This window comes from Leptosomus discolor, chromosome 3 (genome assembly GCF_034619465.1).
Source record: "Leptosomus discolor isolate bLepDis1 chromosome 3, bLepDis1.hap2, whole genome shotgun sequence".
Lineage (NCBI taxonomy): Eukaryota > Metazoa > Chordata > Aves > Leptosomiformes > Leptosomidae > Leptosomus > Leptosomus discolor.
In genome coordinates, this window is record NC_141393.1 from 81,454,340 (window position 1) to 81,597,824 (window position 143,485).

Sequence of the window (143,485 nt, forward strand, 5' to 3'; positions counted from 1 at the left end):
CGCTCTGAACTCACTCCACGCAGGATGCAAACATGTATGAGACAAGGCATACCATAGATTGGCAGCAGTGAAGAAGAAGAAAGCGTGTTATTTATTAGTTAATTATTAGCAAATTACTAATAGATATATGCTGCTAAACCAACATCTAACCTATACCACTTAAACATCAAAATGACAGCATAATTAAATATTAGAATATTAATTCCACGTTACATTCCTCACGCTCCTACACAGCTACCCATGGTATCTGAACCAAACACCTTCATAACCGCAGCACAGGCTTGGAACTTATCTTTAAAAAGAGCAACTGGCAGAACAACGCTGTTTGCAAGACAACAGCTGGACAGCTGTTAGGAGGGTGCCTACAGAAAGGCTAAATACAGCCCACAGAACACAGCCAGCGGCGTGAAACATTTAGACAGGCATCGCAGAGGCCAGTATAAACCACACCTTATCCCCTTAGTCACATAAAATATCCATTTCTAATCCTAGCTGAGTAAAGCTTCATGGCTTTAGCAGTAGGTATTGTAAGCTGAAGTAGTAATACTAGTGCCACAGTCTTTTGCTACCTGTGGCATGTCAGGCAGAGGAGCAGCTAAAGGAACACAAAATTTCCCCCTCCACAGCCCCCTCCAGAAATCCATACAAAAATACTTGTTCAGCAGTGACGTACTGCTCTATAAAGTTCATTTTACAGTGCTGAAAGACCGATGAATGTTTCTTTCGCATTGTTGGTCCCTCTCTAAACGTGCTTTCAGCAACTTCAAAGAGCAGCTGTCCTGGTATCTCGCAAGACACAAAAGGCAATTTTCTTTTTCTCCCCATGAGAACCCTATTTTCCTGAACAAGTGAAAAAAAATAAGAGTCAGACCAGCAACTCCCTTCTTGCAAGAGCGCAAGGGAACAGGCATGTTAATACTGCAAATTTCTAAGTTCCATGAATCCTACCGAAGTTGAAACTCAGTTACATTATGCTAATGAAAAATTCAGTAGAATGCAAAAATATATGCTAATGTAAAACGCTGTGATAAACATTTTGTTATCTAGCTACAACAGAATGTTTTAAGCACTGGGGAACACCCTTCAGAAAACTTGTGCCCTATCCTAACTGTTGGTTCTCTACTACAGTTATTCTCCGTGCTGCTCCCATTTCATGTTCCTCGCCCTGCTCAGCACCACGGGTACTGAAGAAAAGCACAACTCACGATAACTCTTCATTCCCCGCACAGTCAGCCGAGTTACAGAGTAAAGAAAATGCACACAAGATACTTAGACAATACATAATAAATTCTAGATGTGATATAGCGTAGGATTTCAATACTTAAGCCTTGTGGGCTTCCCCCCCGCTCCCCTCAGAAGTTTAAGATCTCAAATGAGACAGATCAATAAGCCCTGACCTGTTGCCCTCTCTGATACTAAAATCATAAGGAAAAATTCTGAGACACCAGGAAATAATCGCTGCCTTACCGTATCCCTGCAGCAAACGGACAAGGAAAGCCAGGCGCCCGCAGAACATGGAGCTTAAATGCTTGAAACTGCAAGTGACCGCACAGCTCCCAGCTCCTTCCAGCACTGCCTCAAAGGTATGGTTTTCAATGGCCGCGCTGGGTGCCAGTTCTAACACAGTTTACCCGACCAGCATAATTAATGACAATCTTCATATAAAATTAAGCTTTAGGGAAGTCCGCTTCAATGACTCCCACAAAACCGGTTAATTGCAGCATTCACCGCAAGACCAATTCTTAGCTGAAGCCAGGAAGGTGCCTCGATTTCACCACGGGCACAAAGCCGGCCTCATGTCACTAAAACAACTAGAAGCCACCAGGCGAGAAATCCCACCTTGCTCCAAGACCACTGTCCCGCTGGCCATGAGAAACGCCTCGGCACGGCAGAGGAAAGGAAGAGCACCACGAAGAAAAAAGGGTTCCCCTTATTCCACACGCAACACTGTCAGGCCTCAACACCGGGTTTAAACCCCCTCTTCCCTTCGGAGAGGAGCCGGGGCTTGGCACCCTCCTGCTCCAGGGCAAGGTGCTGCCGCCGCACCTGGGGCCGAGGGGTGGCAGCAGCAGCAGCAGCCGCCGCCGCCGCCGCCGAGCCCGGGGGAAGAGGAAGGAAGCCCCAGGCGACCTGTAGCGCCCCGGGTCACTTGAGGACACGTGTAAATATCGGTTACGCAAAGCACAAAACGGTTTTGCTTCCCCGCCCCACCCGCACGGCAGCGGGCCGCCCGCCAGGCCCCGGGGCAGGCACAGTCTCGCCCGCCCGGCGGGCAGGTGAGGGAAGGGGGGGGTGGCCCCCGCGCAGGCCCCCGCAGGTGGAGGAGAGACACCCGGGAAGGCGGGAAAAGCGGGGAGCGGCCTCCCCAGCGGTGCTGAGGGCCGGACCTGCTCCCCGTGTTCGTTCCCCCTTCCTTCCGCCCGCCCGGGGGGGGGGACGACGACGACACACCGGGGCACCTGTCAGCCCACCCCCCCCCCACACTCTTCCTCCTCGCCGCTTACCTGTCCGCGCCGCCTCCCCTCTCTCCCGCCCGGCCCGGCCTGGCCTGGCCTGACCGGCCCTCCCGTCCGCCCACGCTCGCCGCCGCCGCCGCAGCGGTCTAACGCGGTGCCCGCCCGTTCGCGAAGAGAACCGGCGGCGCAACGCGAGGCACCGGCTCTAACCGGCACTTCTCGGATCCCGGCTCCGCCCTCGCCGCCGTTGTCACGTTACCGGTCGCCACAGCCAATGGGGCGCGGTCGGGGGGAACCGCTGACAGGCCGCGGGGAGGGGACCGGGGCGGGGGGGGGGCGCTTTTGTCCGCCGCAGCCCCGGGGGCTGCGGCGGACAAAAGCGCCCCCCCCCCCCCCCCCGCCCCGGTCCCCTCACCTGCGGCCGCTACCGGGGGCGGGGAGCCCCGTCAGGCCGCCGGTGCCGGGGCAGCAACCGTGGCGAGCCAAGAGGCAGCAGCTTCCCTCCGCCCCCGGTGCCAGCATGTAAAGAACTGGAGGTGCGGGAAAGCGGGAGGAGGTGGAAGAAGGGAGAAAGTCGTGATCGCCGGCGATTAAAAAAAAAATAAATAAAAGAAGGTTGAAGGTTGTGATTTCATCGGATGGCGGGCGCGAGGTTGCGAGGGACGGGCGAAAGTATGGCAAGAGCCTTCTGCGGCTTTGCAGTTCCAGTGGAAACGTGGTAAACAGCATAAAAAAGTTCGCAAATAGACACAATGTTTAAAAAAAGAAATCGTATATACACCTGGCTTTCCTGCTTCCTCTTTCTCCGGTGGACGGTGCAGCTCCCTCCTCCAAAAATCTGATTTTGCTGGGCAAACGGGTGAAAGCCTGAAGGAAAATTTCGATTCCTACCAGGATTTCTGCAAATAACTGGGACAAATGGGCTGTGTCTGCCTCCTCTTAGTCACGCAATCTACCCAAGTAATTTTCCTGTCGTATTTTCATCATTAGCAACTCCGCTGCAAGAATCTATTCAAAATTCTGTTTACAATATAATCATACTCCTTGCTCGGCTGTACTGTTTATTGTTTGTCTAGTCATCGGTTTCATGGAAAAAGGGACTATTTTCAAAATATTGCTTTTCCTCCATAAAACACACCATCCTTTTCTTCACAGGTGTACAAAACCCCCTACATTTAAACAGCACAGATGCTAAATTTTGCAAAAATAACAACTTGCAAATCGTATGCAGCACACGTTTAGCTATCACGATTCGTTTCGACTTAAAAGAGCCCTTAAAATAGAACTTAGTTTTGTGCAACACAAAACTGTGTGCCCGGTTGGAAACACGAGCGTTGCAGTTGAGCCAAAAGTGAAACGAATTACAAATAAAAGCCAAGTTCCCTTTTTAATCCAAACGCATAGAAATACTAACGCGAACATGCCTGGTGTACAAAAAAACCCCCGCATGTTTGTCTCACTGGTTTGCAGCCATACTGGTAGCCTGGCAGAGAACATATTTGGTTTGCATTTGGTTTGGGTGGATAGTTGCTGCTCAGGGTGATGTCCTTCGCTACCAGCCTAACCTCGGAGTTGGCAGCCTCGCTGTTGGCATCACAAAGAGGACAGTAGAGTGGCCTCGTCTGCAATTCCTGCTCCCAGCGCCGCTGGTAAGGTTTGGGAGCAGCAGAGAGCAGGCCAGCGACCTTCCCTTTCGCCTCCTGACCTGCCACCTCCTTAGCTGACTGCGCCTCCGTTTCCATCACCCACATAAATCTTCTGCTCTGTTGGGGTTTCCCCCAGGAATGATTTCATCCGTTTTACCTTACTGGAACTATTTCCCCTTTCTGTGAGCAAAATAAATAAAAGCACCTCTTATTCTAGAATCTTTCTTCCTATTAACTCAAAAAATGAAAAGCCTGTTTCCAGGATCTGCCACGTTTTCCTTTTATCAGCAACAGGCTAGGAAGACAAATTAACGAAATTATGAAACCATGAACTATTATTTGTGCTAAATTGTAAAACCACGAGCTACTCGTGCTAAAAATAAAAGTATGGAATTAAGTCAGAACACTGAAGGTAATGGTCATACAGTTCATAATTGCTGGAGAAAAAGATCACAGCCCAACTTTCTAGGTTTGATTCTTACTTATTTTGCTACTGAGTAGCTCCTGGGAGAAGCACAAGGGGAGCACTCAACACATCGGTCACACCCCCCAAATCTCACAGCCGTGATATCTGAGCAAAGGGAATATTTTGTTAACTGCCTACTCAAAACCAACACTGTTTTTAGCTGTGCAGCTCCCAACTGTGTACCTAGCAGATGGGTTTATCTTTGGGGTTATCTTAGTGCAATTATTTTAGGATTAATTTCTTCCCGTTTTTTAAAAGCAACATTATCTCGAAAACGCTCTTCAAGCTCTGACACCCTTTCTGATTGTTTGTCACAGCCATTTATAAGGCACTGAAAAACAACAGCTTGACAATCCAGGGGAAGTTGAGTTTCATTTCACACATCATGACATCCCCTGATCATTTTTAACTTGATATTTAGACGTTACGAAACCAGCTTTGAATCTCAAAAGAAGTAAGAGTTTCAAATGTGACGCTCAGTGTGACTAACGGGTGTCCTGAGCATCTGCTTCAATCCCTTCACTTGCACAATTTTGGGAAATCTCACGAAGGGAAAGCTATACAGCAGAGTCCTGCATGCTTAAGAGGGTAATATTGATAGTCAAAATTTCACTTGGAATTATTTCCCATTGAATATTCTTTTTAATATCAGAGGGACGACATTATACTTGTCTTTTAACCCTCCAGCAGCGCTTGGAGTCGCAGGAGCAACAGCACCTTGATGGGCAGAGGCGCTGGCAGCGGTTATCGGAAGCCGAGCCGGTTCTTGGAATAAAGCCCCCTGTGACAACTTGCCGTGTGATCACAAGGTGCAGTTCTGACCCGCTCTTTCTCAAGATCCCACCTCTCGATATGAAAGGCTACAGCTTTACTGTCACCTGTACCACGCATGGACCAGCTGATCACGACCCTTTAACCTCTAACATGCCACGCTACCGTTTAGTCTCCCAAAGAGAATAAAAACCATGTGAGCTTCATAGTTCTACGTGTAATTTAATGTTGGTCCCTGGCACATCCTGATTATTGTCACACTTGCTCTTTCTGGCATTTGCTAAAGCTTCTTCTCTCCTTCTGAGAATTTATAAATCAGGTGTTACACACGCTCCAGATCATTGATGCCCTGGTGCAATAATGTGGCTTGCAGCTAACAAAAAAAAGGCTCTCGCTGCAGGTGTGGGTATTTTAGAACAACACTTCCCTCTGCCGGCTCCATGGGCAGCCACAGCTCCGCCTGCGCTGAGGGACCTGCCCAAAGCCTCTGCCTCTACCTCAGATGCTCCTTCCAGGCAGCTTTGGACAGCAAGAAACGAGCAAAGGTCTTCTTACGTTGTCAAATGAATATGATAATCTTAGAAATTTAATCCAGCATCAACCGGACAGGAGTATCAATTTGGTTTCTGCTCAAGACAGGAGTAGCTCAAAGCTGTAGATACCGCTAAAAAAACTGGGAGTCTTCAAGTCTGCCATTTCACATTCACTCCATAACGCTGACACATTCGCTCTTGAGCTGCGCTGCAGTGGTTCAGCGTGGGAGATGCACCCTTGGCTGGGTGTACCTCAGTGAAAAGGCATCAGGGTCGCAGGGCATCGCAAGAACGACACCATACCCGGGCCATCCTGCAGAACGGGACATCTGAGAAAACAGCATGTGCTTTTCCCTCCTCTATCTACCTGTTCTCTGCGTCTACCTGCGAGGAAGTGAGCGCAGACAAAGCGGCAGCAGCACGTTAATATCAGGGGTTTGGCCCGTTACAGTGCAGGCAGCCTAAACCCCCCAGAAATGCGCAGTATGTAGGGTTGCCAGCGTGAGCCTCACGTCGCCGCAATGGATATAGTGATCTATTGTTTGCAAAGACTTTCTCCGCACAGCCCACGCTGATTTTAATGGACAACTCTGACGTGTCAACTGGACCCTCAAGCCAGATACAATCAAGTCAATGTTTAAAAACACCTTTTACCCAGACCAACGGGCATTTCTTTGCAGAGTGTGTATATTGGGCCCCACAGATGACTTTTTTTAAGAGAGAGAAACATTGGCCGCACTTTTTGTGACTCTAATGGAAACCAAGCACAGCGCTACAGTGAATTTTAATTGATGCTACGCTGCCTATCGGGCCATCTGTTCCAAACTGCTGGCAATAACCAGAGTATGACATTTTACAGGGGGGTTTAAGGGAAACAACCATCCTCAGATACAGCTGTCTTGCCTTCGAGTCGTACAGTTGCTGGAATAGTGTCCACAGCTGAGAGAGGGGGAGTGTTAGGAGGAAAGGGAGGGAGAATTGCAGAGATAAATGAGTAAGATTGTGCTTAATTCTTGTTCGCTACAAGGACAGGAACTGGTCCCAGTGAGTCCTAACTCGCTTGTACAAACACGACTGAAAAACATAATTAAGCATTTTGCTGAACAAAGATTCTGTTCACATGCTCTGCTGAATGAAGGCTTTTGGTGTTCTTCAAAACACAGGAAGATGATGAATAAGCTAAAGATGGGGGAAGGGGAGTAGAAAATACAGATATAATCCTAAAACAATATTCCCAGTCAGAGACACTTACTCTGAAAAGGGAGACAGAGATATTCCACAGCAGAACTGTCAAAAGCTTGGATCAAAGTGGTACTGAGTGTTAACAGGTAGAACAGGTAACAGTGCTGAAAGCCACGCTGAGGTTACCCAGGACAAACCTCCATCAGAAGACAGGAACCGAGTGATTACGCAGTAGGTGGTTCCTGATTTGTGTTCAGAACAAAGCCTGTGCTAAGCACACTGAAGGTCTAGTTAGAAAAGATCATATGAGAACTATTTCTCATGGAAAAAAAAAAAATGTTTTCAAAGAGTTTGGAGAGGAAATAAAAGGTTTGAATAAAGAAACCAGAATGTCAGGATCAAGGAGACATCCTCGGTAACGGCAATAGGGAAAGTCAATTAAAAAAATACACAGTGTAAGGTGGCATAAGCCACGTTTTTCTAAGCAGGACGCTTTCCAGTCATCACCTGGTTTTTTAAATGCCAAAAAATTTAGGACTGCTCCCTGCTTCCTTTAGGTGGGATGGCTTTCTTACCCCCTGGTGATCCTTGCACCTTATTGACTAATTGTGAAGTCCTTGTCGGAGACTTTCCAAGAAAACTTCTAAGGTGGACTCCAAGCAGACAGAGCGACTAATGATGAATGTTTGTCTCCCAAGAGCTTTCAACACAATATAAATGTTTGTTGGCTCTAGTGGCCCTACAGGCATTAACGGCTCACACATGACACTTAATACTGCATTACAAATAATTAATGCGTGGCTGCTAGCACGCCACTACCGAAAAAAATAATAAATTAGTGCTTTGGGATTCTATTTACAAATGCTTTGTCTCCACTGTACAGTTCTAGTATTGCAACTACAAGTCATAAAAATGCAATTAAGAATCCAGCACTTGAAACTCTACATCACATAACTGTCAGCAGAAAACACAGGAATTACACTTCAGTGTGTTCTTACGCAGACCCTGGTTCCTCCCAAGCATTCTAGGTCTTCCTTTCATCTATGCTACCTTATTTTTACACTCCCTCACCTTGCGCAGAGGCGAAAGAATTTTATACCTAGTCAATATTTCATTAATGCCAGCTTCTGTTTGCTCAGCATTCTTGCAAAGTCTTGTGTTTCTAGTCCATTCAGCACTTGTCTGGAGACAACTTCATCCTTGCTGTGGAGGATAACACGCTAGAAATCAGAAGTCCTCCGGTAGAAAATTACTTACTGGGCTGTTGTTCGTAATCACTGTTGCTTTACTTGTTAGGCTGCAGACATGCAGCCCTGATTTCAACCGAGACCACTCAAGAGGGTCACTCCCTTCAAATAACCCCCGGTTGCTGATTATAGTCCCCAGCTAATGTCTCACCAGAAGTTGCTGCTCCCTCAGAACTGCAGCCTGGTTCATGTGTGATGTTGCTCCTCAGATTTGGCGCTACCAAAATTAACCCCATCAGTTTAAACACTTTTGGTTACAGGGCCTCTTTAATCTTCTGCATCACTTTGAAAGGCCCCTTTTGGGATCAACCAGTATAAGCTCTTTCGCATTTAACTTGCCCTGACAGTAAAGCAGGATCTGCTCTGCACCTTGCAGACCCAGATCCTCAGGGAAGCTGTCAGATCAAAAGACCAAAGGCAATTTATTTGTCTTTCAGCACACTTCCACTCTGGACCTTTATTTCTCATTCTCCTCAGCCTTCTTTCCTAACACGTACTTTGAGGTTGGCCAGTGATTATCTGAAAAATTTATGCCCAATATCCCTCCAGAAGGGAAAAACATCAGTTCTGTACTATTTGTAACCCCTGCCAGCAAAAATGTTACAGAATCCCTTTCTGGTAGCTTGAGGAATCCATAATAAAACCTGCCGCTGCTACATTTCAAGCAGAAATTTGCCTTCTGTTTTCAGGAGAACATGGGAAAAATAAGACAAAATGGTCTATTATACCAAAGTATCTCTACACAAATTTAAACATGAAGAAGGTACCTCTGGAATCTGTCCAAAAATAATTCCATTGTCATACCCATTTTCGTTATTAATGGCTTGATTCCACAGCACACACAAAAAAAAAGCCAATTTTGCCCACAAACTTTCACAACATAAAAATATGTAATTTTATAAAGATACAGAGACACAATTTAAATTCAGCCTTGGCAGTATGAACGATATCCAAACAAATGAATATTAATTTGTTTATGGATACTGCTAAGAAACGCTAGAGCTATCCGCCACCTGCTCCACTCTGCAGTTGCATTCAATTTTCCCCGAGACACACAAAATGTATGAGGTCATTTAAAATTGGAGCGCCCTCAGCACCTGCTAAGATTCGATCTTTAGAGGCAATAAAGCCAGTATAATCTGAACACAGGATCAAACTAATTGCCTGTGATGCCTTTTTGAAAATAGTGCCAAGCATATACAGTAGCTACGATCTGATAAGTAAATCGTTACTCAGTGCAGCCTACCAGGCAAAGAAAAGTCATTATTTTTGAGTGAGAATCAAAGTAAATAATAAATGTGTGCGGCACAGCCTGATATGAGGAGTTCCTTGGCACATATTTGGGATGTTTAATCATAAAAATATGTAGTTAGACGCGAGTCATACAGCTCACCCCAAATGACTTGCGCATTTGTTTAATACTGCATACTGTGAGTAATATAGGAAATTCTCACCGAAGTATTTCCAGCTTCCTAGGCTCCCCAGTGTTAGTCACGCAGTGCCGGAGCAGCCAGACAGCCACATCCTCTTCCCAAATCCAGGTGCTGGCTGGACTCAGCCTTTAGGAATAAAGTTAGGCCTGCGAGACACTTGGGTTGTATTTCTTCATCTGCGTTACCACACAGCACATTTCAGATGGCACGCTGACTTCTCACAACATCCTTTCGAGAAATATTCGCAATAGATAAGGTTCCTCCTGTTTTTCTTGAGCAGGGCAGACTGTGAAGCGGCAGCACGGCACTGGGCTGGGGGTAGGGGTGGTACTTCCCACCCGAGAGACCCCAAATTATCCACGGCTGAGAGGCGTGTGGGCGTCCTGCCTAACCTATCGCCCAGGCACCAGTACAGGACTGGACGCTGAACCGCCGCAGCCATCAGCAACGTCTTCCTGCGCTCTTGCTGGAAAAGCGGGACTGTGAGCACAGCACAGTTGTGCAGTTCTGAGGAAGAAAAGGAATAGAAGATATTAAGAAGAGGAATTGTGAGCGAAGAGGTTTTCTCATCTGCTGTCCCCTTGCTTTTGTGAATCAGAAAAACAAGCTTTCGGCCATTTCTTGTTAGTAAACAAGACTGTGTCAAAGGCTTGTGTGTCCCATCAGCAATTTCACATTTTTAACTCTTGACAAAAAATCCCCGGGGCCCTAAATTTATATAAAAAGGAAATTACAGCACATTATGTGCCTTTTTGAACTGCCACCTGTAAGGTTTTATTTTTATGACTTGCATAACACCACTTTGGAAAGTACTGGCTACCTCCCAAGGGAAAGCTGATCTAAATTTTGTGGTTTTCATCTCTACTTTAATTTGATCAACCTACAGGTTCATTAGAGTCTTATCTACCGCAGCTAGGGTAGAAAACGCCAACGGACAAAGCAGAGCTGAAGTCAGCTGATTTTCTATGGACTGTTAATAGTGTGATTTGTGCATCCAAGTTCTGCCAAGCAATTTTCTCCTTTTCAATTGAACTGCCTCTCACTAATCTGTTTTGAAGTGTAGAAATTCCTGACTACCATTCCTACTTCACAAATAAGATGGAGCTGGGTTATGTGAAAAGAAATTAGACTAAAAATGCACTAATTCTTATTTCTAATGAGTGAGAATGTGTTATGCAGTTAGGTCGGCCGTGCAAGACTCTTATCAAAAATTCAGGACGCATTACTCTGCACTTGCAAAATGAGTGAGATGCTTCTAAATTGAGAGCCAGTATGAGAGACTTCGGGTGCCTAAAAAAAGCCAGGAAATGCGGGTGCTGGGAATATTACTGATTTTAAATATGAAAATAAATATTACTTCTAAGTATGAAAGATAAATTTGAAAAAGCAAATACCTCACCACACCCAAAGTCATTACTTTAGCTGAGTCTTGGGATTCAGGACTGATTTAATTTGATGAAAACTGTTGAACGCTGGATTCAAAAGACTTGACTTAATGTATTTAATCATTAGGGTCAGATGTCAGTGTTCCTGTTTTCCCTGCTGTGCCAGAACTTGGAAAATCCTTTTAAGTGAGCAATCTTGGAAACAGAAGGTTTGGCCCCTCACACTGCTGAAAGCGTGGCAAGGCTGAACTCTCAATTGGTTTCTCCAATGCTGTTGACACAGGCCTCCTTCAAGACCTACTGATTGATACACAAAGTGAGACTTTCCTGCTTAAAGCAAAAAATGCCATTAAGTTAAAGAAATTAAATTGTGAGTTTGGGAGGAGAACTTGAAAAAAAAGCGCTACTGGGCATAGGTAGCAATTAGAATTCACACAGCGGTCCATCACGACAGCAGACTTCGATTGTTGCTCGAGTTGGACCTCTTAGATGCTTTTTATATTACTTCAGCTGAAATTTAGATAAAAACTGTTGCACCAGATGCTCTGGAATTGTAACTAAAAGAGCAGACGATACTGCCTTTGCTGTGTTAGTTAAACTGCAGAGGATCCTATTAACTCATGCGCTCATAAGATTGTTTAACCAACACGAGTCACATAAGCGGATGTCTTGCAGCAGACGAAATGTCAGAGCCAGTTGGGGCGGACAAGACTTTAAAACCGCCTTTATTCTTCACTATCTCAGCTGATCTGGTAAACACTGAGCATCACTTAACAGGGCAAGGACGCAAACAGTGCTCGTTTCATCAGCTGAGGATGAATCAGCAGTATCTTCACAACATCCCTTCGGCTATCTGTATCACAGACTAAAGTCGTGGTGTCGTGCAGAAGCCTGGAAAATATAACATTTCCCCACGATGTCTGCTCTGTACACGATATTCTGTGAAAAATATGGGCGTCAATGTGATGAGCGGCCAACGGAAGGCTAAAGTGTCTTTACCCCCCACCACCACCCCCCACCACCCCCCCCTTTTTGAATCGCCTTGTGACACGGCAAGGTTTGGGATGTGCTGCCCTCCGGTGGATGCTTGGGGAGGTCCTCTCTGCCAGCGGGACCGCGAGACTTCTCAGAAAGCATGGCAGAAAAAGAAAGGAATAAGGTGTTAAGTTCTTCGTGCGTCTTATTTAGGATCGAAAATAATAGCTGGGACTCCTTTCTTAATTTTGCTATTTTGTTCTGGCTTTGTCAGAGTATTTCTACATCCAAGCAGAGGTGTTCTAGTTCGTTCTATGAAACTGGTTCTCTTCACTCAGCTCCAACCTTCATTTTATATGAATATATATATATAATGATTATATATCTAGCACAATACATACAGTAATGATCTCCAAGTAGTATATGTATCTATCGCCTTTGATAATATCTGCATTCTGCCTGCTAATCCATCTTTGTGACTATTATTGATACACTAGACCTCTTTCTACCAACAACATTCGAAAAAAAAAGAATCCTTGCTATAGAAAGCATTTTCTTATTGGCTTGTACAGTTCTTTTTAAGATCTTCATCTGTATTACTGGACATTTTAGAACAAGAAATGTATTTGACACATAATGTCATGCCAGGCCCCTGTAAAACTCTGATTTGTGAGGTTCTTTCAGAGCTGAGATACTGATATATTAAGATCACAGTGTTACTCAGCATACAAGATCAATTGGAGTTGTACAGCCTTTCTCTTAAAGCTCTGTACAGTGATGTTGATCTTAAGGCAACCAGGATTTGTAAAGATTCATAAGAGCAGCAAAAATAGGTTGGAGAGACATTTCAAATCTATTTTTCTAACTGAAAAATCAAATTTAGTGATGATGAGGTGCTGATTAAATGGACCTTCTTCATTTACGAATGGAGTCTCTGTGTGGCCGGGTTGTGAAGGGGAACCTTCGAAATGCAAACCCTGTGACTTTTGTGGAATGCCTTAAGAAATCTGGAAACCCCCATCCTTTTTCCTGAGAAGCAGTTAACTTAGGCATGAGATGACCGTTAACGATTTTGACACTTCATTCCTTCCAGAAAGACGCCTCAAAGAAGGTAACTAGTTAGCCTGGTTTACCCCAACTAAGCGTCAATCTTGATGTGCCTCAGGAGATGCTACATCGATGTGTCTGCCTAGCTCCGTATCAAGAACTATTTGAGCACGAAGTGATCAGAAAAAATCAGAATTCAAGCCCTGACCAAAAAAAAAAAAAAAAAAAAATCCACCAGAACTTGGAAACGGGGGAGACATTTCTAAACCGCCCGGCCCAGCCGCTGTGCCTCACTTGGCGAGCAGACCGCTCCCCTCAGTAGCAGCATGGCGCACCGGTGAGGCCCTGGCGCAGCGCCACCGTCGTCGCCTGCCTGGGCCCTCCGGAGGGTCGCCTCCCCCTCAGGCGACGAGGGAACAGCCCCCCTCTGCCCCCCGAGGCCGCCATGTCCCTCAGGGCTTTCCCGCCCCTTCCCCTGAGGCGCCGCGAGGGAGCGCCAGCGGGGGGGGGGGCGAAATGGCGCCTCCCGCCGCTTCACTCAGGGCAGGGCGGGCGCCTCGCTCCGCCCTGGCGGCTCCGCGCCGCCCTTCGCGGGAGGGGGGGGAGCGGGGCGGCCGGTGGAGGCGGCGCCGGGGCGGTGAGTTGTGGCGGAGGGCCTCTCGCTCTGCGAGGGGAAGCGGCCTCGGGGCGGGCTGGGCTTCGCCGGCCCGCAGCCTGAGCTGAGGCGGGGGCGGGTGGCCGCGTTTGTTGGCCCTCACGGGCGGCCGGGAGCCGGTGGACGCGGGGCGGCAACGTGTAGGGGTGTCCCGTGGCCGGCCTGAGCGGGGGGGGGGGGTGGCCAGAGCCCGGCCATTTCTGGCCTTTCAGACTTTGTGCTGCGAGGGCGGAGTGCTTCGGGTTGAGATGGGCGTGGGTGGAGGGCGGCGGTGGCGGCTTCAGTGCAATACACCGTGGCTGAACGGCAGAGCTGCTCTACGAGGGGGGAAAAGTCAGAAAAAAAAAAAACCAACACAACCTCATCCCTCTCCTCATTCCATGTTGTAAAATTTATTTCTCCGCACTGAGTTTCCTCTGCTCCGTGTAGATTATGGAAAAACAAATGACAAAATGTTGACTACTATGACAAATGCTCCACATGCAGCAGTTTTCAATGCTCGTTACAAGAACACCCAGCTTCCCTGAGTCCAGCGCTTTTAGCAACAGTGCTCTTGGCTTGATGTGCCATTTAGTACTTTTAGATGATAGAAAAAAGTTCTGGAGAGGCCTCGGTAAGATAACCCTTTATTTCTCTAAAGCTTTCCTCCTCTAGACACATACAAAGAGACGGTCTTTCAAAGGCTTCACAAAGTGTGGCTGAGATACAACATTGTCCAGGTTTCCGTATCCAACAAATATTAAACACAACACAGATATAACAGGGGCTATATTTACATTATTGTGGTGGCTGATGGGCTTGAAGGGTTTCTGGTAATGTTTGTCGCTGAGACTGCACAGTAAAATGAGACTGCTTGTTACATGGAAAAAATGCAGCAGCTTAAGTGGTCTGACCGTGAGTCTTCTGAGCTCAAAGGCATTGTTTTTCTAGAGGTGGTATAACCGAAGCTCAACAGCGAAGGGACAGCAGCATTTGGCCTTTAGTTTTGAAGGAAAAAAAAGAAAATCAATTCATTACAGACATGTAACTTTTCATAAAATGCCCCAGTGGTACAGCAGTATCCAAGGTCAGGGAACTGTATGACCAGGAGGCTGGACAGCTGTGATGGGAGCAGAAGAGCCTGCAACTGGGAGGTTGTATCTGTGCTGGAGTGGTTATAAAGCGCAGCACGAGCTAAATGATTGTTAATACACAGATGTATTGATAGAGTTCCCATGACAAAGTCTAACTGTATCTTTCAGTCTAGTTTAAGTCACCAAATCTGAGTTTAAACCAGATCAGCCACCAGAATGTGTCTTCCTCCCAGCCCCACTGAAAAACCTTCACTGTGTTGACCTTCCTGATAGCCTTCCTTGTTTCTCACTCCCCTAAAAAAAAAAAATAGGAGGCTGCAGGTGTAGTCATTTGTTATCCTTTTTTTCCCCTAACACGTTCCTTTTCCTGTTTTCTCTATGGGTATGGAAGCCTGAATTCCAGGAGGACTAAGGAGGAGTTAAAGCATGCATGCTTCGGAGCACTGGAAATTAGCAGCGTTTGAAAAGTATTCCTGTTAACCTCTGAGTTGATTTTAACAGACATGACTCTTGGCCAAAAAGCCAGTGACTGGCTCCAAGATTGAAAAAAAAAAGAGACATTAGTAAGACTGAGAAAGAAAAGAATTCGTACCTTTTCATTCCCTCACAAAGACCAGTGCATTTTCTGTGTTTCAAGAACCTTTCGTTGAAGAACCGTAAACATTTTCAAGAATGTTTAATTTTTGAGAGAGTTGAAACAGGGTTTGCAGTACCTCTGTAGGTGCCTAGCAGCGTGTAACTGCCCTGAGCTGGAAGACACTTTCTATCTTGATGAGAAAAAGTTACCTTAGGACATTGTAAAACATCTCATTGGTGCCATATACACACTTGGTCGTTGCCAAAACACATACAGAGGTAATAATTAAGTGTGCACTCATCCTAAAAGTAACAGTAAATAGTTCTCATGAGCCGGTGATAGTGTTAACATGTTGTATACAGTTATAGTGGGAATGTGTGTGTTTGGGGAAAAAAAAAAAAAGTAGGTCTTGCTTTTTATTTTTTTGAGATCAGTGTAGGAGGGTATCTGGTGAGATTAAGAAGACCTTTGCCTTTACTTCCTAGAGTAGTTTAAATAGAATATTCAGTGTTGCAGAAGAGCGAAGAGGTCTCTTTAGAAAGAAAAAAAGTCATGGAAGTATTTTGTAGGAGTCTTTCCCGTATAGTGGCCGGTAGTTTGTCTCTGAGTGCTCCTGAGTCTGAACAAAGGCCGTTCAGCACTCGCTGGAAAAGTCTCGCAAAGACTGAAACGCAGTGGGAGAAATGGTACGTGCCAGTGCCCTGACATCCCTTCCTGAGGCTGTTCGGCGTTGTTTCCAGTATGTTCCTCATAAAATTCTCACAATTTCTACATTCTGTGGTGTTAAAAGTGGATGTATATTTTGTTTTTACTTCAGGTATTTCAGTTCCTTGCGGAGATTGACCGCAGCGATACAGGTCTAGGGCTCCTGGCGCCGTGCTGTGGTTTTGTGTGATTGCCTTGTGTCAGGTCCTGGCTGCCGAAAACGGCGCTGTCTGTCAGCGCAGCGTGGCACTGACGCCACTGACGCTTACAACTGTTGATAATTTTCCTTGCAAAAGTTGCAAGTTAGTTTTGCACGGAAGGTTTGCAAGTTTTTTATTTCATGTTGCTGCTCCTCAGTACGAAACGGAACGGGCGAAGATAGGTGTGTTTGTCCCTCCCTGCGAACTACTGCAGCTGTCCGCAGCGTGCTGCAGGAGCAATGCTGTCTCTGGTCTGACCCTGGGAGAAGGTCACATTTTAAGATAGAATCAGTACGTTTCGTAAGTAGTTTTTGTAAGCACACACAAGGAGAGAAATAGAGGCCTTCGCCATCTTTTTGATTTCACAGAGGTATGATCAAAGATTATGTCAAATATGTAAGTGCTGTTATTAAAAGTGACTAAAAATGTATTTGCAGGTCTGTAATTGTGCGTTCTGTGTCAGAAAGACCCAGATTTCAGAATGTGAGACTGAGTTTGTAGCACTGGATTAAGAAAAAGGCAAAATCAACAGGCGTTTAAAACTTAACTCGTTCAGTGAGGCATCCTTAAAAGGGATTGGTTGGTTGACCTTTTCTGTTAGTTCACACTGAAAGTGTAAAGAACACTTTTCTTGTTGGACTAAATCTGTTCTTAATGAAAAAAATGTGTTTTACTTTGATATTGAATTACCTTCTCTACTACTGTCTGCAAGGCTTGCATGGTATTGTTTTAACAGGCAATAATGGCATTCCTTTGTTTCTAACATAAATAGTGTCGTTTTTTGTTTGTGGGTTGTTTTTTTTTTCCTTCCCCTTTTCAGGTAGCAAAGTCTGGGGAGAAGCAGGGGTTGTCTATTCTTTCATGAGTAAACTATGGAAAACAAATGTAATAATTAAACTGCTGTGGCCACTGTGCTTCTGACATAGGTCTGTGGGTTACCTGTTTTTCTTTTACGCATTCCAGTCATTTTGACAATGGCATCCAGTATACATGTTTAAAAATACATTCTGGAAGTAGTTGCCTGAAGTACCAGCTCTTACTTGGTTTTTATAGTTAGTGATCTATCAGGGCACCTTTTCTCTAGCCAGTGAGTGATCCGTTACTCCACACAACAACGTCCTTTCCAGCTGTTTTCTGCTGTGGCCCAACTTGGTGCAGTTCTGTAAAGTGCGTGGGCCTGCCTCTGCAGTGTGACTGGTGTTCTTAATTGTCTGGGTGTCAGAACACCTGAGTGGAAACACTTGAAAATGGAGAGCTGTGTGACTTCTGAAAAAAATGGGTTATTTTTTTATTCTAAGTTGGCAATTGTAGTAGCAATTTTTATCACACAAACACATTTTCACGACAATTCTAACAGAGACTTTGAACCTTGAATTGCCTTTAGTCTTAATTGTCATTCAAGGAAAAGATCAGTGCTGTCAAATAGAGGAAACCTTCCTTCATTCAGAAACATTTTGCGGCCCTGTCAGTTAAAAGTTTCATCCTTGCAAGTGTGATAAGGTAATAATTTACTAAAAGTTATTTCAATGAAACAAAACCACTGAAGAGAAGGGGGTCTTATCTTTTAAAATTGCTTACTGATGTGTAGAAACTCATTCCTGGAATCTGTTAAGTTTTTTTCAGGTCACTTATTTACTATGCAGGCATGCTTTTTGCTTCACGAAGCTTCTGTTGCCTTGGCATTAGGACATACCAACTACGAACAGATTTGCTTTCCAGATCCATGAGACTTTCAGCCTCTGCAGTAAGTATTCCTTCAGCTTGATGGGTGGAACCATTCATGCAATATTTGAGACCCACTAATTTTGCAACGTTGCCAATATAGATGCATTAGCTGTGTTTTCTTTATTTCTTGCTACATTGATCCAAACATTTAATACCAAGAACAAAATAAGATATTTGAATCAGTCAAAGTAGCATAACAGAATTTGGTGATTATTGCTTTGTGTTTCAGTCTTTAAGGCCATGTCTAGCACATAGCAGGCCAGAAGCGTTGCCTGGTTGTTAGGGCACTAGAGCTCAAGACACAGGAGACAGGTTTAATCCCAGCTTTGTCACAGACTTTGGGTAAGACAATTAATTTCTTTGTATCTCAGTTTTCCTTTAATGAAGGGAGAGTGGTGGTGCTTCTTGATGTTGCAATAACAAGGGGTATATGAGTACCTCAAACTTACTTTTACACAGAATTGCCTTAATATCCCAGCTTAACCGCTTAGAAGATCGTGTAACTTCATTTTAAGTCTTCCAGTTTTGTTGAGAGAAACGGAGTTTTGCAACGTGGTAGGTGGTTGGAGGTCAGGCTGTGCTGCATACAGAACCCTGGGATGTGCATTGTGTTCCCGGGTCAGAGCAGGAGTTCGGCTAGTCAGCAACTTGGGTCAGCCGAGGGACATGCCAGATCCTTCAAAACAGACGTTCAAACCGTTACACTGGGCAGTTGTAGCACATTTTGACCATATGAGACGTTTCTTTTGGCATGCAAGCCACTTTGAAGGTCAGCTTTTGCCTGAGTCAGTTTTCCGTATGTAAGTATTTATATTCTATTTAATGAATAAGTATTTGTATTCTGTTTAATGGAGTTGGATATTCTCACTACATGTGCTGAAATCTAATCCTGTTGGTTTTTTCCAGTTTTCTTAAGATCTTGATTTCAGTTGTAGCTTTTGACGTTGAATTCCACAATTTAATCATGCACCATGTGAAAAGTGTTTGCTTCTATCATTATTAAACATACTGCTATTCAATTTAATCACAAGTTTCTTTGTATTAAAAAGAAAGATAAATACAAGCAGCACCTGACTTTCTAGCAGGTGCTTTCCCTGATGGAAAGTGTGAGGGGAAGCAGGAGGTCAGAGTTAGAGCTCAATGAGGACATACCTCTCCTGCTTAACACTGACCTTAAACTCAAGGAAATCCTAGCCTTGCACCTAGAGGTGGCCTGGAGATTATCAAGTGGTGACATAACTGGGCTAAAAGAAAAAAGAGCCTTAAGAATTCTCGTGACCTTCTGGAAGAAAGAATGCTACTTAAACTATCATTTTAAAATGTCAATTAATTGGGTGGCTTTCTCAAAGTAGTAAGGTGGACCTGAACCCCACTGTAAGCTGAATCTGTGAAAACCTGAAGCCTAATGCAGGTCCAGCTGTTCTGTTTAAAGACTGGTTTCAAGGCACAAGGAAAAAGAAACAATGGAGACTGGAGTCATTAAATGTTTAAACTGAAAATAGCGTCAGAGCTGTAAGGTAAAGGCTTGTTTTACTTGCCCATACATTTTTAGCTAGGGAAGGTACTTAGTGCAGTTAAGATTTACACTGTAGTAAATGATAAAAGTCCTGCAGCTGATCAGCCTGTAGGTTTTAGCAAATTGAAACAATTTCAAGAAGCACTGGTCAATGGAACAGATTTACCCATGGCAGCATCCAGAGTTCTCGTTATTAACTGGAAAGATTCGAAGTGAGACTTCTTATTTCTTGCAGTACAAGTAGTCTAGCCTATGAAAAAAGATGTGTGTGGGGGGCTCAGTCTATGTAGTGTGCTATTTGCATTTATATAGTCCTGTCAAACATTAACCGTACTGACCAAGACATACGCTGTAAAATTGGATTAATCTTCTAAACCATGTGTGTTTTTAAACAGATGCAGTACAGATTACCTAGTCAGAACTCCCTCTTAACTCCCTCTTGTTCTGTGGCCAGAGGTGCAGCTTCACCTCTCTGGTGATCTTAACGGTTTTCTTCCTGAGGACAAATAAAAGGTGTTCTGTGCTTGATTCCTCTAGTGGCTGTGTCTCATAGGTGGGGTCAGAATCACATCTGTAGAGGAGACATATGAGCAGGGAAGTATCTGTTTAATTTTATAGCTTCCCATTCTTCAAATCCGTAGGTATATGGTAGCTTCAGCACTGTAAGCAGGTTGAGTGCAAACATGTGCCTGTATAATATTTCCGGTGTGAGTCATTCTCATCGATTCAAAGTTGAAACTTGGAGTGTAATGGTAATGCAGGCGTTTTCTTCTCAGGGTATGGTAGCTGGAGTATAGGTTTTGAATCTTCCAGACAATAATAATAGTGGTAAAAGTCACTAAAATCAGTAGTCTGACTCGAAGGAACACGAGTGTCTGGAGCACTGAGGGACTATGTAATTCCTATGTAATTTTTTTCCCCATACCAAGCTGGTTTACAAAGATAGAATTGGGCTTGCACTTTTTTTGTTTGCCCATGGAAATAAATCTGGTTTTTCCCCCACCTTTCTTTTCTCTTTTTAGCTTGAAGGTACCACAACTATCAATAAGGTTTTTTTCTGCCTTTATAGAGAGTACTCATTGAAAGTCTGTTCTAAAGCAGTTTTCCAAGACCTTAACTGAAGGTCTGAATACACAGCAAAAACATATTCTAATGTGGTTTTGCTGTGCTGTAAGTACATACTTTAAACTTTTAAAAGTCTGAATGAAAATAGGAAATGTCTTTGCTATTTTCCTCTTTACCCATCAATTTAACAAATAAAATTACATCGAAAATGCACGCTTTCCAAACTGGATTGAGCAGGAATTGAGCTAGAAATAACACAGTCTTTAAATTGTTAGTGTATCATAGAAAAGAAAAGGAATGTATTTACCGTATTTTTTTCTTTTTAGGTCATCTTTTAAAGCTATTGAGTTAAATTACGCCCCAGCTCCATCCGTGCTGAAAGTTCGGTGGCGTTAGATAATGATGAATGAGAATTTAGGCCATTTTTGTATATTTTCTTGTTAGTCTGAATTCAGGCTATTATAGAAGCTTTAATGAAAGAACATGTCTATAATTTTGTGTAACTACTGAATTCAGCTGGCAATGGTGTATTTGAGAAAGCATGAAGGAGGGTTTGTCCTGCAGAATCCAACAATATAATACTTTGTCTTTCTTAACAAAACCCTTTTGTCTGTGTATTTTGATCTTGCAGACAATGGCCTTCAGACACAAAAACACAAGACGAATTGAAGGCCTTGACAGCAATGTGTGGTAAGTAAAAGGAAAATATCTGCAAATTTCAGAAAATGTCTTTGGCCAATATACTTTCTTTCCAAATGGGTAATTATTGCCAATAAGAAGGTACATAGCACTTCCTATCTCTGCTGAAATACATGTGGCGCCTGCTTGGAAGCAGTGAACCAAATTCTGTTAAAGGTTTGAATTAAGAATTAATTCTTGAGCTTTAAACATTAGGCTTGGGCTTCTCTTTGCCTAGTAGTCCACGTAAGACGAGTGTAACTCTTGGGCAGAGTAGTATAGCTGACTTTTGAATTCAAATGTTAATTTTGTTGAGTAATGTATTTCATTTACACTTGATTTGCCTTTACCAAATAAGTCAGGTTTCTTCTTAAAGCCATTATACTTGTCTTTATAATTTAGCTCGTTATTTTTCTAGGTATATTTCTAGGAATTAAATTGGTCTTAAAGCAGTATTGCCATCACTGGTAAATATGGGACTTTGTTAGCTGGTGAAAACATTATTTTGGGCTTACAGTAGCTGTATGTATATGTGTGCATATACATACACAAGGTGTTCTGGTCATCAAAGTCAGGTTTAGTAGTTTGTATTCATTTTTGACTGAACTGTGATGCTATGTGGGGTTTTGTTTGTTCGTTTTTTTGTTTTAACTGACTCCTGTGGTTGCTCACCACTGTCCCAGCCCCCGCCTCTCCATGTGAGCACTCTACTGAAACCTGTTTCCACTGCTGTGAATTCGGCAAATTTTGGCAAATACCTTTTTTTTTTCTTTTTTTTTGCCTTTTAATGCTAATGAAGGAAAAGAAAATTTTATCTGGTATGTTAACTTTAAAATGTTTTTCCCTTTTAGGGTTGAATTTACAAAGGTGGCAGCAGATCCCTCGATTGTTAATCTTGGTCAAGGCCTTCCTGATATATCCCCTCCCAGCTATGTTACAGAAGAGCTGGCAAAGGCAGCAGCAGTTGACAGACTGAACCAATACACACGAGGCTTTGTAAGTTCTGTGGAGCTTGAGGACCCAAATTCCGTGGAGGACGTGCCACAGGGGAAAAAAATACCACTTTGCTTTAAATGGGCTTTATCTGTAGGTCGTACTGTTATGTCCCAAATTAAGTTGATCTAGTAGCCTTACCTGTTGCTAATGAACATCCTCTGTGTAGGCTTCTTCAAGGCAGAATCCATCAGCCAGAGTGAAATGGTAGAGCACATCTGAGATAGATTGTCTTTGAAGAGTCAATCCACAGTTTAAAGTGTGTAAATTAGACATTTACCTCTGGTTTTGGTCAGTGTAAACATGTATCGAAGAGGGTAATGGCAGAATGGGAAAGAAATACTTGATACCGCTTGAGCCAGCGCCTCTAGGATCAAGAAAAGATTCATCCATAACATTTAGTAGATTTCAGTGGAGATGAGGAAGTGATGAAAACGGTGAGGTTTTGCCCCTGGAAGTTGGTCACTACCCATTCTGTAAGTTGGCTTGCAGAGTTTATGTTTTCAGCGGGCCGTGAGTGTGTGGCCGATGTCATTGTCCAAGGCAGGATATTAAAGTGGACTACTACTGTTTGAGTATGACCACTTCCTTGTTTGGTTTGTCTTTTTTCTTTGTGGTAAAGATAGACCAGATTGCCCAACTGAGAGTTGTTGCTGCAAGACCCTAAAGAGTCTAATATTTTTCTAGAAGACTGTGTTATGCAACAGTGATAGAAAAACATTGTATAGACTGGTAGGCCAGCAGTTGTGTTGGTAGTCGTGGCATCGTTGTGTGTGTACGTTCCAACATAACTTTTTGCCTGTTCCCTGAGAATCTGCGTGTGTTAGAACCGACGGGGAGCAGCAGTGGCCAGCAGCTCCCTAAATGACAAGCTGTCACAGCGAGCAGGGCGGAGGCCTCACCAGCCAGGGCCCAGGCCCACAGTACCTGAGCAAGACAGGCCCCGAGATGGTGGCTGAGGTCAGCTCAGATCACGAGGCGAGCCTGTGGTGGTGAGGTGGGCCCAAGGCCAACCCAGGAACTCAGTCCACAGGTCAGCACTGGGCAGGTCTGGGGTGACACGGCACGTCTAAGGTCAAGTCACAAAATCTCTCTACTGGTAGTGGCCAGGTTCAGCGTGGCCTATGGCCAGGTACAGGCATGGCTGTGACTGAAATTGAAGCCCTACTGGAGAGCGCTTAAATGGAGCCCCTGGAGCAGGGGCACAGCTCTGGGCAGAGGCCCCGGGTGAGGCTCAAGGCTATTAAGGCTTATTGGGGCACCCAGGGGCGTGACTGGAACAGAAGGGAAAGAAAAAAAACCCCAGTGACTGAGTCTCATTCCATCCCCCTTTGGGTTGTTTTGTTTAATCACCTTTAGCTGTGTGCAAAGAGTCTCTGCAAGTACGTTGTGTATATATATATATATATAAAAATAAAAAGCACCTCTCTCTATATATAAACTTGAAAGTATAAAGCAATTATTTTACATTGGACACATGCAAAAGATGCCTGGAATTTGGTGAACTTCTGGGTTAAGCATTAGTATGTTCATCACCCACAATAAGGTACCTGAAAAGCCTTTGCTGACCAGGCAGGCAAGGTTTTGGAGGAGCCTTGGCACAGAGGGAATGGTTACAGAGAGAGCCTGCTACAGTCCGCCTCCTGACAAATATTCACAGAGCGATTCTCTAAAACAACGTGCCGATCAGGCATGAGTACAATGCATGCAATTATTCTGCATTATCTTCTGACACTTTGTTCTTTATTTCCAAATAGTTTGATAATTCCCATGATAGTTATGAACATTTGCAGATATGTTGTACTGCGGATAGTAATTAAAGAGGATTTTTTACCAATATTCCCATCTTCAGCCTTTGCACTTCCTCGACAAACTCCTGCCCTTCTAAGGGTTTCGAGCACCAGTATTTGTGGTAGCAGATGTGGGAGGGACGAGCGTGGATGATGCTCATCCATCTGATAATTGAGACAGTGTCTCAGCTCTCTGCAGCGCTCACACCTCTCATTGACTGTTGTCTGTGGCCTGTAGAGTGGCCTGCTGTGACTTGGGTGGTGCAGCATTCCTGTGTAGCTGACGCAGTCATGGCGAGAAATGGCTGTCTGAATCAACAATGACTTGTAAGCCTTAATTTATGGTGACGTTCTTGCTTACAGAAGGGTTCATGATTTTATGCCTTGTGCGTAGGGGTACAATCTTCAATATTTTAGAGAAGGATTTTTGTTGTATAGTTCCCTTTTCTCAAGGAGCTGTTTTCTACTTCTACCAAATATCCAAAAGGGAAAACGATTTTCACAGCAGGAAACCTGTAGTCTTCCTGAGTGAACAGAATTGTGCCTTCTGATTTCCATATTGTATATGATCTTTGCACGTTTGTTTGTTTTCTCGTTCTTTGGAAAGAACATTTTGAGACGAGTACATTAACTGCCTTGTCCCTGTAGGGGACACAAATGGTGATTGGTGCTCTCAGATTTGGGACGGGACTATATGAATCATCATTCTGATTACGAGTGCTGTTTATCAGCAGTATATAAACAATAAAAAGATTCCCCTTGCACCGAATAATTTTTAGTTGAAAGATAAGGAAGGAAACAGAAGGAGCTTCAAACAGAAATATGGGCGGATGGGGAAGAGGCTCAAAGGAGATGAGGAGGAATCGGTGTCCGAGTATTCCCTTCTCTCTTCCTGTCTCTTGTCCCAGCTCTCCTGTAGGCTACCTGGAGCTATCCTCAGATGTGATAATAAGATAGAAATTAAAAAGCATCAGATATAGAAAAAAAATTCCTAATAGATATGAATAAATTGAAACCGATTTTCTTCCCTAGTGTGCGAGACCTTTGAACTGTGCTACCAGTTAACAGCCACTATCCCTGAAGGCTCATCTTGTATTTTTCTATTTCAAAATGTATTATTTTGATAGATGTGGAAAACCCACCAAACATAGGCTTTGTACATTGCCAAGAACACAGCGATCAGTTGCATTTGTTTGCTTCGAACAGGGACATCCGTCGCTGGTGAAAGCCTTGTCTCAAGTGTACGAGAGAGTTTGTGGAAGAAAGATTGATCCTCTCACAGATATCCTGGTGACCGTGGGAGCTTATGGATCTCTCTTTAGTACGATACAGGCATTAGTTGAAGAGGGAGACGAAGTAAGTTTTTATTTGAAGTAGTCACTGAAATGAGAATTTGCCTGTTTGTCATTAGGTCACTTTTAAATCTAAGTTAGTGTCGGGGCATCTTTCTGATCTCCATTGATGTGTTACAGTTGCACGTCTGACTTAGAGTTTCAGAAGCTGTGATCAGGAGACTGTCTTTTGCATGTCTTCCGATCATTCACCAGCTCACAAACCCCTTTCTCACACTCACGGTACCTATGGCAGTTTCTTTATCACTATTACTGTTAGGTGACACACACTGATTTCTTATTTGTTCGCTTCCTGTACTAGCTGTGGTGATTCATCCCTTCGCTACTGGTGTCTGCCTTTTTGACAGTGGTATTAGAAGTCATTTTGGGAGTGTATTTGTATCTGTAGTGGACAAGAACTTTTTGTGTTGTCATGGATTTTGCTTTCAGTGTTTTGCTTGTATAATGTATTCTCATCTGTATCTTTTCTTCCTTTTCTTTTTGCCCTGATACTCTCTTCTCTTTTTCTAACAGTTCTCCGCTATTAGGGTTTTTTTTTGTTGTTGTTGTTTGTTTTCCTATTATGTAGCCTCTCTGCAGTTTTCCTTGAATTTGTCCTTGTTTTCTATCTGAAAATTTTCTTCTGATAAAATTTGAGGACTTCAGCTCTTCTGAGATTTCCAGATGGTTGGAAATCTTGGAATTTCATGGACAGAATTAGGGCGGCTGCGCTGTGGTTCAACAGTTTGCTGTGGCTGTCTCCCATCTTTGCATCTTTGCCTTGCACCTTCAAATCCATGTGCAGGATTGAGAGACATTCCTAATATCCTATCTTAATAGCGGTAATGTGTAACTATAGAACAACAGCCTGTGTGGGTTGTCAGAAATGAGTAGTGCTTATCTATCTCAGACTGCAGGCGTTGTTAGGTGATGCTCTAAAGGGAGGAATATTGGGCAATGTTAGATCAGGATGGAGTGCCAGAAATACTATCAAGTTGTGCCACCAAAGTAAATCTGGAAATATGATGGTATCGTGCACAGGAAATTCTGTTTCTGATACTGATGACTGTAATTTCAGGTGATAATAATAGAGCCGTTTTATGACTGTTACGAACCAATGGTGAAGATGGCGGGTGCAAAGCCTGTTTTTATCCCTCTGAGAAATGTGAGTAGCTTTTAAAAAATGATTTATCATATAAAGTTTCTCATCCATACTCAATGCAGTTTGATGAACACCTTCTAGGCAATGCTTTTTTGTATAGTTTTTCGTAATATCCAATTATATAAAAATGAGATAGATTGCTGTAGTGTAAGTCTGAGACAGCCCTAATCCAAAGTAGACAGAATAGTTTATTAGTGTTGGAGAAGGCGGGACAATGTTTCTCACTGACTTTAATTTCTGCTTTCTGGAAGCTGATCAAAACTCCTTTTTTGGATGTCATAAGAGAATGCTTTCAGTGCAAATATGGGCAGGAGGATCACATAGCAGTGCAATTTCTGTATCTGCTGGTTTTTAAAAGATTTGGTTTCTGATTCCCTCAGCAACTCCTACAATGACAGAAGATAATTTCTTTTCCAACATCTGCTTACTAAGTAAGGAGCAGTCATGCAGTAGACACTTGCTGTACGTATGAGATTTACTGTTTCCTTTATTGGTAAAAAGGAATAATGTTGGTATGGGTGAATTTTCCAGTTGGTACTGCTGGTGTTACGCTGGCAAGGATTGTTCTGGATGCAGTGTTGATGGTGTTAGCGTCGCCTTGGGTGGCTGCAGCCTTGCATGGGGAGGGCGGAGGGGCTCTTTAGGCAGGCCTGTTGCATGAACACCATGAAATCAGAGCGACACAGAGTGACAAAACCTCCAGGACTGCGATGGGAAGAGGTGGGACTGTTCCTCTGCGTGCCCTCCTTCTAGGGATGTTTTGAATGATGGGGTTCCTCCAAGTATTTTCTGTTTCACACCCTTGTTTTTGGTCTGGCCCTCTCTCAGTAATGTGCAGGTATCAGAAAGTTAGTGTGGCCGTGCTCTTTGTTCTCTGCAGCAACTGGCCCAAACTTCTGTTGTCCTTGTGTAATACCACAGCAACTCCAGAGCCTCACTGCTGCAGACTTTTAACTGTTTGGCCGTTTTCATATGGACAAGGAGGAGGAAAAGACCTGGAATCTCTCCAGCGGTGATCAGTCCTTCCAGTGTCTGGCCATAAGCTGTCCTGTCGTCTGACTGGCCTTTCTGCACGCGCGCTGTTATCATCTAACCAGATCCTGGAAAGCAGTGCCTGGGCAGGCTGTCAGACAGACAGTGGCCAGGAGAGGACAGCCCCTGTCTTAATAATTGACCTTGCTCTTAGCCTCCCTGCCTGCTCCTGGAAGTGCCTTCCCCCAGGAGAGCAGGACTGATTGGACGGGTTGTCAGGTGTGGGTGTGAACGTGTCCGAGGGTGATAAGTTGGGCATCTCTGCTCAGGCTGTAACATGTTGTATTCAAGTAATGCATAAATGTATTGGGCTTTTTTTTTTTTTTTTTTTTTTAGAAAAATGATGGAAACTCTGTATCTAGTGCTGACTGGGTCTTAGATCCTGCTGAGCTTGCAAATAAATTTAATTCCAAAACAAAAGCAATTATTCTGAATACCCCGCACAACCCTATAGGCAAGGTAAGAGTCCTGCTTTAACACTACTGTAATTTCAGAATGTGCCTTCCACACTGTGATTAACGCATCGTCGCTTGCTTTCATGTGTCCCAGGTGTTTACCAGAGAAGAGCTCCAAGTCATAGCTGATCTCTGTGTTAAGCATGATACCCTGTGCATCAGCGATGAGGTGTATGAATGGCTGGTGTATAAAGGAAATAAGCACATTAAAATAGGTACTGATTTTTTTGTGGCATCTTGGAAGTGGTTGTGGAATGATGTCGTAAATGTGCCTCTTGGAGAGAATGGTTTCTGGAAGGAGCTCAAACTTCAAGCTCGACTGTTTTACAATGTTTAGACTCTAAGGAGGAGAGCCCCTCCCTTTTCTGAAAAATATTTTAAAGAATAATTTCCAAATAGAATTTCCAAAAGCTCTTAAGTGACTTTGGAGCAGGTATCCATTGAAACCAGTGGGACTGACACCCATAAATCAGTTAATGATCATCTGAATAGCTCATCCTTATTCAGTTACTTTGTTGGCCCTGACAAGTATAACATGCTGTTCATTGGAGTGTGCTTTGCTGAAGAACTAACAGAAGGAACAGGAATTAAAACTTCCTTCTCAAAGCATTGTTGAGGTAATCAGTGAGGGACATGTGTAATGAGGAGCACAGTTATTTTTGCTCCACTACTTACAGAAAGGAAAAAAGTATAAATGTTAGTGTGGAGCCGGTGCATGAACGCTGTCCCTCCGAAGTGTTAAATAATGGACACTGAATTCAGTGAAGTAAGTCGCTGCATGGGCGGTGTGAAAGCCTGCAGGCAGTGTTGCTACAGGGGTAAAGCACCATGGTGGGAACAAACCAGAAACACCAAATATGACGTTACGTCCCCGTCCCTCTTGTTTTACTCCTTGATCCCAGTGTCACTGAAGTTAGTGGAATCGCTCCCGCTGTCTCGGAACAAGTGAATCTAGTGCAGGTTGCTGAACACCTTCCCCGATCCTGTGACGCTGCAGCTAAGCAGTTGTGTAAAAGTTTCTAGGGTGGTGGTCTTGGGTTGGGTCTGCTGGTGTACTGGAGCTGGCTGAAGTCCAAAACGTCCTTCTTGTACGCACAGATGTTTTGTTTCTGATGGTAGCACCTTGCAGGAACTATCCCTTGTGATGTACTTACTGTCATGATGAAGGCACGCTTCAGTCATGTGCAGCAGAGGCATCTAGTTGAGAGTAAACAATGAAATCAAGAGACATAAATGTAACTTAGACATGAAAAAGCTTAACTCTTTTCCTGGCTTTACCACTGGTTGAATGCTGAATAACTTTGCTTCTGTCCTTCAATTCCATATATGTAGAGTGGCAATAACGGAAACTTCCCATTAGTGGGGGGGGAGCATCACTGTAAAAACTAAATCTTATAAATAATAAAAAGGAAATGATATCTAAGTGACTTTGCAATACTTGCTAGCTCAGCTACGCGGTTGCAGATCATACAGCTGCGGTACAGTGATGGTGCTGGCCGTGCATAGGCTGTGTCTGTTTTGAAAGTGGCCTGATTTCATGGCTGTTGTGGTGCTTTGATAGCGATACCTTCTCAAAGACCTTCAGACATGGAAGAAGGGGAACATTTTGGGTACATTCATGGGAGGGTAATCCGAGTCAGTGCATCCTAACAAGTTACCACAGTAACTGATCACGTGTGGCTTATGTCCCAACTGCAAAGTAAAATGAGCTCAATTAAAGCTTTCTTCATGGGCTTAGCAGGTGACTCGTGCAAATAGCCGTCCTCAGAACCAAAATCTCTGTGGGTGGTGTAAGGTAATCCGTTTTCCTCTGCACTGGCAGCAGGTCTGAACACTCACGTTGTCAATTCCACTTTGTCTTAGCGGACAGGACAGGTGGTGGATTCTTAAGACGCAGTAACTCTGTTGTTCCTTAGTATCAGTGTCTTGGTTTGAAAAGACAGGTGTCTGTGGAGGAAGGCAGGAGCCTCCCTTGAAATGGAGAGTGCAACCCCCTTCCCTCCAAACTGTTATAATTTTGAAATTAACGGGCCTTCAGGCAAAGATATGGGGAATAGGAATAACAGTTCTTTACTAATATATATATATATATATATAACACAAGGCAGGGAAAAACAAACAACCCACTGGTTTACACTGACAGAGTCAGGAATACAACCTGCCACCCTGTTAGGGTGGCAGTAGCAGTCCGATAAGATGCTGGCTGCAGTCCTCCTGAAGTGATGGGTGTAGTGCTGTGGAAGCAGCAATCAGGTAAAAGAGTCTGGTCTTCCTCCGAAGGTCCAGTGGTCGGCAGGTAGCTCTTGTCCTCTGGAACTCCAGTGGGGGAAAAGCTCCTCTGGGAATCCAGTGGAAGAAAGGCTGCTAGGGTGTTCAAAATCTCCGTTTTTATTTGGCATGGACTGCTTGGCTCCTTCCACCCCCTCCCCGGGCGGAGCATCTCACACTGGGATGGGGAGTCGTGAGGCAGTTCCTTGATGGGCCATGAACAGGAGATAGCCCAGGAGCGAGTTATCGATGGGTCAGGCGATAAGGCATTGTTGTGCCCATTGACAGGAGATAGTCCAGAGGGGGGAGGCAGGGAGCACCGCCCCACCTGGTCTCAACAGCTCCTGAAGATGGTAATAGAATATATATTTTTTTCTTTTGGCACATTTTACACTGTAACCCAGGACAATCAGTAATGTCATTTTAATGCTTCAACCCAAAACATTTCAGTGGAACAGAAGGCATTTTCTAGTTCAGCATAAAATGTAAAAATACCGTGTAATCATAATGCAAGTTAAAGCCTGGACAGTGAGTCACCTAGGTTTAGGTACGTGTTCTCTAACAGACCCCATGATACCGTCTTTAACTTTAGTGTTAGAATGACTGTAAAACCTTCAGGGTAACACTGTAAACAATAACGTTATTTCAGTAAAAGAAACAAGACCTGCTCGTTTTAACTTAAGTTTCTTAGGGTTTTTTTTTAAGTCTATGAAAGATAATACAAGAAAAAATGAATGTGTTATTTCACTATTTAAAAACTTTTGTGTTTCCACATTAACTGCTTCATATCCCATCAAATGCAGTGACGCTTTTTTTGTGAGCGATGCAAAGTGGATGTTGCATCAATTTACAGGGTCTGGTGATGGTTCCTTAACACACAGTTTAAGAGGGGTTGCTGTTAAATCGATCTGCCACAGATCACAAAATTAGTACGGCCTTTGTGCTGTCGCTGAAGCACTTTTCTGTCGTGTAGAGCACTTCGTCATGTTTCTCATCATTTATCTGACTTCTCTAAAACTGTGAGTCTCCTCTAAGTAATGATTAGGGTTGCACTGGCAGATTTAGAGGTTGCACCTCATAGCTGAGGGTTCTGAACAAGCCTGTCAACAAGCTGAGTGCCATCCCAGGTAACAGCCTTATTACACGTGTTAGTTTGCACTCCGTTAGTTTTAAAATTGTCGTCAGTCTTGGTTGTGGTGTCACATAGTGACGTTGCCGTACGGCACGAAGGAATTTCCCTCCCTAGTTGTAACTTGCTGCTTGCAAAAGCACCGGAGCTGCTGCTTCCCCTGTGCCCTTTTGCTGCTGCTATTATTTGAAATGCTGTTCCATTCCGTCTCCAAGGTTGAATTCCTGTGACTGTGTGGCAGAACAGCCTTGCGAGAGGGCGTTAGCTTTGAAACTCAATTCTTTTTGCAGCCGGCGAGAGCTCGTTTGGTTGCCTTTAGGAAGTGATCTATACTCTTGACCTAGCTAGCTCGGAGATGCATCTGTTCAAATTAGCTTTTTCTTTTCAAGGTCACAGAGCAGTTGAGTGAGTATGGGTGGGCTAACAGGAATATGGGTTTCTTTCCTGCTGTTCCGTTCCTCTTCTTGGCAAGTGTGCTCAAAAAACCACAATACGTGTTTTCAAATAACTGCAGAGACTTACACCGTGTCTAATGCAGCTAACTGCTGCAAAAACTTCCCCGTGAAATTCAGTGGGTTTATTTGGATAATCTTTGTTTGTTGATCTCCCTAGAGAGAGGATTTAACCACTGACAGATTCATTGGGAGTGGTTTTAGAGGACAAATCAGGCGGAGCCGGACGTTGTTGACCACTGCGACTGCAGTGGTGGTATGACCTTGTCTAACTGGGTGTCTTGATTCATCTGTTTCTGTTAAAAATGAGTTAAGGTAGAGTCCAAACAGAGGTCCCCTGAAGCACTGTACAGAAAAAAAAATTGCAAGCTACAGGAAGAGACCCTTTGCTCTTCCATCTCCTTGGAAAGGAAACAAAGGATTTTGGTCTCCTACCAGCTGCAAATGCAGAGACAGAGACAGGCCTCCTCGCGTCCCTTCGTCCTTGCAGACGTCCTTAGCTAGCTGCTGTTGCCAGTCAGTCCCAGGCCTGTGCAAATAATGTAACCAACCAGAATTTAGGTACTCACTCTGCTGGTTTTCTGATTCTTACCGTGTTTGGTTGCGGATTAGAAGCCTTAGTAATTCCTGTCTTTTTCTGATGTCCGAGACAGCCAGCGACACCGACCTGGACAATTCTGTTGCAGTGGTTGTGGTGCCTGAGTTGGTGTTGTACGCGGTGCTATTATCAGGCATCAGAAGTAGTGCTGCCTTGGGGTGAATGGGTAGCCACTTCTTAGATCACATCTTTCTTATCAATAATTATGCATTTTAGCTGAGGGTAACGAACATGTAGTTTTCACAAGCTGTGCCTCTTATTTTTTGCCTCTTCTTTCTCCTTTCATTAATCCTTACCTTCTGTGCATGCCAAAACGCATGGCCCATGTAGCCTTTCTCATTTGTTACAATTGCTATAATTTTAGAATATCCTCATTGCTTGCTTAATACGCTGCAATGATATATCAACATACGGCTCTGAGCTAGGGGCAGTGCAGTTTTTCTAACTACGTGGAATATGTGAGTGCACCTGTACCCAGTTAATTTTGTTTTACATACAGCTACGTTGCCAGGTATGTGGGAAAGAACAGTAACTATAGGAAGTGCTGGAAAAACATACAGTGTAACTGGCTGGAAGGTAAGAAGAATCAATGTATAAGAGTTCAGTTATATAAATAACAGAATGCATTTATTACACTAAAAAAATCTCCGTTTTTATGACGTGACTTTTGAAAGCTTCTGGTAAATCTCCTTGTCTCCAAACATGAAGATAGTATTCAGTTGGAGCAATTACCCATCTTCAAAGCCCATGTTTTAATTATTTCCTTGTCTCTTGATTAATAAGCTCGTGTGAGAAAACCGTATTAAAAAAAATTAAAGGCAGTATGATTTGTTCAAAACCAGTCAAGAATCTTGGAGAAAACATGGATATTACCTTATTTTAACTTTTCAGTTTTGTGGTGGTATTTTCAGATTGTGATAATGGTGTGTTTTGGAGTAGCTTCTATTTCTGTCAAATATTTAATGATAATATTTTGCTTGACTTTAGAATACCTGTCAGAAAGTAAACAAAAACATTTAAACATTTGGCAACTCAGTTCTTTCTTCTTCATCGCCTGTGTTGAGACTGAACCATGACATGGATGATTCAGGAGTGAGCTTTTGTTTTATGTTCAAACCACCCTTGACACCTTTGCTTATGAGGTGGAAAGATTCTAAACCAATTAGGAATAACATTCCTAATAAACGCTCAGTTTGTTTTCTGACCCTTGTTACCTGGATAGTTAAAGTTTGCTCAGTGCCCTGTGAGAGAGAGGGATAAGTGAAACACTAACTGTTGTCTCAAATCTAGAACTTTTTAGTGGCATCACTTAGCAAACTTGGTGTAAACCAGCTCTTTTCTTAATTCTTTATCGAAACAAATTCCCTACCAATTCTTAGAATAGAAAAACTTAAGACATTGGCTAATTTTAATTCTTTGTTAATGTTTAGTAACACCCCCGCTGTAAGTATAACGTGTGCATGCTTTCTTCCCTTAGCTTGGCTGGTCTATTGGCCCCCCGAACCTGATTAAGCATTTGCAAGTTGTTCACCAAAATACACTGTATACTTGCCCAACTCCGTTACAGGTGGGTACAGATGGGGCAAAGGAGGTTATTTTCTGGTGTAGCAAAACTGTAGGTCTCGCTGGAATAACGTGATAATCGCCACGGTGAGTTTTTAGTTGTCAAAATACATATTCTGGGCTGCAAGAAGAGGAGACAAATTTGATCAGCTCAACAGACACTTAAAAACAAAACAAAAATCCCAGTCTCGCAGATTCTTTCTTCTTGCACGTATAAACTGCTGCTTCTTGCACAAAACATGACAATCTTAGTGGTTTCCTAGCAAATACAAATGAAAGTTGTTGCAATAAGGTCCTGTTTTACTGAGCATTATCTTTGTCTACTAGTTTCAAGTATTCTGTGATGCATTATTATCATCAATAATTTAAATTTAGCTTCAATTCAGATTATAACCCCTTGTGTCAAGGACTGTGACTTCGGTGTATGATTAGCACGTAGCAAGTGATTGGGTGCTTTGGGTGTTGCCACAGCACAAAGTAACAAACAAATCACACACTTGGATGTAGCTTGTGTAATTTGTATACGCTGATTTGCTTAACGAGGGCCAGAATTGAAGAAAAATCCACGTGGTTTCAGTAGGAAAGTGGGTGTCTGTGAGTTTACTGAGTGTCTGTGAGGGCTTTGAACATTAACTGTCTTTCCAGGAGGCTTTGGCACAAGCATTTTGGATAGACTATAAACGCATGGATGACCCAGACTGCTATTTTTACTCGCTGTCTCGAGAGCTGGAAAGCAAGCGTGATCGGATGGCTCAGCTACTTCAAGAAGCTGGACTAAAGCCGGTCATTCCAGACGGAGGATACTTTATGATTGTTGATGTTTCTGCATTAAGTTAGTATAAAGTTTATTAAAAAGGGTGTGGAAAGCCAATATTATAGTTAATCTGAAAATGCAGCTTTCATTTTAAACTATATTCTCATTTCATGTTTGCGTAACGTTGTCGGAAGTGCTAACTGGGACTGAAGTTTTCTGTTTGACCTTAGCCTGGGAGGCAGATTTTAGAACCTTCAGCAAAGCCTTTGTTTGTGATCCCAACTACTGTCCGTGTTTTGCAAAGCTTTGGCAAGGTCTTAGGGAGGATAAAGGAGGTGGATAAAAATTTTCTGTTTTCAAAAGGTCTGTGATTATGAAAAAGTTTGAGAGCCAAGGACCTGGCTTGTTATCCCGAGTTCATACCATTTGTACTTTACCCTTTCTGGGGTTTGTTTGTTTGTTTGTTTGTTTTTCTGATTCTGAAGTCGTACCCGGAAGGCTCTTTGAGGCATTCTGGTTTCTAAACACTGTAAAATGCTACCAACATTTACAAAACCTTTTGGAAATTCAGGTTATAGTGACTTCGGGGGAAGAATTCCCCCCAGGGGTACATTTTCTAGTTCTGCATTTTTCACGAGCTGGGCCTAATGGCACCCGTCATTCACACAGAAATGTTTAAATACAGCTGGACCTCGCAGTGCTACCATGTGTCAGGACGTTTTAGGTACCCCAGTTTCACAGATGAGAAAACGGCAGTTGCGGTTGGTTATTGCTGTCCGTGCAATAAATATGCTCTTCAGTACCCTCCACAACCCAGACCTGAGGACTTCTTGGGCTGCTGGGTGGCTTTCTTCCAAGCTACATGTCTGAATTTGCTTTGAATGGAAAGCAGGTGCTCAGGTCAGAAAGGAAAGGTTCAATCTGTTGGTCTGTTTTAATGGTTATTGTATAATTTTTAAATTATATTTTAAAATAAAAGCATACATCTTTAATCTTAGGTATTAACTATAATAAAGTGCTGTTAATGAATGCCTTCCCAATGGAGTCTAGGAAATCTTACCACATGTTTGTTTTAAATTTAATCTTTTTAGATGTGGATCTCTCTGATGTAGATGAGAAACAACCTTATGATTATAAATTTGTCAAGTGGATGATAAAATCTAAGGTAAGATGTCTTAGTCATACTCTAGTTTTAGAAATGCTTTTCTATTGAAAGCAGGAACAGTGCAACTGTGTTTATTAGATAATGTCATAGAGATATTCCATTTGAAATATTATTTAGCGTTCATGGTAACTGCTGCTAATGATGAGGCTAAAATACTGCTAAATATGCTGAAAATGTACCCTCTGGGTTTTTGTTCCGTCCCAGCACTTTTTTTTCAGCATGCTTAAACGCTAGTTGTACAAAAGTACCTTTGAAATGTTTTGCCAAAGAAAAGTAATTTGAAGTTTGTTAAGCCTGGCTAGTGCATACAAACCCTGTCTTTCCCTCACATGCTGGGAGGAGAGTTCTCGAAATGGAATAGTAAAATCAACATGCTTAAACCAGCTTTTTTATAAACATAAATAAAATAGGCAAATAATATTTCTGTTTCATGTTTCAGAAGCTGTCAGCTATTCCTCTGTCAGCGTTCTGTGGTCCCGAGACAAAAAGGCAGTTTGAAAAATATATACGGTTTTGCTTCATTAAGGTAAACTTGTGTCCTGGGAAGACTTAAGGCTCCTAAAAATCAATGCAGTGCAGAAATCTGCAAGAGACGGACGGTTGCGTTTTGCCCAGGTTCTCCCGAGCTGGGTGGTTTTAGGAAGAGAAAGTTAGCTTGGTGTAAAATTCAGCACAAAGTAGCTTCAACTGTCTTTTTGCTGAGGGACTTTGAATGTGGCTGGCATGGCTAAGAAGGGCAGCTGGCAGAAAAGAGCTGGCTGGGTAGGCCTCGTGTGTTGGTTTTTAAAAACATTGTTGACCAGTGGTGACATGGAAAAGGAATGACACGGGTACGCTATCAGTTAAGGTGAATTCTGTAATCCAGAGCAGAGAAGAATTGTCTAGCAGTGTGGCACACCCCGTGCCCGTTCAGTTTCCACCCACAAAACCAGTGGTCACCTTCAAGTTTAGCACACTTGCCTGAAAATACACAGGGTTGCACACGAGCCCCAAGTTACCGAAGCGAACAAAGACCCAGGGAGTTACCTTACCTGGTGGTTGTGAATTGGCTGACTTTCGCTGTTTGGGGAGCACCTGCTTTTCACATGTTCTTCCTCCTGTGGAATCCGTTCTTGAAAAGACTGGAAGGCTTTGGGGACGGGTGCAGGGGCTCTCTGGTAAGCCTGCAGCCCTCAGATGTTTCCTCGTCATTCTGTAGCAGAGTCAGCATAAGGGAACCTGTGCAGCTCCTGAACTGTTGTGGTGTAAAGGTCGGAGCCTTAGCTTGAACCGGTAATGCAGGGGAGCTTCTGCTTGGGTTGCTTCGCTCTTTTGATGAGGTGGAAGGACTGTATTGTAAACTGAGCCAGTAACAACCAGCATGAAACTTGCTGGTGGTAGATGTGGCTTGCCCAGGATGAACGGCGCTAATCGTGTCAAGTTAAAGACACACAACTGGCCAGGGATAGATTACCCACATTTAGAGGGATTATGTTTTAAGTAGTTCACAGCATAACTTGGTTGCATGGAGATTGAAAAATCCTGACTGCACACATGAGGTTAGGAAACTATGCTGGTGTGTCTCCAGTATAGAGCTGCCAAGTACATCACTGCATAAATGCCAGGCATTTGTAGAAGAAGTATGGCCTTCATTAAATCTGATAGGATGAATGCTGAGAAAATACGTTGTCTTTTAAATATACCTAATAAATATTTCCAAGGAATCAGCATTGAATCCTTCGTGTAGTCTGGATTTGTAGCTGTGACTGTTAACGAAAAGCTGACTGACAGAAATGTGCAGGATGCAAGTGAAACTGCCAAATAGTGATTTGGGATGACAGAACCGTGACTGCTACTCTCTTTTTCAAGCACTCCGAACTCGCAGTAATGGTGATATTCCTTGTTTTGCAGAAAGACAGTACGTTAGATGCGGCTGAAGTGATCCTGAAGAACTGGAATAAACAGCCAGCCTGATTTTTCTTCTTAACTCTTCCGTCTGGTATAATTATCTAATAGTGAGGGATGCTTATTGCAAATTTAAGAACAGATTACTTTGTACAGAATTAATACGACATTGTAAATAACTTTGTGCTGCCACCTGCTGAGGAGTTAAAACAGTGAGTTACTGAAATACGTGTAATGCAACTCAGAGGTTATTTTCAGCGTTTTCAAAATAATTTACTTTTTTTCCTAAAAAAAAAACCCTAAATAAATCTATGGGATTCACGTCTTCTACTGAAAGACAAAAATTCGTAGGACTCTGTGTAAAATAAACAGACGATACAGGTATTTTAAAACTTACAAGACAAAAGTGGGAGGTCTTTTTGGTATGAGGTAGTACAGGAACTAGGGGTGAGGCTTAAACATGGTGGTTTGTTAAACCCAATAGCCTGCAGTGGAGGAAGAGTAAGACATGCCTCATGTTCGATAATTGCAGTGACTTTTTAGGAACACACCCCCCTACCCTGTCCATGCACAAATTGCATCAGTTGAAATAAAGTGATGGAGTTAAATCAATGCAGTGTTTGTGCTCTAGGCAAGATTGATAAGTGCTGAGTTGCATAATTACTTTTTTATTTTCCCACGAGAGTGATGTGTGCTGTTCTCAAAGTATTCAGTCCTCAATAAAATGGTCAAAATGGCACCTGCAATAGGAATGTCTCCCTATTTATTTATTTATTACATGGACGAATCTACAAAGCAAAATAGAAGGCTTTGCTTTAGAGGCTGCTTCACAATCAGCTGTACAGTGGCATAATTAATCCCGTCATCCGTTTTCTTACCATGTTCCCAACGTTGGGTAGCCTCACACCACATTTATTTCAAACTCTTTAGATCTAGAGGGACCGTCGAGACGGGCCTGACGCTGTGCTGTGGAGCAAAAGTAACTTTGTTTCAGCTCAGCTGATCGAGGACTGTTTCAGAAGAGATCAATACGGAGGATTCCTGTCGAGTTGCCCTCTCTTTTAATTCTCTCTGCGATCTTTTCATCTGTGGGCGGGTTCCCCACTAGCAGCACCAACCCAGGTAGGCAGCTTTTAAGGTTTGTGTCCTCCGTGTTGTTTCTGTGTTCTTCCCACAGGCCTTGCGATGGGAGGCCTGAACGAACAGGAGCTAGTTCTGCAAATATTTTACTCATGCTGTGATCACACAGCTGGGATCTTCACTGAATTCCATCGGAATGTGACCATGGCCAGGGCCTAAAAAAAAAAAATAGTAGAGAAACTGGTCTGTGAGGGCAGCTGCTAGGCTTTTTCATTAGTTCTTGGTCTTGGGTTTTTGGGAGTCCTGTAGCTGGGGCTTTCGTGGTCTTTATAGCTGTCTTGCACTGCCGTTCCCCAAATCTCACCAGAAGGTGGCTGGCTGGTATTTTTAAGGTTGTGTGTAGTCTTTGTGTAGAAAAATCAATTTAGTAATTAAAATGACTTAACTGAAATTTCAGCATGAATTTCATGTGGGAATTCCTACATTGCATTCCAGGAGGAACTATTTTTTTTTTTTAAGATACTCAGTTTCTGTGAAATCTGCACTGTATTTGACAAGGAGTTTAAAATCGGCGTGTGTAAGTTGCACTGGGTAGCTGTGCTGCTGCAGGAACTGAGAGGGCAGGGCAGCAGTCTGGTGAGCTGCATGGTAATTTGGGAAAGGAAAATGTTCAAGTAGTCTGCTTTAACTGAAAAGTAAATTGTTATGAAATCAAGTAATTTTTTCCTAGCATAAATATGTGGTAAAAACATCGGCTTCCATGGAATGTTTGTATGATGATGTGAATCAAAATTTTCTAATTTCTTAAGCCTCTGAAATGATACAAAATAATAAAGTATTTGAATTTTGGTTTCTTGCAACGGATTCTTCTCAATGCAATTAAACCTTATGCAAGTAATATTATTTTCATCACTGTTGTATATAAAAAGTTTTAAAGATCGTTGCGTCGTGCTTCTCTTGAAGACAACGGCTACAGAGCACAATTCCCTTAAGTATTTTTTAAAACCCTCTTTCTGCAGTCTAAGATTTCCCTGGGATGGCCGGGCTGTTAGCATGGGAGCCCGTTGGGTTATGTGGCCTCCCAACAGTCGCGTGAGGGTTCTTCCGTTCACCTCTCTCTGCTCTGGTGAAAAAAACCCAGCACCTCACTGCTTCGAAGGACTTGGTGTAACGGGCTTGTGTCACTGTCCTTGGCAAATGAACACCCTGTGTGAAATCAGTCCAGAATGTGCATGAAGGAAAAACGATACGCAGGGCTGAAGAGGAAATGCAGACAACTATAGCAAAATAGTTTTTCCATTGTTAGTTTTGGCTGTTTCAGCTGCCTCCCGAGTATGCTGGTCACTGAGCTGTGGAGCCCCGAACGGGAGTTGGGACGCAGAGGCGGCCCGTGTTTACTGAGGGCGCAGAGCCTTGCTCGTGGGTGCGGGTTTTGGCTGGGATGGAGTTCATTTTCTTCACGGTGGCTGGTCTGGGGCCGTGGTTGGGATTTGGGCCGAGAACAGCGCTGATAACACAGGGATGGTTTGGTCGCCGCTGAGCAGGGCTTACGCAGCGTCAAGGCCCCGCAGGCTGCCCTGCCAGCGAGCGGGCTGGAGGCGTGTTAGGCTTGAGGAGTTTGAGCTTCTTTTTTCCCATTCTGCCCAGGTGCTGTCATGTGTAACCTCTTCGTTTCATCAAATATCTGAACAAGATGCAGCACAGAGCTGGATTCACACACCAAGCGTGATTCAGCTGCTGTGGCTATTTATTTATTTTTACTTCATTTGCTCCTTTGAGGCGTTTGACTGACATCTGCTCTTTGAACAGAATGACCGTTGGCTAAATCAACAAACCGTTACAAAGGGCCTTTAGACGTGCAAGTAAGAACCAGGGGCTTGTTTGCATTAATGCATCGTTCATTGTGTTTGTGAAGGCATCTGAATATCCTACTGGTTAGTGTTGGAGTGATGCTGGTAATACCAGCCGTGTTGGAATTGCAACTGAACGACACAGCTTTACTGCTGACAGTAGCTAGCGTGAGATACTTGGGGTGAAATTTTAAGAAACTCCAGAATGACCAATTAAGTAAGTTTAAAAATAGGATTATTGTTGTAACTACAGGGGTGGGAAAGAGCTGGGGACAGCAAGGTGAACTTTCTCCAAGTTGTTAATTAAAATGATCCGTTGTTGACAGAGACTGTTCATGGTGGTTTTCCCATCTGCCACGTCAACCGCTTTTTTCGTGCTGCTTGTGGACAAAGCGCTTGAGAAATTGCTGCAGACAGGGAACAAAGAAACGCTGAGATACCATCTATCATGGGTTTTTTGCAACATTTCTGAAACGGATTGTCTTTCTGTGGTGGAAATGAAACTCTTTCGATTCTAGTTAATGAGAATCGGGTCGGGAGAGACCCGCTGTTGACAGGGATTGCCAGCAGGAGGGCTTTTTCGTAGAACGGATTATAGGCGAAGCCAGGACAAACCTGGGAAGCTTGATGGGGCTGACGGCGCTGATGGGGCATATCTGCTGCAGACCCTGCTACGTGCACGTTTCAGAGGTTATGGGGAAACTTCATATCGCGAGCTGTGTTCACATGGACAGATACAGTGATTTTTTTTCCCAGTACTATTTCATCTTCGGGGCTTATTGAGCGTTTGTGAAAACAGTCATCGCAAGCAGAAAAAGAGAAGCTTTAAATTTGTATCAGGGCATCTGTATCTTCTAATTGTTCAGCTTCCTTTTATTCCAAAAGGTATGTATTTTTTTTTTTTTTAAATTACAGGAATGTGTCAGTATGTTCAAACTAGCTCATTTTCAACCAGCACACAGCATTTCAGTCAGCACCAAAGTGGTTAGGAGTTGTGTGACAGTGAATTTGACTCAGTATTAGCAAGTATTAACTTTTCAACCCTGCTGGATTTCCTTTTTCAAGCTAGCAAACTGAAAAATATTTTTGATACGTAGTGGAGATGTGGTGTTAAGTGGTGTGAACAGTCCTTTGTATCTGCTTAATAGATAGCTGATTTGCAGCTGTTCACAGACTTCAATACTGATTGCTTTAAAGGATTGAAGCAACAGCACTTTCCAAAATCTGTAGACCCTCCTGTCCTATTTATCCCTCTTTTTATCAGTGATGTGCGGCCCATACCAAATGAATAGGGTTTTTTCCACTGTTTTACGGTTTGGGCTTGAAAACCTGTTGTTGCTCCTCAATAATATGGACTGATTTTGCGTATAATCTTTCGGGGAGTTAGTCAGGGCCGGAGTCCAGCGCTGGAGGGCTTTGGTTTTGCAGCAGTTCCTGTGGGTTCCTCCTTCTCCTCGGCCTGATGTTTGCTGCCGGGGTGGGTGCGAGGGGCAGGGACAGAAGGGGAGCTGATCACCTCACGCAGGAGCCCGTAGGGTACCGGGGGAAACCCACACAAACCAGCAGGCATGGGCGTCTCTGCTCGAGTCGGGCTGTGTCCGCGCGTGGCCCGCTTGCCGAGGGCTTCCACGGGTCACAGCTGGGCTGCCCGACACCTGCGGGTCCTGCAGAAGGGCCTGGTTTTTCTCAAGGTCGAATCAGCCGAGTAGCAAACCAGAACAGCTGTCGCAGATGATGCCAGCAAGGGAGAACTAAACTTTTCCTGCTTTTTCTTCCCCTTTTTGGGAGCAGGCCTCTGCTTGGTCTGCGTCCCAGAGCCAAGAACGCATTGTACCCCTGAAACTTCTCTGCAAACTCCGCCAGTTTTGCTTAAACCCGTTCCCTCGGGTGCCCGAGCCCTGCCCATGAGCAAGCCGGCGGCCCTGGGCCTTGGCTGCACGGCGGGGAGGGGGTCGGCCCCGCCCGGTGCCCGGGGTAACCAACCGACCCCACTTACCGCGGGGCCCGGGGGGGGCGGGGAGGGCGGGGGTGCTTGTCCCTTCGCGGGGCCCGTAGCGAGCGCTCGGCGGGCCCCGCCCAGCGCTGTCGCTATATAAACGGGAACGCTGCGGAGCCGCCGGACTCCGTACCGGCGCTGCGGCAGGAGGGAGGCGAGATGGCGTCCACCAGCCGGTACGGGAGGCCGCCCTGGGCGCGCCTGAGGGGCCCGCGCGGAGGGTGGGGGGCGGCGAGGGAGGAGGCGGGAGGGGCTCCGCCATCTCTCCTCGCCCGCTGGACGGGAGAGAAAATGGCCGCTTCGCCCCTGCTGCCACCCGGGGACGAGCCGGTGGTTATGGCCGGCCTTGCCCCGGCCCCGGTGTCCCCGGCTCGGGGCGGCGCTCTCAGTTCGCGGCGCAGCCGGCCCCTCTCCGCTTTCCCCTGTCTCGGGGCCGGGCCTCGGTGGGCTTCGCCGTGTGGGCCGGGCCGGGCGGCCTCCGGGCCTCCGAGGGGCCGCCAGAGGTCGGGAGCGCCGGGGGGGGGGGGGGGGGGGGGGCTTGCTGTCCGCTCGCTGCTTCGTGTCGTTGTTCATCGGTGGCGCTCCGAGAGGAAGCGAGGTGTTTTGGGGGATTTCGTGGCGATTTGTGGCTTGATTCCCCAGCCCCTCGTTAGGGTGAGCTTGGTGTTAGCGGCGCTTGCGATCGAGCCCTTTTTCTTGCCGGGCCACGGTCTTCTCTCGGCAGCGCCTGGGTGCGGAGCCCCCGGTGCCGCCGGGCCCGGCCGCTGAGCCGGGGTGGCCGCTGCCTGGCTCGGCTCCAGCTCATCGGGTCCTGGGAACAGCTTTTGGGCCGCCGCCCTGAATCCTTACAGGCAGCAGACGGGTGTCGGGCTCCGAGTTGGGTTTTTTCCCTGGAGATGCGTCGGGGTTTTCGTTCAGGTCAGGAATGAAGGAGGGCCCGCGGAGCGGAGTGACTCTAGTACTCCTGCTAAACCTGTCCTGGGATTTAGGGAGTGCTTCCTAGTAGTGTCAGTGGAACTCGGGAGCGATTTGCTGAGATGGACGCTTACACCCATGCCATGCGTTCTCCTGTAGCTGGCTCAGTGTATTCAACCTGTGTGTTACTAGTATGTATGTCTAGTAAACGAGTTAAGTTTGGGGTAGGGAGGCTGATTTTTACAATGTTTCGTGAAGGTCGGGTCTGAAACAAAACACCGTTTGTGTTCTTTCAGGCTTCTGGGTTTGTTTTTTTTTGTTTTTTTGTTTTTTCTTTTGCTTAGCGTGTCGCTGGCCTTTTGCGTAATGCAAGTGTCAGGTGATTGCACATGCATTGTCAACAGTTCTGTCTTGTCATATGAAACTACGGGCTGGGAAGAGTGAGAAGGAAAGATCTTTTATATAGTGTTTTGTACATAATTAACACCTGGAGATCTGGCGTGTACATGTTTTTTTCTGGAGGCTTTAATATTAATAGTGATGTTGATTTTTTCAGTTTCGGTTTCAAGTCTTTTTTTGAACAGCCTCTGGACTAAAATGTTTGGGTAGGGTTTTTTTTTGTACATTTAACTCATCAGAAATGTCTAAAAAGTAAAAAAGAAGGTGGAATGTATAGATAAGGCTGAAGTAATGGACTAGTGGGAAAGAGGGAAACCTGTTAATTTGACTAATACAATATTTTCTACAACTGAAAGGATTAGAAATTATTTTTTGGCACAATCGGGTTGAGATTGCTGGGTACTCATGACACTTTTTACGACCAGCTTCTGTACTCGCTGCTTTTTAGCTTGGGCAAAATGGCTTTGTCAAATATCTGCACCCCAGTTGTAAATACTTACTCTTATTTTGAAATGATTGGTTTTGACAGAATTACTGAGCAGTCACTGGTAGCTTGAATGAGGTATTTACTTTTAAAATGTTTGGTTAGAAGCAGTTGGTTGTTACTCAAGTCAGTAACTAAAAGCTGTTGTGTTAAATAGCGCTGGTGCTTTATAGGAAGTTTTTTATATCTGCTGTAACTCTTGCAGGTGCGTGGGTGTGAAAGAGACAGATCCCTGTTACCAGAGGCAGTTGTCACACAATCCCCTTCCTGAGCTGGTTGGGTTCTGTTAAGAGCTCATGATTAACGAATTGCGTAATTTAACATGGGACTTTTTCTTCAAATACTTGGAAGTTAATAAAGCAGTGGTAGAATCAGCTGTTTTCTAAAAATGCATGTTGTGTGCGCACTAGTTCCTGAATTAAGGACCTGATAAGTAACGTTGGTCTGATCAGAGTGAGAAGAATCATCTGGAATGAAGCAGTCTCTGACTTCATTTAGTGATAGACTGCAAGTTAGACTGCACTTAATCAAGCCTGTTGCTTAGATTTTTGATGTTTTAATTTGAAGTGATTTTGGTACACGATAGATCACAAAAAATTGGGAATTTGAGATGACATGAAGTCTTGATTGTCAAATGTAGTGTTACAGCATTTAAATGAAGGGTGAGGTTCAGGTGTTTAGATTAACATTCTATCATTCAAATCACTGTAAATTCTGTATTATTAAAGTGTTCTTTTCAGCAAGGAACTCTTATACTTTTGGATGTGCAGCCTACTTGATGACAAATAATTAGTACTTCTAATTTTTTTTTTCTTAGTTTGGACGTACTTCCGAGGGTGACTTGCCCCAATCATCCAGATTCCATTTTGGTGGAGGATTACAGAGCTGGTGATATGATTTGTTCGGAGTGTGGGCTAGTAGTAGGTAAGTAGCTATTCGTATTTTTATGAATTACCATAAAACTTAAATTGTAGATGGGTTTTCCCATGAAATTGGCGTATGATAATGTGAATGTTAAAAGGCCTTTTCTTGATGCCGAAATGTTTTCTTCTGTGATATTCTGTTGGCTAAAAGCTCACTGCTTTGAATAGTCTTCTCTTCTTGTAACTTCTTGCATTATGAAAAGAATCGAACTCTCTTTAAAGATAGAAAATTTAAAATATGTTATAATACTGAATTAGACTATTGTGTTCTCTATTCCAGTATTCTGTCTTTAATCACGACTCTTGTTTCAGTCAGGAAAGTGGAAGAGATGTAATAAAAGCTCTTTGTCAAATAACTTGCTTATACACCACCCCACCCCCCCAAAAAAATCTGAATTTCCCATTAGTTAGAAGTTACCTTCTGCCCTGAAGGATTTCTCTTTATACCCTTGCCAGCACCTGGTTTTGTTACTTACTTCTCCTAAGGCTTTTGATGCTATCTGGAGTAAATACCCAGTTTTTTCCTCTGGAATCTTGCTGAGCTCTTTTACTTGGTTCATGTGGCAGCAACTTCCACAGGCCAAACTGTGTTTCTAAGTATAATGGGGTATTTAAACTGAAAGGCCTTTTAGGCATTGTCCTTGCTTGAATGAGGGAGAGGCAGAGAATCATGTCGTCACAGAAGGAGCTGCATAGTCATTTTTGTGTCTTTCCTAGGATGACATCTTGTCGTACATCTTGCTGTCTTCATTCCTTGGGCATGGGAAACTTCTCATGCTGTGATCGTTCGTTAAACCTCATTTATTTCTAATAAATTTTTTTAGATGTGCCATGACCCAAAGAAAATCCTCTGTTTTGCGGAGGGTGCGTGTTCAGGTGATTCATTCAGTGGTGCTAAATATTTCAGCTGGTTTTATATCCCTCTGTCCTAGACCGTGGTGATTTTGTTTTGCCTCTTGTCTTGCAGTGAGTTAAAAATTTATATACAGCTGTTAGTGTAAAGTTAAAGGTTTAGTAAGTTGCAGCAAAAGTGATTTCACTGGGTGACTGAAATAAGTCTTTTGTTTATGCAAAAAGCAAACTTCCTCATAGCTTATTAAAGTAAATGCTGAAATATTTAAACTTGAGTATCGGTTTCCTTTAAAATTGCAAAACCGTTTAAAAGGCTAGGGGGAGGATTGTTACTTGCTTTCTTAAAAGAAGGGCTGCTTTAAATTGCATAAATTCTGATAAATGCATCGTAATAAATTTGGTTAAAAATTCAAATGTCCACAGCAGTATTTCCTGTTGAAATATGGCAATAGGCTTCTAAGGTCCTGCTTTAAAAGAGTTTGGGCCACGTTCAGCTCTTTGTTTGGCTGCCATAGAAGCTGAACTAAAGTTTAGAAAAGCCCATCTTGATCAGTTCAGAACTTCTAAGCTAATTCTGGCTTTAGAAGAAGAGGGAAAGGTTTTGCTTGATAAGTTTCATTTTTAGCAACTTGGGAGTTTATCAAAAACCTCACTTTGTGTACCCTCTGTTACCCAGTCACAAGGTATTCTTGCTTTAGGGATTTGCTCTCTGTTGAATCAGTGGTGTTGGAGATTTCTGTAGTTCAAGTTGTCAGCGTTTTTGGTGAGCAGAATCATGAAAATATGAGAACAAACTTTTGCTGAGTTGAATTTTTAAAATGGTCTCGGTCCTCTTTACAGCCAATGTTACTGGTAGGGTAAAAAGTGTATTTTCTTTAAGCATTTAAGGTTTGTTTTTTTTTTTTTTTTAAATAGGCCTTTCTGTGGATCTATCACTAAAAGGCTTTAAGATTTGCTGTCGTTGTGCTGTTTGTTCTCATTCTGTCTTGCCTGCCTTCAGCAATTTGGTTTACCTACGTGCATCCAGTTCATTAGCTAGGGTATCTAGCAGCTAGTTTGGAAAACCAGTTAAATCAGATGAAGGTAAATAATTGAAGAGTGCGTGACCAAACAGAAACGTGAACATTCAACATTTTCTCTTCTGGTTTGGTAAGAAATTTAGAGGAGGAGAGAAACAGATCCAATTCTGATGCTGTTTTCTGGAGATGCGTGTGAAGTAGGGATGTTTTAAGGGAGTGAAGACAAAATCATGTTTCCAGGTGAGAAAATTTTTATGTAGGTGTCGCAGATTCCATGAGACGCGTTCCCCTTGACAGAGTAGCGATTTCAGTTCCTGTTCTTGCATAGAAAAGTCGTGGATTCGTGTTTCGAGGCTTACATAGGTCATGATGTGCGTGGCTGATAGGAGCAGGGCCCACTGAGGGTGTGTTTTGAGCTGGGCTGAAAGTGAACGAGATCTTTGTCACTGAAGGGGATCAACTAGGACAGTTAAACCCCCGCTGAATGCACTCTGTAGCCAAAGCAGCGTTACAGGTTTATTTACAACTGGTTTGATTTTGCCGTCTGCAGAGCACTGCTGGTGTGGGAGGGGCAGAGTGGTGAATGCCAAATGTGTGCATTTGTTTTGCTGCTGTAAAGTACATAGTGACGTGACGTCACTGACTTTTTTTTTTTTTAAAAAATTTGTTTTTTAGTACAGTTTAGCTGAAGTCAGAGCATAGAGGCTTTGACTAAACTAAGTGTATTTTCACTTGATGTTTTTTGTGCGTGCTGTGGCGAAGTACTAAAGCTTCACATTTATGGAAAAAGCGCGAGTTTATTAAACACAGAACTGGGTCATAGGATAAAATGGCTGGTGCGTAGGTAATTTTCGGGTTTTGTCATCAATCTCCTGGGAATCTGAGATTAAATCAGAATTATTAGTATTATGACTGAGGTTGCATTTATCAGGTCTGTAGCTGAAAGGGTGAAGCGGTGGTAATGTTTAGGGGGAGGAGGAGCTGCTCTCTTAACCGTTGAATTCCGTGTCTTAGAGCTGTATATTAGAAGTACTGCTTTTGAAAGGGATTTTTGAGAGAGATTTTTAATCGAAGTTGTTTTATACTCATAGGTGGTGTTCTTGGTGTCTCGGCAAGATTGAAATTCTAAGTTAAATCCAGGATGCTGCCTTCTCTTTGCGCAGCGTTTTTCGCTGGTTCTAAATCAACTGTGCTGCTTTGCTGTGCAGTGTTAAAAGAATTCAGTCTTGTAGTGTCAGTCATGCTGAAGCTGGTGGCTGTTTTATTATTGCTTCAAAATACCACTTCAGTCTACAAAAAACTCTCATCTGCCTTTTCAGTGTCCTGGCTTAGCTGGTGTTCTGTCTTCTCATGGTAACCGTTTCCAACTCGTTAACTCTTCCTCCTGCTAATGCCTTTTGCATGAAGGGCAGTCGGGGACCTAAATTGCAGTTATCCATGGAATTTTGATCCTAATCTGGATTGATAGCATCTGAAACTTCACAAGTCTGTGTCTGAGTTGCGTTTGCTGTCTTAACTCCTGTGTTTTATTATATATACTTCACTCAAATCGTTCTAGGATGTGTATGGTACGGTGTTTGTGTGCCGGCTTGAGAATTCACAAACAGAGTTCTTGGTGTTTGGAGAAGTAGTTAGTTTTGTTTTCATCTGAAGCATTGACCATATCTCACTCTTCCGACAGACTTGGTGTGGGGAGAAGCATTTTGTCCAAGAACATAAGGCTAGTAAATCCTCTTTCTTGACAGGTGACTGTTTCGCTTACTACCTTTTAGGCAGTAAAAAAGGCTGGAAGTCAGCTGATACGCCAGAAGGGGCTGAAGAAAGCAGAATCGAAGTGGAACACAAAGCACTGCATTTTCTTGATGTAGCAAGGTGGTGAGCTGAATTTCGGAGGGGGATAAGAATGGGTCTAGTGGCATGTACAGCCGTGTAGCATCTCAGCTAGGGAGGAGTACCTTTCTGATCTACGACTTCCCTTAACCTTCTGTACAGCTTCATTAAATGTTGCCTTAGTGTGCAGGAGCTGGAGCAGCGAGGAGTTTATTTGCAGCTTTCGGGAAGTGACTTTCTCTAACGCTGTCCGCTGCAGGAGGCAGGGAGGGCTTGGAGAAGAGTGCTCTTGTCTGGGGTCTCTTTGGATAGCCGCCTCGAGGAAAAAAGCACAAGTCTGTCTTCAGCTGATGAGAATCCTTGGACATGTATCAACGTGTTAAAGCTTTCAATCAGATTATGACCTGTATTCAGATGTTTATTCCCTGTTCTCTGTATACCCGAGTGTTCAGTTAAAGAATTTTGGGGGAAAACGTTCAATAGCTTGTGGCCGGCAGTAAGGCCGTTAGGAAATCCTGTCGGAGCGCTCGGTTGGCTGATGCTTCTGCAAAGTTTGAGATCGAAATGGTGCATCTTAAATTCGGGTATGGCCTGTGGAGAACAGATCAGATTTAACTATACTGCAGGTTTTTCTCTACAATACAACAAACAAGTAGGAAGGGGTTTTGTGATCGCCGCTCTGCTGGCCAGTCCATTACTCAGGAAGTCTGTCATTAGGGATAAGATTGATTGTGTCTGTAAGGAGATGCTTGTTTTCTGAAAACCAAAGAAACCTTTGTTGGTTTTTTTCCAGCTGTTGGTAGTATCCTGTAAGTGGAGAAGGTGCTTAAGTCCTTGTGACTTGGATCCAGTAGAGGGCAGTTAGGTCTATTCTAGTATCTTTATACCTCCAAATGGTGAAAAGTCTTTTCATGTTTGGGTGTATATTCATGGTTATTTCTTTCTGTGAGTATTATCAACACTGAAAGTAAAATGTGAAGTCTCAATTTAAAGTATTACTTATTTAAGTAGGCAGAAATCTTCAGATGCGGATGTGTCTTGGCACCTTACATCTGGTTACTGCTTCCACATTTGGTGTCCAGAGCACGAAATAGTGTCTGACAAAAGTTAGTCCTTGCAAATAAAACTCTTTGCATCCCCAGGAAAGCTAATTATAAGGGATGCTGATACTTAAAGGAATTCTGAATAGTTGACTTCTGCATGAGCATTCATGGATGCTGGATTCACGCAGGGAATTTGTAATATGAAGAGAGTGTTTGCTAGCCTTTTTCAGTCAGCTTTTCAAACAGTCTGTGGTTTAAGTGTAACCCAGTCCAGCTTCAGAGATGAGGGTGATGGTTCTAGGTGTTTCAGCAATAACGCTGGTGGCAGTGGAAGCTTAGAGTTTAGGTGTGAAAAGCTGGTGACTTTTTCAGGCTTTGTAATAAGCACTGCTCTTGGCATGAGAGCTCCTGGAGGGTGGAGGGGATTTTCTAGAACCAGAGGTGTTTGAGAGCTGTTAGTTGTAGTGCTAGATTTATTATCTAGTGGAATAACAGTAACACTTTGAATCATCCTATTTAGGGAATGTTTTTTTCTCTTGCTTCCTTATCAGATTGGCAAAGTGGTTTAAGGTAAATAAGGGCTAGAAAAGATCTGAACTCCTCTGGATGGAAGAAGAGTCCAAAACCTCTTATTTTTGTGACATAGTATCAGGCACGAGATTTTTCATTGAGATTCTGTAGTCTGGAGCATCCTTCACAAGTACTTGAGCTGCTGTCTTTTTAAAGGTCCCAAGTTCTGCAGAGGTGTAACTACAGCTGACCAGACGTGCCCACCAGATTGTTTAACGTTTCTACTCTCATTTGCTTCCTCCAAAATTACTACAAGTTGATGGCTTAGGAAGCCTGGAAGTCCTTTTAAATCTGTTACCATTTTGAAATGCAGGATCTGCTCAACCTTTGTTTTTGTAGCAGTCGTTTGCCTGCAGTGCTAGCCTGTTTCAAGCCATAGTTGTCTGGAGGTTCTGGTTTGATGCTGTTGATGTCTGGCAACGAGTTGAAGTGCTCTGTGGATTTCTTTTTTAAATTTTTTTTTTTTTTTTGTTATTTCAGCTGAGTCTTGTGAATATGCTGGTGATGATGCATTTGTGGTGTTGACAATTCACTGAAAACAAGGAATATTACTATTGTACAAAAGGCTGGAAATGTTGTAGAAAAAGCTGCGATTGTAAAATTGTGGGTCGTCCCCCCCAAGAGTTTATTCTTTAGTAACATTTAATATATCTGGTCTTAAATAGAAGTTTTGTAGCTGAAAACTGGGAGGAAAAAAAAAAAAAGGTAGTTTAATTTATATTTTGGAAGCTATGAAGCTGAGTACTATTGCGTGGGGCAGTGCCTAAGCTAGTAAAGAGAAAGAGGAGGAACAGATACCTGGACTGCTGTGAACTCTGGGTCCTCAGTACCAGGAAGACAGAGACTTGCTGGGGCAGAAGGTGGCAAAGATGCTGGAGCATCTTCATACGAGGAGAGGCTGAGGGCTGGGACTGTTAGCTGGGGGAGAGGGCTCCCTTCAGCCTGGCTCTGGGCAGTTACTTGTCTTCTTGATTCTCCCCAGCTCATAGGCTGCTAGCTAGGTTTTTCGTTGTAGTTTGTCTCAGCACCTCATTAATGAGGAGTTGACTGAAATGAATTGTAATTCTATGTGTTTTTTTAAAAATTTGGCACTGGAAATGCTTTTAATTAAAAGTTAAATATATGTGCTCACTAGATGGCAGCAGATTCCTCAACTAAACTGTAAGAATGAAGCATTCTGTAGAAACAATACGAATTTTGGTACTTTAAAGTGCAAATAAACTCTAATACCATGTTTCTGTTAAGTTTAAAATACTAGTTAACAACACGTAGAACTTGATGCAATGCGCAGCTAACATTAGAGTTCCTCTGAGAGAGACTTAAGAACGTACCTTCTCAGAACTGTTTCAAGATTGGATATGGAAGATAACATTACTCGGGGCTTGAGTTTCATCCTCGTTCTTGTTTTGATTAAACATCTTTAATTTGCAGCTATATTGTCTTCATAGAACAGATAACACAAAATGCAAAAAGAGAATAAAATACATGTGTATTATGAGGTTTTGCAAGTGGAGTGCAACAGTGGAATAGCTGCTGTTATTTCTCTATAAATATGTAATTGCAAATTCAAGGCTTGTTGCATGATAATATTTTCCTTTGAGAAATCACTTTCTTTTTTTGGGGGGTGGGGTGGGGGAGTAAACATACATAACTTGTGATGTGCAGAGATTCTAAGCTAATTTTAAAAACCTGTTCAAAGTGATACTTCAGGTTTTGTTACTGACCTGAGTTTACTCTTTCCTTCTGTAGTGTGTGTGCTCTTTGCGTTGGGCAGTTGTGAAGAAAAGTAACCTTGGGCTGAGGTTTTCTGTTCCGAGTAACAGTTCTGCGTTGTACTAAATGAGCTTTTCAGCTGGTGGGTAACCTGAGTCAGTGCAGTCTGCGTTTCCTCTAGAGCCTGAGTGTTTGTATTCTGAAGAGTAGCTGAGTACTGGGAGAGGGGTTGATGAAATGAAATGGGGCAATGGAGGAAAAACTCGTATGTTCTGAAAGATGCTTCAGGATACCAGTCTGGAGATGGGTTCCACAAAGCTGTAAATGGCGTTTTTGTACGTACTTCAGAGGAGGAAGCCGAGGAGATGAACTCATCTGTTTGATGGAAATCAAATAAAGGCGTGTCTAATGTAACCATATACGTAGTGAAGCTTATTTTTGTTCAGAAGGGCTGCATCAAAAGGAAGTAGTGAAGGGAACAGGCAGCCACTCCCATGCTTATCACAGCTCAGTACCCTTGCCAAAACCAATATAATAATGCTGTGAGAAAGCACAGGCGATTTTTAGAAGGTACTTATTTGGACCTTTCTTTAACTCTGAGTTTTGACTGTCAGACCCGTTTTCAGGTGCTTCAGGAAATCCAGTCAGTAGTGTATGACCCAGGACATTCCATTTGGGGCCTGAAACGTTAACTTGGGACTAATCTTCAGGGGTGATGCCTTAACGCTGCTTTTTCTAAGACTGACTTTAGTATTTTAAGGTTTTGTTTCAGTCGCTTAGGGCGGGGCTTAACTGCATCCATACTAACATCACAGTTCTGAAGTGTTTTTGGAATTTTGAAGAGTTAAAAATTACAAATGCCTCATTTTATTTTATTTTTTTTTTCCTGTGTTTGTCCAATGGAGTAATTAGCTGCTTGTAGCTGAGTATACTTCCCATCTATGGAAAACTTTTGGCCTATTTGTTCCATTTTCGTTAATACTTCTAGCTCTCGTCACACTTCTATAAAAGTGGTGGGATGCACTTCCTAGGACCTCTGTATATTTTTAACTAAGACACTGAGGGTACACAGAAAAACTTAATTTCTGCAATAGCAGATTTCTTGGCAAAGTAAAGAAATTTGCGTACTGCATCTTAACCACACAAATGCTTTATGTTCGGTGATTTGTTCTACTTCATCTTTTCTCACTCTGACATAAGAGTCTCAGGCCTCTGTTTGTCATATGTTTGCCAAAGCGGGCAGTGATAGAACACTTTTTTGTGAGAGCAGGAATGGTTCATAACTCACAAGAGGCCGATCCCTGAGTGAGTCATTTAGGTCATTCCCACTTGTGTGGAAAAAATATTACATCATTGCCCTGTACTCAGTGTTCTATTTATACCATGCCAGAATTTTAAGTACATTTTGCTTTTTTTAGATGCTGTAAACAGTATTGGGGGGTTGTCTTCAAGTAAAGTTACTGCTAGGCCATAGAAGGAGCACTGCTGAATCAAATATTTACAGAGCGCCCAGGAGCTAGAGGAGCACGCTGTCTGCTAAATTTAAGCTTGCAAGGGGTGGGGGAGACCTTTGTAGCGGAAAGAATGGCTCTGTGCCTTTTTTTATTTTACTGTGCTATATTCTTAACCTTCTAGTTTTTGATGATTTTTCTTTTCTCTCCCCCTCTTGGTTTTCATGAGAGCGGTAAATAAAGGCGGAGTGCTGCTGCGAGCATGTCTGGCAAATATTGATGAGGACACCTCTAACCTAAATTTATTCTTTTTGGTTGTGGTGATTTCTGAGGATTCATTCACAGCTTTCAAATTCAAGCATATTCCTTGCATAACTTTGTGTTAAGAATAAAGCTCCCCATTCAGAATAGATTCCCCCCCCCCCCGCCCCCGCAAGAAATTGTGCAGTTGCAAAATTATTACGATTGTATCATTGTGATAACTGTAGGGATTTTGCCTGGGTCCAAACGTTGGTCAGAGTTATTTCTCAATCTGAAAAGTCGCTGTAGGAAAGGTTTAGATGAATGTGAGCTGAATAGAAGACTGCAAGGGAATTTATTAATTTTTTTTTTATTCAGAGAATGTGGGTTTAGTGCTTTTTGTGCTTACTCTGAATCTGTATTTAAACTCTTCCCGGTATAACAGGGTAGGTGGAGTTTAAGAAGAAATGGTTGTGTGTATATACATACATTGGGTGTTGTTTCTGTCAGGCATCATGAATGGCGTTGGGCAGGGTCAGACCAGCCGTCAGGACTGAGAACTGAGCTGCAGAACGCCATCACGGCGGGTTTGAAGGTGACATGTTTCAGAGAACCGTGGAAGTGATTTACTACAGCATGATGAGATCGTGCATGATGGATAATTCACGTGTGTGCTGTGAACACGTGGCATACGTGAGAGAACAATTAAGTTATAGTATCTTACTCATTTGTAAGCACTGAGAACATCCGTGGGCAACCATGATCTCCAGCTTGAAATCAAGGTCTCGATTCCGTTTGTGAACTGAAGATCCCATGGTATTCTTTAAGGATAACTGTAACTCTGTGTTCTGGCTGCATTTCTGTAGGTACTTACGTTTTCTGTGCAGCTCTAATAGTATTGTTTTTTTCTCCATTGCCTTCAACTTAGCTCGTAAATCCCAAACATTTTGGTACCTTGTCCTGCAAGCGGCTGTTCCGTTTGGGAATGCCAGCAGGCTGCCGCCTTGCAAGGGGGAGCTCAGATGCGTAACTGGATGTTTCATGAACTGTTTCAAAATGTGACATTAATGCAGGCTGTTGCTTTGTGTGAACTCAGGTGACCGGGTCATAGACGTAGGGTCCGAGTGGAGAACTTTCAGCAATGACAAAGCGACAAAAGATCCGTCTCGAGTTGGGGACACCCAGAATCCTTTGTTGAGCGACGGTGACTTGAGTACAATGATTGGCAAGGTAACTCTTAAAATACTAAATTTTACTAAGTTTGAGTGTTTTTATGTCAAGTACGTGTTTGTGTGTCTGTAGGGAAACTATTCAGGGAATGTATTTCCAAAGAGATTTTGTCTACACTGGACTCTTACGTTTCAGTGGTGTGTAAAATACGGCTCTTTCCTCGGGGCAGCAGGAGAGGGCTGACCTCTTTGACAGAAGACAAGTTTGCAGTGCTGTGGGGTTCCTTGCCACGCTTTGGTATGCTGCTATAAATAGAAAAGCTGATGTTGCAATCTTGAAATAAACACTTTGACTTAGCATGTGTATTTGAAATGGTTCTGAAATAACAGATACTTCGTTTTGAGGTCTCTAGCTAGTACTGCCCAACATCAGCTTGTCATGTTTTTGTAGTAAAACGTGTGTCAGATTCATATTGGAGACCTGGAGGTCGACCTGCGTGTTGCACGTGCTCTTCCAGTTAATGATAAAGCGCTAAATGTAGAATTCTTTCATGGTGTGAGTGCTCCAGAAGAAAGCTTGCAATGTATGTTTGAGTTGAAATTTGGTGATACAGCAGGACTAATCGTGCAGATGCGCTCCCTTTTAATGAAGTAGTAACCCAGGTAAGTTTTTTGTGGCTTTCTTGAACGTTTCATGAAAGGTGGTCCAGTTGCTGGTAAATAACTATGAAAAACGGTATTGCTGCTTTGTGTGGTGTTGTACATGCCCAGCAGGATTTCTCAGAAACTTTTGATCCAGTGACGTTGCTGGGATGAAGAAGTAGATGTACCTGAATGCGAAGGGATACGTGTAGGGGAGTGTGCCCCATGCTTCTGAACCAAGTGTTCCTCAAAGAGATGAGGTTGACCAGCGAATACTGGTATGGACAGCCAATCTTTCACCACTGGTGAAAAAGAAACCTTCTGTTCAAAGGATGGTCCAAGTAAATGCTTGTGTTTTGGACAACTCCAAGCGTTGCTACCCACCAGATTTTAGGGTGCTTTACGGTGGCTTTTGGAACCCGTTCAGGCAAATAAATTTCTGCACTGCTCCATTAAAAGGGTTGGCATTGCCAAGTAGCTCTGTGAAGCAGCGCTGTAGAAGTCCCTGGAGTCTAGGAAGACTGCAGTTCTCGGGGCTTTTGGATTTCAGTTGCTGATTTGGTCAGCTGTGATGAAGATCTGAGATACCCCTGAGAAGAGAAATGGACCGTTGTCTCCGGGTTCGCACCGTTGTCCTGTTTGGGGACTGTGTAAATACAGGGTTTGTTTCTGGGAGCTCAGTGTGACGCCGTAGGTAGGATGAGCTCTTTCAGAACCCGTGTGTTGGAAAAGACATTTAAAGATAGAGCTTGTATCCAGGTGACCAGTGACTTGTGCTGTTAACCTGCTTCTCTCTGGAGGTTCAGATCTTCATTTAGAGTAAGAGGCGTAGCAGCCTCAGTGAGAGAATTAAAGACATAAAGAAATGTCTGTGGAAAGTGTTTTTCAGCGAAAACTAAAAATTTTCCAGAGGTGGACACTGGTGTCATGAAACAGTTTTGCTGTTAACCAGAACATCCCAGAGGCGGCGTGACCGCGCTTGCTGAAGCAAAGGGTGCCGCTCGGCGAAGACAAGATGCGGGAGCGTTGGTGCGGCACGATTTAACCGACGGGAACTGCGCGAACGTGTCCAAGTAGCGGAGCTGCCAGACTGTAGAGGGGGCAGTCTGTCCTCCTGTGGGTGATGTGTTGGTCTAGAACACTAGACCCCTGTTGCATGGGGAGGAGTCACTGAAGACACACATTGTTTTCTCCAGAAAAATGGGAATCTCTTTGGCAAACCAGGATGTGTCTGTACCAGAGTTCCTGTGCTCGCCTTGCCAGCGAGCGGGGGGGCTCTGGGATGGCAGCTCCTTGCTGTCAACCCTGCATCAGCCGCGCTGCATTTTTCCTCAGTCATTTGGAAGGAAGAGAACGGCTCATATCAGAAGGTGCTGGAGAAATTCCCCGTCGGCGCAGAAAGGCCATGAACTGTGCAGCAAAATGAACCGAACCAAGGAGTAGTGTGTTTCACGGGCAGTCTTCTGCAGGCCGGGCCAGCAGCGGGCTGGGATGGGGACTGGTCTCGATACGCACCGTGGTTGAACACGGGTGAGACTGGTGGGGCCGTGAGGACGATCAGTAGCATCCGACAAGAGTGCGGAACAGCCTGCAGGAGTTGCAGAGAATGCAGCGGGGCGAGACTCCGGTTTTCTCAGTTAACAATTCCTAGAGTGGCCTGGAGCAGACCCTAGGTTGGTGTGCCAGAGGTTGTTGTGGCCTTTCACAGGGATGGGGAACAGAGGTGTTCCCTTTCCGCCTGAGGCGGAGCTGCAGGTAATGCAGTCTTTAAAACAAACACCCAAACCGCAGCCTGTGTTGTGGAAAATCCAGAAGAGGAGGACGTTGATAATTCTCGTGGCACATCACACCAGAGATCTGTCCTAAACTCCTGGGAGCGTAGGTGGAAGTGGAGTCCGAACCACTTGCCAGTTAGACCAGTAACTTTCTGGTGACCGGCTGTTGCCTTGAAATAGTAAAGGAAGGGGCCAGTTCTGCTTCGCAGAATGGTTTTTCATCACTTTTTCCTCCTTGAAACCAGGAGGTTTCAGGACTGCTTTCTGCTGGGGGTATGTGGTCAGCATCTGCTAGCAGCAAGAGAGGCCGCTCTGCCCATGCGAAGGGATTAGTTCCTAACTGGTTTTAGTACTTAAGGGACCCATCTGTCTGAGGCAGCAACAGCCTGTGTTGGAAGAAAGATTAATTTGTCTGTGAAGAGGAGGATGAATAGCATAGTTGGCTGTGGTGGAAGCGGCTTGCATTCTTCAGGCAGATCTTTGGGATATTGGCACTCTCTGAAAGTAGATGCTGCGTGCTGCACTTGATCTGATTGGTGACAATGCAGATCAGTTGGAGATGTGGTGAAGTCTGGCGTTGGTTGTGACTCGATTGCCAGAATATTACAGTTATTTCTAAAATCCTGGTGTAAAATTCAAGAAAAACAACGGAACAAGGAGCTTCTAGATCTGCCTTGATAGAAAGAACCTTTTTTTTTCTATGAATCTTAAAGAAAACTTTGGTTTGCTATGTATCTTGTGGAAAAAGTTGCCTCTTGTCGCCCTTTGTAGTTAATCTGTTCCTTTTTGTAGTGGCTGAAACTACAAGAGAATTTAGGTCGAACAAGAAACGAATGCAATCTCTCGGTATAGAATTCCTGCCCGTTGATCAGCTGCCTCTGAAGGAGGCTGGCTGTGGTCAGACTGCACGGCCTGGGTCTGGAAGTGCTGTGTTGATAAGCCAGTGGAGAGAGACCAAGGGCTGGTGATGGAAAAAGAAGAAAGGATCTCTCAGACTGTGTAATGAGCTGGTTGTCCTGGGCAAGAGGACTGCTGGATCTGGGGGCGTTCCTTGGCGCTGTGGAGCACCTCAAGTCAGTGATGTGGGTGATGTTGGTGATACTTCTGCTATGAAAGGGGATATACTGGGGTCCCCAGCAGCTGGCTGCCGGCCCTGTAAACCCAGCCTCCGCTGAGCGCTGTCAGAGATGACCACTGTTGGCTGGGCTGTGTTTTCTCGCTGTAGCTGTCTTGGAGGCTGTTCCCAGGATGGTGCCTGTGAGGTTCCTGCTCTGTTTGAAAGCCAAACAGGCGGAACTCCTGACTTTGACAGGTGCCTTTCTTGCTGAGATGGGAAAGAGCAGTTAGGTGTCTCATAAAGGCCACGACAGTAAACTGCACAATTCTTACAGCCTGTTTGATTTCAGTTAGAACAGTATGGCTTCTGGTTTTTCCACAAAGGGAAAGGGACTCCTAACGTGGTTGTCAAGGGCCGAAGCCAACAAACCCTTGTCCCTCGATTGAAAGCTCCAGAAGAAAAGTAGATGGTGCATTTAAATAGCGTGTGCAGGGAGAATTGCTGTGGTTTATTTAAGCAGTTGAGATGGAAGAGTATTTTCCAACCCTTTTATAGTTGTGAGCTGTATATTATTGGGTGTGGTGCTTGGAGAATGCTCATACTGATGGGGTACAATACTTTGGCCGGTGGTACTTGCCTGTGGCTGCATTGATAGTTGTAATATACATAAACAAGCATTCAAAGTAAAAAGTAGCCAGCAAAGAAGTGAATAATGAGAGGTTAAGGAGAATGATTACCAATTAAAAAAAAAAAAGAAATCTTTTAGGTGCTGTATAGTGGCCCAGGGAAGATCCCTGTGGTGAAGGGGAATGCTTGATGGCCCCAGGACAGGGCAATGTTTCCTGGTAAGGGACTGCCTGGCCTGAAGCCAGAGTGGACAAGGACTGGGGACTTGCTGTCAGGGCTGACAGGCCTTTGTCTGCGGCCGCTCTTTGGGCACCTGCAGGATTTTGAGCAGCTGCAGTGCAGGGAACAGGGGTCTGAAGATGGCCAGGAAGGAGTCTTTTGACCAGAGACTTCCGTAAATTTTGGGCCGAGGGAAGTTGTTCTGGTGTAATTTCTGCAAGAGGAAGGTCTTGTGTTGCAGATAGGTGTGTCATGCTCTTTGTGGCCTGACGTTTGCTGTCCTGGATTCTTTCTCTTTACCTGTAAACCTTACTGGGAGCCTTTGGGTGGTTGGAGGTGCCCATCCAGTCAAGGAAGTAGGGTTGCCTTTGGAGCAGCTCTCTGCTCTGTTGGTGCCGGGATCATTTCTGGGTGGTTCTTTCATCTGAAAGGAAGTTTGAAGGAGCAGAAAAAAAAACCCAAGACCAATCTTGGAATCTGACATCTGTCCTAGAGGGCCTCTTCAAGGGGTTAGAGGTGAGGGAGGGTTCTGTGCCAGAGCCCTCGGTCTCCACAGCGGTATCAAAGTGCGTGTGCCCCACAGGTCTGGGTCTCGACAGTAGAGCTCCACTGAGCTCCTCAGAAGTGGGGTGTACGTGGAGTCTTTGGGTGTAGGGAAGTGGATGTCAGGTGTCAGTGAAGGGTCAAGAGTGAGGGTTATCACGGTCAACAGGGAACGTGTAGGAAGTGCAGGTGGGCACCAGGGAGAGAGATTATGGGGCTGCTCTAAGAAAGAGGGGCGGTTCCCAAGAAGAGGAAAGCAGCAGCGAGCTCTGACGCCATCTGGGCAGCTCGGAGGGATGAGGTGGTGCCAGGGTGTGCTCTGCCCTTTGCTCAGGGTGGCCTGGCCCCACGTTGTACCGCCCGGATACATCACTGAGTCTTCAGCCTGCGGACTCGGCGGGTTAGCAGTCTCGCCTTGGATCAAGATCTGCTTTACGCTTGCTGGTTTGGGCAAACCCAAACTCATGACGTGGAACTGTTGTGAGGAAACATTTCCCAGTTGAGAGAACTCGTGGCCCCACGCGCTGTGACAGCGAACACGGACACTACAGACTACGGACGTTGCTCTCCTGAACTTGCAGGCCGTGTTGTCGTCACCTGTCACTAATCTGACGTGGCATTATTTGTTAGACATCTTTTGGGCTGATGGCCGATTGAAGACCTTAAACGTTCTAGACCCACTTAGCTGGACAAAACGGATTGTGTATTTAACAGAATCGTGCAATTTGCACCATCAGTTGTAAGGTACAAAATAAAATGCATGTTGGAAGCTTGTTTTGAAGTAGCCAGGTTGAGTTGGTGGCTCTTACTTCTCCTACGACCTCAAGCTTTTCTTTTCAGTGGCCCCTGGTTTGCCTGGAAAGGCAGAATTTATGGATGTTGGCGTTTTGCCACAAAGGCGGCTCGCAACCGCTAGCAGGCGGGCTGTCAGATTGGTTTTGAACAGGCCAGTGGTTTGGATGTTCTCTTTGCCCCTGCCTTCGTTGTATCGTTGTACCAGCTGGTCTCCAGTTGGCCATAAAGTTTTGCTTTCCTGGCTCGCCACTCTGCCACGCCAGCGCAGATGCGGCCCCGGTGACGTAACGGGTTGCCGAAAATCTGCTCTCGGACCTCGGCGTCGGTGACGGGAGTATCGGGAGGCACACGTTGGCTGCCATAGCCTTCAGCTGTTGGGTTGGGGAAGACAAATCCCTGCATAACCCGTGGTCCTTGGAAATCAAGTCATGGATTGAGGCTTGTGCAGAGCGTAGACCCTGACGCCTGGGACGCCGCTCAGTTGGGTGGCTGCGCTTCAGTGGTGGGCGCTCGCACCGCTCTTGGGGCTGAACGCCTCGAGCTGGAGGTGTGTGAAGCTGCAAAAGACGTTTGTTCTTGAAACAAGGGGCAAGTTGCTCGCGTTCTGTTGAATTTGTTGTACCAATGTTTTCCTTCCAGGGCACAGGTGCAGCCAGTTTTGATGAATTTGGGAATTCAAAGTACCAGAACCGCAGAACGATGAGCAGCTCCGATCGTGCGATGATGAACGCTTTTAAAGAGATCACGAACATGGCAGACAGAATCAACCTCCCTAGAAATATAGTTGTAAGTTCCTGTCTCCCTTCCTTAAACTGTTCTGGCATTGACTTAGTTAGCATAATATAATGAGCGCATGAATTTTTGATATTGCTGCTAATTAAATGGCCTAGAGTTAATTAAATTTAGTCTTCTTGCTTTGAAGGATCGAACAAATAATTTATTCAAGCAAGTGTATGAGCAAAAGAGCCTGAAGGGGAGGAGTAATGATGCTATTGCTTCTGCTTGTCTCTACATAGCCTGTAGGCAAGAGGGGGTTCCAAGAACATTTAAAGGTAAGTTTTCAGCCGTACAGACTCAGTTTTGCTGGGCGGCAAAGGTCTGGTTACTGCCGCTGGAGGAGGCTGGTTGTCTCATTCCCGGACTCTGCTGCATCGGTTGTTCTCAGCTACAGCTCTCCTTCAGGGGCAGGGTAGGGGGGAGTCTGGAAGCTTGTCGTGTTCCTGAAGCGAGCAGGCTCTGGGGCCTGGGCAGTTTGGGCGTGACGAATGGAAGATGAACATGAACAAGTCACTTGGGGTGTGTGTGGGGGGCGGTTGGCGAAGCTTGAAAAGGTATCGCTTTGGTGGGGGGATGGCGGGGACTGCTGGAACTGAATGTGACCCCACAGCCCTGCAGTAAACACGTCACCTTCTCCCTGACGGGGACACCACCTTTTTTGGCACCGAGTGCCAACCTTCCCGTACTGAGCAAGCTGCGTTAATTAGCTCCTTCGAAAAACGTGCCCTGACTGAAGTGATTTGGATGTTTCACAGATGTGCAAAGCTTAATTACTGATGGCAGGTGGCCTTCATGGGCCTTACCATACCGAGGATCAAACTTGATGGATTTGGGGGAGCAAAGGCTCTCAAGCCTCGAGTTTCATTTTTCCTCTTTTGTTTAGAAATCTGTGCGGTGTCCAGGATTTCAAAGAAGGAAATAGGCCGGTGTTTTAAACTGATTTTGAAAGCTCTCGAAACCAGTGTCGATCTGATTACAACCGGAGACTTCATGTCGAGATTCTGCTCCAATCTGGGTCTTCCCAAACAAGTCCAAATGGCAGCCACGCACATCGCCCGTAAAGCTGTGGAACTGGATTTGGTTCCTGGGAGAAGCCCCATCTCGGTAGCAGCTGCGGCTATTTACATGGCATCGCAGGCTTCGGCGGAGAAAAGGACACAAAAAGGTAAAACTTCACTGGTTTGGTTGGTGTTTTTTCCTTTTTCCTCCTTGTCTTGCTGCTTGGAAGAGAATCCAGTGGTAGCGTGCGGCCTGGGCGAAGCTGCGGTGGGAGGAACTCGGTGTGGCGAACGGACCCAAGCGCTGGGAGCTCCCTTGGGATGTCCAGTCCAGATCAGATATGTTAAAACTCCAGCTGTTTCTTAGTGGTTTTAGGTAAAGAACAGCCTTTATCCGTCAGGCTGTGGCGCTTTGTTCTGCGTTAATCCCTGCTTATCCTGTCCCTGGAGCTTTCCTCGCGTTGGCAGTCTCCTGGGTGCGGGGGCAGGACGGTGCTTTCCTGGTTTGCCTCAGTTCTGTCCCCCGAGAGCGACAGTTAAGACACAGCTGCCCGCCGTGGATGCAGGCACGACTCCGCCCTCCTTCAGCGTCCTCAGACAACGCTGAAGGCTTTCCGGGTTTGAATTCCAAACTGGGTTAAATCTGGACTAAATCTGCGTTCCCGTGCAGCTCCAACGAGTGTTCCCTTGGCCCGTTAAACAGTGCTCTGGGCCTCTGCCTTCTGTCTCGGGGCGTTCTGAGGTAAATGGATGTCCCGTTCAGCTGAAGGTGTCGCTTCGTCTATGCCTGGTCTTCCCTTCTGTGGAACAGAAGCACAGAAATGAAGATCCCGAGACTGGCGGTTGGTTAGAACGTTGCTGAGCTCACGCAGGGGTTGCAGTAGGTGGTTCTAAGGACTTTTGCACTCTTGGCCCTCCTAAAGTGAAACTGGTATTTTTGTGGGTGTTGTTTTTTTTTTTTTTCCCAAGATCGATGCCCTAAGTTGAATTAAGGCACGTGAGAAGACAGACTTGCATAGGCAAAATACTAGTGGTTAAACCCGTTTTTTTCTAGGCTTTGGGGCGAGTTAGGAGTGAAGCTGCGTGTATAGCGCTTCTTGATAAGACTGCGCTTGCTGGTTTCTTCCATAAAAAGTTAAAAACTAACGGCTTCTCTGCTTTTTTTGTCCTAGAAATTGGTGATATTGCTGGTGTGGCCGATGTTACAATCAGACAGTCGTACAGGCTCATCTATCCTCGAGCTCCAGATCTCTTCCCAGCAGACTTCAAGTTTGATACCCCAGTAGACAAACTACCACAGCTGTGAAATGCCAGAGGGTTCCTTCTAATTTCTGTTAAAAAAAACAAAACAAAAACAAAAACCCAAAAAAAAACCCCCATGACAAAAAAACCCCCAAACCCTACCAAACAACAAACCCAACAGAAACAAACTTTTGCTTTTCGCCTCTAATAAAGGATGTACAAAGTGTTAATATTGAGTCTTCACGTTGCGGGACTGGAGGAGCTGGAGCGTAACTGCTGGGAAGCAGCGCACATTCCAAGGGTAAACGAGCTCGTTGTGTGGCATTTTGTATGTATATATTAGTGGAAGTAAATATTTAATGACTGTTGCAACAAACTTAATTTCATATGGTTGTACTTCTTTAGGTTTCTTTTGTAGGGATCTAGCAAGATGTATTTTGGAAGATTTAAAATATGACGTTAATTCCCAAATAAACCGTTTTCCAAAAACACTTAGAATCCTGTGAGTGTGACTGCACCTTGCCCTGCACCTCCCGCCCCGCAGGCCGGGAGCTGGACCGGGGGGGGTTACCTCACGGCGCTGCCCTGACAGCTCCTCGCCTCTGCTGCGGCTCCAGGGTTTGTGGGTGGCGGCGCAGCCGAGGGCGGACGACTCGGCCCAGGAGGCAGAGCAGTCGCTGAAAAGCGGCTCGAGTATTTGCACAACCGCTGCTGCAGGGTTCCAGGTGGGGTGGGAGAGGATGAGTCGCGCCCTCGGCGCGGTCTCCCGGGTTTTCACGGGTGTTTCTGCTTCGCTTTGGTGGGTCTGATGTAATGGTGAAGCAGCTGAAGAGAAACGTAAGGGCTCTTGGTTGGATTCCTGAGGACTTGGTGATGCTTGCACTGTGCAGAGGAAGCGGAAAAGTATTTCTAGTAAAAGTTCCTGTTAAATGTTCTGAGGGGTGAGGCCACCCCCCAGCCTGGCCGGGCGGCGGTGAAGCTTTCGGCATCCCTAGGTCCTGCCTGGAGCGGTGCACCGGCTGCCGGGAGGCCAGAAGTTGCTCGGCGCTCCCTGCGCCAACGGCTGGGGAAGCTGGTGGCTTCCCAACAGGGTCCCCGTCTGAGCGAAGCCACCGCCTGCGCGTGGCTGGGAGCCGTCTGGTTGGTGGCGCGGGTGCAAATCCATGGCGGTTCCCAGGCTGAGGGTGGGCTCGCTCCGTGGCGGGTCCCGAGCCGGCCAGGGGGAGGGCTGCGTCTGTGCTGGTGGGCGCCAGCCTGCGCTGTCCTCCTGCTGTTTGGTTTTTCACCCTCTTCAGCCAGGCGGGACTGCGGAAATGTGGCAGCTCGATGGGGTTTTGGGTTTTTTTCCCCATAAACAAAGCCTGTCCAGGTCGGTCACACCCCTGAAGGTGCTGGTTGCAGTGACAAAGAACGGTGCTGCAGGCGTTAAGGGAGGTGGGGGTTTGGAGGGATTATGTTCTAACGCCTTAAACTTTATTGCAATGTTTTCTACTACCTGGAGCTTCCCTGCCTTGCCCTGAGCTTTGGGAGAAGGTGCGATGCCGTGGAGAGGCAGGGCCCGGCCTCTCACCTACCGCTAGTTTGGAAAGGCAAAGTGAAGGTTCTTCCACCAGGAGCGACCTTCCCGGCCTCGAGCGGTGCGTTCCACCTCCCACACGCAGCTACAACGGGCCGCAGCGTCCGTGTACCGTCACGCTCCTGTTTTCAAGGCCTTCGGACGCCACGCGGGAGCGGCGAGCGCTGGTGGCTGGAATCGTTCCAGCTGAAGCTGTAGCCAAAGGGACGCCCCGTCCCGGCGGGTCCCCGTCCCCCTGCACCTCCCTCGGCGTGGGGGGGTGGTGGGAACGGCGCGGCCCAAAGCGGGACAGCCAGGACTGGGCCTGAAGGGGCCCTGTGTTCTGACAACCAGTTGCTACTGGTCCCAGTAGGCTATGGTTAGAGGCATTCCAGGAAAAAAAAAAAATGCCAGCGGGAGCCTGGCTGCAGTTGGACAGGTTTTGGGCTCGCCCCACGGGGTGGCTGTGGCCAGGCTGGGCGAAGGGAGGTGCGCGGAAGGGCGGCAGCCCCTGACGGAGGGAAGGGCACGGGATCTTCAGGCGCTTCCCGCGTTAATTCAACTGGTTTAGGGTAATATTTGAAACGGCCCCTTGGGGGGGGAGCCAGCCCCTCCCTGCAGGATGGCTTAGGGACGGGGGAAGGGAAGTGGCTCTGGCAAATTTTTGTTCTTAAAAGTAAAGATTTCCCCGTGCCCCTGGCAGAGGGGGGGCTGGGAGGGGATTATTGACTTGGACTTTTAAGCAAAGGACTGGAAGAAACCTGAGCCACCCCTGAGAGCCTGAGGGGTTTTTTCACGTCCCCTCGTGCCTGCAGGATCTTTTCTGAAGTTACCTGGGGAGAAAACGTGACAAGTCACTTCGAGAAACGGCAAAATCAGGTTTGGGACACAATTTACAAATTACTCTATTTAAAACTTTAATTTGTGATATTAATGACTGCAAAACACTTAGAATGACATTTGTTAAAGGCACATTTCATTTTAATGCATAGTGTACCATTCTAAAATATCCTAATTTCCTTACAAAGTGCTTGAGCAGCCACATACAGATAAAGTATAGCAAAATATATTTACAATCTAGGGTTTAAAATCTTAATCTGCCTAAAAATACTTTAAAAACTACAGAGATAAAATTAGTGCTTTCTTTCAGCTTAACTGGGTGAACATACCCCGCCCTCTAATTTTTTTTAAATTTTTTTTTTCTTTAGTGATTTACTTAGATTAAAAAAAAAAAAAAAAAAAAAAAAAGAGATTTCTGTACAAGATGTAGTTACAAAAAGGTATTTTTGAGGATACTTTCATACGTGTTAAGCACCCTGGTAGATGCTCATATATATATATTTGGGAACCAGAAAGGGTGAGCTGACTGTACCTCAAAAGTATTGGTTTTTCAGCTAAAGACAGGAACGTCGGTTGTTTCATTCAAGAGAATCTGGAAACACGTAATTCGGGAAAAGTCGCCTCGCCGGCACACGCGAGGGGAGCGCTGCTGAAATGCCGCCTTGCGCCTGGGGCGCTGCACAATTTCGACCCCAGTGACCATTATTTTCTTACATTTGCTTTTCCTTCCTCTGCCTCTCCCCTGATTGCCCCCACAGGATTTTGAAACCCCCCCCCTTGGCCCTGCACGCCCCCCCGAGGCTTACGTGTGAGAAGATCACAAGTTCGGGGCTCGCTGGAGATCGCAGGCGCCGTCAGCTGCCAGCGGCGCTGGGGCGAAGGGCCACGGGGGAGGTTTATTTTCCAAGCATCAACGCTTGCCCGCAGAACACCGGATGCCAACGACAGGTCTTGGTTTACAACGCACAGTGTCTGGTCTTAAATTATTCGTCAACTTTTGAGGTACAGCTTTTAGTGTTCAGGGGTTTATAAAATATACACTGGCTTTATCAAAAATATTTATACATTCTGTTACAACATATTGCTTTTACCCTCGGTAACTGCCAATTGAAATTCTGGAGGTCAGTGGCCTACGGATGGTGGGTTTTTTCCCCCTTGGAGTTCTGCGTTGTTCACTCGGCCACTGTGCGAGATTAACGAAGTGGTATAATTAAACGACTTGCCCGGACATCAGAATACATTACAACTTCCCGACCTACATGTTCGCAGCATGTATACACTGAAAATCCTGACGCTCTCTGGAAGTGACAGGCTATTGTACAGCAGGTGCAGGGGGCTGGGACAGAGCGGGCGACTGCTCTGGCCCCTGGGGGAGCGGGAAAGGCGGGAGTTGGAGTACAGACGTGGGGGGGGCCCTCGGGCCACGCGTACGCTCCGCTCTTTGGGGTTGGGCTGAGCAACGTCCTCGTTACGTTCTTCCTCCCCACCAGGGTTTTAAGCCATGCTTGGAAAGCTTGAAGGCAAAACTGTTTGGCAAGTGGCTTTGGTAAACGTTCCGGGTTGTTCTTCGTAATGGAAGCACTTACGCTGCTGTTATCTCAAAGGCAAGGCGCTGAACATGGTTTGTGGTTTTTTTTTTTTCCTAATAAATACCATAGAAAATTTACAAAACAAGGCATATCTGTTCTCAATACCGTTATTTTAAGAACCAAAGATGAAGGTGTACATAGAAATGTGTAGGTTTATAGACTGCACAAGAGACTATTTAACTGAAATCATTTGCCTTCTCCAGCTAGAACCGTGTCCTGTGTGAGTGTCACCAGTATCCCAGGCTTCTGTTTCCACGGGGCTGAGCAGAGATCAGCGGTGACCCAGCTCAAAGTCCGCTCTTCCCAGTTAAGGCAGACGCTTGGACGAGCGATGGAGGGTATCTGCTGGGGAAGAGGGAGAGAAGCAGAAACAGCTCCACGTGCGCCCACGTGGGGGGGGAAGCTGAACACAGCCTGGGTTCGCCCACTCGGCGCGAGAACTCCACAGCCCTGCTTTCCAGTGCTCAGATAAAAAAAAAGGAATATACAAAGAGGCCACTCTTCACAAGAGTGTTAAAACAGTACTTAAAAGGATCTTCATGTGATTTAAAAAAAAAAAAAAGACAACCCAGAAGCTACAGGTGGCACAGAGAGCAAGTGAAGGGTCGGTATTCTTCCGAGAGAGGCATTCTTGTGAGCCAGTCAGCTGGGGTTTCACAGTGTCTGGAAGTTTTGTTTGTTTTTTTTTTTTTTTTAACACCAATCAGCAATGTAATCAAAATCTCTGAACATTTCCTGCTCTTCTTCTGAAAGTATCCTTGGTTCCCGAGGTGGAGTGAGGATAGGTGCTTCAGAGGTAAATTCGTCATCAAAATTACTAACATCTTCTCGTCCTCTAATGGTGGGCACAAAAGGAGGCTTCACTTTCTTGGCCAGTAAAGCATTCCAATCTATGAGCTGCAAAATAAACCAACTGCTGTTTAGTTTCCCGTCTACTCCTCCTCAGCGGCCGTAGAACTAACGTGCCTTCGTACTCACCCTGAAGAAGTGATGCTTTTTCACATCCTCAGCATCTTTCTCGCCAGCTCCGAGACGCCGCTCCGGATTTCTTCGTAGCAGCTGACAAAACACGCAGGATTTCAGTGCAGAAGTTCAGGGGTCGGGGGGGGGAGGAGCTAGGGAGGATGAGCGCTACCGCGCAAGAGCCCACACCAAGAGGGCCAGCGGAGTTCCTGCTGCCCGAGCTGTAGGAAATTCTTGGCGCTCAGAAGGGGAAGCCAAGACTTCAGCCGAGGGCAGCTGGAGAGAGCAGCGCTCCTCCAGCGATGCCGGCGCCCCTCCGCAGGGCTCCACCAGCAGCCAGAGCAGCCCAGTCTGCCCCACTGCAGGGCTGTGGTCCCTGAGGGGGCGGGGGGGGGGGGGAATTGGTGGGGCTCGTGTTGAGCACAGAGAGAGTGAAAAGTGACCTTCTGGCTGGAGAGGCCACAGCCTGTGCGCGAGCTCCTCTTTCTCCCTTGGCTCAAGAGCCACCACGCTGCGGTCTCCTGTGCCCAGCTCTTCCACAGCGGTGGCTCCACCCAGAGAGGGTTCAGCGCCGCCTTACGCGCCCCGCCAGGTGGAAGGGGTTTCTCCTGAACGCCAGCCGTGGGAGGCTCGTGCTCGTGAGTCACGCTGCTGGGAGCAGAGCCCCCCGTTCCAGGCGTCAGGGTGGGCTGACATAGCCACGATGTGGACGTCAAAAAAATAACGGCTGCTGTATCGGGTAGGAAGTTCTCGGGGCGGGGGGGAACAGCCCCTCCCCAGCTACAAGTGGTAAACTGTGAGCGCGAAGCTCGCCGTACACCTGCTGTGGGTGGGCTGTAGCCTGTCCCCTCCTGATAATTTTCACCGTAAAACACCCTCCGCAGGTGCTGCCTTCGAACTGGTAGCACCGGCCGTTTACGTGGAGACGCTGCTTCCAAAGGCTTTGTCACCTCCACTAGATGCCTTTCTGTCAGCTGTGAGAAGCTTCGAACTCAAGACAGGTTCAAGCATCTTCTCCAGGTAAGCAGAGGCACGAGGAACAGCACCACCAACAATATCGCAACCCCAATTGGCTGTTCTTTGCCCAGAAGCAGGGTGTTCCCTGCCCCAGTTGGAACGAAACCAAAAAGATTTACAAGTCTCTGGATTCAAATATTCATGTGACAATGTTAATCCACCAAATAACAGGTCAATGCAGCAGTGTTGTGCTAGGAAAAGAGAGCTGAGCTTCTCTAGGTAGCTACGAGTAGGAAACCTAGTTCAGGGAAAAAAAAAAACAGAGCCTCTGGGGTTGCAAAAAGAAAAACTTGCTGCTGAATGAAGTGGACAGGCACTGACAATTTTCATTTGAGGTGACAGGCAGCATGGCACAGCATCAAGCAAGCAAGTCTGAAACTCAATTGTAGAAAAAAAATACCAGGTGTGGGTTCTTAAAGGATTGTGTTCCTCACAAAAGTAATTAATTCCCTTAATGTTGGAGAGGAGAGAGGGTAAGAGGGGACCCACTGTAATAATATTATTATTATGTTCTTACCCGTCTCATTATAGAGATGGCTTCTGTGGACAGAAATCGGGGATATCTCACTTCATCATTCACAATACTGTCAAACACCTCCTCTTCATCATCTCCAGGGAAGGGAGACTACAATGAAAGTAATTAAAAAAACATTATTAAACGATGGAAAACAGCATCTGCTCAGCTGACAGTTTGGAATTGGACGCCCTGCAAGGAAGCCCTCCTTTCCCCAGGAACACAGAGGGTAGCTTTCCACAGGAAAGGGGGAACAGGAAGGCAAGTTGGTGTCACCCCTTAATCCTCACTGAAGGGCTAGGCTTTAAAAATGTGCTTTTAGAGGCAGAAACACCAAAAACCGGGCTCTTCCTTGAACTCTGGCCCAAGCTACACAGGGCATGTGGAAAGCACGTACCAGCTCTTCTTTGGGACAGCTGCCACTCACAAGGGACACAGTCCAGACTAATTAGTTTTTGCAGTATCTTTAGCATGTGGAGCTCGAGTGTTTTCAAACTGCTTTGAAGCGGCCTGACAGCTGTAGGCGACGACCCTACCAGCTTTTTGTCCTTTTTTTTTTTTTTACGGGAAAGGAAGCGCAAGGAAGTTGAACGATCACCTCTTTTGAAAAAGAACCCAAAAAATGAGCAACTCTCTATGGAGTTCTTTGGGTTTTAGCCCGTAAGCTACCTGGGAGAGCCTGTAACGATATGGAGCAGAAGGAAAGCAATATTTGCACGGGTAAGTAGGGATTCAGCAGTGATGTATTCATACCAGCCCACGTGCAGGGACTGGGGCACTCCGCTTCAGTGCCTGCGTCGTTCGAGAGCATCGCGTTCGGCAGAATCTCTCACTGAGCGCCGAAGCTCGCTTCTGTCCACGCTCCAGGAGGTCAGGAGGGTGTTTGCTCCCCGAAAGCACCTGAGAGCAGGAGGCTGCTCCAGCTGTACGCAGCCAAACTGGGCGGTAAACAGATGCGTGCTGGAAACTAAGCTCCCCAAAACCAGCTGTGCCACGTGCTCGCTTAGAGACGCTGATATTAACGTGCCGCTACTGTGATTTGATTTACAGCCTAACGATGTCATTGAAACCAACATAGAACAAAAATCTGGAGGTTAAGTCTCGGACCAGCTACAGCTCATGCACTCCCACAGCTGCTGGCGACTCGAGCTCAGGGCACGGCCCGTCTGCGTGTACGGCGCTGCAGCAGCCAGTGTCAGGTGAGCAGCTGCTCAGTATTTAGTACTTCTTTTTCTTGGTGAAACGCAGAATCATTGTGGTTGGAAAAGAGCTTTCAGATCGTCAAGCCCAAGCACTAACGTGACACCCCTCTAGCAGCGGGCTATACGTACTGTATCCACAAGGACCGGTACGATTGTGACGGGTAGGGCACGTTCAGTGTTGACAGACTGGTAGCCTCAGTTTTGTAACCTTTTAAACACACATTAGTTTCAAGACTCGGTTGTATCTTACTAGAACTTACCTCACCCACTAGCATCTCATAGATAAGTACACCAAGACCCCACCAGTCAACAGCTCTGGTGTAGGAGGTTTCTGTCAGCACCTCTGGAGCAAGAAATTCCGGCGTGCCACAGAACGTGCTTGTTCTGTCTCCAAATCCCATTCCTGCAAAGTTACAGCCCATGAGAAGCAAGCAGTATTTTCTGCCACTCCACAGCCTTTTCTCCAGCAACTAAAACCTCTCTCTAGAGCAACTTCAGCCAATGCTGCCATTCCAGGGCCTGTCCTGAAGGCTCAGGCCAACGAGGCAAAACATTCCCCCCGGTCTTCCCTCCCACCCTCCTTCCATGTGTGCTTCAGGGCAGGTTTTTTTCTATCCCTAACTATATGCAATGAGGCAAATCAAACTTTCAGTTACCACCTCTGCCACCCAGTTATCTTTGCTTGGAAAGACACAAACAACCCTACGCTGTATTTTCTATATATGCTGTATTTCTACCAGCTAGTAGAAGCAAGTGTGGTACCCTAGTTCAGTCAAACACAGCTACTGTGGATGCTTCGGTAGTGGCAAAACTACATACAGTAAAGTAAAACACTGGAGAAGGAAAAGGACCTTTCCCAATCTTCCCCCATGATGGGGGTTTGAGGAAGACACTGCAATTTCAGTTGCTACCTCTGTTGTATGTCTTATTTGAAAGGTAGCTGCCAGTAGTGGGATGCTTGAAAGTAACTTTCTAGCACCTAGGCTTCCCTTTTGGGATCACAGACGTCCAGTTGAGACTATTTCAGGGTTTAAAAAAAACAGATAATCAATTTGTGAACGAGTGAAAGGGAGGTATGGATTGTAACGGTACTTGATCTCACTGTACAGTGTCAACGTGTTCAGAACAAGGAGAAACACCTACTGCTTTTTCTGCTGACTGGTAAAATGCAGCAGGATGCCTCATTAATAAGCAGAGAGATGAGCGAGTAAGAACCAGAACAGGTGATGCTCACAACTGAAAATAAACAAACAGGGCTATGCCCTGGTGCTCCCGTTATTCCCCTACCAAGGAACTTCCTCCGTACCATCGGAGATGCATTTTTTCCCTCAGATGATACAGGGTAAGCACACACACTATACACCTTTGCCAGTCCACAAGTCCCAAGGAACAGTCAAGAGTAAGACAGACTATGGAATTCCCCGAGAAAGAAAACTGAAGGGCCGTTACCTTCTTTGCAAAGACCAAAGTCAGCAATTTTCACGAAGCCTTCTGTGTCCAGCAATAAGTTATCCAACTTCAAATCTCTACATGAACATTTGAGAACAAAAGGGCATCACTGATGTTTCTCCAGTGCTATTCAGAATGGCTGAAATTCACCTGCTGGGAAGGCGTCGTTGCTTACTTACCTATATACTATCTTGTGCTCGTGTAAATACTGAAGTCCAAGAACCACACACGCAGCGTAGAATCTGTTGAAAAAAAAAAATAATCAGCATTTCAATGGATTTTAGTCTTGCTTTTCAGAATGTGAAGTCCATTATGAACTCATCTTTTCTTATTAACCATCCTCTGAAGATTACCAATTGTTTTTTCAGCTACAGATTAGTTTTACACGAGGTCAGGGTTATAAAGCCAGATAGCAAAAACGCTTCAGCTTGCAGCTTTCGAGCTGCAGTATGTTTGCTTGGCCCGGAGGATAACTTTTCTGTCGTGTCCCCTGCCACGGCACGGAAGGATTTCTAATTTGGCCTATTCTTTCCTTTTTTAGCCTTGTCTGCTATTTCAATTTTTCATTTAGCTTTTTTATGAAAGTCTTAAAAAAGCGTTATAAACATTAAATGCTTGTATATAATTTTTTCCATTCAGGCACATTAAACCTGCACGTGGCTTTTTCGAACAAAACCAGTTAGAATCTCTGACCCTTTTAAAAACTTAGACAGTATTTACTGAAATGACGTAACGTAGAGGCACGTGGTGACCGAGATCTTCGTTCTCATCCGCTGAACAAACCGCCCTCCCCTTAATGCCACAAGCAGGGAGGGAGGGTACTCACACTGCTCTTGGTTCAGAGAAGACATCGGTGTGAATGTGCATCATCAGATCCCCACCAGCAGCATATTCCATTACGAAGCAAACGTGATCTTTGGTTTGGAAACAAGCAAAAAGGTTCACCAAGAAGGGATGTCTTACACTATTCACAGTTTCAAATATTCGCTTTTCACACATCAGGCTGCAAAGAGAAAAATCAATAAAAACTTAAAGCTGAATCCTCAACCACGAGTTTTCAACTCTCAGGAACTACCAGTAACTTATACCTTATGTTTTTTCCTCTGTTCCTCAGGATAAGGTAAGAACTTTTTTTGTTTCAAGAGAGAGGATTTAATACTTGCACACGCATTAAGCTGATGCCAGGATTTCCATGAAGTTACACTGAGCTTTCACGAATAAAAAAGGAAACCCAGCAGCCCATGAAAATTGTACCCTGCCAATTCTCCTTCCAGATACTCAGACTTGCACTAAGCATCCACGGATACCACCTAACATCAGCTTCAATCCATTTTTAATCGTATGCAATACATAGAGTGGAAAACCAGCACCAGTATCACAGACAGCAGCTATCTATAGTCATTCCAGATTATTTCTCCTTAAGCCAACTGGTTCGTTGTCAATGCAGTTATCCTTCTTCCTGCAAGTCACATGAATATGGTCACTACTGAAGAGTTGTAAAAGAACCTTCTTGCGCTAAAACTAGACAGTTCTATAACTGCCACTTCGCTTCCAAGCAAAGAAAAATCAGAGTTTTGGGGCAAAAAGATTAAAAAATGAGAACAGTCAGGTATACGCAGCATTAAGGGAAAAATACGATGGACAAAGTATGACAGTGTGTCACAGGTCGAGAAACACCATTATAGGTGTTCCTGCCCGTAAAGAAAACAGTCACTGAAATGGGATGGGAGCCTACAGAGCAAGTAATTAGAATAAATAATTGTGAGACAAGCAAAGTGAAAAACAGGATCAGCTTTCAGTCAGAGCTGCAGTACAGGTATGGTGAGAGGGGCACTCAAACGAGCCAACGCTGCTCCCTCCTTGCCCCAGAGGAAAGATGACACGTCTGCGGCAGCCAGCTCAGCAGGGAGATGACGACTTGTTTTGCTCTTTCACGGAGTTTAACTCGGGTTTGGTAGAGCTCACAGTTGCACGCAGAAAGAAACACTGTTGATTTATGGAATCCACGTATTATGCTTTAGGAACTGACCTGTCTACTTCATCACGAGCGACAATATCTCCTTTCTTTAAGGCTTTAATAGCAAACATCTCGTTTGTGTTTTTGTACTCTGCCAACAGCACCTGAAACAGGACATCAGCGATTCATTGAAGAGCTGTATCTAGTTTTCGACATAGCCTTGACATCTGCTGTAGCCTTTTGACATTTACCTTTCCAAAATGTCCTCTGCCCAGTACAGCACAACATCTGAAATCCTTCAGACTGAACTGAAACCTTTGTTGTGATCTATGTAAATAATAACAAAAAACACAACACCCAGTCAAAAATCTTCTAGTTTGGCAACTTTAAGAAATATTGTTCAGAGCGACAGCAAAACCACTGCATTTTTACCTTCTGTCTTCGGGCTCTCGGGTGTTGGTGTATTTTATGTCTGAACGGGGAGCATCAGACTCACAGATTACTTCAGGCTGGAGTTTCGGGACAATGCTATTTCTGCCATTTTCAAAATCAAAAGTTGTTACTTCGTCCTGCGAAGAGAAAGAAGCCCGAAAATTTAAAACTGATTGCGAAGACAAATGCCTGCAGACATTGTATTACAAGCATGGGAAAGGTTTAACACGAGAATTAGCTAAGCTACAACGGTATCCTTTACGAGGGTGAGCTAAGCAAGCTTTCAACAGACTGATGAAGCCTATTGCTCCAGTTACTCCGCTCTTTGTTAATAAAACCATTTTTTCCCCCGTATGCTCTAAAGATTTTGGGCTTTTGTGTTTGTTTTTTTTCTGTGGCGGAACCAACGACGTGGAGAGTTGAACACACCAACCACGGAGACAGTTTGCCACCGGCAGCGATCAGAGCGTTCTGTGGAGGCGATTCTGTATGTGAGGGTTGAGGGAGCACATGCTGAAATATAAAGGAAGAAATCCATCCTAAAGACGCCAATACTACAGCCCTGTAATTCTTAAAGTTACTCGCCTGAGATGGTGCGTCAGGAGCCTTTATCTCGGAGGAAGATTCACATATTTCCCCAAGGGAAGATGCACGGGGTGGAGCAGGTGGAGGCTCAGGCTCAAGTTCAAAGTCCAATTTGGCTACAGGAGAGTCGCTGGCAAGAAAGTAAATAACTCCTCAGTGTACAGCAGAGGCTGTTCTAATAGTATGAAAACCAATTTAAAACGGAACGTGACGCAGATTCGTCCTAAATCGGGTGTGTGTAGATCTGTCTATGCAGCAGATGTCCAAAATTAAAACTCCAGAAGATCTGCAGCCTTGCAGAACCAACAGATTTGACGTACGTTACGTACATTAAGGCGTAAGCATCTCGCTGTTACTCCTGCTCCTAAAAGTAGTTCAGAATTGTAGCTATCACCTACCTGGCTGGCAGTGTGAGTTCAGGAATGTGTGCATCAACCACTGGCCCAGTAGCAGGCACTGACGCTTGAGGGCTGAAGGTGCCAGAGTGATTTACTGTAGGAATAGCTCTTCTTACCAGCCTTCCCCAAGTGGCAATATTAATATTCATTTGAGGAGCTCTGAGAAACGTTTTGCCTGTGGATATTGTGGAAAAAAAGAAAATGGAGTGCAAGTAACTTCCTTACTTATTACCAAAAGCTATAATTAAAAAAAAATCATATTAATCAGTTTATAGTTTATGAAGAACAAACGGAATTTGTCATATTCCTTAGCAATTCCTAATTATTCACTATTAAATGCTAATGCAAAACAGGGAGTTCTCAAACAAAATGCTTCTAAATGCAATGCCAAATCCTTCATTATCAACTGCTTTATTCACAGGCAAACATTAGGTCTCTCTATAAAAACCACCACAGATCTGTACAATTTTTAAGCTTTAGATGTTCATATTCAACAATCACCTTGCTGTTTTGAAAAAATTTTCTTCTGCCTCTGGAGTTTTGGTCTTCTTTCAATAACTGGATTAAAAAACGTAACCTGCAGTTAAAACAACGTGTGTTATAATTCAAGTTTCAGAAGAAAATGCATTCTTAAAAGTCTGAGGAAAACTTCTTGATTCCACAATGTAATACTTGCAAGTAGGCTCAAGTGCTTCAAAGAAACATTCTTACCTCTGCAAACAGAGTGCCCTGGGGTTCAAGATAGAGACACATGCCATGCCGTTGGTTATCCAGGAAATCTTCCAACCTCAGAAACTTGACTGCACACAAAGATCTCCAGTCACGCCAATAAACTGAGATTTCTAATTCACGTGACTACGACAGGAAACACATACACAGGAAATTACTGACTAGTAATTGTTCTGCAAGAGTTGCCTCTGCACAAAACCACCACCTAGCAGCAGCTCAAGGATCGAGCGGCAGAGCTGCTGCTTGACAAGAGTGCCAGGGCTGACTAGCCGTACGAGCAAGCCCTCGCTAGGATGACTGGGGCGTTTCACTCCACTCCAGAGGTGATCACCAGTGCCCGAATAAAAGCGCAAGTGTAAAATTTCCCCAAGAGTAGGGGAGAGTCACAAACAGTCCCCAGACCTTCTGAGCCACTCCAACAACAGTGCTTGTTCAAGGTATTTTAGCTCAAGCTCTGAGAACAATTTTTTTACCTGTGTTTAGAAGCCTCAACTTCACTCGTTTTCCATGTTATTTACAATCATCAATTGCATTTCGTGGCTGCATTGTGACATTTTAGTACCTGCATACGCATCATGATGCAAGACTTTATACAGCAGCTCTAGAAATACATACAGCTTTTGTAACGTGGTCGTGAAGAGGGGCCAAAAACTTTAAACTAACAAGGACTACTGCTATATCTTGCCGGGGGACTTATATATTCTTAGGGTGTCTTATATGCTTGTTACAAAAAGCGAAGAATCCTGCAATACAATATAACAGCAGCATGTATGTTACTAAGTTCAGTTAGCATCGTTTAATTCCATCAATTTAGTGTCTTTATATAATAGCTGTAGGTTTTAAAAGAAACAAAGGTTAAGAAGAAGCAACAGATAAAAAAACCAATGGGGTTTGGAAGGTGCATTTCAAATACAGAAGGACACATGGTCATGCTCAGTGGAAGCAAAGTCCTTGTCTGGCAGGAAAAAGCACCTAATATTGAGCTCTTAAATAAAAGAGCTCAATCAAAATAAGTGAGCATGATGCATACTGGCTGGTAGGGGCAGCTACTAAAGTTTGACTAGTTCTAGTCTTACTCTGAGAATAATCAGGGCTTCAGGACCCCACAGCTGCTAGTTTTGTTCAACCAGAACATGAATTTCTCTACCTGCAGGTCTAAAACTGCTTCCTTCCCAGATGGAAGGAGGCTGGTTTGGGGCTCGGCGGGGAGAGCGCAAAAACAGGAAGGTGGCTTTTTTTTTTCCCCCCTTATTTGTTTTACATGTGTACTGGAGATGACATTTAGGCTCCCAAAATATAGTTTAATTTTCAGTCTATTTTGGACACTGATGGAAAACAACAACCCTTGCACCTTAAAATACCATGACTATCAGGTACCTAAAACCCAAATGCTTCATTAAACCTATATAACATAAATCCTCTTCAAAAGGTGTGAGGAAAGAAAACTCAAGTATCATTTCCATACTTGCATCCTCCAAGTAACATTTAAAGTTTTAGGAAAGAACTATTAATGATTTTATTTATTATTCCTGAAGAACTGATCAGCTTCACACAGGAATGCTTTTACAGAAGCACTATGACATCGCTTTACCTAAACATCCAAACTGTACCTCATATTGGAATTTACCGATAAATAAATAATACTAATACAAAAATAAGCACCATCTATCACAGGCTAAAAAGATGCTCAGTGTTGCATCTTGGATAAAAGTATTAGGTCAGTTCGTGGGCCAGAAAAGGTAAAGTCTCTAGAACGCCAGCCCAGTGTGACAGCTTAACCCCAGGGAGCTCGTTCTGTTAAGGACAGGAACACTTGCAGATATGAAATTCGAACAGAATCACAACAATAGCAAAAAAAAAAAATAAATAAATAAAGCAACATGAAATTAATCTAAAGAATTGACTACAGCTATCAATGAAATAAGACCACATTTTTACCCTGTCTAGTTCCAGTGTAAATTTCTGATCCCATGACTGATTGGAAATAGGTTTCCAGCTAGTTTGACCAACCACAGTGTTATCCAGCTTCAGTACAGCACAGACTTCATCTGTAAGTAAAGCAGACAAACTCAGCTTAAATCTTTAAGAGGATTTTCCACAAACAAAAAAATCTTCAGTAAGTTTCCCTTAAAAGTGTAATCTCATACTTAATTGGTTCTTACGGGCATAATAGTGTGGTTGTGGTTTTGGGGGTTTTTTTTTTTATTTAAACAACAGATGAAGAAACAGATAAAGCTTCAAATCAATTTAGTCTTTTAAATTACAGAACACAGCATGCACATTAGAATGTAAATAAAAGATACACGTAAAAATAGGATAAGTAAGAGTATACTGAACTGGACAGGTCATCGGTTTTCAGAAGGTTTCTACTACTCCCGCTTTTAGTTTTACTGGTTCTGCTCATGAAAGAGGATCTGGCTTCGTTTGGACTCCAACCAGGTAGCGTAATCGACGTGGCTTTTGATCGACCGGGGACGTTTTCCAAAATATCTTGGCAGCCCATTAGCCTAACTTCCAGGGTACCTAGAACACGACAGACAATGATTTAACAAAGTTTCCTGTTCCTAAGTAAACAAAGTGAATGACTAATGATCAATTTAGGGCAATAGCTCACAATCTGACCCCCACAGAGTATAACACAAATATCAGATGAAATCAAAAGACACAGGTCTAAGACAGACAACTGCAGTGAAAATAATCATTGAAAATCAAATATGTGGGACTCAACCTCCAAGAAGGAGCAACAGTTCACCAAAATAACACAAACCAGGGTTTTGTTCCATGTCTCAGAAGTATCTTTGTTTTCTTCACTTGAGAACCCGACTGACTCGGGTTCAAGTTGTAATCTATGTCAATTTTAAGACAACAATTGTTTCTTATTAAAACAATGAACGTTGCAGATAGGACAACGATTTTTCATGAGTTTTATATAACAATTACTATTGGATACATTGCTTCGGCAAGGAAAACGAACGCGTTGACTATTGAGGCTACAAACTTGTTTAAGACACATTCAGAAATCCCATTTGCCTGCTGCATGCTAAAGTCAAAATTGAGTTAGTACGTAATTTAAAACCATTGAATTGTTCCAACTTGCCTGAATTTGGATTTATAAAAGCTGAGACAAGAAGCTACTCTTCAAAGGCTTGCACGTCTTTAACCAAATGAGCTACAGAGGCTGCTGTTCTAATTTAAGAGCGCTTCCTCCAGCAGCGGAGAAACACCTGAACACCACCTACAGGAATGGTAGGCTTACCTCATCCTGCACAAGATCGCATCTGTAAAACTGTGACACCACTGATACTACCAGAACTAACCATTAGAAGTGGTGAAATAGCCAACTCGTAATCATACTGTCAGCTGGAAATGCAGCTCCTAAAGGCAGTGTTCTTTTGACAGCAAACACACTTAACTGTGAAACTCAAAAGCACTCTTTTGTAACAGAAACTTAAGTCAGACTTGACTTAAAAATGGTCTGGCAACATTATAGCCCACAGAACAGACACCAGTCTGAGAAGAAACCCCATCTGGTAGGGAGCTAACAGCCGTGACAGCTAAGCATTAGGCTATGAAGACAGAGAGATGCTGCTGGCTCCCCAAACAGGTTAAAAGGTAAAAGCATACTTCATTCCCAAACCCTGTTTAGAAAAAACCCAAGGAATTAACAAGCAGAAAGGCTGTAGTACTGTATAAGGGCTGGATGCGTACCAGAAAGTTCTGTTGATGCACTTTAACAAGTATGACAGTAGCACCGACTTATTTTTCACAAAGTGTTAGAGGCAAAGCACAAAGACACCCTTCATTTAAATCCATTTCAATACAAAAGCTCTTTGTGTAGCCAATACGAAAGTGAAACTATCAAGAACTTCACAAGCAAGTAGCTCTGTTTTGATAATTCCTACTAGAAACTGTTCTTCTGCCCCAGTAAATCACGTTGAAAGAGGGATTATTTGTCACTGTAACGTATCTGACCCATGATTATGTATTACAGGAAAAGAATTTGAAAAGAAAAAAAAAGCTGTTTTAAACCCAAGGCACGATACTTCCTGCCCACGGTCACCGACCATTTCAGAGTCCATACGATGAACAAAAGTTCCCCTCACCACCCTGCAATTTTACAAGGGCTCTCTCGACTGAGGTCCTGATGCTTTTCCCCCTTTGCTGCATGTCTTACTGAACCGAAATGGAAGCCGAGTAGACTCGCTCCATTTTACTATTATTGCCCGCTCAGCAGAAGAGTTCCTCTTTCTGTTTTAAAATATAACCCCACAGTACTTCACAACTGAATGCTGGTTTCAGTTATACATGTATAATTAGAGTAACATTTGAATTACAGACTGCTTTGTAATAAACTCCCTCTGCTAATAGTTGGTTTAATGGTTACATGTAAAGTGTTTTAGGAAACACAACAAAACACCAAACCTAGTCATTCTTCTACTGCCACTTATTAAATAAATTTAGTACAGCAACGTACCCCCAAGTAGTCAACAGTATTTGCTTTTCTTTAAGAACACTGAGAGGCAAATGTCTAAGAGCTTTGTTCGAGTATGGCTCGTCTCTTGAGACAGCTTCCTTCCAATGAAGGACAACAATTCCAGGTGAACCCAAACTATGAGACGTTCCTAAGTCTTATATTTATATATAAATGTACTGTTCCCTCACAGTAGGCTAAGTCTCAAAAAAAAAAAAACCCTCCATGTTTAATTGCAAGGAAAACAATTCAAACCACTAAAGGGTTGTTTGGATGTCCCTCTCTGGTTTAGAAATAACACACATGCTTTGGCAGCACAAACCTCACCTTCTAGGAAGCCAGTGGGGTGCAGTGGGCGAGAAAAGCTGGGTGCTTGTCTCCAGCTCTGCCACTGACTTGAGCGCAAGTCACTCAACCCTTCTGCACCTCAGTTTCCCCCTCTGTAAAACGGGGATGATGACACTCACCTGCCTTTTAAAGCGCTTGATAATCTAAAGCTGAAAGGCACTAGGTAAACGCTAGTACTACTGTTCTATAGTGGCCTAACTCAAGGCCAGAACTTCACCTTTTCTATAAAAAGGTCAACAAATAAATCAAAGAAACCTCGCCGCATTTTTTTGGCGCACAGACACCTGGAAATTTTAAATGCTTTTGTCTAGGAAAAGAACAACAATGAAATGTGTCCAGAAAGAAATAAAGTTGGCATTAAAGGCTTGTTTTAATAAAATAAAATAAAAAAAGCTCCACAAATCATACCTGTTAAAGCTGCTGGTTTGGACAGCGTACTGTACTGGTTTTGAGTAGATATTACGCTTTGACGAGGACTTAATGTGGGTGAAGAGACCAATGAAAGCTCTTCTATAATAATACTGCTTTTGGGATGGTTTTTAGGAAGTTCATTCAACCTCTGTTCCAGTGAATACTTCAAGAGGTCCAACTTCTGGCTTGATTCATTAAATCTTGCTTGTGCCTTTTTAAAACAATTAAAAAAAAAAAAAAGGAAATATTTCAAAGTTTATTTTTCATGAAAGAACATTTAAAATAAAGTATCAGAAATTGTAATGACGTAAATTACTTCTGAAAGTGCCTTTCTGTCGGTAACTTTCCCAGATCCAAGTAATTTCATCACATTTTTTGCACCTTCTGCTACAGCATACTCTATCCTAAAATGATGCCGTAATTCTTCCATTCGGAGTTCCAGAGGGCTTATCACAGGTTTTGCTGCAAAGAGATACAAATGAACAATCTTCATCAAGGACCACGCCCACACTTAATTTCTTTAATACTAACCCTTCCCTCATAAACACAGAGGGGGGAAAAAAAAAAAATATCCAACCCCCAAAAGAGCGAGAGATGCAGATTTGGTAGCCCGCATATAGCTTGAACTACGTCATAAAAGCAGCAGTGACATTTTAAGCATCTGCATTTGAAGGAAGAAATAACTGACCAGGGCCTTAATCCAGCCACCAGGTCCTGCTCCCCAAAGAGCTAGAACTGCTAGAGGATGCAAGGAAAAGATCATGTCTTCAGCGGAGATAAGGGACAAAAGCCAAATCTCCCAAACACCACTCAGCTGGCAAGAAGGAGGCTTTGAGACTTCCACATTGCTGAACCCTGCTCTGAGGATTTAGCTTTCGAATTACTCTGTAGCTAAGCAGATCCCTGATCGGTTTCTGGTAATTCTCCCGCTTCACACGAAATCCCAGGGTATCTGGCTTCTGCCAGCACAGGGAATGCAAGAGGTCGCATGCACTGCCTTCCCCAAATGGCGCGGGTTAACCGTTCTAATGGCCACTTGTGTTTAGATTTCCTAAACAGAATTAGAAAGTTTCCAGATATATTCCTTTCTGTTTAAAGCTCTAAGAATAGCAGAAACACAAAAAGGCATTTGCAAGCTCTTTCTAGCTTGAATACCTTTCTTTTTCTTTTGAACAAATGACATACGCAGCCCGTGTGCCAAGACAGGGTGTTTAAAAAGAAGCCAGAAGTGTAAAAGCAAACAAAGAAAACCAACCCCCTACCCACCCTCCCCTAGACAAAACAAAACACCCTCAAGTTTTTCATTATCTAGGATATATCCAAGCCCCGATTACGAGCATCACCACTCAGAAACGCATACGAACAAAGCGCCAGACCTAGAGATGTACCGATATGCCCACAATTTTCTAGTGCACTCGCGCTATTACAGCTCAGGGGTAATTTTATTTTTTTTTTAAATTTAAAGATTTCCAAGTTTAAAATGACTTCTGAAACGCAGCATGAGTATTTCAAGTCAGGTCGTTTTTAAAACACAGATTTTTTGGTTTTTTTTAAAACAGCTGTTTACTACTCGATCGAGCCTAAATACCCATAAAGGCAGCAAAAATTTGCCTCCATCTGTGCTCCCATTAGTAATAATAAGGTCAATCTATTTAAGTATGACAAGCAGGCTTTGTACCTGAGCCAGATTATTTTTTTTTTTAGGATAGTGAAAAGATTATAAGCTTTAAAGAAAATTACTAGTTCCTGTTAAGACGAAAGAAAGTGTGCATGAAGGGAGAATGAAGACCACAAAGCAAAAACGGACTGCGTAAGGTATAAAAAGGATGATGAAGAGAGACTGTATTTCTTTTCATTAAGCCTAAGGTATTTTGCTTCGAGTCAGATGTGTCTGGCATCCTAACACACACGCTGGTATGCCTAGCTTCTGATCATTTTTGGTTCATGCAAGCTTTGTCTGACATTCCTACTAGAAATTTATGATAACTCTGTGTGCATATGGGTACATCTCTACACGGCATCCTGACATCAATGCTACGTGTTTCCTTTCTACTCCATCACCATTATCAAAAGCCAGTTCATTGGTCTGGACCGCCTGAAGAATCTGCATCCTTATAACTTCTATTTTTGTCTTGCTGTCCTGGAGCATCTGCTGAGCTGTGGCAAGAAGTTTTCGATCCTATTAAAACAAACCAAACAAACATTGAAATTGTAAACTCTTCATGGAACAAAACACACCGAAAGCTTCAAAACCCACATGCTTTAGGAACAAGAACTAAATCTGTGTAGTTCATTCAGTACAGCAGGCCAATCCAACTAACCACATTAGGATATTAGTGGAAATTAAGTTAGGACAGAGGCATGGTTGATTAAAGCCACTCCCATGGAAACTGTCTCTGTTTAAAGCTGAATAAAGGAGGCATGATCTAGCAACATTACCTGTGTAGATTGATGTTTTGTATGCTGATATTAAAGAAAGGACATGATATTAAGTGCAAAATGCCTCCACCCTATGTAGAATGACTCAAAGGTGCAGTGAGTATGAGAGCTCTTCTAACAGACAGATTTGCTAGACTAAATCCATATAAAAATCATTGTGCTAATTCGCTTGAGCTGATTTTCAATCTTGAAATTAGAAATATGAAGTCAGCTTACACAGCACATTATAAATAAGTCTGCAGCATGTTTTTCTGAACAAATCAAAGCTGAAGATTTTTTTGCATTAATAATTACATGATATACAAGGGTTACTTCATGAGCTACTTCATCAGCAACTTAAAGCCCAGCCCTTTTTCATCTGAATAAACTAAGCTAACCGATTTTTGTTTTCAAAAGCAGGAACACAAGAAGCAGTTCAGAACAGAACATCCCTGAAGATGAACTTTCAAACTAACTGACGATATTATTTCACTGTCAGGAGCGCAGCCAGCCATCCACACGTCTCCCAGGCAGGCTGTTTTTTGTCCTCCAGCTACTGGAGATCTGACTCAACCATGGATTATCAAATGGTTCTTGGATGTGGAACTGTGCATGTGTTTCTGTGGCTGCTGCATGGCTCGCTCTGTATGTTCTGGGAATTACCAGTTAACTGAAAGGTTTGCATCCTGACTTGCAGGAAGAACAAAACATCTGACTTGCAGGAAGAACAAAACGGGGTATAAGAAAATTTAAGGCAGTCTATTTGTCCTGTCTGTGCAGTACCCATCAATCACAGTAATTAATAGTAGTGACCGTAGATGAGTATCACACTGTTATAGCCCAAAGGGTATTTTGTTTAATTCATTTTGTAGCCACTCTATAACCTCATTAATAAGTTACTTTCCCATGGACATGGTTTATACTTATATTTTTAATTTTATAATGAAGTTATCAATGATTGAAGAAGTTAAAGAAATTCAATTCTTCCCCTTACCACAACCAAGACAAAGAACTGCAGTGTAGCACAGACACCCAGAGCTAGAATTACTGGCACCATGAAGTATACGGTGAGAAAAATCAGAGAAGAGAGAAATTTGCCTTCATAAAGCTCCTCTATGACCTTGCCCCTAATGTATTACTCACTCGGATCTTTTAATGCCACCCTATGTTCTGCAGGGTAGGTACACCAAGATGCACACATAAAAAGGCTTTGGCTGCATGGGGAGAAATTGTGTCCCCTCTGCATCCCATAGTCTCAGAACTTGTGGTTTTAAGTTTTCGTATGAATCAACATTTCGGAGAGATACCACTAGTTTTCACATTTTAAGATTCCATGTTGATTATCCAGTTATTTAATGAGTACACCAAATGTCCTAAATAAATGCCTTCTCAAATACAAATGTCAACTTTCGAAATAACCACTGCCTACAGCAGAGTACAGGATTTAAGTAACAGATTACAAGCAACTTTAGATTCCTGTATTAAACCTTATCCATGCATCATTCTGATGTATAAATACGCTGGGTTTCTCTGTCTTTATCTTCACTTCTAGCTTATTTTTGATCTTGCTGCTCTTGATTGTCCCTCATACCCTCTTACTGCAACGGATTTGCTTGCTCAGAGGCAACATCAGCCCTTCAGCGCGTAGAACGGAGGTAATTCAGGATTATAGAGATATCGTTACGTTTTCAAGAGACAGAAAACCCCATCTTCAGAATCGAAATGGATGTGTTATACTCAGCAGCTCTTTTAGTGTCGGAGGCTGAATGCAAAAGTATTTCAAGGCATCTCCTGAGTACAGCAGAACTGACAGTGCCTGTAAAACTGATCTGCAAAGCTGCCGTGGGATCTCAGAGAATACACACAAGTCCAAGGAAAGATGATCAATATCTCAGAAACACTTAAGTCTGAATAGGTTGAACTGAATGTTACTGAGGCCAGTAGAGTAAGTAGAAAGGGGAAAACCCTCCCATGAGATGATGGGTTTATTACTATTAACAGACTGTGCTTTTTCATTTTTAAGAAACAAACAGTGACCTTCCTCCACTCAACACAGGTCTGAAAACAACACAGCAACTTCAAAATTAGATCATACAGTACACTGGAATAAAGGTCACAAAAGAGGTTAATATGTTTTAAGGAGGGTCCTGCGACTACTTTTTAAACAACTACTGGATTGGATGCAAACTGGGAACTTTCTGCCCCTTTTGCCCACCTCATCCAGACACTTCAGTTGTTTTAAGCTCTGCTTTTTAAAACGTAATCACCACGCTCAAGCCTGCGGTCTAAACCTGCCCAATTACCTCCCTACTGAGCATTAAGAACACGAGAGAACGCATACGCACCACTTCCATCCCGTTTGTTGAAGCAGCTGGCAATCCTTTTGGGTTTTCACTGGGCTTGCTCTCCCCAGCCCCAGTTACTATATATACTCGATCTGGCAGGCTGATTTAAGCATTTACCAATTGCAAATACCAGATTTGACCATCAATTTTAATTAAGTGCCTCAATCATAAAGCAAGGCAGAATTTATCTTTTCTACCCAGTCTGATCAAAGCCTGCTGACAGTGTCTAATATTATAGCCTGAGTGTTTAGTTAAGATTTTCAGGCTGTTATAAAGTTACTTACTGAGGGTTTACTAGGAACATAATTCATGTCTGTCTTTTGATCCATTTGGGTCAGCTAATTATTACTTTTAAGTGTACCTGATGTTAAGTACATGGCCCCAGAGGATGCAGACTCCAGGTTCTCCAGGAGCTGAGGGCCTGTGGTGCGTGGACAGCATTCCCAGCCCCTTAGTCATAAGGTACGCTCCAGATATTCCTTCCCTCTGCCCCGGGCTGGTAGGTTACAGTCACTTTTAGATAAGGCTATCCAAAGTACCAGTGGGCTCAACAGAAGTGCTGCTGGGACAGAATGGGCTTGATGGCACCTACGGTCCATCCTGTCTACACTCATTTTTCTGGGACTGAGCAGCATCCACTGTAATTTTTTCGAGGTATAAGAAAGTCATACAGTAGGCAGACACAAAGTAATCTGCCTCTCCACCAGCCCCTTGCAGAAATTCACTCAGGAACATGAAGTTCCTTTCTGACACTTTCTGGTTAGTATCCATTAGTTAGTATCTGGTTAGTATCTCCTTGACCAGCAGGCTGAGTGAGGTTATCCTCCCCCTCTACTCTGGTGAGGCCACATCTGGGGTACTGTGTCCAGTTCTGGGTCCCCCCGCTCAAGAAAGACAAGGGACTACTGAAGACAGTCCAGCGGAGGGCTACGAAGATAATTAGGGGACTGGAGCATCTCTCTTATGGGGAGAGGGTGAGAGATCCGGGTCTGTTTAGCCTGTAGAATGCTCGTAATACCTAAAGGGCAGGTGTCAAGAGGATGGGGCCAGGCCCTTCTCAGTGGGGCCCAGTGACAGGACAAAAGGCAATGGGCACAAACTGGAGCATGGGAAATTCCGCCTCAACATGAGGAAAAACCTCTTTACTCTGAGGGTGACAGAGCCCTGGAACAGGGAGGCTCTGGAGTCGCCTTCCCTGGAGATATTCAAAACCCGCCTGGACGCGGTCCTGTGCGACCTGCTCTGGGTGAACCTGCTTTAGCAGGGGGTTGGACTAGGTGATTTCCAGAGGTCCCTTCCAACTCCTGCCACCCTGTGATTCTGTGACTGTAAGGGGTAGCAACGCAATTCACAGATGGCTACTCTTCAAACCAAACACCACTTCGTAAGTTCACTGACCTAGGGAGGTGTTGGCTCAGTCAGTTAGGACCTTAAAACATTTTGGTTTTGTTTACTATTGTCTGGACACAGAAACATCTAACCAAGACACACTACTTGCTATTTGTTAGATCTATCCTTGCGTTTCCCCTCAGTTTGGAAATTCATCTCCTTAAGCATTTAGTAGAAGTGAATGGAAAGAACAGGTAACTAATAACTAATCAAGGGTGAAGGGGCAGGTAAGTAAAGGACACCCCCCCCTTTTTTTTTCCTCATTTGAAAACTATGACTGCCTTATACTCACAGATTATGTGGCCATTCTTTTTGGTTGGGTTTTTTTGGTTGGTTGGGGTTTTTTCCTTCATTTAAAAAGTTTGCCTTGTCTTTCAGTCAAGAGATTCTTAGAGTATGATGAGTTTTAGTTAGGACTACGTAATAAGTCAAATCCATTTAGGGGTTAGCAAACACTTCCTCCCCACCTCGCTGGAGAATCACAGAATGGTTTGGGTTGGGAAGGACCTTAGAGATCATCCAGCTCCAACCCCCTGCCATGGGCAGGGACACCTCCCACCAGACCAGGTCGCTCCCAGCCCCATCCAGCCTGGCCTTGAGCGCTGCCAGGGAGGGGGCAGCCACGGCTGCTCTGGGCAACCCCTGCCAGTGTCTCACCGCCCTCACAGGGAAGAATAACTTCTGGTGCTACCAAGAGAGAGCGAGCGCAAGTGAGCAAGATCTAGAAATAAGTGTGGCTTTATTCTTAATTTCAGTTTGATGCTATTAGATGCTACCTCTAGAATACCACACTCTGTAAAAAAAAAATAATGTATTTTTATGTGTACTTTACGTGCATGTGTACTAATGCAGATTATAACAACTCTTATCAGAGTACTACACACATCTTATTAAAACAAATATTTGATACAAATGTTTTTACTACAACTAGATGACCATGTCAGAAGCATACTTGGCAATGCTGCCTTTTGTGTAATTATCATCCATATTACAACTTTAAGCTAATGGATTTTTAATTTTTCGCTTTTGGTGGAGCTAGAAAAAGCATCAGATACCAGTCAGTGTCATACCAAGCTTTGCTGCTAAGAGAATCACGCATGCTCAAAGATTACTAGATGTACTAAATTTAGTAAGCCGGATTTGTTATTTAGGTTGAACTGCATGTGAGCAAATTGATAAAACAATCACTTGAGTGGGTAAGAAACCACAACAAACAACGGTATAGTAAACTGTAGCAGATTTGACCTAACTATTTAACAAAAGTATACTCCAAACTAAAAACACTGAAATTGCGTACTGTTTATACAGTGTACACTCACACCACAGCGACATGAAAGTCCAGAGTCATATCATGTTCTTTAAGCGTTCCAAAGCCTTACCTTTGAAGAGCCATTTGAGTACATCTGTATCATATTTTCTGCTCCCTGTTTTACCTTCAGTTCTATATCCAATTGCTTCTTTAAGGCCATCAATCTGTTGTTAGTAGAAAAACGAGGATCGCTATTTGGAGTATCAGGAGTCCTAGGACAATCTGTGAATTAAAGGTAAGATTTAAAAAAAAAAAAAAAAAGAAGGAAAAAATCGAAACCCCATGAAATCCCAAACCCAACCCCCCCCCCCGAAAACACCCTAAACTCTATTCTGTTAAGTTATAGATTAAACAAAGCTGGAACATCGTACTTAAGACTGACTCTCCTGTCCAGAGCTACTTTGCTACAGCCCTGCAAATGCGCCTTAGCATGAAAAGCCTCACGAAAGCCTAGTGACTCCTACACACGTCCTAATTCACATGAATCACTTCCGGGGGTGGGAAAACAGGCAGGTTTGTAGCTGGGTCTATTTTCGTTTCAAAGGAGATTTATTTCTTAAGGAATGTCTTGAGTCAATTAAAAAATGCAGTTTTCCATTAAGCTTTCTTACACTCCTGATTTTAAATCTAAGTGTTTTATAAACAAACTTGGGTGATAATATTCAACACTAATGAGCATGGCCTAAATACACATATTAAGTAGATCCTCATCTGCAGTGAGCACTGCAGACATGGTTTATGTCAAAATTAAGAAGAGATAAAATAAGCCTTTTCCTTAGTTGTAAAGCTGAACGATTTTTGCTCGGGAATCGTAACAGAATTCTGGGATAATTGGATATACAGGCAGACAGGTTATTGAACAACTGACCTGTGGGAAGGATAAAGCTTTTTTATTTGGCAATGTCACTGCGTTTAGATCTCCATCTTGCTGGATTAATTTAATGGAATGCAAGTTAGTTTTATCAATCAAATTATATTGTCAAACTCCTTAACTTTTCTATCCTTCTCCAGAAAAAAAAAATCTATTAATCACTGGTTCATATTTCAGCTTCTGCAACACAAACTGTCATCAAAGTGAAAATAAGCGGCGACTGGACTATTTCCTAGTACTTTACTATTTCCAACTACGACTGTCCTTTTAGCTAACTATCTTCCCTAACAATCCCAATGGCTTCTCTTTCAAACTTTTTGTAAGAGAGGATAAATTAAGTCCACTGTAATAAATGTTTTTCTGTTGTTGATTTCTTCTACCCTAACAACCGAGAGAATACCTTCTCTATGGGCAAGTGACATCAGTTCGGTCTCCTGGAAGACAATATTTACCCACTAGCAACAGTACAGTCTTTTTTTTCCAATTTTAATTAATTTTCCTTGAATTAAGACTATGATGATGGATCAAGTTCCTGAAATCCTCAGTTATTAGAAAACACAGGCATTGCACTAGTAACTTACAAATTATTATTTATGAGGTGTCGTGGGGAGGAGATGTCTTATCCACCATTTCATATTTCTTCTGGAGAACCTTCTGATAACTAGTTTTGGAGATTTAATACATTTTACTTTCAAATTTGCTGTGTAGTTTCCTCCTAAATCTCAGTCTTTGCTGAGGCTACACACAGTTTTCAAGTCAGGAGAAGTTTTAAGTTCCTCTGCTGCTAATTCATTCTTCACTTCAAGCCACTTCAAGATTCTTACTGCATCCTCACTACTTAAAGGTAGTACAGAAAATACCAGATGTTTAAAAAAAAAAACCCAAAAACCTGGGTCATTCCTCATCTGTTTTGTCGTTCACCCTCTCCTCAATGTTTGGCTTGGTTTCTCTGTGAAACTGCACTTGAACAGCTTTACCTTAAATCTGTTATTAATAAAACAAAGATTAACAACATGCTTTCCTCCCACTTATGTCTTCACATTCAACTAATCCTCACCTAATAATCTATTCAAAATTAGAACAAACATCAAACTTGAAAGTCACACTGTCAAGTCTCCTTGTAAAGTAGATTAATCATATAAATGAATATTTACCAACTTTAGATTTATGATGCAGGCCTCTGCCACTTAAAGATCCCAGCCTTCTGATGATCCCTGGGAAGACTGCGGGGCTCCTGAAGTCTGCTTTCACAGCTTTTAAAGATGCACACAAACAGTCTTCCTTTGCATTAAACCAACACTCAAGTTGCAAGTCAAGGACTAATTAGAGATACCAGGGCTCAGGGTGCCCAGGCAGCTGTTATTATCTCCCTTTGCGTGTCTGCGCTGTGAAGGTGTAACCGCACCGCTTCCCTGGGTCATCTCAGGAGTTGGTTTGCACTTGTGGACCTAAACTACCCTCTACCATGTAGTTTAAAAGGTTCTACTATATGCTTTGTTAGTAACCAGCAGCAAAGGAAACTTTCTGCAGTATGGACTAATTGCTAGGAAGAAATAATGTTTTGCCTTCAGGCGTAAGAGCTGCTCCCTAAACTCCCAAACATGGAATACCATGGTTTCTTAACAAAGATTTATTTTTTTTTTTAAAAAAAGAAAACAAGTTTACCAATAGCTTTTCAGAAATCATTTCCAAGTGACTCCTCCTCCCCCTGCAACCCTATTACAATTCAGAAAGCAGCCTGAGGAGCTCCTTATAGAAGAATTCAGATTAAAGTTTTACATCAGCAGGACAAACTGGTCCTGTTATGGAAAGCGTTGACAATCTTAGCAGCAGCACCACAAGGTACATCTGTATTAGCCGTTTCCCTCTCTCTTTGTAATGTCTGAGGTTGCAACCGCTTCAGTACGGTAGTTATCTCTGATCTAATTGCGCACAGCGCGATGCAGAGGGGCTCAGAGCTCATCTGGAGACAGTCATCTTCGTAATACAAGTAAGTAATAAATTCATCCAGATAATTGCAATCAGTGGGATTTATCTATACGCTTAAACAAGAGCTAAGTACTCAAACCAAATCGGTATTGCACTCAAGTAGGTAAATAGGGACTGGGGAAAAATAAGAGATTGTCCAGTTTGCCATGTTTGTTGGTCAATACGGACAGCACAAGACTTGCCATCCTGGATGCATTCAAGTCCAGCTTTGCACAGGACAGCACGAGCTTTGATGAGGTATGGATTAGTGCCCCTAGGCATTTTCTTCTTGACAGGGAGTATCAAGAGAAGTAACAGATGTTATTTCAAGTGAGCTGGACTTCATTTCAAGTAACTAGCATGTTATTTTTGCTGGTTGTTGCTTAACTCCGATGAGTTTTGTGCGGCTTGTCAGCGCAGATCCAGGCTGCTGGAAGAGCTGCAGTACTGATTCCCCAGCACCTGCAATATCCTGTTTTCATGAAAACATATTCTTAAGACTTAAAATAAGTTAATAGTGATAGTTTAACTGGTTTTTCGTTTTGTTTTGGTTTTAATGTCTGGATTGCATCAGGACAATGGCAGTTTTCAGCCTGAAATGTTTATCATACCCATGGTTTTTGTTCATCCGAAAACCTTTTCAGTTTGAGTCTCTGCAGAGCGCTCACCAGCAAAAACTTCTTGCTCTAAATTGCCTTTTACCAGCGCTCCCATCTAAATAATATTTATTAGTGACACAACTCTACTCTCCTGAGACTGCTGCTCATTCCTTTGGGGCTTCTTCCCCAGACGCTAGGTCCACTATTTCTTCCATAAGCTCAGCGTGCAATCAAGGATCCCACGGAACTTTCTGAATTTGGGTTCCCAGATGGTACTGCAGCATGCTGCTAAGCTACTCAATTAGCAGCATGTACCCTTTGGTAAATAGTTAATTTTAATCTTATTTGAGGATATTTAATGGCAGTTAGCCTCATCAGTATCATACCCAACAGAAATACCTGTGATGCATGTTTAGGCGTTGCTGCAGGGGGGAAGAAACAGGCATCTTCAGGGTTTTTTTCAGGGCATTAGATGGTTGCATCAGCACTTGAACTAAGCCATCAGTAAGTCCAAGGCAGCAGTGGACATTCTGCACTCAAGAGAGTATCCAGCACTGACCTCCTGGAAACTTCTGAAGGTCAACTGGATTTCGATTCAGTAACGGCTAATTTTAACTGCTAAACAAGTGACGGGAGATTGTTACAAACTGCTTCAATAATGTTATTCTACATTAAGGTTCCCAAAAGCTACTGTGAAATTCCTACGGATATGAGCCTTGTAGATCGAGTCTACTGTCTAAAAAGTCACTACCTCTACCAATTCGGTTGCTGCCTCTACCAGTTCCCAGTAACTGGTCTTATATGAACACTTTGGTGTCTGACAGATTAACCTAGTCATTTGTAGGGACAAAGAAATCCCCAAAACAGTCTCTCTCACTCTCCTGTCAGCTACTCATACTCTTAAACAAAATCATTTATTTAATTTGGGTCCTCTACAGTCAAATGTAATGTAAAGTGGTAGCTCAGAAGTTAGGAGAGTGGAAGAAGAGGCATGAACTTGTCTTTTTCATTTCATGCTCTCCGTCTTTTATCCAGTTTCTTCTATTCCCTCAAAGTTTTTTCTAACGTCTCACCTCCCTATCCACCTTTACTTCAGCTCTGTGAAACAGATTAATTTCCCAATTTATATATATCCTATGTATCGACTATAGGCCTAAATAAATCAGTGACTTGCTGTAGGTAAGCCATTTCAATCTTACACCTCACTGAGTCGTATTAAAAACTACAATCTCTACTGCTACTTTTTAGACACATGGAAAGAATATCAATTTAATCTGTGCTACTGTGTTGAAGTATGTTTTCAAGACACAAAACTTCATCTCTAAGGCTGAAGTAATTATCCCCATGATACACATTAAAATAAATCTCTCAGATTTTCTGCAGTAATGGTCTCTAGGCTTGTCCTACTTGGTTTGTACTGCTGCATTCTGCTTCACTTCTAAGCGCTGACCTACAAATTTTAAAACTCTGCATCCTAGTATGACTAATACACCGCACGATAAGGGCGGACCTGGGTACAAAGTCCCACTTCTAAAACAAATCTAGATTCACCAGCAACCCCATAATGTAAATTAAACCTACGTTACGCTGAAAGTTGTTTCTGAATCATACATCCACTGCCAAATCTAACCTCACTCTCAGTAATAAAGCTTTTCGGCAAACTGCACTTTTTGGTTAAGGTTTAATACAAATTCTTCAAGCAGTTGTGAAAATTATTTCCTATGCCATTAGAACATGGAAAGCTTTCAGCTCTAGGCAAACTACCATCAAAACATCTCAAGTTCCTTGAAATGGAGTGTTATTAAAACACATTTTTCTACAGTAGATTCATTAACACTACATTTAATGGTTTTAACATGTATCAGTTACACTCTGCTGATTAAACAGAAGTTACTTTTTTAACGAACTGCTACTTTGTAGTGTAACATCAGTTACTGCTCGATACCACAAGCAACTGTAAGAGTCACAACAGCCTGCATGGCACTTTTCAGCTCTCAATCTGGAGCACTTCACAAATATATGTTCACACCCACTTTTCAGATACAGGAACAAGGAAAGATTAAATGACTTTTCCAAGTTCCCACAACGACCTTTCAACAACTCAACAGAAACAGTCTAAAAATCTTCAGAGTTCAGGCTTGTCAGGTCAAAGGGATCATCATCTTGTAGGCAGGGATTCTCTGAGTGCTACTTCTTCGTGGATCTCAGTTCTGACTGCTACTTAGAACCTGCAAAAACCTAAACAATGTACTCTAGAAGACAGGGAAAAACACAGGGCCACCCCCGAAAAATGTTAAAGTAAATAAAGAGAACACAGACCTTGACTCCCACAGCTCTTGAACCCTCTTTACCTTATTTCCAGCATTCGTGCTCCGCACAGTCTAAAAATTTCCCATGTTATTTCCTTCTCTCTTTTAAATCACTTGTCATTCACTGACCAGAAGAAGGTCAAACATAAATTAAAGTGAAAAGCCATAACTTCGACTAAAGCTAATCTCTTGAAACAATGCACTTATTTGGGGAGCTCCCATATTCATCAGTAAGTGGTTATCAAACTCAGCGCCAATCCTGAGCAAAAGCAAGAATTCCCAAACCGAGACCCCTGTGACCTCTCCACAGAGGCATCTTCTGTCAGATGGCAGTGATCTTTAGGGCTATGTGTCTATGTATTTGCTGAATATTATGTGTGTGTGTGTATATATATATACACACACACACACACACACCCCCTCCACCGCAGCTGGCGTGTCACGTTTTATATTACCAACCTTATTTTGCAAAGGCCAAGTTTGCTAATACCTTAAGTCAAACCTAAGATTCAATATTAAAAATCAGATTAAATTACATTAAATTAAAAATTAAATATCACCTAGATGACTTGCACCCATCAGTCTGACTTCTCAATAACGTATGGTACCTGCAACATCTTCTGGATCCGTTACAACAATGTGTGCATTTAACTCCTGTAACTTATGATGTAAGTCTTCTAACTTCTTATTCGATTTTTTCAAAATGTTGTCCACATATGCCAAGTTCTTTTTATCTGTTGTAACCTTCCTGAGGTTCTCTGCTCCCTCCTTGATTTTAAGTTCCTTCCTTATTTCCCGCTTGATTTGGTCCTTTACTTCATCCAGCTTCTGCTGTACCATTGTATCGGAAAAGTCCAACTTTTGGCCAGTGCTCACATTCTCAGAGGCTAGAAGAGTTTTGGCATCCCCCTAGAAAGAAAAACAGCAATATAACTACCAGAAAACAGTTTATTGACAACACATGCTGCACCCTTAAAATGACCACGCTTCAGGCCTCGGTGTATTAAACTCACTCCGTCAGACCATTTACTAACCATGGGTCCACACTCACATTGCCCTAAAGCAACGATCTCGCAAGACATTACACGTTAACTGCAGTTATGTTTTACAACAGATTTATTTTAAATTTAGTGACATCTTTGCTATGCCTATTTTTAACACCAAGAGCTTTAAATACTTCTGGATTTGTCATGGCTGCTTGCCCAGCAGTTATATGCCTCAGAGCTAATGACTCACATTTGTAATTTTCTAGATTTAATTGTGTGTTTTAATAGACCAAATGGATATAGGAAATACGACTAACTTCTAACAATTATTATCTATGACGAATTTTATACATCGTTAGAAGAGATTCCTTTTAAAGACTGTAAAAAAAAAAGTTAAAAAACCCCACAGTGACGTTCACAAATGTTTAAAGAAATACTGGCATCTTTTTAAAGATTTGTCAAGATGTTACTGGGAAATAAATTTGCTAGATTTTTTTTCTTTTTAAAATCCCTCAAGTAAAGCCTTCCACTTTAAAAAGTAATAATTAAAACCCCCTAACTTTCTTGTGCTGGCAAGCTAGGCTGAAACGAAAAAAAAAAAAAAAAGCTGCAGTGATGAACAGGAGTTGGTGTAGTAAGGGAGCAGGTGGAGGAAGAGTCTTCAGACCACTGGTACCCATGAGATCATACTTGTGCCCAGTATATGTTTATGTATCATTGAGAAGTAAGAGTATAAAGGGCGTGTTACAGAAGCCACATCAATAAAATACAAATACAACTAATTACATACGTAATTCCTGTGTGTCTCATACACGGACCCTGTACCATGAGCAGACACCTACCCAAGCAGTCTTGGCTAAAGCTAAATGAGTGATGAACAAAGAAGGGCTCTCCCAAATGTAGAATCTGATCCAGTCATAATTCAGGACATATTTAGTAAACGTGTGGCTTGATCTGCACATAATCACCCAAAAGACCAAAATTCCGGTAAATTTTCTCAAGCACAATGAAGAAATTGCCTAGACTTCTGAAGTATTTGGGTGGACAGTACGGTATCTGAAGGGATTATTAAGAACTCAAAAGTTTTGGGTGTAAAATTAGTTGTCATCACTATTTGCTGTTGGAAATACCAACAATACAGCAGAGGAGACAGCAGAAGAAAACATTCAGGAAGGAGTTCAAGCAGCACAGCATGGAGCTAATGCACTGTAACAACGCCCCAGAACGTATGATCTCTAGATATAGTCTACAGTGATTTGTTTGTTTCGAAAAGAATTTGGGGAAATGGGGATCATGAAGGTTGTGCCTGGGCTAGGCATGTCAGCAGATAACGCTGGTCAAACTATTTCAACCTGTGCACGTTCCAGCAATAGCGCCTTCCATAAGCAAGATCCAATCGACTAGTCCTCAACTATGATTTTACAAGTTTACTAAATCATCTTTAAACCCTCTTACTGAAACATTTCTACCCATAGCTGCTACTTTTTTACTAAAAGTTAGCAACTCAGAGATTCTTGAATACTCAAAGTAGCTGGAATTACCATCTTGCCACAGAATTTGTCTGTCAGGGAAAAAGACAAGAAACAAGCAATTTAGAAATGATGAACTGAGTAAGAAAGAATGGGAGGAAAAAATCATGCAAATTTATACTTAAAGTGCACTTGTGATTCCTGCATGTACATTTCTGTTAGTGTGGATTAAAATGAATAATTTGTTATGCATATGTAGAGAGGCTATAAATAGTTGTACTGGGAAATACATGACACTGTTGCCATATATAGGCGTGAAAAAAGAATCAACTTTTTTTTTTTTAAAGGATAATCAACAGTGATGAGCAACTAGTACAAAGGTTCACAACCATAATGAAGGAAACCAGCCACCACGGGAAACTGAAAATAAATTCACATAGCAACCGTACAGCAAACTATTTGTTTAAGTAATAAGTATATTCAGATTAGAGTCAGAGTTTTGATTTCCCTGTTTGTCTAACACATACAAATTTAGGATGGAAAAAAAAAAAGCTTCAGGATTAGCATATGACTACTTAGCCTTTAAAAACAGAGATCAAAACAGTGTTTGTAAATAAAAAAGTGTGTATTTTTAAACCATAATCCTTTGCACTTGTTCTGCAAGCTTCCTAGGCATAAACTCATCATCGACCTCCTTCAAAGCACAATATGACACTTTCTGAAGTTCACAGGAGAAAGACAACTGGTAAATGCAAAAAAAAAAACCAACCCCAAATGACAACCAATCCCAAAACCAAAACAAAACCTTTATTCCATATTCCAACGGCACCTGAAGTATGCTAAAACTATGCCAAGAACGCACACTTCTTAAACAGAACTGTGTAATTAAAATATAAATAATTCAGAAATATTCTTGACTAGGGCTTCCCAAAGACACGTCAGTTAATTGTTTATCTATTGAACAATCACATATTTTGTTACAGGGGAGGTTTTTATCCCTCTACAAGCCCTAGGTCCCACCTGTTAAAGGGATGTTATGTTCTGCCATAAACAGGTTTTTGGAGCCCCTGGTCCAGATATAGAGTCTCTAACAAGTCTTCAACTAAATTAAAGCTCCATGATCATTAGTAATTTGCATTCCAAATTTCCAGATATTAAGTTAAAGTTCTCCGCAGCTTGTGGGGTCTCGGCAGCATCTTTGTCCATGGACTTAAAGGTGTCAGGATACAGACTCGTCTTCTTCAATCTGCTTCTGAGACAGCTCCGAGTCCAATAGTGTGGATGCTGACACCGGGAGCTGGTCACGTTGCCTACGCCTTTAAGCATTCATCTTTAAGTCCTCCCAAAAGCCACAGATGATACTCCCTCTGTCTCTCTTTTGTCATCCAGAGTTAATTATACTTTTGAACTAAAAGTACCCCTCACCTAGTTTCCTAAACATGTCACCTGGCACAAAGGTCACTGTGAAATAAACAGTCTTCCAAGGAGGCACCCGTGTGCTCGTTGACCCTGGAGGTCACCACGAAGGCAGAGCAAGAGCGTGTTCTGCAAGCGAAGCCGCTCTGCCCCCGCGCTGACACGTTTTGCTGCTGGGACGCAACAAAGGTTTGAGACAGATCCTCATGCCAGAGAGATGAGCAGCTCAGCAACGTTCCATTACAAAACGGAGATAGCACCGAGATGGACACAACGTCTAATGGCTGAGTAAGAGAAGTGAGGCAGGATTTTTTTCTTTAAGAAAAGCACCTCCCAAAACACCAGGCTCAAACTCTGCTTTTAAACTGAGAAGTGACTTAAAATACAGCATATTCCAGCTTTATTTGATGACAACCCATTACGAGCCTCTTGTTAGAGATGAATATTTTTTCAAAAAATTCTTTTCCTCGTTTGGATGAGCTCCTACCCAGGTTGAGCCCCACATCCAGGAGGATGTATGTGTTCTGTCCCCTCAACCTGAAGACTGAGTAAGTCAATAGAAACAACGGTTGGAGGCAGGGGCCAGGTCCTCTCCTGTGCACTGTGCAAGCAGGGCAGGGTGCAAACCAGGAGAAATCATTCACGCTCTCTATGCCAAGAAATGAATTTTGCACAGCCACTTCCCTCCCAGAATTATTTAACACAAAATACCTTAAGAGTGGAAATGCTCTGAAGCAGATAATGACTAAACCACTGCTGGCAAAACAGAGAACAGGCCTCGCTGCTTTAAAATCCAAGACAAAATGCGCAGCCAGCTATTGACTCCGAGTTTCTTTTTAATTTTGGTATTGTTTTGACTGCTGGTTAAAAGAGAGGAACCAACCTTTGCTGGGTGGTCCCAGGCCTGGACCCCTCGGCAGAGCATCCTTCTTCCCTTGCGCTGCAGCAGCCGGCTGGTGACCTAGTTCTTTGCCCCAGCAGCAGCAGGAGCAAAGGGCAGAGGCACCCGGTGCTGCTCCCAACAACCTGCTTCTGGGCTGCGTGGAAAGCAATTAGAGGCGGTGGTGCATACTTCTTTGCCATGGGAAAAATACATGTTTAGGAGCCAGACTGGAGATTTCTGAAATATTTCAGCATGTAATGAAACTGAAGCTATGTTTACTACAATAAACTATCAAGGACCACAAATTAGATACTACTGGTTAAAAAAAAAAAAAGAAAAAAAAAAACCACAGAAAAAAGAAAGAGAAAAAGGAATCCACATATATAGCTTTGCTACTGCAGTGGCCTAATGACTCAACCTCGCTTTGATTGCTGGCTCAAAGACTATCTATTTACACAGATGAATTCAAGATGCCAGCCTTCAATTTCTGTACTCCTGGGAAATGTTTTAAGTATAGCTGCTGAAAATAATGGGTAGTGGTCTGAGCATGTCTTTTAATAATACACAGAGTCTATTCTGGCTGATGTGGTGAGAGAGAGTAGTAATGTTGTTTATGAAAACCCATGGGGACCCCATACTTTTTCCTCAGGTCAATTCTGAACCAAATAATGGGTGAAGCAGGTGCCTTGCCAAACTGCATGTACCACCCAAACTCCCATTTAAGAATGCTGAACGATGGAAATGGTACTGCTGAATAGAAGAGAGTACCATGGAGCTGAACATATCAGAGAATCTGCTGAAGTTGTGTAAACCAAGTGAATTCTCATCCAAAACGAGATTCTCGAGTGGCCACCTCTTAGAAGAAAGAGACAACGCTAAAATCCTGGGCATTAATGACTCCCAAAAACTTGCTCCTAAGAGCCCAGTACAGCTGCACCGCGTTGTACCATGTCTTCATCGTAGAGAATATTGAATGGGGCAAGAATTCAGATTGCTTGCTTCTGGTAGGAATTGTTATCGAGAGGGAAGCGGAGCCTTAAACTACAGCGTGCTTAACAGCTGAGGAGTACCCATGCACAGTATTATTTACCCTTCACAGGGACTTGCTGCTAGCACACACTCCACCTGCCTTTAGGAAAAAAAAATCGTATCAAAACTCACAGTAAAATTGTGTGTAGTTTTTTCCTAAAACTATTAGTATTCATTTTTATATGTTCTTGAGTTTTAGTAACCATTTCAATAGACAGTAATAGACAAACAATAAGAAAACCTGTTTGACAGGTATAGTAAAAAATGCTTGGCTATTTAACATAAACATACTAATTTCAGATATAAAAATTGGATTTTCATCTTATGTATGATTTAAAAAAGTTACCATAATCCAGAAAGACTAAAATGTTTATTAATTTTTCATTTCATTTTGAAGAAACACAGATTTTGGAACTATTAGGTCTCAGTATAATTTTCTGAATAATCTTTTAGGAAAAAAAAAAAAAAAAAAAAAAAAAGAGAAGAAAAAAAGGCAAAAAAGGAGCTGTTTTTCTGAGCTAACTGCCAAGGTCCCTGAAGTTCTCTATAGTAATTCGTGAAACTACAGTAGTCTTTGATTTTAAGAACAATGTTAATCAATTGCAAACTTCCCTTCCCCCCCTGCATTCATTCATAAAACCAGATGTGACGGCTTGTCTGGATTACTGGAACTACATGGACTATTTCCTCCTGCCCAGAAGCAAATGCGATTGTGGTCAAGATCTCAGCACTCACCCAACATCAAGAACCAAAAAAAAAAAAAACAACCTTGGAGGCTTAATAGATTTTGGCATTAGTTTGCTGTGCTAACATGTTGCAAATCGGGATTTAAATTTAATCTAAGTCACAGCTCTCTGCTTTGTAACAAGAGGCTGTTTAAAGGCACAAATATCCATAGTGCATTGCATTACACGTGGGTGAATTCAAGTAGCACACTGATTAAGCGGGGTTCAATTCCTGTGCACAAACAGTGAGCGCCTGCCTGCATCCGTAAGAGATGGATCAGATGGAAAAAAAGAAAGTGTTCTTTAAAATAGGGATGCCCAACCTACAGTCCTCAATCAGCTGGTCCCCTCTGCCCCTCTCTCCCAGTCTCAGCTGGTGCCCTGATGAACACTTCAGGAGGGATGTTTGCTTTTCATCGCACGGGACCTGCTGGGCTGCAGCAGGTCCTACAGCACCCGTACAAAAAGCCGCGTGGTCTGCCAGAACGTTGCACCTAAAATTCCCTGGGGATTGCTTGCTGACATCTAGGCTTCCAGGCACAAACGACCCCTGCTCAGGCCAGAGGTTATTTAATACCAAGAGCATGCTCCCACCGCAGTGCAGACTGGCTTACAGAACTGGAAGTTGTGTCCGTGCAGAGCCGGGCCAACATCCATCACAGAAAGGGGCATAAGAGAGCGATTTCCTCGCCACGGAAGGGAAGGAAAACATGTTGAGAAATGCCGCCTTCACTTGCTTCTCATTGTAGCAGCTCCTGATGGTTTTGTGCTAGGAGAAGGCTTTGAAAAAATACAACGTTAAAAGAAAATCCCCACAATCACCTTTCTCATGATGGCGAGGACTCGGCACAAGCAATGAACACCTGAATCCGAGATCAGGAGGTGGCTACAGCATCCAAGAAGCGTGACCAGATATTCTGGCAACAGGTGTGGTACAGGAACTTCAGCAGCTTCCCAACTTTTATCTGTAACTTCCAAGTTCCTGCTCCCAGCCAAAAAATCCCAATGGAGCCCAGCAGAGTGGAAACAAACTTCACCCTCTCTAGTTTCAGACGTGCGAAAGAAACAGCCCAAATCCTGTTACGACGAATGGGGCCTGCTGTCACAACTTCTATTCACATGGGCCCAGAACAAGATCAGCATATGAAATTATGCCTATAACAACGACATTCCTTCATTCTCTACGACCCCTTGCTGCCTGAGTTGTAATTTAGCTTATTTTTAAGTGCATGTGAAGTACCAATGATTATCAGTGGTGCTACAGTAACTGAGTTAGCACAACAAGATAAAGAAGCAGACTACGTACTCAGAAGAAAACTGCATTTTACATAATTAATGTGGTTTCAAGCAGACCACACACAGCAGTAGAAGCTGTACGAAATGCCAAAATAGAAGTGAGCTCTTTCAAGATACAGGGAAAAAGATTTTATGAACTGTTAATACCATACTGCATGCTGGAAGCATCTCTAACAACGATCTATCACAGAACTGTGCCAAGAAGACTGAAGTAATTCCCCTTAAAGTGCAGCCTCACCTAGATGCATGCAGCAGAAGCACCGAAATGGTAATTTCTCATCTAATTCCTGTAACGTTATCATAGCAGGTATTCATAACGCGATAAGTACGCACCCTCCTGTTTAAAAGATGAGGAAAACCAGATGGATTAAATGACAGTTCGATAAACGAAAGAAAAGGAAGTTCAAAGCAGCACTATGTAGTTTAAGAAAAGTTTAAGTCCCTTAGTCACAGATTCTGAACTGGAGCTGCACCTTTAACATACTGGACTGGGCAGCAAAAATGGACAGGCAAGTGTGTCCTATCTCCTACTGCCAACACAGGAATTCTGTGCACAAAATTGGTTTGCATTTTCCAAATTTGATCTGGAAAATTTAGACTTCTTTTGAGACAAACCTTGGCAAAAAATTCTTAAGATCCCATTACACAAATAAAAATGTGAAGACTGGTAAATATCACAGAAATTACTATTTTCACATGTTTAACAGTTTGAGGCTGCTTTGACAAAAAAAAAAAACCAAACCAATCACCCTTAAATTTTAAAACTGACAGCAAAAATAAGCTTTGAAAGGGATTTAGGTTTTGGTGGGTTTGGGGCTTGTTTTCTTTGCTTGTTTGTTATATTAAACACTTTCAAATAAACATCGAGTTATTGTTTTCTTCATGGGAACATCTGTAATTTTCTGTACCATGTCAATATATAAACAACTTCATCCTAATGGCCTGGAATTATTTCTTGCATATATACAGCATGTACTTAAAATAAAACGTCTACTTTAATATTCTTGCCAAATACTACATATGGGTCATGCATGGTACCAATTCTTTTCAAAATTAATACACTCATTTTGAATTACTGCTGGAGACTAAAACAAGGGCTCTTTAGAGAGAAATTCTTATCACTAGAGTTGTCTCAGCTTGACTTGATTGATTTCCTGTAGTGACATTAAGCTCAAGTTTGGTGTAAGCAGTTATTTTACTGCTCTGAAATGCTTGAAGTCCAACATAACTCACTGAAGAAACAGAACTGTTTAAAATAAAGCTAAGGTAACGCAAATGTGGCATAGAGAATTTGCCTCTAAGTACTAGTAATACAGAAACTAGTAATCTGTCCACAAGAGAAACACTTCCCCCCCTTCCCCAAATAAAACATAACTAGTAAGGTATCTTTTGAAGGTGTGTGTTAAAGCAAACACCTAAAATAAAGCACTTCTGCTGCCACAGAAAGTTAGCATAATTTTATGTCACCCCAATATAAATACTTTTATTGGGGTTTTTTCATATTATATATGTGAAAAAATAAAATATTTACCTAATGTTGTTTAGCATTCAGAGCAGAATAATATTACACATATAGCTCAAGATGTCAGAAAAAAATACTACTAATATATTATCCAAGCTAAAGAATATGGTACTTAACTTGGTAGAAGAGATTTTCAAAGGTAAAAAGGTCAGTCAACAGGCATGAGTCACCATCACGCCTTACGACTTTGATAACTCCTCCTCAAACACAACGCACTCTGTACAAAGGTGATAGTTTGCTGTGCGTGCAGCCAAAAATACACTTCCTTTAACGTAAAGTTAACGTTGCAACTATACATTTTCAATGGCTGAAATGTTAACGTTAAGATAAACACGTGTGGTTAAATTTCTGCTTGTGAAGAAGTTTTAATCACTATGCAGAAAGACCGAAATAAAACCCCAAGGAACCCAAACCCCAGTTATTAATACTTAATGACAAACACGACTGCCATTTGTAAGGTGGTTTCTCCTATTATTACAAAAATTAATTAGATAATAGCTACTATTACCTAATTAAGAGGTATTATTATCTGTCTGGGATAATGCAACAGATTGACCATTACTGCTCATCCAAATTACAGTATCGGCTATTGCCACATCTGTAAGTGGTGGTACTTGAAGCGTTACACATTCTAACTGCCTTACTACAAAAACAAGCCAGTACAATTTGGAGCTTCTCTGTTCCTTCAGTGCAGGTTAAAAATGTTAAATCAATGAAATGATGTAAAAGAAATCCTCAGCTAGTAAACAGGAATTTCTCAATTACACATACAAGTGTCAGGACACTGTTAAAGAACAATACACTAATTTCTTTAATCTGAAAAGCAGAACAAAGGGATCCGTGTATGAGAATCTCCATTTCTGGGACAGATAATTATGATTTGAAAAAAATAATCTCTTTGTTTCTGGCAATCCCAGCTTTCAGCACAGACAACAGATACGTTAGTCCCTTTAACTTTACTATATTTCACAGGAGCTATTTTTAGCCATTGCAAAAGTAATGGAAGAGCTGAGAGTCTACATTCCACTCTAATTAAGCCATCATCTTTAGCAGCCAACTATTTTGTACGTCTTAAATGCAGCAATACACTATCAGAGATAATACTAACATCTGTTTTATGAGGCAACAGGCCAAGTGGCTAAATACTAGATCTCGGTGAAGGAACCACATTTTTTTTTGCTTTCTAGGACTGTGCAGCAGTGCCTTCACCACTTATGGGTTCCCCAGCTTGGTAGCTGAACCCGTTATTACAGGAAAGGGATGTATTTCCACCAAGGAACTATGTCTTTAGGACTTAGAACTCTTTCACAGTAGTTTTGGCTATTGTATCTGAAGTTACTTAAGTTCACACTCTACACTCCGACCAGCTGGAAATGCTTTTCCTGTTTTCATCTCCAGCAGTGAAAGAAGGATGGAAAAGCATCCTTAAATCCTTTCCTCATCTTTACAGGTGGTCAGTAGAAAAGATCACTTTTCACTATTGGGGATAAGTATGGCCACACCCAAAATTCCTTGCAGAGATGCAGGCATCTCATTCCATGCCTTTCCAGTAAACGCTTATGGATGAGCACAGGGTTATTTATAGAAGCATTACTTCACATCTCCATTTGTCTGGGACTTTTACAGAGCATCACTGATGTAGGCACTGATACATTTGAATCGTGTTTTTGCAATTCTTCTTTCTCTGACTCTTGACGTATGGCAGGAAATTTCTCACTGGCTTTTAATGTCCATTTCCTATTTAAGAACTCCCTAGGTATTAGAGAGGTCCTGAAGAAACAGAAGCCTGTCTTAACCTACAACACAAGCAAAAAGAAAATTCCCTGACTTACCTGCTTTATATGGAACAGCAATGAAAAGGAGGCAGGTGATGTCACTTACTGATGATGTGGACTAGAAAAAAATTCTTAATATATTTACATTTCAAAATACAAACTTGCTTAAAGTTTTGGGTTTAAAAACTTCCTACATTTTCTTAGTTTTTAGGAGCCCTGATCCCCCACTGACCCGCAGGACAGTAATCTAAATCTACCTTCTTATGACCCAAAATGGCATTTATGCGAAGTTGACAGTGAGAAGTGTTGAACACAAGTCTAGGACGTTAGCTGAAGGACTTCTTAATGCTCATTTAACAAGTTTTACTCTTTATGTTTATTCTCAGTACCATCTTCCAAGTAAGCTGTTTCCCATTTTGCACATATACTTGTGTAGGTGACTTTTCCACCTAGCTCTTGTTACCAGCAGTTTCAATATCAGCTAAATTGAAAATGGGAAGCTTCAGCTTCCAAACAACCAATGCACTAGTGAGACCTGTAACATAACAGAAGTAAAGCAGCATAAAACAGCTTCTCCATGCATCATGTATAGATGTGCCTATAAAAGTAAACCTTAAAGGACAAGCTATAAACCCAAGTTTACATAACAATGGCAAAAAATTCTCACTTTACACCTGCATTAAACTAGGGGAATGATATGTTGCTTTTTATACTGCTGAGTATTCAGAAAGCCTACAACGAGGCATACTTGTCAGTGATTTCAATGCCCTTCCTTTTTCAGAGTGGGTAAGATTACACATGCATTCTATGTGTTTTCCAGCACCAATCATGTGAATGGAATCTTGAACATGGTATTTAACCTCTGTTTACCCTAAACTGATCCATTTTTTCTAATATTAAAAGCCTCACCCTATTTTCCAGGGCATACATACACAGTAGTTTTCACCCACACTTACAATTTTAAAAAACATTCTAGGAATATTTGTTGCCAATATTCCAGTGTAACTGATTTTGATATGCTCAAAACTTTCCAGGCATTCTTCTTCAAGGCTAAAAGTTTTCCACTTCACTCCAGTTCAGAACCGTTTTAGTTATCAGCCTGAGAAAAACCTTTAGTTAGTAACTGCAACTGTAGCATGAAAAATACGTTAAACAGAAGTAGAATATCCTACTTTATTAATAACCAAGAGCTACAAAAAATACTCTACACATGACATTCAGCAAAACCTTCATGAAGAAGTCCTTTAAGCTAAAGACAGAAATTACTGCAGTCAGAAGTTATTTATGGTTGAAGTTTAACCTGTTGTATTCCCAAGAGTATCTGTCATATATTCCTCTATATTAAGCTATCTAATCTGAAGCATGTCAACTTTAGGAGAAAAATATACAGAAACTAACTTTTGGCTGAAACATACCAGCAGAAAGACTTCTACTTGGTCAGAGAGACCAGCATATTCTGACAGAAACAAATTTTCAGAGGTTGTGGCTATTTCCTAGCAGTATTTGAAAGGGGGGTGGTGGTGGTTTGTGGGTGGGGGGTGTGTGTGTGTTTTGAGGCTCTCTCAAGCGTTCTATTAAAGATGTCACGAGTCACAGGAGAAAAAAAAAAATAATAAAAAGCAGTCTCTATAATAAAAAAAGAAATCAAACGACATAAAAATAAAGTACAGTCTCAATCTGTCTACACCATCTTCCAAAATAAGACACTATATTTAGCTCAGGCTAGCATCCTCTCAACTGTACACTTCTCTGACCATTACTGCTTTCTTTTTCATACCCTTCCCACTGTTTTACCTAGCCAGGATGCAATGAACTGGCATTATTTTGGGGTACAGCCAATGCTTCTGCCTAGACACAGTTTCTCCCCATTTTCTGAAGATGCCAGAACCATGGCCAGCCCTTCCCTTCTCCTTTTGCTAACCCTGAGGGAGGAAGTGGCATCTCTGATCATTCCCAGTACATGCCACCAAAACGCTCACTACTGGAATTTGCAGGAATTCCCAGTACACGTACTTGACAACGTGATAAGCTTCAAGTATATCCATTGCAATAGAGAAAACACCTACATACTTTGGGACAGTAGACAGCTTATTTTATAACAATGGAAAAATTCAGTAACTAGAAACATCTGACATTTCCAACATACTTGGTTAGCAAAGTGCAAGACAAAAATTAGTGAAGGAAATCTGCAGAAAATCTTACATGCTAGATGGAAATCAAGAATAAAATAATTCAACTGCACAGTTTAGAAAATGTATGTGAATAAATTCAGAATATGGATGCCTGCAGTTAAGTTTTAAAAATCCGTTTACTTGAAGTACTGTATAAACCTTAAATTGACAGTAAATTAATTCAAGTAAATGCAACAGACGGGAAAGCAGACAAATGCTGAAGAAATGAAATGTTACTTTTGAGTCTATAAAAGAGTATTGTCTATTATAGAAAGGAAAGAGTTACAAAGAAGGGAGATCACTTGCAGGACTTCCATCTCCCTTGCCTTTCTTTCATACCCAAGGTCATCCAGTTCACGAATCAAATTGGAGTCAAAGAAACCAATTCCCATGTGGATGGCAGCTGCTGCCCTGACTGTGTCACTGAGTTACTCCTATCAAAAAGAAACACTTCAAAAAAGAACACTTTCACATTAGTGCTGGCTGCTAACCTGAAACACAGAAGATGATACTGAGTACTACTCTACAGCAGATCAATGTTCCTTTTCCTCCTGCACTTCACAAACTTCTAAGGATTATTTTTTTAAAAAATCTGTTAGAATTAGTTTAATTAAAACTTGAGAACACATTTGCTCACTCTCTCGTACAGAAACCTAACACAGGTGAACATCAACTTCTAAAGCATTTAAATTAACAATCATAAACTGTTTCTGCATTTTGCAGTATGGTACAACAAAAGGCACAATTCAACACAGGAGTCTGCTCCCCAAAACAAAAATCAGCTGCTGCTGAGCGCCATATACTTCGCCATAGACACTCACTTTATTTGAAAAGTGCACATACAAAATGAAAAGGAAAAAAGCCAGATTTAGATATTACTTTGTGAAGTGCCTTATGCGATGAGGAATCATTTTTGAACCAACTTGATAAAGATGAATAGTTAAAACTGATTAAATTTTTCTCCCAACAGTCGAATACTTAGTTTGACTCAGACCAACTGGTATGAATAAAGCAGTGGAGAACAACAATTAAAAAATAAAATTATTTTGCTCTAATGTTAAAGTACTACCGTGTTAAATTTCAAAATGTCATATTTCCATCTCTTCAGGAAAGCAGAGACCAAAGACACAAATCCTAACAACTTGAAGAAAAATCATTAAATAAATAATGGGTTAAGTTTCAAGAACAAAATTGAAACAATCTTCCTGAAGTTCTCTAATTATACAGACATTATAATTTGCTAATGATAACTTTTAACATCCAGTCATTCTCAGCCTAAAACACCAGCTTCATATGAGCTTATAAATAAGCAACAAACAAACTCAAATATTGAAGAAAACACGCTTCCATTAAAGGAGATTGCCGAGTCCTAAATGGGCAGCAGTTCAAGAATGCTACACTAGTAGTCAGGCATGTACGATTTACAGTACTTTTACTTTTCTACTGCTGCCACTAAGTTTAGAACATGTCCTACAAAAAGGCCTTGCTGATTTTAAAATGTTCTCTAGATCTGTAGTATGCATATTTTGGTACTTTTCAATACAAGTCTTCGAAACCCTTCCTTACCTCTGATTCTGTCTTCTATTTTGCCAGAATCTAAATTACTGTATTCTGTCTCCCCACCCCATTATAGTTCCCCCATGTGCTCCGGACAGGTTGTCAGCAGCACACATCCTTACAACTTCAGAGGTTAATAACGTACTTTTGTATTTTATTTTTAAGAGAAGCTGACACTTCTTTGTCATTGTTTGTCTCACAGTTTTAGCCTACACAATTTGAGAATTAGGCAAGAAGCAATCTTGCAATGTCATATGCAGATCTGTCTATAAAGGAAACATCCTCTCAAAACACGTTCCACTTAATTGTTTTGCAAAGTCTTCCCATATAAATAAACACATGAAGTAGAAAAGCAGTGGATGGTTTTACATATTATGCTTGTAAAAAGCAACGGGCCACACAGTCCATTTGCATTCCTCCTAAATTCTCAACAATAGTTTTGGAGGCTTTTGGACTGGTGATGCTTAAAAATCCAAGTGATAACGCAGTATGTATCACAGTGCTGAAAGAGCAATTTCAATCTCGTATCTAATAACCTAGGTGATGTAAACAGTGTAAGTCCTAAAAGCTACCATAAAAGGGGTTATGTTCCTCTTCCTGCAGAAGAGAAGTAAGAAAGGCAGACAGAAGAACAGAACTAAGCAAGTTTTTTCCACTTATCTAAGGACTGGCATAAAGTTTCTTGCCCACATTACACAAACAAGCCAGTTGTAGAGAGCTCTGGAATATCTGGAATCGCCAAAACCGCTCTCCTCGTTTATTCTAAAGATAATCCTTCACCCCAACTGTACAAATTAAAGGAAAAAAAAAAGTCTCAGATTCTAATGGCATTGCAGAGTTATGAAGATAACACACCCAGAGTTTGTCAATGTGTACAAAGAGAAAGAATTGATAATTCTGAAAATTAATTCCACACTACGAGAACTTTGAAAACATTTAATCACTGTTACCTCAAATTTGTTATTTCTGCACTGTATTTTCAGGCCTTTTCCCCTCAGATTTGGCTAGACCTCTGAAGCACAGCATCAGTCTTGTACACAGTAGTTCAAAGTCCTCCAAGTGGTGCTTTAATAGATGCTCATGTGACCATTAAGAGGTATTTTGTTATTGCAAATGTTCAACTCATCATTGTTTGGGGTTTTTTCCTATTAAATATTCAAATAGCTCACAGTTATTGAATTCCTTAACAACTAACAGATGTATTCATACCACACTGTAATACCTCACACTCTTCATTATCTTTAAGGACAGTAATTTTATAGTATTATTTGCACAGTAAGTTGTCTTCACTCCAAAATTCGATCCCATCTGTTTCAATTGTATCCTCACTTTTTCCTTCACTTAAGTTAGAGAAATAACAAAAAGACCCGAGATTTTTCCACACTACTCCTTGCCTTGAGTGCCTAAAAGGTTTAACAGCAACTTCGGAAAGCCAGCAAATAAAGTTGCGGTTGTATCCCCACACTCACCTACTGCACTGCTACAGAACCTTAACACTGTTCTCCACCTTCGACATCGAACTAAATGAAACTACATCATCTACTGTATTCACCAATTCTATTTTCAACGCTTTTTTAGACAAACAGGATTTTACTGTCACACGCAGCATATCGTGAGACCTTTAGCTTGAAGAATGCGGAGCCAGAAAAGAATTGCCATAGACAGTGCGTGGACGGTGCATTATCTGTACATTCATCTGCAGCAGAATTGGACTCTTCTCACAGTCCCTAGCTCAAAGCCACATACATGAGAGTAAATCTCAGCCTGTAATCTGATAAACATTTTACTGCACAAACCAGCACTGCAGGGAAAAAAAAAGCACCCTGAAGAACCAGCAGTCCTATCTTCCCCTAACAGCTTGTTCCTGCCCCAGACCATTTGCTGATATACGCCAGTACAGACCTTTATACGGCCACACAGTGAACTGGATTGTGAACCTGATCTGGCTGAAAACTAATGTAGGGGGAAAAACCCCTACCAAAATAAAACTAACAACAAAATCTGTTTACCACATCGCTGTCTGTTGAAACGTAAAGCAATACAACATGGCACACGCTCATTTTCAGCAGTAGCACCGGCTGACAGTCGGACACTTCCTTTGAACAACAGCCTCTGCAAGGGCAAAGCTTTCAGTTCCAGCACACAGCGTGGTCAGGGAACCAACCTGAACTATTCCATTCCTAAATTTACATCACAGACCTGCCTTGCCTCTTAGTGATTTGCAACAAAACAACCAAACTCAATATACCTTTTGATGGTTTTCAAAAATGTGTATGTTAAAGTTCCTAAGTTCCTAAGCAAACTCTAGTGCCAGTGATATACTAAACCATATCACTATTTCCTGTTGAATTAGCCAGTTCATGTCTGGGACTTGTTTCTGCTTCTTTTAATCATCAACTCTCAATTTCTCCCCAAACGTTACAGTAAGTTTATATAGGAACAAAATTTACATACATACAGATAGAAAAATAATTTCAAAACAGCTATGCACCACAATTATTTGCAAGTACTATTTCTAAATCAGGTAAATAACGACACTATTAGCTCTTATTCCTTTTAATAACCTATTTATTTCAAATAACCTACAAATGTGAGCACACAGAAGGATGTTAGGTATGTACTTACGAAGTTCATGTACATGCATCTTATTTTTAAATTTCATAAAGAAATTGTACATGGTAGTGATCTTTAAGTGCTCTGAGTGCTAACATGTACAAGCTACCAAAAAAAGCATACCAGCCCTTCCATTCCAGGAGTTGAGCAGTATTCCCCAGGTTTAAGGCCCAGCACTAATTCAGAAAACTACTACTGTTGTAGCAATCCACGTGAGAAGCTCTCTTTTCTGACCTGACCTGCTTGCAAGTGTTCCTGTCACACTAACAGACAGAGCCTCACGTTATTCCTGTGATTTATCTCAGAACTTTGATACAATCTATTAGCACCTTGGCACTGCAGATTTAATTACGCCTTCTCCTGGCTATAGATCTGCTGCCTATGGTATTTTGCGACACCTAATAACAATAGTGGAAAGCTGTCCCTGTGGTTTGTCTCAACAGAAATAACCTGAAAATGAAAGTAGCAGAACCAGTGCTATCGGGTTCCTGTGTCTAATGGAAACTTAAAATCTGTTGGCCCTGCTACCATGTTGCAGGTCAGCAAATGTTTGAAAAACCTCCACAGAAACCCCAGTTTGCTCCAGCACCAGACTACCATAAGTAACACCACAGACATGGAACAGATATTAGAGGCTTTTGATTCAAGCTCTCTGATCTGGACTTACTTAGAGAACAGGTCAGAAATTCTGTCATTTAAAAAACAATAGATCTCCAGTGAAGAAAATAAGGCTCAAAGAAATCCACTGAAGGCAGAAAAAGCTAATTTAGTCATATCCACATTAAGCTTTTTACCACATAGCCCAGTTTTCCTGATTTGCATAATGGGCCAGAGCAAACCCTCCCTAGATCCCACCACATGTCAACCTTTCTTTATGGCACAAAAAAAGAATGGGAAAAATCTGCATATACTAACCTTTCACAGCCCAGCCCAGCCCTTCCCACACAGTAATTTCTTATTTGGTACCTGATGGCTATCTATAGATCTATAATAAAATAACAAAGGCCTTTAGTAGAGATGCAGTTGTCCTAGCAAAATACACTTAGGCTAATACTCCTGTTTTTTCCCTTGGCTGCCCAGCAGAAGTGACAAACCACACTGATGAGAGCGCAGGTTTGTCATCACGGTGCACCCCCTCCAGAAGTGCTCTGAACACCACCGCCGCGGCTAAGAGGAACTGCAGCCAAAGTGGGCATAATGTTGATACACAGTATAGGAAACTGCAGCTATACATAATACCAAGAAAAATAGGTGTGACCCACTCTTGAAAACCCCTCAGATCACCACCACCCACCGCTGGTGGTCCCACGGCTGAGCCATAGTAACTGGTGACGTGAACTCTCTGTGAAGGTCCATGCATTAGCCTGGATAGCTGGATTTCAGCCTCTTCTGCTACCCACAGCACAACAGCAGCAGAATTCCCTGTAGAGCTGGTCCCTTCGCCTGAACATAAGCCTGCAACTGCACATTACTATCCTGTTCAAATTGGTGTCTGCTCACCCCAGAACTCAGCCTCACCAGCTGCCAGAAGTTGCACCAGACACCAAAAAACTGCGTTAGTTTGACGCGCGGTCACAGAATTCCTGAAGGTTCGGGAAAGCACCCACGAAGCACCACGAGAAAACCCACAGAGCAGAACTTTGCTCCACGGGATGCACGCCCAGGCTGCCACGCAAGGAGTTCAAGTCACTAGTGAGCGATCGGTAACTGCAAAATGGCAGCCATAAAAATGGTGTGGACTTGTGTCACTGTGACATAATTATATTGCTGCAGTTCAAATAAACAAACTAATCAGATGTAATGTTACTGTAAGGCCAGGCCCAAAGCATTGTTAACTGGCACTACTAACTAGTTTCTGTTTCAACGTGGTACTTCCGAGTTGTATCTCAAAGTCACAGAAATCGTGGATCGGATCCTACAAGATAAATCTCGTTTCTTTAAGAATAAAACACCCCCCTAAACACTAGCAAAGAAGCTATTTTGCTTGTGCCAGGAATTGCAGACCAAGCATTAATAATTAAAGCTTCAAAGTACCACACAAACGCCTCGCCCATGCTACAGAGCAGTATCTCACGAGAGATGCTTCAGCTCAGCCTGTTCCTGAACCCATTCGCTTACTGGATCCATGTAGGGAAATCAAAACAAACCCAACCCAACAAAAAGCCTACCACCAACCCATTTGTACCAGTGATTTCTAGAAAAAGCAAGAACAAAAAGCAGACTGAGATCCTCACGCTGCCTATAACATACCATAAGGCTTTGTTACTCTGAATTTAAGTAGAGGCCATGTAATGTCTTAGTCTTTAATTCAGCAAAGCACTGAGACGTTGACGAAGAGATTCTTAATCCTGTCATTAAGCCCTTAAACCACCGTTTCCCAATGTAAAGGAAATGTTTATCTAGTTATTCTACTAGAGATTTGAGCTTCCATTGTAATGAATGATCGTTCACAACGATATTATATATATAAAAAACCATTCCAGCAGGGCTATTATATGTACTGTAATCAAATATACTTTTCTACTAGCCACGACTAATAATTTATCTTGAGTTAAAATAACAGATCAGGGTCTTGGAAAGACATCTGCTCTGATAAAGAAAATTCAGCCAAATGCATACAAGTCTACATTATATACAAGCTCCTGCAATAACAGGCAGACTGACAGAATTCAGAAGATGGAAAAAATCTCAAACTGAAACAAAACCCGAACCCGCACCCATGCACCTACCCAAAGGTATTTTAAGGACTGTTTATGTTCCACTGAGAACAGGATGTATATTTTACTAATACAAGTTTTGAACAGAGTACTGTTTAAAGAGTAATATATATCCACAAATGGAAAAAAGCTGAAGTGCTTCCCTAATTCCACCAGTTCTGGAAAGGCTTGTAGGGACCCGAGAAGCCCCAAGCAGCTGTACACACATTTTCATGCCTAAACTTCAGTAGACTAGTTCAGGATATTTTAACTTGAACGGGACGTTTTCTTGTTCTGAAGAAACAACAGTAATTCAAAATTATTTGAGGCTAATCTGTCCTAGCTGAACAGTATTTGAAGGCAGCCTTTCTGCTGAGTGTTCAGCCTAATTACAATGTCTGTTCAAAACAGATTAATTAGGTTACTTGTACCTTTTTAAGGTGTCCTTAGGCACCTGACCACAGCTAATAATAAATATCCAGTACTTTTTGTCTCTAAAAAAAGCAAGCATCATTACCTCTGTCCTAAAGATGAGGAAACTGAGGCATGAGTAAGCAAAGTCATCTGCCTAATGTCACCTAGCAAAGAGCAGAGCGGCCAGGAATGAAACGCAGGTCTCCAGCACCCCCTCTAGTAGCGTAACCCAACCCGGTGAGGTTCAAGGGCCGAATTTTATATACATTGATATACAAAACATGGTGCAGTAATCTAAGACTCAACTGTCCAACTTGTACTGTGCAGACTAACAAAACAGGGAGCATTTTTCAGCCATATTCACTTTATAAATATTCTTGTCCCAGATATGAAACGGAAAAAACACAACAAACTACAAACTGTACCGGATGTGCCACCGTGTAACCATAATTTACATACACTTCAGTTGTGGTACTGTTCATCGCTGCTTTTAAGAAAATAAAAAGTTACCAATGGCCTTTAAACACGATTCTGTCATGAAATTTATGCTTCAAGATCCCAGAGTACAGCCTCTGAGGAAGTTAGACGACTAGGGCTTCCATTAAAACAAAATATCCATTAAAAATCCCTTTATTCTGACCAATACAGAAATAAAGGCATTTTTGCCAACGTTTTGTAATTTCAGAAATATGTATTATGGCTGAGTTTGAAAAAAACTCACTCCAAGTAGAGCCTTTAACACTCCCATTTGAAGCAAATGAGGGTCTGTTATACGCTTATTTACTTTAGGGCATAGCCCAAGTTCTCTATCTTGACCAAACAATTTCATTTAAGCAAATAAACCCAAGTAACATACTGGGTTTTTTGTCATTAAACAGGTATTGTTTTGGAAGCACAGTTTTGAGTGAACCAAAAATTTTCTTAAAATAAATCCTGTAACATTAACGAGAAAAGTCTGAAGTTTCAAACATTTACGTTACTGTCTAGAAAAGCAGTGGTAGAGAACACCTAGAAGTACAAAAGTGCAATTACTTTGCATACACAATAGCTTCATTTAAATAATTTCTGTTACTCCAGCTCTATCAACTTACTATGCTGACATCTATCATCACTGCCAAGAAAGGCCACATCTTTGGAAATACATACTACCTCACACAAACTTTTTTTTCTTTTAATAATGATTTTAAAAAATACCTTTTTTTCATATAAAACTTGAAAGATTTTATTTCATGGACGCCTTATTTAACAGCCTACAGCATCATAAGTTAAAGTTTAATTTTATGAGGAAACACAGTTGCCACTTCTACCAGGAAGCAAAGAGTTAAAGGCTGTGCAATTAACCTAAAAGCAAGCACTGGAGAGGCCAGTTTACCTGCTGGACAAAGTTCTAAAAGGATGCAAGCCCAGAGAAAGACAGCAGGATTTTGGAAGGGAAGGCAACATCAGCAATACTGGTTCTTACCCAAGCTCCTTCCTTCTACAAAGGAGCCTGTACTGGAGAAAAAAGGAGGTAAAAAGGTAAGCTGGCTTTATGTCATCTTTCAGTCTTTAGTAAACAGGTAATTTTACTGGTGAAGGTACCAAACAGAACAAGCTAAAAAGAATTAGTTTACTGCCAAGTTTGTTTTGCACTATGCATTTGCTAACTACTGAGGAATAAGTGTTGCATTTTTCACCTTGAACAAACTTAAGTGAAGACTTGCCAAGAAGCAAGATATACTTTCCACATCCTACTAACTGTCTGTCAGATGTTTAAAGTAAAATGTAGAAGAATGGAGAAAATGGGGTTTTTTTTAGAAAAAGCAGGACAGAAATGTCTAGTGGATATTTGCTAGCAGAGGTTTTTAAGAAACTGCTGTATCAGACATGGAGTCACTGTTTTCAGATATAAAACAGTCACTGTGAGAAGGGCCATCTAAGGCCTATTTAAGGCCTGTTTAATTAAACCCAGTACCCTGTGAAACAGGTACATATACCACGCTTATGCTTACCACTCTCTCCTCAGCAGTTAGTTATTTTGCCCTGTTGTTTTTCGTATTTTCTCAGAACCCCCTTCACATCCTGTTAGTCAGTAGCTGTGAAAGTTTGCCAATCTTTACATCAGGAGTCTTCAACTGGTTCATGACTCCTGATGTGCTTCCATTAACTTCATCCAAACCTAACAGTTAGGCACCTACAGCACGCTGGAGCACGCTGGGCTACCACATACGGTATCAATAAGCAATGTGCTATATTGATCACTGACCGATACTCGCTTTAGACTCCATGTCATGATCAAGCTTGGGATCAGCACTGGGTTTAGCTTGTTTTCAGTGGGTTTTCATGAGTATTAGCACAACATCTAAACCACACACCGTTCATGATCAAGATCAACCCAACTACGTGACACTTTCAACCTTTACTGCAGCCAATGTTTCTACAACTTCCCCATCTTTCTGCGCAAGACTGCAACATGCGAGTAAAAGCCCATTTTACATATAAGCACTTTTTAAGAGCTCTTTAGATTGAGGAAGTTTCCTCCTGAAGAAACATGAGCGAAATGGCGTATCTCACACTTCACTGTAGTTCCCTTTATTTTGGGAACACGCCACCAAACTAGCTTTTACACACAGGTACATGAAGAGTAGTTTGTTCTGAAGGATTTCCAAGAAAAATGATACTGACGCCTTCACGTTCCACTGCTAATATAGGCCACTGCAGACGAAACACCTCCTTTACAGTGGTTCTTCCTGATATGGAAGCTCCTCTTAAAAATACCTAAAAGTTAGCAGTTTACAAAGCTTAAACCCTACTGGGATTTCCATGGTAACTTCATAACCTTTCTGTCTTGCCGAAAGAACTGCATTTATCGATACAGAAGTTACCACATATAATGGACAAGACAGTGCAACCAAAGGATCTAATTGATCCTGTTTTGGTTTGGTTTTGGGGGTTTTTTTGTTGTTTTTTTTTTTTTTTTTAAAATTAGTATCACTGTCAGTCTCACCTTCCAAGAAAAAAAAAAAACAAAAAAACCCCCACACAAACCAAGCTACCCCTCCCCCAACAACAAAAAAATCCCCCCAACAAAAAATCCCCACTCATTTCTGCTTAAATTAATCTGAACTCCCCTCTTAGTACTTCTGTAGAAATTCTGCTTCCATTTAGCTTACCTGCAACACTACCATAGTTACTTATTCACAGCTCACCACTTCAAACAGGTTTACCAGCTTATATATCATCGTATCAAGTTTGTATTAACATAGTGATTCTTCCTAGACACATCCGAGCCACTGATTAAAGTTCAGCATTTTAGATGGATCCTTAGCCTTCAGCCATCTCATGTGCTACAATTTTAAGCAGCCTGCTACATCTCTGTTGTGCCTTCCTTTCCTTCGTTACTCCAAGCGAGCACATCACTAACGTTTAAAATTACAGCAGAATTTAACAGCATTTAGGAAAACAAAATTTATCCTTTTTAAACCTCTTTTTAAAGCACGCCTGTCTAACTTCTATTTGAGCATTAAATGAGATGCTTTCCATTTATGGACTTCTTAACTTTGGCTAATTGTCCAACTAATAAATTCAGAGACACATTCTTTGCCTGGTTAATCATAACAACTTGTATGGATTTAGCAGCATGTATTTAAAAAAAAAAAATTTAAAAAAAGGCAAGCTTTCTTCTGGACAAGGAAGCAGAAGAACTAGCAGGTTGAGCTGACATTTAAGGATAAGAGCAGAAAAGTGAAGCTCCCGAATTGCATCTAACTCTGCAGCTGACAGGCAAAAAAAGTAACATGCAACAGAAACTGGTCAAACGACAGGGATGGAAACAACCAACCTGTGAGTTTTCAGGGCCTTTTTACAGTGTTGGGGGGGTTGTTAGGGTTTGGGTTTTTTTTTTGCTGTTGTGACAAGAACCTTTAAATAACAAGTAACGTCGGTGGGACCATTTTCTCCTCTCCGCAGGCTCCGAGTTCAAGGCCTACATAAAGGAAGCTGCTCCGACTCCTGCGCGGTGCAACGTACACGGGGGAAAAAGCTCCTTCCCTGACCCAGGCGGGGGGGTGGCTACCGGGAGCCCCGGCGAGCGCCGTGCCCGCGGAGGCGGGGTAGCCACCAGCCACCGCAGCGGCTCCGGGAGGAGCGAGCAGCCTCGGCGCTGGCGCAGGGCGCTCCCCAGCCGGCGGAGCCGCGGCCGGGGCACGGGGGGCGCGGCCCGGGGCAGGCCCCGCCGGAGGGCCGCGGCCGCTGGGAAGGAGGGAGCCGAGAGCAGACAAAAGCGGGTCGCGGCGGCGGCGGCGGGGTGGGGCCGGGCCGTGACCGGGCGGCGGCGCCTCCGCTGCCGGGGAAGAGCAGCGGGAAGAGGCCTGGGGTGGGCACGGGCTTCCGCCGCCTCCCCGGCCCGGCCCGGCCGCGGGGTGGGGTGGGCGCCGAGCGGCGGGCGGGGCGCGGCGGCGGTTCCATCCTCCCCGCGAAGGACGGGGGCTGGGGCGGCGCCCGGAGGAACGCCGCCGCCGCTTACCTGGAGCTCGGTGAAGAGAATCTCCCTCTCGGCCGCGTTGGACGCCATTGCGCTGGGGTTTGAAGTCCGCACCTGGACGCTGCTGCTGTTGCCGCCGCCGCCGGCGGGGAGGGGAGCGAGGGAGGCGGGTCCGGGGCCGGGACTAAGGGCGCATCGGGGGCGGGGGGAGCGCTCCGTGCTCAGGCAGGCAGGCAGGGGGACGCGGGGGGGGGAGGGGAGGCCGCCGCCGCCGCCCCCCCTCCTCCTCTCATGGGGGTCGCGCCGAGGCGCGGTGCGGTGCGCTGCGGTCCCCGCCGGGCCGCGGTGCGCTCCCCCGCCCAGGCGCGGCGCTCGGCCCTGGCGGCGCTCGGCGGCCGCCGCGGCTGCTGCTGCTGCTGCTGCTCCTGCGGCCGCCGCCGATGTCGCACCATTTGGCTGTCACCCTGTCGCAAAAGCGCCGCCGCTTTGCGGCTCCCGGAGCACGTGACACTGTGTGTGTGTGTGTGCGTGTGCGTGTGTGTGCGTGTGTGTGGAGGAAGAGCGGGCTCTCCGGAGGCGGCCGGCAGCCCGCCCCCGCCGTCTCGCGGGCAGAGCGGCGCGAGGCGCCGAGCGCGGGCTGGGCGCGAGGGCGCGCGTGCTGCGGTCCCTCAGCCCCCTCAGCCCCCTCAGCCCCCTCAGCCCCCTCAGCCCCCTCAGTCCTGTCAGTCCCGCTCGTCTCCCCTCAGTCCCCCTCGCTCCCCTCAGCCTCCTCAGCCCCTTCGACCCCTTCAGCCCCTCGCCCTCCTCGCCGCCTTCCTCCCCTGACGGCGCTTTTCCCTCCAGTAAAGCTCCAGCGTATGGAATCCTGTCGTTTTCCTCCTGGGGTGGCTTGGGGAAGGGGGGGGCGTGTGGCACATCCCTGGTGTTGAAGGGGGCCTCGCAGGCCTAGGTTAAAGCTTTCTGGGCGGGTTTTTTTTTGTTGTTGTTTTGTTTTTTTTTTAGCAAGAGCAGCTAGCTCAGGAAGGAGAGGTCATGGTTGTCTCAAGCGCCCGGAGAGAGCGCAGCCACCCCGCCGCCCTGGGGACCTGGAGCAGTGGTCCAGGAGGTTGTGGTGAGTGGGGGCTGTTAATGCCGTTCTTATTAGTTTAAAATGCTGAAACGTATGTACTTGGGGTGCTCGGTGAGGTTTTTTTGGGGCTGGGCGAGGCACTGTTCAGTTAGTCTGCAGAGTAATGAGCTTCTGAGAGCTTCAAAGCCAGTTGGAGTGGGAGGAAATGGTTTCTCTTCCCCCTTGGCAGCATGTGACACTAGCATTTATTCTCAGTTTCCTGCCGGTGTTGGTTGATTTTGTTGTTTTTTTGTTTTTTTTTTTTTTCACCTGTCCATAAACACATACTTTCTGTTGGGTGGTCTATCCTCGCGTGCATTCTCATTCCACCTTAATATGGGATGTTACATTAGGCTAATTGAACCCACGCAAAACACTGTGTGGAAGCGATTAAAACTTTTTTTTATCTGTGCAGTTTGTGTCAAACTCATATAAGCTGAGGCATTTTTGGTAGATTCATCTTCATGCAAGCGTCAGCATTTATTCTGTTTATGTTAGTGCATCTCTGTGTGGCCACAAGCCAATAGTGGTCTGTTTGCTTTAGAACTGCAAGTTACATTTTTGGAGGGTTGGCTTTTTTTGGTTTTTTTGAGGAAAAAGGGAATGGGAGAAGTAAACATTAAATTACCGCTATTATTCCTAGCAAATTTGAAACATTTTGAGTGTTCTTATACTTCCACTGTTGTGCACCAGACCAACCAGACAACCTGAAGTGCTGTCATGTGGTACAAAAGAAGTTTATGAACATACGCACACGGTTAATTTCACATAAAAGAAATACTAAGATAGTTCTACAGTAACAATGCACATCTTTACAGAAATTAGAGTTTTTCACTGACTTATGCCTAAGTAACTGTGTTGATGTGGTTCATAATCTTGCATATACCCACATCTTAGTCCACTTGAAGCCAATGGCTTAGTGTCTGTTCTGTGTGGCCAGGCCGGGAGGAAAAGGGGAAAGTAGAGAGGAGGAAAACTTTACCTGCCAGTTGTCCAACAATCGCTATTTTACAATGAATATTGAAAGTTCACAATTCTGGGGTTAACAGAGTTTTAATGCAAGATTTTGATTACTCTTTACTGCTGCATTGGTGCACGACGGCAACCAGTGAGGGAAACATGCCTTAGATATCACAGAGGAACATACAACATCTGAGGCGAAATTGTAGATGGTGTTAAGGTGTATCAGGAGCTGGTTTAGCACTTGGGTAAAATTTTTGAAGCATACACCTTCTGTGGTGAATGTAAATCCCTCAAATGTCATTTGGGTTCTTGGGTGATTTTTGACTTTTTATTATTATTATTTTTTAACCTACTGTGCAATTTTAAACTGCCTGAAGAACGCTAACTTGGGAGGTCATGTAGGTCACTTTTCTGAGTCTGGGCATCAGGTAAACATCTTTATGTGACCAAGAGCCACGGGGTACGTAGCTCATAGCTTAGTTACAAAGAAGGAGAATATCAGAAATCGGTCATATGCCTCAGTTGTGAAAAAGGCTGTGTGTGGGACTCCTAGTTACTCTTCACTGGACTTCTTGGCTCAATTTTCCCCATAGCCAAAGTTTCACATTATCCAGTAAAATTCATGCTAGCACGGCTTTGCTGTCCGTAGTAGGAGTAGTCAAAGTTTAGCAGCCACATGTCAAAAGGCATGAATTGCCTTTACTTATGGAGCATGGTGCAGTTTTGGGCTCATTGTGCAAGAAAGTGGGGGTGGGTGGGCAAAGAAACACATTTCTATAATAATTTTTCTTTTGGGGCATGATAGAAATAATGCCAAACTGTATCAAAAATTCATTTGATCTGGTTTCGAGAGCAGGTGTTTAAGGATGTAGAGAAGTAATCGGAAATGACTGGATTACTGTAACTTGGTGACTCTTTCTGCTCGTCGGCGTGTACGTGGTCTGTTAGTGCAGCTCGGCTCCTTGCCTACTCCCGTTGTAGCGGAGGAGGAGCCAGTGTGCTAGCATGTGCACGTCACAAGGTGTGGTCAGAGGGAGACAGAGATTGTCCCCCGAAGAAAATTCCTAGATTTATGAGTGAAACTTTGAGGTTCTGTTTAAAACAGGCAGCTGACTTCAGTTCGTGGGTAACCCAGCCTGCCTGTTGAGTGTGGCCTAAAACATACCGTTATCCCCGTCAAGACAAGGCCTGTGATCTTTTTCATATTTCTAATGTTACTTACACAACTTGGAAGGACCAAATCCTGGATTCCTTAATAAAAATGGAGTAGGAATCAAAAGAGGAACTAGTCTGAATAAACAACATCAGCTTAGCTAAATCTCTGATACTTAATCATTTTTCCTCCAGTGTCTGGAAAACACAAGGCAGTGCTGGGCAACTGTAGCTCTGCGTCTAAGTACTGTGACAGTGAATTACTGAGCAAGAGAGAACATTCCCAGTGAGTCCCAAAATAGAAAGCAGTTAGGACGTAAGTCCAAGAATTTTGCATTATATGGAATCCTGAGTTCAGCCCGTGCCTTAAAATATCTGAATGCTGCTTCTTCAGCCGTTATTCCGTTGGCTCATTCCCTATGCCCAATTAACGTGCTAGAGAAGCAAACTGAATGAAAGGGATGTCAGCACCGTTGGCTAATGCCTTTATTTCTTCTCTTCAGGTTATGTTACTAAAGTCTTTGTCCCAAAGACCTGGAAAAGTAAATAGCTGAGACTTCCAGTGTTCTGGGTGCTGCAAAGCACACCTTGTGAACCTTGGAGTGTAGTACAGAACTCTTTAGAAAAATACCCAGGATACTGTAAGCAAGATCTGGAGTATTTTTCAGAATAGGTCTAACTAGTCCTATCTATCATCTAAGGAAGAGCTTGCCCTCCCTTGGTGATGCATATAGAAATGAGGACTGAGAAGAACACCAGATAGGGGTTAATTATTATATTATCATACACTACCAGCAAGACTCTACCAGGACAAAGTAAGTTTTTATTTAAGCTTCTGGTTAGCCTTGCTTGTTTAAATTAGTGATGTACTCTAGAGGGACAGCAGTGTAGAGACATGTGAGGGTGTGGGCTAAATGAAACTCCTGGGAAGGAAGGCATCAGGTACCATTCCACATGCCCGCTGTTAGTGGGTGTGGGGGCAGAGCAATGCTAGGCCAGCTCACCGCATCTTAGGCACAGAACAAGCTCTAGGAATTAGTGACCTTTTGGATGGGGCGGGGTAAAGATTATTTAATTTTGCAAGTAATGTTGATGCCTGTTAAAGGAAATCCTTCTCTCTCTCTCCCCCTGCCCCCTCTCTGCGGGAATGCTGCAGTTCACAGTGCAAGTCTACTTCAGAATAGTACTTTCTTTAAGTTCTTTTGCTTAGGAATGAAGACAAGAAATGTAGTCTCAATATTAGTTTAAAAAAACAAAAAGCAACACAACAGATTCTTAGTCTGTTCTCCCTGACTTCTAGACATAGCAGTGTTTCTCTTGTATTCCCATAGTTGTCCTTCTAGGTTGGATCTTCTGAAAGCCTTATGAAATCCTGGAGCTATGAGATGGGAGAATGTATATGTCTTTGCCTTCTTTGTTTACTTCAGCGTGAAGATGTTGAAAAAATAGTATGTTAATGAAGACTGGTACTTTTCATCTTCCTATTTTGCTTCTCAAAACGTTGTGGGAGTAGGAGAAAGCTTTGCTTTAAAGAGCTTCCAGTAATAAATCTTGCGATAGATTTAGAAAGAAATGTGTCCAAATCAGGTTAAACTTTGAGATAAAAAAGGAATTAACAGAATAATCTTTCTTAGAACAGCAACTTGCTGGTGCTTATTAAAGAAAACGTCAAACAGGAGACAAACCAATGAAAGGTGTGTATAACTCTGTTTAACTTGGGAATGTTGTTTCCTTTCTTGAAAATTCACTTCTTCCATAGTGTTTCTTCGAAGTTAATTACGCGCCTTTTGCCCAGGTTTCTTAAAGGGAGTTCCACCTAAGAAAAGGCTCCTGAGAGCGAGAGTGAGAGCTCTCTGAGACTCTTACTGGGATACCACTGACAGTGAGGAGGACAAGATGATGGCATGTCATGAACACATAAATAAAATGACTGTGTAAGTTTATTTAGCTCTTGTGCTTGCAAATTTTGCATATTCTTCAGCTATTCCATTATTACCCTTTTAATTACACAGCTAAGCTTACAACTTTTGAGTGGATTGCTGTGATGTAATCATAACCCTGCTAGCAATTGCTGCACGCATTTTAGTTAAAATTTGTCTCCTGCATTTACATACTATTACCCAGGGCTAAGTGTAGGCATTTTATCACCCAGCCAAGTAGGCAGATGCTATGAGGAGTGGAGTGCAACAAACCTTTTCTTACTCTCTGATTCTGGACCCTGGGAGGACTTGCAGTCAGTGAGAAAGGCGTGCTCCAGGGGAAGGCGGTTCATGGCTGTTCCTGCCTCCTGTTCTCTTCCCTCCTTCTCTTCCCAGGGAATATCTGCCTTACACCAGTTAGTGTCTGCGGAACCTGGTGGAGGGGAAGTGCCCTACCTGTGCAGAACCAGCTGTGAGATCAGACCTCATTTCTTTAAAGGAGATTGACGTGGATTATTTGAAGTAATAACAAAATGCTTTATGTCTTTACATTAAGGCTATGATCTTACAAGTGGATGAACATGATTGCTCTTTACACCTATGCTAAGACCCAGTGATTCTAATTAAACTTGATTATAGGATCAAGCTTAACATACTCAGTATTGTTTCTGCAATGAGCTCTGCACAGATGGACTCTTGTGCTTTCATTGAATAGGGCCTGGTGCGGCATTCGTTACATCAAGACCTTATTTTCTTGAATAGGATGTAGATAAGAGATTGGTACAAACGAGGTAACTGTACCCGTGGATGGTTCCTGGTCTCACTGCTTCATTTATGTCAACTGCAAGCACATGAGTTCAAATGGTGGCTGATCTAAAGTACCTTCGTTCATTACATAAACAAGGCAAGATGCATTCACGAGTGATTCAAATGATGTTATCCTTTTATGAAGATGACTGACATCTGAAGAAATGTAGGTGGCTGTCACCTGAAGTTGCTATGAATAGACATCAGAAAATTTGGGCTCTGGAGATAATGAAAGTATTTTCGCATGCAGCGTTAGGGTGTGAGGCTTTCCATGATTCTAGGAAAATTAAATTCCTGCAAAAGGCTTTGCAAATACAAAACAAACAAACAAAGAGTTTGAGAGTCACAACATAGCTGAAGTCCCAGTCTGCATTTGGAGGAAAGGGAACTTATTGCAAAGGATGAGTCAGACACGGGCATCCCCAGAGAACTCTGCTAAGCAGGAGATCTGTGCTTGAAGGGCTGCTGCAGGAGTGTCTGAGGCGGGCTTCTGAGGTGGGATTTGACCTGCCTTCATAAAGTCGGTTGCTGCCGGCGGTGCTAGACCGCAGATCTGCTGGCAGCTTCCGGCAGGGCGTGCGAGAGGCAGAAGGTTGTGTCCATTCTCCTCGGCATCACGGTACTGACAGACTGGTATCGCCCTGTGTTGTGGAAGCTGACGTGTGGGACTCGTGAACTTGTGGTTGTCCTCAACGAGTTTTCATTTGCTGTTTTGAAATCTACAGCAAAGACTGACAGAAACAGGAACAAAGTACTTTGCCTGAAAACACGTACAGCTGCAGCGCCATGCCCAGTGACGCGGCGTCCATACATCGACGTTTTCTTTGGGTCTAATATGTTTGTGGACATTATAAAGCAGTGTGCCAAATGATCCGGAAACAGGCTTCATCAGACTCCCGGTCTAGATTGAAATGCTTTTTGGCCTTGAATAACTTGACTGTTTTTTCTCTCCATGTCTTTATCTCCTCTCAGAGGCAGTAGCCTGCATATGTAACTCTGTCAGGGATTGAAGTCCTAAGTAGTTATTAGCTTGTACTTAGTATGCAACGTCTCCGAATTAAAAGGGCAGATCTATCTTCATCTAATGAACGCTTAAAACAAGAGAGTTACCAGGCAGGTTTATAGCTAGCTCTAATTGCATCCTCCTTCCTCTGCTGGGACTGGTGTCCCCGGGAGAGAAGAGAGCTTAACAGCTTTCAGAGAAAATGACAATGACATCAAACAATATCAAGAGAAAGACACGTTCAAAAATGTTAGTGCTGATACCAAATAGGTTACCGCTTCCCCTTCTCTCTTCCTTCTCTTCACTCCCTGCCTTCCCCCACCCCCAATTCGTTTATTCTCGTGTTCTGGCGAACGAACTCGCCATCATGTAATTTAGTGCAGCTTCACATTGCTTTGATTCACGTTCTACTGCTTTTGAACCCTGTGGTTCAGAGATGGCTTGTTACAGCGGATGCCACTTAACAAACTGTTGTTTAAGCACAAGTGAGGGAGTAAGAATAGTTTCTCTTTTTCCCTTCTTTTTTCCCTTCTTTTTTCCTTTCTTTCTAACCTCCCCCCCCCTTCTTTGGAGGGGGATGGTCATAATAGGGGTAGTAGGGAAGTGAATCACACACGATGCGTTTGGGATACCTTTTAAACTAGCCGTAACTGAAACTTTCCTGCATCTTCAGGATGTTCAAAGAAGTTTTCTCTCGTGTGACTAAATCTGCTGGCATTCTTATGTTGCCTGAAAACACACACGACGTAGAAAGGCTTAGAGGAGATTGCTATACTGGAGACTAGTTGCGAAGCTATTTGTGGGCTGGCTTTTCTGACTGAAAAGAGAAATTATGAGATATCTGAAAGAGTGACAATAATTAAATTCTTGTGCTTCTCTTAATTTGCTGAGGGACATAGATGCCAGTGATTTATTTTTTTTTTTTTAAGTGTAATGCATTTTCTTGTAAACACTTAATGTTATGCTTTAGTCTGGTTTTATGTTATAGAGTGAACACTGGATGTCTAAAGGGCTAAGCTGAATCAATTTGGGTTAAGTAGCTTCAAAGTATCTTGAAATGCATTCACTGACATCCCACACTTGGTTTTGAACCATTTATTATAATAATGTAATGAAATATTCTAGTAGAAATATAAAACTCTTTCAAGTTGGTTTGCTGCCTAGCAGGTAGTTTGCAGTTACTGAACTCGTTTTTAATTTGTAAGAAAAATGGGGCTAGAAGCTACTGAAGAATGTGTGCAAAAATGTTTTGGAGCCTTGATCTGTTTTCTGTATCTACGCTATCAAGGAGCAGTCAGCCAGAGGCAAACACTGAGGTGGAGTTAATGGAGGAGGAGGGCTGAAGTGTACTGGGTTGATATCTGAAATGTGATAACCTGGATTTTCTTTACATTCATTTACCTCTTTGCTTGCTGCAAAGTTGACACATTAGCTTTAATGAAGGCAGCTTTTACACAAGTGTTAGAAATGTCTCTAAGTAATGGAACACTCTCATTCCTTCCCTCTTGACTTGTTCTTTGCTTTCTTCTGCCTGTTCCCTACCCGCACCACACACTCCGCCCCCCACCCCTTGCTGAAAGTAATGCGGTGATGGAGCAAAGCGTGAAAATGAAGTGTAATAATCTAAAAATAAAATAACAAGGTTTACCCTTCTCCTGGCCTATATTCTTTCTCTCCATCCGAAGATCCATCTAGTAGGCCAATTGAACTGCAGCATCCTTAAAGACTGATTGAGGTGGGAGAGCTTAGCTTAATTGGGCCTGAGCTGATTTTGGCCATAATAGTGATGGAGATGATGGGGACATATCGGTGATACCTCCTCAGTAACTTTGGAACCATGGCTGAGTTCTGTGGACAGAAGTGCGTAATTACCTTAAGAGTTGCATGGGCAGCCTAGTGCTAAGGTTTTTTATTAATCATGACAGACAATAGTAACAGTTATTAGAAGAAAGCACCACATCTAGACATTAAAAGCATGTATTTTCACCATGGCCCTAAACACAATGGTAAATCCGGTTGTTATTTGCACTAGTTGCTTTAACACTAGAAAAGTGCAATAGTAGGCAGAGTTGGATACTGTATTATGAGGCATGCAGGCTTTAGGTACAGCAGACTGTATATCATAACTTGTTTTCATAACATTTAGGTTATCAAATCATACCTCAAAAATATGAGTACTTCATAAGTACAATACAGCAGAAGTCGTTTAAAAGAAAAAGGTGAAGCTGAGGTCAGTTGGGGGTTGCCATTCTCAGGCTGCCCTTAACTCTGTCTAGTGCTTCCCCTTTTCTCAGCAAATCCAGTATTTAAGAAGGATTGTAAGACCCATGTAATCATTGAGGATTTGCTTCCTTTGGTGCCTCAGAGATGCATTCAGCAGCAACACTGGTGTTTTATTTGTTTTTTAAACATGCATGTCACTTTACAAGGTACAGATGGATGTCATCAGGAAGTGTTTTGGATAGCAGCAACCATAAATTGTTGCTCGAAATTAACATTTGAAATTTGGGTAGACAGGTTCAACTTTTGGTCTTGCACTGACAGCAGGCACTGTAGTTCTACCAGGGTCTTAGGTGCAACTGATGTAAATTGGGACTCAGGCTAATGAGGTCAAGTCTCTTTTTCTCATGTGCCCATGCAAAATCTTAATTCTCGGTTTCAATATTAAAATATGGAAGAATTCTAAATTCATAACAGTTAGGCTAAGGTTCAGGGTCACCTTAAGGTTTCAAATAATCTTTGCTGGCGAAAAGTTCTTCTGGTCTCTCTGGTGAATAGAGAGCATAATACTCTGAAAAACTGCTTAATAATTCTTAATGCTTAATGTTTCTGAAGATTACGTGGTGTAGGATGGTGGATAAATGGAATAGTTTAACTGAAGTGCTTTGGAACTGCAGTTTACCTCACACTGTTTCCAGTCTTTGCTGTAATACAGGTAAAATACAGAAATGTTTGTCTTTATTCATATGCAACTTTTTTGTTACTTGAATCATCTGCAAGGACACAGTATTTCAAAGTGTTCTTAGCCTAAAAAGGAAAAAAATATGTAAATTTGGTAATGGGAAAAGTGTATTAGTGAAATATCGGAAACTTCAAGAGGATTTTCTTTATAAATGGAAATTTTAATATTAAATTGCTCCATCTAGTGGCAAACTGCTGAAACTGATAATTTCTCTTTAGTGATTATTATCTTTTAGTCATGATTGTTCCTTTTAAGAATTTAAGAATGAATTATTCTTCTGTTCCATGGGAAGTCCTCTGCCAAGGGAACTCCACATGTGACAAGGAAGAAACCTTGGTTTTCCTTCCAGTTAGTTCTGAGGATTTTTACTGTTTACTTCAATGGAAGCAAGCCGTGTGTGTGTGTCCCAGTGTCTCAACTGCTTTTGAAAGCTTGCTATTAGTGCCTCAGTACCTTTGGTTCGAGTTCTCCTTGGGGCTGGGAGGGAAAGTGGAGAAGCTGGATTGCATAAATAATGCAATTAAGGATGAAGTCTGATTCTTTGGCAAAGAGTTAAAATACAGAGTGAATCATGCACGGAGTGCAGCGTACTGAGACGCGTCTGGCGTTCTGACATGAGATAAATTTCTGTTGCAGATTGTTTCATTCAGACCTTATCTGGCATTGATACTGTACTTTTCATAATAATAATCGTGACTTGTTAATGTCAATATACTTTGTAAGCAATTGGAATTCTTATGCCAATCAAGGAGAAAATGCCTGTATTTCCCAGTCATAGGAAAATAGGGAGAAAATTCGAAAGGAAAAACCTCAGGGCAAGGTTTAATCCAGACACCTCTGATGCCTTCTTCCTTTGCACACCTTGAAAAGACACATTCTGGCAAAAAAGAAGGGAGCTTTTGAGGAGGCTTGCACATTTCCCTCTGCCCACTGCTGTGCTCCCTTGTGCAGCTGGCTTTAAAGGGAACTCAGGCGCTTCAGAATGCAAGATCGTAGAATAATGAATCCGTTTCAGGGTGGTTGTGTGCTATTGTTTTTCTCTTTCTGAATGGAGCCCCAAACTGTGCAGCCAGCAGCTGAAGTCCTGTGGAAAACTAAAAACATTTAAAAATGAAAAGCTAAAAAAATGAGTAGAACCAAAATGGTTTAAACCCAAATTTTAAGTACAGATTAAAAACAGATTAAAAACAAACAAACAAAAAGGTGACTGTTCTTGAGAATGTAACAGATGTACTGGACCTGCTGACTCCCTGTCCTGTACTTTCATCATTCATTTTTCAGTTTCGGTTAATCTGCTACGCAAATAATTTATACACCTTTAATTTCCTGGTAGATTAATTCTTGCTGCTTCTCAGTCCGTGTCTGAATACTCCTTTTATATTAAGAAACTGCTCTATGATACCCGAAGAGTTGCGTTTTATCCCGAGACTGTTGTTGTTGTTGTTATTCACTTGAATAATGGAACATAAACCTCGTAGCCACTTTTCCAGACTTCCTCTCCCCAGTTAGGTTGGTCACATACAATTGCAGATCACTGTTCCTATCTTCCTTTCCCAGGCAAATGAACCCATTAAATACCACAATTGCATAACTCCCTACACGCTAACTGAAGTTTCCTCGCATCGTGCATTTTAACCTCAGCTGTTACACTTGCAGTGTTTGAAATACAAGGTAACTCGTCCTGATAATGGTGCATGAAGAAACAATTAATGTTACTGCAAGTTGGAAGGGTGCTTTGCGTCCTCTGCGGTTCGTACGTCGCTGAGGTCTTCTCAGGCACTAAAGAGAGTTAGGTGTTCCCCATCTCTGTCTTTTTCTAATGCCTGATGGGTTTTGGGCTATTCTTTCTGACTAGTGTGGCTCCTGCAGATAATCTGTATCAGTGTTGCTGTGGTGGAGTTCCTTCCCTGGTACTAGTGTATACAGCAGTGCTGACAGAAAGCTGAACACAAAGCCTTGGCCTTTGCACCTCCTTCTGTTGGACTGGGGAAGCTGGGAGGTATCAGTGACTTTTTTTTTTTTTTTAATCTCGTTGCTTTCAAGGGTCAAGGCAGGGGGGTGGCTACTGAAGGGTTTGCAAAAGTGAGAAAAGAAAGGGTGCTGCTTGAATAATTACCTTGTTTGAGATAACTTTGGAATACACATCCCAAAGACAATTTAGTCTGGAATAGTTTCTTTCACCCAGTTTGTCACTTGAAATTATGTGATCCCTTTACACCAACCTGACACAAATTTGGTAAGTTTTACTAATTCAGATATCTATCCTGTGTGTTGAAAAACCCTTTGACATACCCAATTGCATGGTTTTAGTATTTCTGAACAAATTTTTTTTATTCCCAACTTTTCATTGGGAAGTGAGACTAATCTAGGAGGACTCCTCTTACAACTAGTGAGAAACAAGTTAATACCTATTGTAATTTTGAGAGGGGTTAGGCTCTTTCCCTAATTGTTTTGGTGATTGGTCTGGATTTATTTTGAAAGAAGGGGTTTTCATAGTATTATCTAGGCGTAGATTACTCCATTTTATCTACCTCACGTTTGAAAAAGTACCCACCCAATACTCACTTGGCAAGTTTTTGTCTCTGTGTGCTACAAACGGAGATCTATATTCTCTGGAGGGAATTGCTAGGCAGTGTTAGACAGTCGTAGTGAATGGCTTATGATTCAGGGAACCAATGGCAGTTTTCTCAGTCCGGCACACATTTCTTGCTAGGAAAAAGTGGTGATTATCTGGGTTTGGTCATGTCTGTTGCATGAAAAGGTATCTTCTTGGAGGTGGCCAAGGACAACTTGGCTTCTTCCTGTTGGTGAGGTCCTCTGCTGTGAGGGATGTTTTTTTAATTATTTAGATTTCTAACTTTTAAGTGTGTACTATGATACTGAACACTCCAGGGTTTTGAGATTGCTTTATCTTAAAACAGTAGAAACTTCCTTTGGATGAATTAAAAATATGTACGTGGAATCTTGGCCCTCTTTCTTGTTTCCTGAGGCAGATACATTGTGAGAGGATGCCTCATGGTGATTTGTACTGGTGCGATTCTGCTCTTCTCTAGAGTTGTTTTGTTGTGATTTTCTACTGATTTTGATCTTGAAAAACGTCTAAACCATTGTACTTCTTATCCCATCCAAAATGCCTTATTTTTCTGATGAAAAGCCTCAGCCAAACAGCAGAAGTCTCAGGAAACAGTGTCTCAAAGTGAGCATTGAGGGAGAGGATATTTAGTGTATACTCTTCTATTTTTTTCATAACATACGCATCAGAACCTTGCTGTTACCCACATGCAGGGTAAATAAATGTTTGGTATTGACCACTTTTTCTTTGTTCTTCATCCTCACTCCTACACTGCTTCCTTGGCTTCTAGCAGAAAAGGTTTCTTAAAAAACATTACGAGTCTTTACAGAAGTGGTGGGCTTTTTATCTTTTTGCAAGTTACTGAGAGCACCTGTCTGCTCATCTATAGACATCTGAGCCTTTTCCCTGGACAGCTGCTATAGGCCAGTTCATGACTTGCAGAGTGGTTGGGGTTTTTAGCTTTATTCTGGACTTGAAGAGCTTGCTTTTCTCCCAGTTTTCTAAAGGTTTTGGTCTCACGCACCTTCTTAACAAGACAAGGCCACGAAGTTTTGATGCTGTCAATCTGTGGCATTTTGGATTTGAAATTGTTTACCATATCAGGTTGCTTATTTCACAAGCTTAATGCTGGATTGTGTGACTTAATTGGGCAAATAACTATGACTCTAGCTACTTCATCAGAAAGCGATTCTAGATCTCCCAGCATGGCTGACCTCTAAAAGTTTTCATTTTGGATTGTAATAAAATCGAATCTTACTGATTGTTCAACCCATTTTCATCACATAGATGCTGTCTCCCCAAAAGAAACAAATGAGAGCATTTGGGGGATTTTTGTTGTTGTTGTTGTTTTCAGTGTATTCTTAACCATAGCTGCATTTTTCTAGTTCAGTCAGGTTTAACCCCCTCCCAAACCTCCTTTCATACGTTACTGAGTATGCTATTCCAACTGCCGTGGTGCTTCCATAGTTGGCCTCCTCTACGCTAACTGAAAATGACTGATTTTTCTGATCCACCTCTAATCAGAAATAAATGCTGTCCTTTTCCCTAGTGTGTACTGTGAACAAAGAAAACCAGTATGTGACCTCCTGACTTATACATATTTCCATACTGACAGATACAAAGCATTCTACTCAGGTTTGTTTTGTTTTGTAACCTCTGATACCGCGTGGTCTTCAGGAATAATTTCAGTCCCAATATTGTAGTTAATCTGGAATGTTTTCCATTACATCTCTCCCGTGACTGTGGAACAGATCATGGACTATTTTGATGCTCCTTTCCAGATTTACTGCTGCCAAAGCAGAAGTCCCCATTGGCGGGCAAGCTCTCCAGGTCCGCATTCAAGTTTCCATGAAATTACGAACCAAAGCTTTAGAAGCAGAACATCTGAATCAGAATAAAGCAGTCTTATTCCAGAACAGGTGAAATCACATGGTATTACATTAACATGCCTACGAGTCCACATGTAGAAGTCCTGAATTTCTCTGCTCCATTGTAAAGATAACCAATAAAAAGGACTGCTCAAGTAGAGGAGAAAACTGGCACTTGGCTTTTGCCAGGACTTCTCACACTTGCTGTGTTTATTGCTAATGTGAGCTTCCCACTGTTTCATTAAACAGGCTGTTGATGGCATCCTATTTTCTTTAGCAGATTTCTATCGCAGCAGTTATTGCCAGACTTGACAGACTGACAGCTGGAGATATGAACCAGGCGTAGGAGGAAAAAATTTAGGTGTTTAAGGACTCTTCTCTTTTTCAATCGCTTCTCTCGTTTTTTGGTTCTCTAAACTGAATTTTGTCCTGTTACTCTCCCAAAGTAGAAATGTGGGCTTTAAGTTTTCCCTCCTCTCCTGTGCGTAGGAGGGGGGCTACAATATGCAAGCTGATTTGGAATAGAAAAGAACAAGGGATTGCAATGGAGGCAAACACCCGCTAGAAGTAGCATATTTCCGTCTACTTGCCAGGCTTAGCATTACATTTGTGTGGTAGAGCATAGAACTGGACATTGTGGATGGCTTCTTGGGGACTGTAGATTACTAGTGTGCATGGGGGAGTTCAGTTTCATGGGAAATGTAGCAATGTTTGGGTTGATTGGGGTTTTTTTTTCCCCTTTGAAACTGCTGCTGCTTGTTAGCTGAAGTATGATTTTATTTTTTCTGTGGAAGCTTTTTCAAAGAGGAAAGTTGCGAGGTAAGCATGCACTAAGCGTGCAGATCGTAGAAGTGTATCTGGTCTGGAGAAGTATTATCTGGAAGCATTAACATCTGAATTAAGTCAGTAAAGTGAATATGCTGGAGGAAGTATCCAAATCTCCAGAAAAAGACACTGACCAACTTGCATGAAAATAATTTACTGTTTATGTGGTAACAAGTCTGTGTGCGTGCTAGAGAGGAGAAGATGGTGCTTAAAATGACTATTTTCTACTCTTCCATACAAGAGGTGACTTTGAAATGGCCTCAAAACAGTTGCTTTTGTGTGTGCAGCAATTATGAAAGAAAGAACGCTTGGGTCATGGTGTTCAGACAGTAGGGTCTACCACTCATATGAGGATATGGAAAATTGCAGACTCTTAAGTCTGGAAACAGTTATATCATGCTTTTTTAACTTAGTAAAAACCTTGAGACTTGGCAAAAATGAATGGGAATTAGTTTGCTGAAAGGAAGTTTGGGGAGCTGGGACAATCACCAGTGGATCTGTTAAATAAAGAGACCGAAGAATGGCTGTCTTCATTATTTGTGTTAAGTCTCTGTGGTCACTTGGAGAAGGACAACGTGATAAATAACAATCCAAGTGGATCAGCTCAATCAGTCATATCTTCCTGCTTGGTTTCACTCGTTGATTGGGTAGCTAATTAAGTATTAAAGGGGATGTAGTAGAGATTGCATACTTGTGTAATTTCTGTTTCTTTTCATTCAGAAAGTGGAGTAGGGAATCTCTGCTTTTCTGAAGGCTTTGACAACAGCATGCAGGCAGGGGAGGCTGAACTGCAGCACACGCTTGGTGACTGTGGTCTTGCCAGTGCAGAATCCCCTGTGTGAATTGAGTAAATCCAGTTCATTGGACCGAGGGTACGCAGATTATCTGAACAGCACATGTATAGTGATTCTGCTGTTGTGTTTCAAGGCCTGTCCCTGTGTACATATGCTTTAAAGGTGGTACTATCATATGGCATTCTTGTGTGATTGGCCAATTATTTGGTTATTTTATCCATTCAGCCTTTTAAGGTAGGGTTGCAGATAACTTCTCTGTTTGTTCCGAAATTCCCAGTTGTCTAAAGGCTGTAGAATATTGGAAGTCAAAATATGGAATCCTGTTTAAAAAAAAAACCCTTCAATCGCAGTCCATCTTTTGATGCTTGGCATTAGTGAATTACTATCTCGCAGAAAGTCAGTTTTGCCCTGGAAAATAGCCTGCCTGCTTACCGACTTGAGAAAGTTCAGGAGCAGCTCGTTAGCATCACATAAGTAAAAATAGAATCAGGCTTATATTTCTAGAAAGTTCATTTGCAGATGACAACTGAAGTAGCAGGAGTGGTGGTTTTCTGTTTCACTTTGTGGACAGAGATTAAGAAGATAAGACTTCTCTCCTTAGAATGAGTTCTCTGAAGGCATCTAATTTAAATTAAAAAATGCCAAACTTTTTGGGGATCAATTACAACCTTTGCCCTGAGCGTGTTAATAACTCTTCAAATGAAGGAACAATCTTCCTATCTCTGCAGGGTAGTCGACCTCATCTAGATTTTTTTAACCATTATCGTAAGTCACACGTGCCCAAAATACCATCTGCTGTCTGTTTTTTGTACCTTTCTGTTCTTCACAGGAGGTCTGAGCCCTCAATCCTTCTCCTTGGGTTGATTTGGTATCATTGTTGTAAGTGGAACAAACTTCCTTAATCAACTCAGTAGAGCAGGAAGATGGATGGAACCTGCTTCCCTGTTTCCAGAGGCAGCAGCAAGCACTCAGCGGAGGCTTTTGTGGATTTAAACTATTGAGTTGGCGGTCTTCGTCACTCTCTTCCCCCATAGGATGGGGAGCACAGGCTTTTTCACTCCTGCTTTTGTGTCACTCGTGACTGAACGGGTAGGTGCAAGGATCAAGGAGGTAGCTGAAGTCCTATGCTTGTTTCATCTTCTTTTTAACTCATGAAATTGCAGAAATGGCACCAATTGGAATAAATTGTAACTGCAGTTTTGGCGTTCATATTAATTAAATCTCCCAAGTGAATCGAATTCGGTATAATGACTTTCTTACAATGGTTCTAATTCTGCTGGTTTTACTTGGACAGAAGTCCTATTGAAGTCCCCGTAAGAACTCTAGGATCAGCATTTAGTATTTGCCTTAGTTCAGTAATTGTTTTCTTTTAAGCAACTTTTTTTAGAGCACTCTGACAAGCAAGGAATGAACAGCTTATCTTATCAAGATTTATAGTCAATAGCTTCTGTAGTCTTGTGAAGAAGACATCTGCTGTGCAAATAGCAAGGTTAAAGCGATTGCACATGAAGTAAGTACAAACTTCAGCTAGTATTTCATCCTGAAAACCAGTCTGAACAATACTTAGATAACTTCACATAATGGAAACCCTTTCATAATCTTGACCCATATACAGTTTTGTCAAATCCAAGGTCAGATAGAATTTAAAGAATAAGCTTTACTTGAACTTCTGTAACCATGATTTCACATTTATAAGCATGCTCTTTAATAAAAAAAACCCCACTACTATTGTTTGGTGTTTTTTTAAACATTCTTATATGAGTCTCAGAGTTTGATCAGCTGTAATAAAAAGAAAGTATTATCTATTTGTTTAGGAAATGTCTTCTAAACCATTACAGCTGCAGACAAAAAGAGTTCATTTCAGATTGATTAATGTGCTGTAAGTATCTGGAATTGCTCAGCCCAGTCACTTTGTTGCTTTCTCATCTCTCTGAAAAATCAAATGAAGCATCTCTGAAGATTCTTGATTGATGCTGTCAGCTTTGTACTGATATTACAGTGCATTTCAGGAAATGTTCAAAGTGGGGCAATAATTTTCAATCTATTCTCAAGTATGCCACAGTAAAGTTTTTCTATCAGATTATACAAAGTCCATTTCCCAAAGAACTATGCATTTTTGTGTTGTGCATTTGTGGGTGGGAGCTTTTACATATGGCTCTTTATAGATATGCATGAGAGAATGATGTATTGGTGATATTGCTGACTTCGGGTATACCATGCCAAAGTGCTTTCTTTTTTTCTGATAAGCCATATTGCCAATTTGTCTTATATACAAGCTCTGATTAATTTATTTTCTTGGAAGCCATGTGTAACTTGAGTTCATTTCATAATGTACGTACAAATTTTCCAAATCTTGCTACAGAATGTTTCAGGACCAAATCCGGGAATTCTTTGGTAAGAATGTTGAAGTGCAGGAAACTGTAACAAAGAAGATTATTTTCTTCCAAAAAAAGGGAACCTGGACAAGATAGTATCATTAATTCCTATATTTGTTTTTCTCAGCTTGCAAGGAAAGCAGGAATTACCTTAAACTGTCAATTCTGCAGTCATGTGTGAATATAATTCGGCCAAAAGTTCACACACTTGAGCTGCGTGAAACTGTATAGAAACCTTACTGCTGATTAGGTTACTTTATGAAAGCTTTCAGTGAACAAAAATCTGATAGTCAACAACACCGAAGTACAGCCAGAGGAGCATAGCCTCTTGTACAGCATGGGCTGTGCATGCAAACTCTGCGGGAGCTCTTGGGCTGTAATAGAGGTGGAAATACGGAAGAACACTCAAATTCACTCAGGAACCCCCTCCAGTCCGTAGCAGAATGGCTGGCTGCTCGCCACGCTGCCGCTGGCTGCTGGCCAGCACCAGCATTCTGTGACCCCTTCTGACGCAGCTCCTAGGGCATGAAGGATGAGTTAATGATGCTTCAAGCAGCATTAATGAGTCAAATTTTAAATGTGGATTTTCACCCACGGTGGTGTGGGAAGGTCCATGGTTCTGAGTAGAAGGAACCAGGCAAGAGAAACCTTCTCTTGAATTTAGGTTTCGTGTGTATTCAAGGTGAATAGAAAGTACCTTTTTCCTTCTGTCACCCCATAAACAGCATTGTTAGTGTCTTTTCTTGCCACAGCAGGAAAAAAGAAATAACTCTGATTATTAGCATATTAAATTGCCATGTTTTGTATAGAATATCTTGTATGTGCACTCTGAAAGCTGCCTGAAATATAATTATCAGCATTCTTCTGTCTTCTTCTTAAACTACAATCCAATGGAATATCCTGACTCAGGAAAAGCCCTCACATTTAAGCCTGTACTTAACTTCCATTGGCCCTAGTGAAGTTAAAATATACTTGTAAGTTCTAATATGCTTAAGTATTCTCACTTAGAAAGTGCTTGGAAAAGATTATTTCAAGATCTTAATTCTGAAAAATGGAATGCTGACCCCTTAAAAATTCATTGAACGTGTTTTGCAAAAAGTATTCTGCTGTCTTTTGAGAGCAGAACAATTCTGTCCTGAAACTCTAGAAGTGGAGCAGAAACACGGTGAAACTAGTCTTGGGATCATTGTGATGTAGCTTGTGAAAATTCATTAAATAAGGTCCCCTGATGATAATGATTTACCAAAATTATTCATTTTAGCTGGCTGAACCAGTAACACAAGCGACTATTCTTTTGCAGTATAAGATTGCTGAATTGTCTTCCAATCAGTCTCTATTTGCTTGCTTATTGCTGCAGTGAAATGGGCAAAGCAGTTGCATCATCAAGTCTTTATTGTATCGATGTAATTTGCATGTTTTCTTTGTTTCAGAACCATCACAAATTGTTATGAAATGAATAACACTTATTTTCATGCTGGATGGGTGATTGAAACTGCTGAGTGAATTTTTCCATGTTATTTTGGGGTTTGTGTGATAAAGAAGTTTGCAAAGACCCCCTAGTTTTGTCCGTTATATAGCAAAGTATGTTTTCTTCTTTTTTAAACTTGAGTATATGCGGCCTTACTCTTTTTTGCCGAGGTGATTTTGTGCCACAAAAGCTATTGATAGGGCTGTATCCTGAGCACCTTCCTTCCTGTGAGCATTACTTGCACAAATTTGTCATTACCTGTATGAGCGGTGCTGCTTTTTGCAACTTGGCTGCATTTCCAGGGACGTGCTCTCTGTAAACTTGGCCCAGTGAGGCTACTGCAGCTCTGTTAATGTGAAAGGAAAATCCTTTTGCTGAATTTACTGAAAGTTCAACTAGCGAGGACTAAGCTCCACCGTGCTGTTTGAAAGCTTATTCTTCAAAAAGAAAGGCATAATCAATAAAAATGAATGTGGCCTTTTTTTTTATTAATTGTTTAGAAATGAGGGGAACAGTGGTGCTTTGCCTAATAAGGTTGCTGCTGGCAAGAACAACTCTGGTCTTAGTCTGATCCTCTTCTGAGGCTTGATTATGGAGGGCTGTCCCACTGCCTTGGGCTAATGACAGATCAGTTTGTGGCTCCGTGTGTGTTCTGTAGCACAGTGCCCCCCAACTCCCTCATCTTAAGTACTCTACTCCTGTTCCGTGTGTGTGCCTAGATGTTCCAAACCAAGTTGTTAATGCATAAAATGTTCCAAAAAAATTCTGCCTCTGGTTTCAGGTGCTGTTTTTTTTACGGATTGTAACAAAAGAGAGTAATTTTTAGTGTTCAGGTGCTTGCAATTCTTCATTCACTCTTCATTTACAGAATGCAATGGAGTTTAGCTAAGGCTTGCTTTTTTCATGTAATACTCTGTAGCACTGTTTTTCTTCCAGTGCCTGGGTCTGAATCCATTCCTTTTTTCTAGGGAAGGGAGAATTCACTCAGTCTAAAATTATCTTCTTTTTTCTTTTTTTAATTAGGCCTGGAAATGTTTTGCACTGCAGCACTTCTTCCCCATTCTGTTCTTGTTGCAGAGTGATGTGCTGGGTCTGTGCTTGTATTTTGTAGTGTTTGTCTTTGGACAGCACCGTGTCAAGGCAAACATTAACATACTGACTTCGGGAGAGGGGAACGGCTGCAAGATTGGCCATATAGCTCTTAATTTTAAAATTATAACAGTAGTCGTGTAGACAGTTTGTATTAGCACCTCTATCAGCACTGAACCACCTTCTCCCAGGACGTACATCTTCCAGACTTCCCGAGTAGATTAAATACTTCCCTTAAGAGAGTAAAACAATTGCAGCCTGTAGAGTCAGGGAGCTTTGCCACCTCCTTGTCCTTCTTGAAATATCCTGTGCTCCTGGCCCTTTAATTTGATGTGGGGAGTTCCTGCACTCCATTATGGCAGGGGCTAGTCAGTGTTGAGAGGAACATGTAATGAGCCGTACAGCCTGCAGAATTCTGGAAAGGGTAAAGGGGAGATACTTGAAGACAGTTTTCTCAAAGTAGTCTCGTTAGCCTGTGAACCCAGGGTTAAGAGATAAGAGAATTCTTGATCATAGACTGGAACCTGCTCCTTGTGTTTATTGGAAGCTTGTTTTTCTAAAGGTTATAGAGTGTATTTTCAAGGAGTCTGATAGCTAAGCTGTAGCAACCTGCCCTGTCTTGATTTTCTATCATTACTGCTTGCAGACTGTGCACTAAATCCCAAATGGTAGTTCCATAAGACAGTAACTGGGAATATCTGAAGGTAACCAGAATTATTGTGAGTTTTGATTCTGTGATGCTTGTATAAGTAATCCTCTGAAATCAAGTTGTTTTCACCCCAGGTGTGGGAGCCCATCTTCCCCAAAAGCTTTTCTGTCATGACTGTTTTAAGATTAGATACAACGTTAGTAGGGACATAGCTCCTGGGTAACAATTATACTTTCCCTATTGGAGGTATGTTTTGGAACTAATTCTTTCATATTTTTTCTCACTCTATGAGGGTAGGGAATATAATTTCATGAAATTCCTTAAGTAATTGGGAAAGGCTTTTGTTCTGGAAAAGAGGAAGTGTGTGGGTATGCAGGGGTGGGAGGGAGAGGGAAGGGTGCACAATAGGTCCTACCATAGTTCAAACTATGCAGGAACAGAGCTATCAGCAAAGTGGAAAATAGGAATCAGCTTTGTTTCTAAGGAAAACAACTCCCAGGAGGAAGCAAAAGTCCATATGTAATACCATAACTGCTGATGTGCTGTTCAGCTCTGCTTCCCACAGCACAATGAAAGTTCAGTGTATTTTGTTTCTTAAAGTGGCACCTGTGAAATTATGGAAATTCTCATATATAAAATTTAATACAGGGCATCTGCTAATATAGTGAGTCACCTGCTGCCATGTGTGTTCTTCATCTGTGGAGGAGGAGGGGGCAGCAAAAGAACTCTCTTACAATATGGACTGAAAGAGTATCATAGCATTCTCTTAGCCAGACCTCCTGCCCCAGCGCAGTCAGCTAAGCCTATGACATGCCAGGCAGAGAATTATCAGTATTGAAGAGTGGCTGTTTCTGTAGGCAAGGTCAGTGTTGAACTAGCCTTACGCAGCACCTAGCCACCCTTGCCTAGAGACCAGTGTGGTCTTGTTTGTGATTGTCCAGGCTGTACGTGCTTAGAAAGGGTCCAGCACTCCGGCTTCCTTCTTTCAGCCAGTTAAAAGGTGCTGTTGCACTCATCTTGCCTACATTGAAGAGGCGGGAATAAACGTTCTGTTCTTCCAGAGCCTGGTGGGTGGACATGTGATGGAACTGCCTCGAACTTCCTTCCATCAAGGAAACTTAGGTAGCAA

General features: G+C 42.9%; 4 protein-coding genes across 4 annotated transcripts in view; 2 read left to right on the forward strand and 2 right to left on the reverse strand.

The window, feature by feature from the left end:
• The window catches only part of LRRC8B (leucine rich repeat containing 8 VRAC subunit B), a 22,007-nt gene extending 19,478 nt beyond the window's left edge, over nt 1–2,529 (reverse strand). The window contains exon 1 of the mRNA XM_086463543.1: nt 2,505–2,529. The gene's annotated coding sequence lies outside the window, so the exon portion shown is untranslated. The remainder of the gene's footprint in view (nt 1–2,504) is intronic.
• Nucleotides 2,530–17,996: 15,467 nt separating this feature from the next.
• KYAT3 (kynurenine aminotransferase 3) lies at nt 17,997–37,982 on the forward strand. Its single transcript, XM_086462817.1, has 13 exons — nt 17,997–18,095; nt 21,289–21,347; nt 22,187–22,331; nt 25,325–25,474; nt 26,528–26,614; nt 27,980–28,102; nt 28,193–28,313; nt 33,045–33,121; nt 34,023–34,112; nt 34,754–34,940; nt 35,954–36,027; nt 36,467–36,553; nt 37,918–37,982. The coding sequence occupies exons 1-13, from the start codon at nt 17,997–17,999 to the stop codon at nt 37,978–37,980; spliced, it is 1,362 nt and encodes a 453-aa protein (XP_086318943.1). The 3' UTR covers nt 37,981–37,982.
• Nucleotides 37,983–42,955: 4,973 nt separating this feature from the next.
• On the forward strand, nt 42,956–64,350 carry GTF2B (general transcription factor IIB). The gene is made up of 7 exons (XM_086462824.1): nt 42,956–43,013; nt 45,453–45,559; nt 55,373–55,506; nt 61,743–61,889; nt 62,026–62,155; nt 62,764–63,045; nt 64,051–64,350. Exons 1-7 carry the CDS (start codon nt 42,997–42,999, stop codon nt 64,182–64,184), a joined length of 951 nt encoding a protein of 316 aa, XP_086318950.1. The 5' UTR covers nt 42,956–42,996; the 3' UTR covers nt 64,185–64,350.
• Nucleotides 64,351–66,575: 2,225 nt separating this feature from the next.
• PKN2 (protein kinase N2) lies at nt 66,576–120,880 on the reverse strand. Its single transcript, XM_086463545.1, has 22 exons — nt 120,845–120,880; nt 96,397–96,697; nt 90,112–90,263; nt 84,642–84,759; nt 82,897–83,042; nt 82,578–82,791; nt 79,688–79,873; nt 79,289–79,398; nt 77,333–77,476; nt 77,123–77,198; nt 76,622–76,796; nt 76,224–76,353; nt 75,639–75,775; nt 75,458–75,533; nt 75,279–75,370; nt 74,076–74,252; nt 73,429–73,491; nt 73,250–73,326; nt 72,061–72,203; nt 70,602–70,709; nt 69,083–69,163; nt 66,576–69,001 (listed from the first exon to the last, which is right to left on the reverse strand). Exons 2-22 carry the CDS (start codon nt 96,626–96,628, stop codon nt 68,798–68,800), a joined length of 2,841 nt encoding a protein of 946 aa, XP_086319671.1. The 5' UTR covers nt 96,629–96,697; nt 120,845–120,880; the 3' UTR covers nt 66,576–68,797.
• Between the last annotated feature and the right edge of the window lie 22,605 nt (nt 120,881–143,485).

Bases quoted from the DNA above. Each gene is read 5' to 3' on its own strand.
- KYAT3 (XM_086462817.1), top strand. From the start codon at position 17,997: ATGCTTTTTGCTTCACGAAGCTTCTGTTGCCTTGGCATTAGGACATAC. The intron at 33,122-34,022 runs GTAAGAAGAATC...TTCTTCCCTTAG, and splicing joins ACAGTGTAACTGGCTGGAAG to CTTGGCTGGTCTATTGGCCC. The intron at 36,028-36,466 runs GTAAGATGTCTT...TTCATGTTTCAG, and splicing joins AGTGGATGATAAAATCTAAG to AAGCTGTCAGCTATTCCTCT.
- GTF2B (XM_086462824.1), top strand. The intron at 45,560-55,372 runs GTAAGTAGCTAT...GTGTGAACTCAG, and splicing joins GGAGTGTGGGCTAGTAGTAG to GTGACCGGGTCATAGACGTA. The intron at 55,507-61,742 runs GTAACTCTTAAA...TTTTCCTTCCAG, and splicing joins TGAGTACAATGATTGGCAAG to GGCACAGGTGCAGCCAGTTT.
- PKN2 (XM_086463545.1), bottom strand. From the start codon at position 96,628: ATGGTACAGCAGAAGCTGGATGAAGTAAAGGACCAAATCAAGCGGGAA. The intron at 75,534-75,638 runs GTAAAAATGCAG...TTATTTACATAG, and splicing joins CGAGAGCCCGAAGACAGAAG to ATCACAACAAAGGTTTCAGT. The intron at 74,253-75,278 runs GTCAGTTCCTAA...TTCTCTTTGCAG, and splicing joins GCTCGTGATGAAGTAGACAG to CCTGATGTGTGAAAAGCGAA.